The sequence below is a fragment of the Artibeus jamaicensis genome, unplaced genomic scaffold (genome assembly GCF_021234435.1).
Source record: "Artibeus jamaicensis isolate MK-2021 breed Jamaican fruit bat unplaced genomic scaffold, CSHL_Jam_final contig_464, whole genome shotgun sequence".
Lineage (NCBI taxonomy): Eukaryota > Metazoa > Chordata > Mammalia > Chiroptera > Phyllostomidae > Artibeus > Artibeus jamaicensis.
In genome coordinates this window covers 1,931,603-2,050,452 of record NW_026521842.1, presented here as the reverse complement: position 1 = coordinate 2,050,452, position 118,850 = coordinate 1,931,603, and the positions used below count along the sequence as shown (strand labels likewise).

The window sequence follows — 118,850 nt, the reverse complement described above, 5'->3', positions numbered from 1 at the left end:
ATACTCAGTAGCAAAACCTTGTCTGTTACTGTCATTCCTGTTTCTTTTTCTTTAGAATCAGAATCAAGTGACATTTTTTTTTAAAAAGGCAGCACATGAGTAAGTTCCATAAGTGGGGACATGAAGATGACTTTGGATGAGGAAGGAAAAAAAGGTCTTTCCAGAGGGTATCCAGCCATGTAATATTGAAAATAGATTTATTGAAGAAGATACAAGAAACGTTGTACATAGGACAATGATGCCTCAGTCCCCTTCCAAATAGGCCCCTTGGGACCTCACACATTATCTCCCAGTCCCCATCAGCTGCCCTGTTGTATTTTCCTGAGTCTCATCGATGGTCTGAAATCTCTTCCCTTTCAAAGGTGATACTAGTTTTGGGAAAAGCCATAAGTTGCACAGTGCAATTTTTGGCTGTAGGCAGGCTGCGTCCCCTGGGTGGTTTGATGTTTTGCAAAAAGATTCTGTATGAGATGAGATGCATGAATAGGCACATTGTTGTAATGAACCTGCCAATCATCAGTTGCCCGTAGCTGTGGCCTTCTGAATCATCCCAATAGTTTCTGCAGAGGAATGTTCAAGCTTAATGCAAGATCCGATGCACATTTGTTGCTCTCTCTGCTCTCAGTCATTTTGAATGCAATAGCCACACAGTACACATGCTGACTCAACAGCATCTACCGCCCCCACTGACTAGTGCAGTGAAGTCGTCACTGTTCATGCATGTGCATGCCAGTCCACTCTCCTTGGCTGCCAGGTTACATGGATGTCTCACAAACCATTCTCGTTATATCAATAATGGCTGGACTTTTTCTGGACAGACCTCATATTTCACTGATGAAGTGTTAAGCAGTTATTTGACTGTTCATGTCTTTGTTAATCCATTCTTGAGTGTAGAGACATCATTTGCAGGACCCAGTACAAATTGAAAATGCTCAAAAAGTATGAAGAATTTCAAGATGACAGTAGCAGAGTATTTGCCGAGTGTAGCGTGTCCTCTGCATGGCCTGTTACACTAAGGCAGAGACTTGAAGAAACTGTCTCTGTCAGTACCTGGGCCTGAGGCCTAAGGTTGTCTGTTTGTATAGTTCCTATTCCTCCCTTTCAAAATTACTCACATTTTTCCACACTCCAGGTGCTCCTTTCTTCTACTTCTAGATTCCATTCATAGCTGCCTTGTCTGCCTCCTTGGAGGAAGGGAGGCTGGAGTTGGAAATGCTGCTCTGCCATTGGCTGGTGAGCCTTTCCCAGGTCTCGGCCTCTGAGGACTCCCGTTTCCCACCGAATCCTTCTTCTTGTGAACCTGTTAGGAAGTGACGCTCCTGGCAGGGAGCAAGGACTCAGCAAATGTTGATTGGATCCCTTTTCTCTCCATTAGCAGAGAAAAATAGAAGAGTGGACTTTATTTTTAGATTTTTAACTTCCTTTTTTATGTATTTGTGCTTAGGAATTGGTCTTCGGTGTATGTATTGGGTGTGGAATTGATGCTCTAGTCAGAGCCTCCTGGGAGCCTCTGGGACAGGGCAGGGCAGGCAGGGGTTTGGGGTGTAGCCCTGTTGCCTGGAAAGCCAACCCCCTGGAGGAGCTGCTGGAGAACAGGAGGGAGGGTTAGATTATAGGCTTCTCAGTACGCTTCCAGGAAGGCAAACGACTTACTGTTGTAAAGATGGGAAAAATCAAGGAACTCTCCCGATCAGAGTCCACCCGTCCTCTGCAAGAGCTGCTGTTCTCAAGAGGAAAGAGGCATAAGAAGAATTCCTGAGTCTGGAGAAGGCTGCTGGGTTCAAGTCCCAATCCCATTACTATAGCAGGGAGACCCTGGACAGGTCAGTTTACTTCCTGTGCCAGCATGTCCACCCCTGAAATGGGGTTAGAACAGCACCACCTCAGAGAGCTGAAGAGAGTGACCTCTGGAAAGGGGCCTGCGTGCATGACAGCACTTGGGAGGCCATGTCAGTATTTCATTTTAAAAATAAGATTAGCTCTGGCTGGGTAAGTCAGTTGGTTAGAGCATCTTCCTCATATGCCTGAGGTTGTGAGATCCTCGGCGAATGCGTAAGTGGAACAACAAATCGGTCTCTCTCTCTCTCTTTCTTCATCTCTCCCTCTCTCCCTCCCTCCCCCTTACTTTTTTTCCTCCAAAATCAATAAATTTAAAACTATTAAAATGGTTCTGAAAGGAAGCTCTTATTGGCTGAATTGTATCCCTAAAAATTCATATGTTGAAGTCCTAGCCCCCAGGATTTTAGAATGTGACTGCTTGGAAGTAGGGCCTTTAAAGGGGTAATTAAGTTAAAAATGAGGCTGGTAGGGTGGGTTCTAAAGCAGCATGAGGGGAAATAATAAAACAAGACACATATGCCCAGAGGGATGACCATGGGAAGACATAGGAAGAGGACAGCTGTCTGCAAGGCGAGGAGGAAAGAGGCCTCAGGAGAAACCAGCGCAGAGCAGGCCTTCCGGCGCACACTTCACTACAGAGAGCGACGGGGGTCCTCTGCGGCGTCTCTGCCCGCCTCGAGGCGGCCCCCACTGTCCCTGCTCTTGCAAGTATCTTGGCAATCATCAGGTGCCTTCCAGCTGCCTGTTAGCATCTAGCTGCTGATCTTTCCTTGAAGGTTTGTGGTTCCAGTAGAAATGGCTGAAGGTCTTTTTCATTGTAAACCAGGAAAACTCAGAACTACGAGTCGCAGAGTGCAGAGGGCTGAACATTTATTAAGCACTTAGTGCATGCCAGGTGTTTCACTGGACCTATTATTTAGGCTCCAAGACAAGCTGTTAAGCAGCTCAGGAGAAATCCTTTCCCAATCCACCTTTGGAGCCAGTGCTCCGCTGCTGCCCTTTGACCTCTTTTTCTCCTTCCTTCTTTGCCACTTTCTCTCATTTTCTACAATCCTGGTCAACTCTATAACATTTTGAGCATTTCCTGTTTCTTAAACATCCTTCCAGCCCTATTTTCCTGTTTGTCACACCTTCTCTCTCCTCACCAGAGGATGAGAAAGACCTGGCCCCTCACCCTTGAATTCCGGAACTCCAAAATGCTCTCTTCCAAGTCCAGGCAGCTGCCCTTCCCACACATCCGCATGGTCACCCTTGACCATCTCACCTCGTGCCCTGACCCTAGCTTGAAAAACAGTATCTGCCACCCCGATCTGGCTCTCCAGTTCTGATTTGCGAGTGAAAGGGATATTCAGAATTCCTTAGTGGGTGACAGGGGTGACAGCCTCTGGACCCAGAGTGCTTTATGCTTAAATCCCAGCTCTGCCACTGGCCTGCTGTGTGACTTTGGACCAGCTGCTTAACCTCTTGTACCCGTCTCCTCGCCTGTAGGAGAGGATGAAGCCTTATGGGTGTCATGTCAGTGGCATGCCCGCGTCAGTCCACAGGAAGGGCGGGCTGTTATTGGACCCGTAAGAAGCTCTGGGAGGACTTCCTTTCAGAAGAGACAGCATGTTCATTTGGTTAAAGCAGTAAGTAACTCACATGGCTTCTATAGCTCCCAGTTTTCTAAAACGTGGGCTCCAAAGATGCCCTCCCTCACTGACTGTACACACGTGGGGAGGAAACCTCGCCAGCTGGGGCCAGCTGGCTGGCTGGCTGGCATCACTGCTCTGCACTTGCCTTGGCATCTTTCTGCCTGAGCCACTCACCCTGGGAAGCATTTTCTTTATCAAGGGTACGTGAACCAGCTCACCTGCCTTCAAGCACATGCACCCATTGTTCGGTACACAGCCTGCCTGGGCAGATGGATCCAGGGCCTGGTTCAGGCAGTCTGGGTAAATAAATAGGAAGCTGCTTGCCTCTTGGGGTTAACAGTGCTCATTAAGTTTGTGCTAAAGAGAACAGATTTCTTTCCAAGGGTGGGAAAAAGCCATGCCTGTGAGATTAGCCCTAGGGAAGGATTAAAGAAAAAAAAAAAGGTCTGTTTTAGATTAAGCCTTGCTGTGTTCCCTGTTGAGTATCCTTTATTCTAGTGATGTTTGTTGAACGTCTAACCCAGATCAAGTTGGGCACATGGCATGCGCAGGGTGCTACAATATGGTGGGAGTCTGTGGGAGAAAGTGGCCTTGTGCTCAATGCCAAGGATTATGGGCTTGGACTTGAGACTGCAGGGACAGACAACCTTGTCCCAGGTTGGAACAGTGTGGAGGGGTGCTGAGCGGGTAGTGGAGCTGCATTGGGGGTGCAGTTTGGAAGACAAATTGAAGATGGAAATTGTGAGTGTGAACTAAGGTAGCAACCCTGAGGATCAAGATGAAGAGTCTGGTCTGAAAGACTCAGAGGTGAATTGACTAGACATGGGTATCGGGAATGCAGGGGTTTCTAGCAGTAACTATTGGGCCATTCTCCCGCTGATGCAGTGGGTCTGTGATGAAGTTCCAGAGTTTGTGAACAAAGCAGAATATACACGTGGAGCTATCCCTAATAACTCCTGAAGTCACCCATGAGACAACAGAACCAGCTCTCCAAGGCCAGTACAAGCTTTTCTTCCAGCGCTGGGCTAGGTGGCTATTTCTGTGGCACCAATGGGTTTATGTCCACATATTAGAATCACATGTGGAATATTAGAATTACGTATGGAATAGTGATTCTTTTTTTTAAAGATTTTATTTATTTATTTTTAGAGAGGGGAAGGGAGGAAGAAAGAGAGGGAGAGAAACATCAATGTGTAGTTGCCTCTCACATGCCCCCCACTGGGGACCTGGCTCGCAACCCAAGCATGTGCCCTGACTGGGAATCGAACAAGTGACCCTTTGGTGTACAGCCTGCACTCAGTCCACTGAGCTACGCCAGACAGCGCAGGCATGGTGATTCTTAAGCTCTAGGTCTCAGAACCCTTTCACATTCTTCAAAATTATTGAAGACCCCGAAGAGCTATAATTTATGTGGAGTGCATTTATCTAATATTTACCTATATTAGAAATTTAAGTGGATATATTTTTAAAGGATTTATTAAATTTATTTAAAATTATCATTAATGAACCCATCACATATTAATATCTCTGTGAAAAATAACTCTTTTCTGAAACAAAGTTTTCGTGAGTTGAGTACATTTTTGTGAATCTCCCTCGTTGAGATTAGCCGCTGGGCTCTCCTGCCTGCTTCTGCCTGTGCTGCTGTGGTGACTGTGGTCGCCCCCACTGTGTTTACACTTTCGGTATGTGTGCCAACCAGTGCGAAGTGTTCTTAAGCACAGCCCCTGGAGAGGTGTCTGAAGACAGCCTGTGACATCCCCTGGCATAGGGTGCTGGGTCTGCGAGGAGAGGTGATGGAGCCGCAGGACGGCAGGCCGCCCCTCACCCACGGGTGCTAGGGAGGGTCCTGGGGGAAGCAGGCCATCCCCACTTCCATGCTCAGTGGAGGAATGGCAGCAGGATCAGGGCCCTGACTGTCCTCAATCTCAGCCTCTCTTTTTGGCCATCTCAAAACAGTGACATTTCAGAAGGTAAAATGCAGATTTCACAGAAGAGTCACTGTGATTCTGCCCTTTGCCTTCAGGCCTCTCATCTGAGTTACCCACAAAGGTGTCACTGTGTGTTCTGGGGGAGGAAATGGCAGCTGGTGTTCTGAGCTGGACAAGCAAAACTGGAGTGGCTAAGGACCAGCTGCGGTCGGTCCTTACAGGAAGAACCAAGGAGACAGACGAGAGGCACCCGAGGGACCCAGGTGTGGGGAAGGGGAGGTGAGGAGCGCTCCCGTGCTCTTGGACGCTCTGAGGGAGAGCAGGCTGTGAGCCCGGGGGTGGGGGTGGCACCGCTCCGTGTGCTGGAGAGGCAGCCTCCAACTCCTCTACCTGATGCCCAGAGATGGTACAACTCACCCAACAAGAGGGACTTTGTCTGAATTCCTGCCCCTCGCCTCTCTTGCCCTTCATACACTTCATACACTTCAGCTCCATCCGGAGCTCTGCTGGCACCTATGGGTGCCCTGGGCTGGTGCCAGACTGCCTCTCAGGCAGCTCATGGGCTGGGCCTGGGAGGCAGGGAGCAAAGAGTTACTTCAGCCAGAACTTGGTGATCAAGACATGGACAGATTCTATGAGGAGTTAAGGCTGAGGGTTTGTTTGAAGTTAGCGATTATATTTTATATTCACTATTCTAGGTGTCTGATTTTACTTTTATGTTTAATTGGTGCTTTCCTCATAGCCAAAATAGGGGTCAGCATGATTTCTTTTTTAGACATGAAGAACCCAAGTCTTCGTAATGGAATTGGCTCAATCCTGATAGACTCATAGCACCGGAATCAGAGCACCTCCCTTCTGGATCTGGCCAGGACACCCTTGTCTGCTGGAGAGGGCGGGTGATGCCCACGCTCTGCGTCAGATCTAGCCTCTCTCTGAGTTCCTCTGAGTCTTGGCAGCCGAGTGCTCTCCCTGGAATGTTCCACCATCCACAAGGTGACGAAGGCCTGGAAAGTTTTGTTCCAATGAACTTTGCCAGGGAGCTATACTTAGCTATCAAGTGGGGCCAAGAGTGGGTTCTCTGAATATAGATAGTAACAAGTGGGCTATTTTCAAACTTCCAGAGAACCCCCAAATGTTCAGGGCCAAAATGATATTTATAGAGCCCTTTGGGATCTGGAAGGGAAAACATAACCTTTGTGTGTCTGTAGTTTCAAGAGAGAGGTTTCTTTCAACAGAATGGGTTGAGGGGCCCAGCCACTGAGAGACTGGGTGTCCCTCCCACAGCTGTTTCCGGGGCTGAGCTCACGGAGGCCAGGCACTTGTGTCTGTGAGTGAGAAAAGAGGCGAAGCTTGTCGTGCCCAGTAATTTTCTTTCCTGTGCACACCGGTGCCATCCTGGGAGCACTTTCTGTGCTGGGAAGATGCTGTCCCCAAACTCGGAGAGCCCATTATATGGTTTTTCTCTTGTCCAGAATCCTCTTGATTTCTTAGGCTCCTGCTTTTGCCCAAACTTAATCAAGCTGCTGTCAAAAGACCTGATTCCAACTCCATAGGTACCAGACTCCCACCCTAGAGAGAGGCCCCAACAATGTGCCTGGAGTAGTGTGACAAAAAGGCTCTCTTTGGGTAGAAGAGTGGGAATGTGATGAGTAAAGATTTGAGTAGGAGGGTGGCCAATAGCAGTCATCCGAGAAGAGAGCTGGTCATGCCAGCATCACCTGGGGATGAATGTGAACAAGCCTTAGACACCTTTCTGATTCTCATTGTGGAAGTGTGGAGAGAGGGCCCCAGAAACCCAAATGTTAAATGGGTGTCTGGATTAATTCTAGTGATCAGGCTAACTAATAAAGAAAGGCGGGTCAGAGTGGGAGGCTATAAGCCCCAAGTGTTCAGGAGGCAGCGTGGCCCGTGGGGGAAAGTGGCCTCGCAGCCTGGCTGTTGCCAACTAGCTTTGAGTGGGACATCCCCCCATTCATTCCGCGTCAGTTTCTTGGCAGGTTCTCGGGCCTTTCCTCACCCCTCTGCCAACTGATGCTCCACTACCCTGCCCTACACAGCCCAGATATAAATATAAGAGCATTTTCCATGGGCCAGTACAGAAGGGCAAACATTTGACTTTATTTTAGGACTGTGAAATTCTCTTCCTTCATACCCAACAGGTGCACTGCTTCATTTAGATATTGGTACCCAGAAATAGAACACAATTTACAATATAGCTTCCTTCAGGCATCTGTGTGCTATTAAAAAAAAAAAAAAAAGAGCCTCCTGCTAGCTGGCCAGGCACAGCACAAATGCTGGCTGGAGCGTTCACCTTTGCCAGGCTTGGGGAGAGGCACCCACCTGCAGGCAGCTTGACCCCCTCAGCAGAGGAGCCAGGCACCTCGAGAGACAGTTTGGGGGCAGGATCATCCTTTCAGGAAATGGGCCTGTCCTCAGCCACACAGGACCCGCTGGCACGGTGGAGAGGAGGGGCACAGACACAGACACTAGAGAGGGGCCAGGCACTGAGCAGGAGGACTCAGACCAGCAGAGGAGGTGTTTCTAGTGACTCTGTCAGCAGTGAGACTCCACTGACCCCTTGGTGCTTTGTGGGCTGGGGGAGAATAGGATGTGGCTCTCCGCACTTTAAGCCCAAGCACGGGACCCACCCAGCATCTCTCGGCAAATCGTGTGTTCTCACCAGCTGTTGGGGGGTGGTGAATAGTGTTCCTTCAACTTATATGTTGATGTCTTAACCCCCAAGTACCTCAAAATGTGGCCTTATTTGGAAATAGGGAAACTGCAGCTGTAGTGAAGATGAAATCATTATAAGGTGCGTCCTAACCAGACATACCGGGTTTCCTTACACAAAGGGGAAATTTGGACACAGGCAGACATGCACACAGGGAGGACACCGTGTGTAGATGGAGGCACTGATGGGGTGACGCTTCTACAAGCCCAGGAACATCGAAGGCTGCCAGCAGACCAGCAGGACCGGGAGAGAGGCCTGGGCAGGCTCTCCTCACAGCACCAGAAGGAACCAGCCCAGCCGGCTCCTTGGTCTTGGACTTCTAGCCTCCAGGACTGTGAAAGAATAAATTTCTGCTGTTTAAGCTGCCCAGTGTGTGGGACTTTGTTACAGCAGCAAACTAATACATTACCTAAATTCCTAGTCTCGGAAGCGTCTGCATTCCAGTGACTGAGATGGTCTGGAATAGGTCAGGCAGGAGCCTCTCCTGGGTGGTCTGCTTCATCAAGGTCACCTTGGTCCAAAGAAGCCCAAGACCAAGGTCAAGTTTCCTCTGGGATGCCCCAAGGCCCCTCCAATGGCTGTCATTAAACCAGCCACCCAGGTCCCTTTATTCTCTGAGGAGCAATAGGCAGAATCTACAATGGGGGTCACCAGGGATGGAACAGCAGCAGAGGTGGCTGCAGAGTAAGATACTTGGCACCCAGTGTGGTCCTGATAAATGCTCCCCATTGTTCTCACGTGCAGAGGAGGCTCGGTGTCTGGTGGCTCAGGGCCGAGAGGGACACCTCTGCAGCTTGCTGTGTGGCTCTGTCCCAGGGCCAGAACCAAGGATCCTAACTCACCCTTGGCTGGGACCAGAAGTGGAGCTTCTGACAGCACAGGCTGCCCTTCCCGCAGAGAGGAGCAGGTGTCCCCTCCCAATGTCAAGGGCTCAGTCAGTCTCCATTAGGCTCAGGCCTCTTTTTTCGATCCCGGATGCCACCCTCCCTGAAGGGTCCTGCTGGAGATGGTTAAGACACACTGGCAAGAGGCGGGACCAGTCCAACAGGTGACCACCCAGGAGCCTGGGGGTGAGAGGAGGCCCCCTGTGAGGATATGATGCCACCAATGCTGGTACATCATGGACACTGAGGAGGTGGGTGGAGGGCAGGTGCTTAAGTGTTGGCATGTGAGTTGGTTTGGCGAGGCATGTGTGTCTTGGGTGGGGTCAAAGTTCTGGGCCACTCAGTTCATAGATGCCTGCGGCCTCGAGAGACACATGCTGAAAAAAGGCAACAGTACTGTGGGCAGACATGGAGATGTGGCCCTTTGGTGAGAGAGAGATGGTGCAATGAAGACACATCTTTTGGTGACAGTGGACGGACATGTGGACTCAGCACTGACTCTCTCTTCTAGCACAGACCTTGGGGAAATGGACATCCAGCCATGCAGTGTCACAGCCCACCCTGGCACTTTCTCCTGCTACAGTCTCCTCACACCTCTCTTGCAAGCCCTTGCTCGTCCCCAGGTTCATGCCCTTTAGTTACTCTTCCACACTGCTGGATACTGTTCCCATCACCTGTCTTTCGGAAGAAGGTACCTGTGCTCACCTGGACCCTGCCTCATATCCTTGCTCCCCAACCCGTAGCAGCAACACAGCTTGATGCCCTGACTCCTAGTCTCCTCCTCCTGTGGCCAGGAATCCTGCTGCCTCTGGAGAATTGCTGAGAGCTGGGCCTCCTTTGTAGATGCAGGGGACCGGGAAAACGTAGACCCTCAGAGGACATAACAAGTCCGAGTGCATGGACTTTTTTATTGCCCCACAGTTGTAGATGGGGACCTAGCGTCTGGGCTTCTCGGTGCTGCTCCATCTGAGACTGGGAGGGCGTGGGTGCACACGTGTGACACGAGGCAGTGTGGCCCAGATTCCAAACCAAAGGCAGGGGCAAGTGAGCCTTGAGGCAGCTCTGCCCATGCAGGCTAGACTGGAGACTTGTGCCAATGCACTCGGCACAAGTCAGGCTGTCCATGTGGAGTTGTGAAGAGCTCCAGAGGCAGCCCTGTCTGTCATCTTAATGGAAGGCTTGTCCATGCTGGTGACAGTCCCCCAACAGTCTTTAACTCTGAAAGAAACAGAAGCTGAAACCAGAGCAAGTGGAAAATGAGACAGTGGTTCTTATTTTGCTGGAAGTCGCCCCTGGGAAGGAAGTTCCCTTTAAGTAGGCAGAGTGAGGTGGGAGATCTGCACAAGCCCTCGCTCACCCTGATGGCCCACTGGGCTGCTCTGGTTCAGAATAGACATAGGCCTTGGCAAGCAGGGGAGCGGGGAGCGGGGGGCCGGGGTGAGCTCCCCCCCCAGGACTGCGGGCTCCTCTGAGTGCACCAGGCAGCAGGAAGCTGCCAAGAGGGGTGCCAGCTGTGGTCTTCTGGGTTGAGGTCTTGTCCCTCCTACCTGCACCAAACTCATACCTCTCAGGGACCGGAGCAGCAGCCAGATTCTTCATGCCTTGCCAAGAGTGACATTCGGGAGAAGGTCTTGGCGCAGCTCTTACACTGGTATCTCTTGGTGTCAGAGTGTGTCTGCAGGTGGGCTCGGAGATTTGAGCGGTCGGCGAAGGCCCTGCTGCAGTGAGAGCAGGCATAGGGCTTCTCACCTGGGGAAGGGAGAGGGAAGGGTGTATGACTGTCTGGAGTGTGCTGGGAAGGTGGCCTCAGGGTTCAAGTGTCCCTGTTTATAACCCATCCCTCCCTCTCAATTCCCATTCGTCTATCATCATCACCCCCTCCCTAGGACACAAGTGATAGGGGCCTTGGAGCCCAGCCTGAGGAGGAGACTTTAAGGCCAAGAGGCCATACAAGCACCCAAGAGGGCAGGGTGGCATGACATACCTAACCCTTCCTGTGAGCAAAGGTCCAGTGCAGCTCTTTGCTACATCTACCACAGCTGCTGGATCTTTCTCCATTTCTGCAAGAGCTCTCCTGGGGCCCTTTGCCACCAAGATCTGGACGTGAGAAGCACGGACACCTTCAGGCACCTGTGCCTGTCCACTGAAAGCCAGTGGTGGGGACCGGCCAGGCTCCCACAGAAGGTGGGCTGGAAGGAGTGAGCCCTCCTTCTGTACAGAAGGGCATTTAGGAATAGCTAAAATCCTTGTGTCCTTCAGGCCACCTCTAGTCAGACCACCAGGGATTTGGACAAAGTGCTTCTGTTGGGACCTTGGCCCCAGGATGATTCTGACAACTATAAAAGGAAGGGTCACTGAGAGTCCTCTGTTCTCTGTCTGTGCAGAGTGGCTTCCAGTCCTGCAACCCTTTTGAGTCCTGAGAGACACCAGCCCGCAATCCCCACTGCACAACACCTAGGCGCACTCCCAGCCAGGCCAGTCTCCTGTGGGGACTGCCACACCCTGGCTCCCAGACCAGGAGCACTGAGCCTCTGATGAGGGGTGACATCCTTAGTGAAGGGTAGAAGAAAATGGCTCCTTTCCAGTAAAACCCTTCTTTCCAGTCTCTACCCACATGTGACTCAGAAGATTCTAGTCACAGAGCCGAGACTTAGGTTTAGGGAGGCCCTTGTTACAGAAAGTGTGTGTTGCAACTGTGGGTCTGTGACCAGGACCAAATACTTATTCTGGGACCTCTGCGTCTCCGTTCTTGTCTCCCGCTCTGCAAAGTGTGCTCGACAAAGTCCGGGGCTCCAGGAGAAGCCCCAGACTGAGGTCTACTTCAGCTACTGGCTGCCCCTGTACGGAGCAGGGGCCTTCCGCTCTCTCTGGGCCATATATTATAATACAGCATGAGAAGGCCAAGGTTTTTAGGCCTCCTTCAGCCACCTGTCCACATTCCTCTCCTTTCTCTGTTTCTATCTTTGTCTCCTCACCGTAGCTGCTCGTCTCTCCTTTGTTTCCTGTGGGCTCCTGGCCACCGTCTCACCCAGGGACAGGTTTGGTCCAGGGCCCCAACTTCTAAGTGAAGTTGCAGCTGTCATCTCTGCCCTTCAGATAAGCCATGACCCCTATAGTTCTTACCCCCAGCCCAGGCCTTTCTTGCTCCCCGGACTCCTCCTTCCAGAATTCTTGGAAGGCTGTGAAATGTGAAAAGTCAGATCCTGCTGAAATCCTGTGCATCCTACACTTTCCTGAGTGTTACGGGTTGAATTGTGTCCTCCAAAAAGGAGACATCCATGTCCTAAACACTAGTACCTGAAGATGTGACCTTATTTAGAAATAGGGGCTCTGCGGATACCATGAGGTTAAGATGAGGTCATGCTGCAGTTTGTGGGCCCTGATTCAATATGACTGGTGTCCTTATAACTAGAGGGAAATTTGGACACACCCAGAGGAGAGGCCATGTGAGGTTCGAAGCAGAGGTTGGAGCGATGTGGCCACAAGCCAAGGATGCCTGCAGCCTCCAGGAGCTGGAAGAGGCAGGAAGGATTCAACCCTGGGACACCTGGACTTTGGGCTTCTGGCCTCCAGACAGTGAGGGAGGACATTTCTGATGTTTTGAGACCCCCAGGTTGTGGGACTTTGTGTTGCAGCCCCAAGACATGGATGCACTGGAGAGCAAAAGCTGTGTGAATATCCATCCTCTTGTTCATAAAATCTCCCCTTCCCTCTTTCTAACTTCCAGGTCCCATTCTTGCCTCTACCCAGATCCCTCTTGTAGACCAGACGCTGTCCTACCTGTGTGGGTCCGAATGTGGCCCTGAAGCAGCCAGGGCCTAGAGAATGCCTTGCCGCAGATGGTGCAAATGCAGGGCAGCGTGTGCGTGCGGATGTGCATTTTGAGGGCTCCCAGGCTGGAGTACTCCTTGTCGCAGTACTTGCAGGTAAAGCAGCGCTGAGCCTGCAGGTGGCAGTGCAGCTGCTGGTGCCTGGCCAACCCAGCCAGTGTGTGGTAGGGCTTGTGGCAGTGGGTACACTGGAAGCCACCTGGGGAGCAGGAGGCCTTCTCAGCCCCCAGGAGTCTGTCTGGAGCCTGGTCCCCATCTGTGCCCAGTATTGGAGGCCACCGTGTGGGCAGAACCAGCAGTGGGGGCAGGTTGAGGTGGTTCAGGCTGTCCTTGAGGGGTATGCTGGGAGCCCGGCCAGCACGAGGGTCCATCAAGCTGACTTCCAAGGGATCTGGCTCAGAGGCCCTCTGAGCTTCTGGGAGGGGCAGGGAGATGCAGGTGATGCCAGAGATGTGGTCCCAGGGCTGGGCAAGGTCACCAGACATGGGAGGGGCTACTCTGTCTGGGAGGAGGAGGGGTACCACCAGCCCCCCACAGGCAGAACAGGAGCCATTGATTTCTAGAACAGCAGAAGGAGAGAGAATGGAAAGGTGAAGACTCAGCCCAAACGTTGTGTGCCCGCAAACTTCATTTCAGGTCCTGTTCCAAGCCCATCTTTAGGCCCTCAGCAGCTTGGCATGAAGGGAAAGACCTGAAATGATGGAGGTGTCGCCTGGGCAAGTGACGACGGCCTGGAAACCATGGGGTCTAGAGGAGGGATCTCAATTCCTCATTAAGAACAAAAAAAGGGAAATACGTTACAGAATCCCAAAACAGCTTTCATGGGGCCAAGGAAGGCTCCCTCACTGCCGGGCAGGGCGGACCCTCTCTCTGAGCTCTTGTCCCCCCTCAGGACCAGCTCACAGGGTGCCCCCAGGCACCCACATGGCATTAATTCAGAGCACTTGGCAGCAGGTCACCACATGGAAAATAACTATTTAGCCTCCAGTCGCCTCCCGATTACCCCTCGATATCCTGACATTGGTGCACGTAGGCAGCCTCCTGCCAGCTCTCCTGGTCCAGAGGAACTGTCCTCTGCCCTCAGCCTGTTACAGTCATATTTGTGAGCCAGCACGCCCCATCCTTGACCTGGAATGGTAGGCCCCCAAAGTGAGCAAGTTAGTAGGTAACAGTTCCGCATCTCCCCAAAGCCCAAATCTCCAAATAGCCTGCAACCCATTTCTTATTCCTTATGTGTTAAAATAAATCTCTGGCCCCAGATTGGGAGAGGAAGGGAAGAGGAAGGGGAGGGGGAGGGAAGCAGAGAGGGCTAATGGGCTCTAAGGCTGTTCCCGGACCGCCCGTCACTGGGCCTTGCAGAGCTGCCCATAGTTGCGTATTCAGATAGTGAAGTGGGTACACTGTGTGGCCAGACTCTACACGTGGCTTTTAAACTTTCAGAACTATGACCCATGTAAAGTCAGTTTTCCATCACATACATCTGAACAAAAGTTTTCTTAGACAACCAAAGCCGCCTTCGATAGGGGGAGTTGGGTAATGAAGATGTGGTACATATAGACTATGGAATACCACTCAGTTGTAAGAAAGGATAAAATGCTGACATTTGTGACAATGTGGGTGGACCTTAAGAATATCATGCTAAGTGAAATAAGTCAGAAAAAGCCAAGAACCATGTGGTTTCACTCAGACGTGGGACATAAAACTGAAACTCATAGACACCGACAACAGAACGGTGGTTACAAAGGGAGAGGGTGGAGAGCAGAGATGGCAAAGGGAGCCAAATACGTGCTGATGGAAGATGATTTGACTTTGGGTGCTGGCACACAGTGCAATGTATGTACAGATGGTAGATCGTAGAAATGTACACTCAACAGCCATATGACCCTATTTACCAATGACACCCCTATAAATTCATTTAAAAAATAAAGCTAGAATAAAAGTTTTCTCTATCTGGAGCACTGCACTCTGATGGTTTCTGTTCTATGTTATTTTATAAAATCGCTGCTGGTGACTAACTTGATTTCAGAACCCAGAAGTGAGGCTTCTGGTCCTGGAAGGTGCCCCCTGGTGGCGGCCCCGCGCAGTACTGGCCAGAGACTCCCTCCGCACACAGGGTCCTGAGAGCCCTAGAGGCTCTGAGGTGCCCGGGCCACCACAGCGTCTCCCCTTCCCTTCTCCCACCCTGAGTCATGAAGCAGTCTTAGCCCCAAGAAGCTGCTGAGCTGGGAGGGACAGCTCTGACTGCTCATATGAAACTCATAGACACCGAGGCTTTACCCTGGGGCCTCTGCAAGTCCTGATGCCCAGCAGAGAATGGGAATGAGAGAACAGTGCTGGGTTCTGGACTCCCATCTCCCTACCAAGCCCCCTGGGGATAGGATTGCAGCCCTTTGGCCCAGCCTGTTCCGGGCAACCTCCACTGGGGTGAGGAAAGGCCAGAGGGAAGGAGACCCTCGGGAGGGGTGAGGACGCACAGGAGGAGCCCTCGGAACGCTAAACGAGCTGGGCCTTGGCATCAGAGAGCCGTGGTCACTCTTCCCGGCCCCTGTGCTCGCCACCCAAATCAGGATATTCCTCGGGAGTCCTTGCACGGCAGCCCCAGGTGGCCCTCCAGCTCTCTCCCCACAGTCTCTGGGTCGCCTCCCAAACCTTCTGCTCCAGGAAGATGGCTCCTGGTTCCCTTAGCTGGGATGGGCACGCCGGGCCATAGGGGGACACCCCAGAATAATTAGGGGCCTAGAAACCTAAGTGGGGAGAGAATGCCCACGCGCTCCACCGGCCTCGGACTCGGACTGGGACCACCAACCTACCTCCAGCCTCGAGGCCTCGGAGCCAGCTGTGCTGGTGAGCTAACGCCTCTCTTCTTACCTGGGACAGGTGTCCCCCACTCCCAGGGGCTTCCCTCTCCTGCCCCGAGGAAGCGCGAGCCCTGAGCGGCGGCTGCGGAGCCCAGCAGCCCTACCTCGTTGGGTCTCCAGTTCCCCATAGTTGGGGATCCTGTGGCTGGAGTGCGTTTTCACCAGGAAGGAGCGCGGCATTGTTCCTCGCGGGCGCGGGTCCCACTTGCGAGTCCACAGAACGCGGGTCTGTAGCTCCGCGGCAGGTGCCGGGCAGGGTCAGGCTCATTAGCATAGCGCGCCTCCTCGTCCAACCAGCAAGCGGCGCGGCCGGGGCGGGGCTGGGCGGGACCTCGGACTCGGGTTTGGGGCCACGCCCAGGACAGGTGCGCGGCGTGGGGGCAGGAGCGCGTGGCCGGCGTGGCCTGCCCACGGGACCTCCCTGGCGTGCACCAGGAGTCACGCCGACCCCTGCGGCCTGAGGCATCCACTGGTTACCGACTAAACGGCAGAGGTCAGGGACAGGTGGGGCCCAGCCGGCTCCAGTGCACACAGCGTGGGAGCGCGAGCATGCCCATAGCCCAGCCTGGAGTAACCCTCCTCCAGCCTGTCTCGCGCGCCCCAGCTCCTGCTCAAGCCCGCAACGGTAGGACTGATGAGCACAAGCCCGCCCTGAACTCCAAAGCTAACCCAGCTGATCAGCCATAATGGTGATCAGTGGGGTCAGCAGGCCTGACGGAGCTGGTACCCTTTTCCAGTGGGCCCCTTCCCTTTGGAGACAGTGCTTTAGGAGTTGGCCCCAGACATCCAGAAAGCTCATTTGGTGGGAGAAAGGACAAACTTAGAATTCTGGAATTCCAAGGGGTTCAGACATGTGGTTACTGGAAGTTTAATCAAAAAGGGCAAAGTGTGTGCACTTTGCAACGGCCTGCCTGTGACTCTGGGCAGACATGTTCCTCCTCCAGTGTCCTTCGGAATCCTCAGTGCCACAAAGAGCTGGGTGAATCAGTTCTGGGTGTCTTGTCCCTTTCAATGTGGACATTTTGTAAATTCAGGGGTTAGACGGGGCAGTCTCTGGGCAGGCAGGCACAGCACCTGGCCAGCCCTCTGAGAGCCCCAGGTGTTGCTATGGCTGTGCAGCAAGCCTGCCTTCCAAGCAGAACCTTTTGAGGCCCAGGTTCTTTGTGTTGGTGCTGTGATGCTCTTCGATGCTTGGGCGGGGGGAGGCAGCAAGTGTGTAGAAGAACCCGTGCGGGCAGTGGGAAGGAGGGCCATGTCTCACAGTGTCTTCCATTCCCACGGTTTGGCAGATGAGGAAGGAGGCTCCGAGAAGTTGGGAAGCAGCAGAATTGGGACCCGGGCCCACACTTCCAGCCTAACCCGAGCTGTGCGTACCCCATCTGTTGCTTGGTGAGGGCGCACGGGAGGCCGGGTCATGCACAGACAGGAGAAGACACTAGTCTTTCCTGTGGGCCATGGCCTGGCACCATGCTGCCATGCATGTGGCTTTCAGAGGACACATGACTGCCTTCTGCTTATTCACTGGTCCCTGGGCCTCGAAAGGTTTCTATTTATACCCTCCCTTCCTTCTCTCTTCCCCTCCCAGACATAGATAACACTTGCAGACACCTGGGCCAATCCTTTGCCCAGACCATTCTTCCTCACTCAGCCACCCCTCCTTAATCCCCAGAGAGACACTCTGTTATTTAGGGAAGCTCGAGCACTCTTGTGGAGAATCTGCTGATCTCATCTTGGAAATTCACCAGGGACTTGAGGGTCCTGAGAGAGCCTTTGGGGTAGGGGCAGTTGATTACTTTCCTGGGGCTGCTGTAACAAATGACCCAAAGGGAAGTTTCCAGTTCCTGCTAACAACTCAGAACTGCCCTCACTTGAGGGCACAGACTGACTTTGGGCTGTGGGACCCAAGTGGTACCAACAGAGGAAAACCTCAGCATCTACCTGTCCCTACCTGTGCAGCCCTGGGAGAGGAGCACAGCGGTCCCCATCTGCTCTGCTCTGTGTTCTCCTGTCCAGAACAGCCACTGTGCCTGATGGTGAAGTCTTATGCCCCACCCTGCAGTGGGAAATACACTTCTCAGCATCCCCTCTCTCACCCAGTGCAGGGCTTGCTGGGAACCGAGGTTTGCCTTTCCTGCAGAAACCACAGCAGTCTTCCCTGGGCACCTAAGACCTGGGGGGTATCAGCTTCCCAGAGCCAGGCTGCTGCCCCTCCCATCGGCCTCTGTCAGTGTGGGAACCCCCATTCCCCTGGGCCAGATGGGAGTCAACCCTTGTTCCTGCACAGCACCCAAGTGTACTCAGGTCCACAGTGGGTGTTCAGCAATACTTGTTGGACTAGATGGAAAAGCACTGAGTCCCCAGATAACCTGGCCCCAGGCACACATGTCCCTGGGTGTTGGGGGATGGGCCCCTATTTGTGCTCTTGATTGCAGACATGGGTGTGAAGGTACCAGGCTCCAGGGGTGAACCTGGTGCCAGGACTCAGAATAGTGCTCAGAACTGGGCCTTGAAGCTGGGCCCCGTCCGTCCCAGGCCACGAGCAGATGGCCCTCGCATTGAGGGCACCAGCCCCTGCAACAGTGGCCCCTGTGTCAGTGTGTGGGGCATTCCTTGAGGGACAGTGGCCGTAGTTGGGAAATCCCGATTTGAGGTGTCCCCATGCTGTCCAAGGTGTTAGATTTGTTAAAACTCGGATCCAGTGATCCAGCTCCCAATGACCAGACTGGTGACCAGTGTGTGCTTGGTCAACCCCGGTGAAGGCAAACTCACTAGTGCTCACAGCTGCTCATCTCATTCCATTTGGGGGCCTGATTGTTAGAGGTGATGTTGGACCTTAAACAGAGGGTCAGCGGACACATCCTGTGTGATGCGGGGGGTACTGAGAGGGGAGACTGTCCTTCCGCACACAGCCTATGTGGTAGGCAACAGAGGCCTGGGCACCTTAGGGCGTGCAGAGTGTGACGTTGCGTGCTGAGGAGGGTACTGGGGGTTGGGGCATGAAAGGCGAGAACTGAGCAATGATCAGGCAGGGATGTGCTGTGTGCGTCTGTGTCAGTATGTGTGCATGCTTGTATGTGCACACATGCAGACCTGCATCCTATACATGCACACCTACAACACATGTGCGTATGTATGTACACACATGGGTACCTGTGCGAGATCACAGGAGCTGTTCTCGTGTGATACAGAGGTCAGGCATCAGCAGGTGAGCCCTGGCCTTGAAGCGAGGGGTCTATTGAGTCCACAGCTCAGTCCCCGGCTGCTCACCCCACTGAGTCCTCTCTGCACTCTTTGCCCACACAGTGAAGCTGGCCCCTCATTCCCCGCAGGCTGATGGAGAGACTCAAAAGGCCACATGTTGATGGTTCTCTCTCACAGTGATGCACTGGACTTCCTTGTGGGCTGATCTGTCTTCAGTGCAGCATCTGATCCTTGATGCTCTCAGTCTCGAGTTCACTTGGTCAGTGTGCTGGGCTTCTCTTGCTCACCCACCACCAGGACACAGAGAGCAGCAAGGTCCATCCCAACCTTGAAGTCTGCTGGAGAGGCATCTTAGCTAGCTCTCACCTCTGCAGCAGCTTCCAGTCAAGCGGCTGGGCCCTGCCAGCCAGAACATGCCCAGGACTCCAGGATGCACCTCCTGGGCCCTGGGAACCGTGTTGGCATTCGGCCCGGCCTAGGGCAGGCTCTCTAGAAGCCTCCCATCTGCAGGACTCAGAGTCCCTTCAAGACGCACCCCAATGAGCCTGAAGTGGGTTGGACAGACTTGCTGGCCGGGTGTGTTGGTCGCTACACTGAGCAGTACACCTGTGCAGGAACCCACTGGCTCTGTCTCTGGGCTGGCTCAGGGCAGTGGGTCACCTCTCAAGGGGCCTTCAGCAAGCCTGGTGCCAAGCAGTGGTTCCAGCACCCTCCAGAAATCCACAAGGCAATGGATAGCAAGTGTGATAAGATTATAGACACCAGTTGCCGCCCCTTTCCAGGCGGCACCAAGCTGGAGCTCATGCCTTGTGCTTCCCTATCTGGCATGTGCTGATGGTGAACTGACAGGCAGCGTTAGGGGTTGAAGCCCTTGCCCCGTAAGGATGTTGAATGTTGCAGTCCCAACCCCAACACCTGTGCTTGTGGTCTTACTTGGATATAGGGTCTTTGTAGGTCAAAGGGAGGTCCTAGGGTGGCCCCGTCTGATGACTTGTGTTCTGATAAAAGGGGAAATTTGGACACAGACACACAGATGGCAGATGAGGTGAAGGCACAGGGAGAATGCCATGTGAGGCCAATGGGTCAGTGATGCATCCGTGAGCCGAGGATGCTGGCGGCTGCTCGGAGCCTGGCAGAGCCGGAGACCAGGAGCAGAATGGCTGCTCCCTCGCGACGCTCAGAAGGAACCAGCCCTGCTGATACCTGAACCCCCCACCTCTGGCCTCTTGAGCTACAGGAGAATCCATTTGCACTATGGAGGCCACATAGCTGTGGGGTTTTTTTACAGCCACCCAGGACACTCACCCTGATAGCAGCGCTTGCTCTCCCCTGTTTGCTGTGAGGGCCCAGCTGATCAAGAAGAACTAAGCACATAGCACCACAAACCCACACACCAAATGTGCTGAGGTTCTAGAAAAATCCCACATTGGTGCTGTTTGCACTTCCCAGTGGCCTGTTCTTGTGCCTGCCCCTTCCTCTCTAGTGCTTCCAGAGGTTTGATGCCAGGAGCCCAGCCGCTGGCCAGACCCATGGCTGTGAAGGCTGCCCTCGGAGGAAACGGACTTGTTCCAGCCCACCTCGTTCCCACTGGCTCACCTGTCCTTTTCCTTGGCTGAAGCCCAGGCCGTGTCCCAGAGGCCAGCCTTCCCTTGTCGCTTCTAACTAATTAAGAGTGAGCGGTTAGAGATGTGTTCCCAGAGCTGATCGTGGGAGAGTGCCTCGGACCCCATCCACCAGGATGTCTCTCGAGAGTGAGTTTAAGGCCCTTCCCCCATGAGCAGCTGTGTCACGAGGAAGTGTCCCCCCTCACACCAGACCCTGGGGGCAGAGGCATCCTGTCCCCCACAGATGCCTCAGGACTTGTCAAGGTACCCCAGTAGGAGGAGTCCATGGCTGTGGTATGTCAGGCTTTTCATCTGTTGTGACAAGTTCCTGGAATTTCTTTCTTCATTCAGGAAATGGGGCATTGATTTCACCCTGTCTCCACCTGGGCACCACGCACCTTGCTAGGGTGTTGGGGAGGGCGTGGCCCTGTGCGGCAGGTGTGCTGGCCCCTGATGATGGAATGAAGACTCATTTTCTGGTGCCAGGCCCCTGGACACATTCGTATTTCCTGAGAGGACCAGCCTAGAGTCCCACAAACCCAGGCTGAGCCAAGCCCGCCGGGAGCCTGCTCTGCAGTGGGCCAGCGTGGCTGTGCCCAGTCTGCCCTGTAAGTGCCCCCTGTGCCCAGAGCTGGTGGCCAGTTCTCAGGAGCCCTGAGCTACTGAAGGGAACCCGGCCTGAGCCAGGGGGCCCTGTGCTGTGAGTGTCCTTCCTTTAAGTGCCTGGGTGCTTCCTAGCAAGGAAAGTGTCCTTCCTTTAAGTGGCCTGGTTCCTTCCTAGCAAGAAAAGTCACAGATACCAGGGAACCAAAAAGCACTTTCTAGGAGCACCTACCATGAAAGAAAGGGCATGTCACCTCCAGCTGGCGACACTCCAGGGCATAGGCATGAGGACACTCCAGTCCTGAACATAAGGACTGCTTGGCTTTGTGCAGAGGAGACAAGCTGCCAGGGACTGTCAGTCCCTGTGTTTGTCCTGTGGGGCGGCCCTGGCTTCAGGGACTCCCACCTCAAAGCAGGAGACCCCTGTGTCTGACCCCACGTGCTGGGCAGCGGGAAACCTGGGATGTAGCTGTGTGGCAGCGCTGGCTCTGGCTGACCTGTGGCCTTGTGGTGGGACCTGGGGAAGGACACCAGGGACTGGCCTGGATGTGTGGCTCCCACCCCAGCTGCAGTCTAGGCCCCCATGCTCACTGGGAAGCCCCACTGCATGGATTTCAGACATTTGGCTCCACTTCAGGTTTTATCCGAAGTAGGAGGAGCTGCTGGTGCGGCAGCTTCGCTCTGAGGTGTCCCCAATGCCTCACTGCATGCAAGGCTGCTGGTCCTGGTCTCTCACACACTCCCCACATGGGGTTCACACAGACGCTCACCCCTGGGAAGGCTGTCCTGGATGTTGGTTTGGAGCAATGGTGTAGCTAGTGTGGCCCATATGTCCCATAGGCCTGTGTGTGCCCTGTGTCCCCATGTGCCCTGTGTGTGCTCCGTATGGTGGTCTGGTCCCATCTGGTCCCATCACCCAGCCATCTCCCCAGTGGGCAGACAGCAAGCAAGGGCTTGGTGAGGTCAGGACCTGCTGAGATGCTCTATCACCGCCTCCAGGGCTCTTGGGTACCGAGGGTCACGACGACTAAGTGGCCTGTGGGAGCAGCACCATCCGGTCCCCCAGGAGGCAGTGGATGGTGGGTTAACCAGGTATGGACAGGCCTGGCCAGCAGCCAAGTGGCGAACACACATGGTGGCACCAGCCCTTCGGTAAGGCTATGGCCTAACTGGAGGCAGGACACGTGCCCCCTTGGATGGCCCAGAACCACAACCTGTGCCCAGGCAGCTCTGGGGGGAAGAAGGGACAAGGGTCCTGGCTCAAGGAAGGCTTGGCTGGCTCTGGAGGAGGTTAGTATTGGGTTGGCCAAAAAGTCTGTTACATTTTTTCCATAAAATAAAAGACACATTTTTCATTTTCACCAATAACTTTATTTACTTTGATATTGTGAGTATGTCTGTATCTCCCACTATTGGCTTCTAGTGGGCAAAGGCCAGGGGTGCTGCTAAACATCTTCTAGTGCATCAGACAGCCCCACAGCAAAGAATTATCTGGCCAAAGTGTCAAAATACCAGGAAACTTCACAAACCACTTTTGACACGTTTGATCAGTCACAGCACCTTCTCCATACACTGCACAAATCTTTTTGTTTCAGTTGCATTTACCTTTTTTAAAATAATGAAGCATAATACACCAAAAATATTGCCTATCTTCTTCCATCTTCAATATTAAAATGGCTGCACAAAAATTCACCAATTTTAATATTTTTTAAAATGCACACTGATATAACAGCTGTCGCAACACAATCTAACAAAACTGTTTTGAATGAAGTTAAAGACAACCAAACACTGCTAGACCCATTGCACGGAAAAAATTAAACGAAATTTTTGGCCAACCTAATACTTAAAGCATCAGGTGCCAGGGAGGCTCCTGGGAGGAGGACGGTGCTGGGTTAGAGGGTGGAACAGAGATGGGGCAACAGGAGGGAGGGAAGTGTCAGCACTGCCCCAGCTGGCTGCACATCTCCAGAGGAGCCGATGGGCCCTGGCCCTTCCCCCTCAGTGAGGCTGGGGAAGGTGGCCTTGGGTCTGAGAGCCTGGTGGCCAGTTGGCAGTGTGGGGCAAGAGGGCCTCATTGCAGCCAAGGTCCTGGGGTTCCAGCCCTCCAGCCTCTTGTCAGGGGGCCCTAGCTGCTGCACCTCCCCGCCTCTCCTGTCAGCCCAGGGGGAGGCTGAGGCTGGACCCAGGGAGCTCCTCCAGGGCACACTGCACCACAGGCTACCTTCTGAAGGTGACGGAGAGGACAGGCTGGCAGGCGGCTCTGCTACTCCCTGGAACCTGGCACCCTCAGCCGGCAGGATCAAAGACTGGTCAGAGGAGAGTGTGGCCCCTAACAAAAGTGTTTGAGGCCGACTACTTCTAAAGGGAGTAACTTCAGACCAAGTCACACTCCCCTCAAGCTTGTGGAATCTTCTTGCCCTGCCCTGCCACAGCTTTAAGTTTAGGAGATCCACCTCCTCCAGAGGAATGGTCCAGAACACAGGCCTGCTTGGGTAAACAGCCTGGTGACAAATGGACAAGAGCGAGGCAGGTGCAGGGCTCAGCTCTGATGACCAGCCGCCAGGATCCTGGCTGGAAGGTGATTCCTGCCAGCTTTGAAAGGCCCACGTTGACTTGGGGAACCACAGAGGCTGTGGCACCGATGGTGGCCCCGGAGTGCAGTCCCTAGGTGGGGGTGTTGCTGTGGAGGGAGGCAGGGTGCCAATGTCTAAATGGCTCTTCATGATCCTCTAGTGACTGAGTGAGGCTCAGGGGCCAGGGTCACATTTGGGGGCACCAGGCAGGCTATGGGGTTGGCTGCAGAGTGCCAAGAGCCAGTAGCAAGGAGAGTAGCCACCAGAAGAGGACTGCAGGACTTTGGGGCTTCACCCAAGGGCATCCTGAACACCACCATGGCCTACTCTGGGCCCCAGAACTGGCTCCATTCTGACCAGGCTTGGCCAGGGAGCCTGGGTAGGTGCCCTGTCAGCCTGGTGGCCTCAGTGAACCCCATCCTAGGACCAAGGAGGTGAAAGCCACCAATACCCAGCAAACCTTTGCCTGGGTTTGTCACAAGGAACCAGACGCAGTTCAAGAACTTGCTCTGACAGGTAAAAATAGGTCAGGGTAGGAGGGATGCAGGCCGAGAAACCCCCAGTGCCCTGAGGAAGCACTGTGCTCACAGGAAGACCTGGTTTTGCCAGTGACCGCTAGTGGTTGAGGCCGACAGGGTCTAGGAGTGGTGGGCAGGGCGCTGACCCACGGTGCTCCTCCTGGCCTGAGTGTTCATGGTGGCCCTGGAGCCAGCTTCACTCTGAGCTGGAGCTGTCTGGGGACACAAACACATTTGCAAAGGAAGGCTATGGTGATTCCACACCAGCCCTCCGATTTTTAAAAGATTGTACTTATTTTTAGAGAGAGGGGAAGGGAAGAAGGAGAGGAAGAGAAGCATTGATGAGGCAGAGAAATCGATCCACTGCTTTTCATAAGCACCCTGATGAGGGAGCGAACTCACAACCCAGGCGTGCGCCCTGACCGGGAATCAAACTGGCGACCGTTCGGTTCGTGGGATGACACCCAAGCAACTGCACCACAGAGGTCAGGGCTGGTCCTCTGCTTTTTATATTCACAGAATGAAACCCACCAGGCTGCTATAAATGCTTTGAAACATTTTATTTAAATTTTTTAAAAACACAGCAATAATTTATGCCACGAACCAAATAAGACAAGCATTTTCCAGTCCAGCCCACTATTGCACAGGCCGCCCCAAGGTCTACCACCGCTGGGGGTGGCAGTGTGGCTAGCTTCAGAAAGGTGCTGGCTGAAGCTGAGACCCCAGGTAGGAGGCCCACACTGCCCAGCAGCCACAGAAGTGGCCAAGGTGCTGGGATTTCTCCCAGGTTGTTATCAAAGGGAAATGATGAAACCAACCACAGGAACCCTGGAAAACACGGAGATAACCCAGGATGTGGCCCCTCCATCCTGTGCGCATAAGCGAAACTCGTGGTTCGTCCTGGCCCCAGCATCTGCCCCACCTTTCCTTCCCTCCCTATCCTGATCCCTCAACTGTTTTCAATTTTTTTTTAAAAATATAATTTTGTAAATGTTCCATAAAAATACTATTGTTCCTAGTCAAACACAGATATTGCAATATGAAGAGTAACTGCTTTGTCTTTGCTCTATAAAATGTGAAAAGGCTATCACACTGGAATATATAGAAAAATGCTGGAGTTTCTAGGTATCACAAAGCCAGTACCGGGTACACAGGGGAAGTGTTGCCAGACGCCGGCGGCCAGCCGGGTGTCGCTGGGGCTCCCCCTCCGCACGGGGAGGACATCATGGCTTTGAGAGAGACAGGCAGCTGACTGCTCTCAGTCCCGAAGGGCCGACCCTGAGAGGGCCGCCTGCTTGGCCCGAAGCACCGAAGAAATCAGCCATGCTTGGCCAGGAGCACAGGCGGCCATCTTCTGATGGCGAGGGAACAGTGGTCTCTTCTGGGCCCTGGCAATCTTGAGGACCACCTCTCCTTCTGAGATGATGGAGGCCCCACCTGGCCCAAAAGGTGCATTCCAGTGCAGATGCTGGGCCAGAGAGCAAGCACAGCCCTGTCCCTCGAGGCTGGAGGGGTGGGTCCTGGCAGCTGGGCTGCACCTTCAGTTCTCGGAGAGAGACAGTGCCAAGGCAGCCTGGAAGGCGGCTTCCTCGTCGATGCTGTAGTCCTGGAAGACAGGAAGTGGAGATGGGGTGGGGGCTCATGGGCTCAGGCAAGAGGGCCGGCTGTGCTAGTGACCTCTCAGAACCACTTCCTCTGTCCAGTCACCCCAAAGTGACCAGCAGTACCAATTCCTGTCTCCCCACCTCCTTTCAGTATGACCCAGGACAAGAACGAGGCCCTGCATAGTCATATGGGGTCACAGGATCATCACTGTCATGGAGCGAAAACTCTGCTGGAGGTTGAAGTGCTGCCCACGTGTGGGATTGGTATCTGGCTTCTCCCACGTTCTCAACCCTGAGGGCTGTACAGGGTCCCTGCAGCTGCCCAAGTGACACCTTGTCCAGCAGACACCTTGCCCCAGCGAACCTGTGGGAGGGGCAAACACTTGGAAAAAGCTGTCTTTTTGCCTTGGATGTGAAAACTGGGGTTTTGAGATGAGCAGAGAAGCCAGAGGGCTGCATGCCTCTAGCCATTGGGAGCCCAGAGGCAAATAAGAGCACAGGTGATTGCCCCGCACAGGTCAGGTACCTGCGGCTAGCAGGGCCAGGATGACAGGGGTGGGTGGGGTAGGGCTGAGCAGGAGGAAGAGCCTGCATGGTTCTAGCCCAAGCAGGGGGGAGAGGGAGAACGAGCTGAGGTTTTCCAGGTGGTAAACTCCCTCTGGCTTCTCTCTGACAAGCACCCAAAGCCAGCCTGTCAGCCTCCATGGGGCTCTCTGTGCTGGCAGGGCTGAGGAGATGGTGCCCTGTGACGGCCACCAGACCTGTGGCTGCCTCTCCCAGAGAAGCTCCCCCACTTCCCCAATGTGAAGAGAACTGTGGTGAGAGACCTCAAAAAGCCAAAGGGCCCCCTCGAACTGCTCTGTGCAGCTCCGGAGTCCCTGAGGCCCCAGGGCTTGACTGCCACGAGCGCCAGGCCTGCTGGCGGCTCCCACAGAAACCCAGGGGGCCTCTGTGTGCTCAGCTCCCTTTGAATTGTGGGCCTAAGGCTGGTTAAGGGCTGGGGAGAAAGAGGCAAGACACATACCACGAAGGTGTCGTAAGAGAACTTGTGCCGGTGGAGCAGGTGCTGCAAGAAGTTGGCACTCTTGTAGCTGGGGTCACCCCAGGGCATCGCTGAGCAGATGGGACACACCTAAAAGAGGGGTGCTGAGGTGAAGCTGAGCCAGAGTGGAGAGGCCCCCACCCTGGGATCCCAGGAAGGCACTGTGGGTAGACAGTGGGGCTCAGGCGCCCAGGCAGGTGGGCAGCAGGTGCTCACCACACGGTTGGGGTCGCTGCGATGGTTGTCCACACAGTGCTTCACCAGCTCCTGCTGGTCCAGGTTGCGGGCGCCGCAGTAAGGGCAGGTAAAGGTAGACCTGTTGGGGACGGCGCTGAGACAGGAAGCAGAGGGGTAAGCAGTGGCCTTCCTGGGCACTGCCAACCTTCTTGAAGCCTGGCCCCACTTGCCCCAACACAGGCGTGCCCTGCTCTCCCCTGGGCGGAGGGCAGGAAAAAGGCCCAGCCAACGGGGAGAGGGGGGCCATGGGCTGAATGGAACGCGCTGCTCTCTGGCCTCTGCCCCCCACCCCGGCCTGCCTTAGGCATCCTGCCCCGGAAACCACCCCATCACTGTCCTTACACCCCACTGCTCCTCCTTGGCCGTCATGGGACCCTCTGCCCTGCTCCCCTGCATGCCCCACTGCAACTTCTCTGGAGCCGCTTGCCACCTCATACACTCCCAGTGCCTCTCCTCCCCGAACGTGGCTGGGAAAGCAGGGTGAGGACAGGCTGCCTGCCCTGAGAGGTGGCGTCTATCCAGACCCAGCTTTTCTGGGGTCAGCAACCCCCTGCTGGGAGGTGATGCATGAGCCTGGCATGGAACCTCTGGTGTTCCCCTTCCTGCAGGGTAGTGAGGTTCCCCCAGAGGAAGTCCAGAGCCCCCCACTTCCTCAGGGCGGAGCAGTGCTGACCCCACACAGTGACGCAGACCACGAGCCGCTCCAACAAAGAACAGGGACTCTGAGGGCCCCTGGCAGGGAAGCCTACCTGGGAATAGGCTGGGATGTGGGCACCACAGGGACAAACTTGGGACAGTTGGCCATCTGCTCCTGGACCTTCATGCAGGAGGAAACGTGCACCCTCATCTTGGCCAGTGTCACCTATGGAGGCAAGGCAGGTGTCAGGCCATCGGGGGTAAGGGGCAGGAAAAGCCTCAGGCTCGGACCAGAGAACAGTCAGCAAGCAGGTCCTGCTCCTGCCGCTCACAGCCCAGCGGCTCCGTGAGCAGATTCTGGGGCTTCTCTCAGGGGTGCAGCGTCTCTGCTGGAGAGAGGTGCTGAGGGAAGGAGATGGACTTGTGACCCAGCGGCGGGTGCTGCCTGCTTCAGCTGGGACTGCGCAGGGGGCTGGCATCAGTCATCAGCCCCTGAATGGGAGAACACCCCAGCTGGGGCCCCCGGGGGGCTGAGGGCAGAGACAGTCCCTCGGGGAACAGGAAGGGATGGTCATTCAGGAAAAATGTCCCTTTCCCTTGTAACAGGAACCAACGAGTCAAATTCTTTTAGACCACTGAACATTGGACAAAACTCCTTACCAAAAGGTACCAAACCAAACACAGCACAACCTTCTCCTCAACTGCCTGAGTCACAAACTCTAGTGGGCAGTGGGGGTGGAAGGAGGAGTCCCAGTTCAGACCAGAGTGGGGGGAAGGTGAGAGCTGACAAAGACCCTTGCTCAACCCTCCCCTGAGGTGTGGACACCACCTTCCTGCCATGTTGCCTCTGCCAAGGCTGGAAGGTAAACATTTCACAAATAGGAAAGCAGTTTACAGAACTGAGGAAGCAGCCAGGGACACAGCTGCCTCCGTGAGTGCAGGGCACAGTCCCCAGGGCTGAGGCCGGACCCAGTGTCTGGGATGACAGAGCAGCCTTCCAATACCAGCTCTGTCCAGGGCTGGGGATGGGGCGGGGGGAGGGGCATGGAGTGACGGGCAGGGCCACTTCACATGTGAAACTACAGGAAGATCAAGGAGAGAAGCAGGGAAGGGGCTATGTCAGCTTGAAGGAAGCCCCAGTAGCCCTGCCCAGATATCTCCGAGAGATCCTCAGGGCAGTCCCGGAAGTTCACACCTTTGACCTTTAGGGCACAGCAATCAAGGGCTGTTTTCCATTGTGCTAAATTAGTAGAACTTATTAACCGGAGAGATGGCTAAGTCTCAAAATGTAAATTCAAACTCAGTTCCTGCTCCGCCCACCAGGAGGGAGGGCCTCCCAGGCCCGGAGGAACAGTGGGGTGCAAGGACAGGGTGGGGTGGGCTCCGGGGCAGCACGCCTGAGGCCGGGTGGGCAACAGAGGCCACAGAGTGATTCGCTCCATTCAGCCCATGGCCCCAGCTGCCCTCCTCTCCCCTACGTCCATGCCTGCAGTGGGCAGCGGATTCCTGGAGCATCAAGACTGGGGTGGGTTTCAGCTCCGCCTGTCTCCCTGTACTGGCTACAGTGCACACAAACAACTCAGAGCCCAGGCCAGGCAGTGGAGTGGGATGTAGGGGGTGCAACGTGGGGCAAGAGGCAGGGCCATCTAGAAATGCCTCGTGCTTTGTGGGAGCGACCGAGCAGAGCTGCAGGGTCCTCAACAGGAAAGGGAAGAGCCCAGCTCCTCGGCTGGAGGGCAGAACCAGGGCCCCAAGCACTCAAAATCCTCTTCTGACCACGACTGGTGTGGCTCAGTTGGCTGAGTGTTGTCTTGCAAAGTGGAAGGTCCCTGGTTCGATTCCTGTCAGGGCACATGTAGATCTGGGGGCCCAGTCCCTGGTCGGGGTGTGCATGAGGGGTAACCAATCAGTGTTTCTCTCCATCTCTCTCTCCCTCCCTGCCCTGCTCTCTAAAAATAAATACAATCTTTTTTAAAAAGCCGCCTCCTGGACCCAGGAGGCCCTTTGGGGTGGGGTACCTTCTTGTTGCAGCCCCGGCAGGGTGCCTTATAGGACGAGAGCTGCTTCTCCACCTGGGCAGCCTTGTCCACCTTCTTGGGGTCGAAGGGCAGGCGGCACAGCGGACAAAGGGGAGATGGTACCTGCAGGCATGGCTGGAGGCACTCCCCGCAGAACCTGCAGTGGGGAAGGGGACATGGGCCTGAGGTCACAGGCCAGCCTGCTCCAGCCCACGCACAGCAACTCACCTCTGCTGTCTACTGGGAGTTTCTGGAGACAGTCGCTCCTGAGCCTGAGTCCCACTGGTTGGATGGGCACCATCTGGCTAAACAATGAGCCCAGGTCCCCTGCTAGCCATGGGTTCTCAGGACCCTCCGCCGCATCCTGGAACCGGGCAGAGCTGCAGCCGTGGCTCTCTAGGACCTGTGCTGGCCCCAGGGCCCTGTTCTCAGCAAGAGCTCTGGCTGTAGGAGGCCAGGCTCAGCCTGCCTGTCTCACCGCCACGTGGTACTTACACCTCAGGGGACTCAGAGGACTAAGGGACAGTACAGAGGATCCTGGAGACCCTCCACCCACTAAGCTCTGGGGAGTAAAATCACTAACAATGGTGAAAGAGGAAACTGCAGGGACCCAGGACTCACTGGATGGGGCAGGGCCAAAGCTGGCAGGTGAGCATCAGCATCCTTGGAACAGTGCCCCCTCCTCAGGCAGGAAGGGCTCCTGACAGGCCTGAATGGAGGACAGGGACAGGAGGGACTGTGCTCGAGCCCTGACTGTTCAGTGGTGATACTCCTGGCCCTGGGCATGCACTTGGGCACTTGAGGCTTCTTGTGGCACTGAGCTCTCAGCACCGTCCCTGGAGATGTCCCATCCCGTGTGTGCTGCAAGTGCACTGAGCCCTCCTGCCCATGGGCCCTCAGCTGGAATTCACAACCACCCTCCACACTGCAAAGGAGCAGGCTGCTCATTAGGGAGCAGAGCTGGTCAGAGGGGGTGAGAGGAAGAAGGCGCTTGACTGCAGGACCGCATCGGTCGAGCTTTAGAAAGTGCTGTGGGGACTACTTAGCTGAGACAGGTACCTGGAACCTCCACAGCCCCAGAAAAACACGCGCTCAGTCCCATCACCGGGGCCGGGCCCAGATGCATGAGAAAGGTGGCAGCTCTGCAAACTGCAGGAAACCTGCAGGGTGCGCACCCCTCTCCTCCCACCTGGGTATGTCAAGCAGGCTGGGCCATGGTGGGGACATGAGCTGTACAGGACACAGGGGCGTGAGAACATTCCTGAGTGTCCAGAGAATGCAGCTAAGCTAAGGGGTCAGGGTCCCTTTTGCCATAATACTTTCACCTCCTTCCCCAAAAAACAAAACAAAAAACAAAACACAAACCCAGGCAAGGGGATCCAGAGTCCCTCATGCTGCCCAACCCAAGGCTCTCCTCCTACACATTGGCCCCTGGTGCTGCCACCACCTGGCTGGTCACCTCTCATGTTAATGTCTGCACATGAGAGAAGGACCAGCTAGGCTTTGTCTTGCAGAGTAAGGAGGTGGGCCCACCTGCCACATCCTGCACCCAGAAAAGGGCTCACCAGGCATTACGGCAGGCATGCAAAGGGGACACCACGCACCCACCCCGGTGCTCCAGTAAGGACTCTAGGGTTGCCCCTCTCGCCAGTCTCAGCATATGCTTAGCCTAACAGCTGGGGGAAGAAGACTCTTCCTTCGCCCAGTCTCTGGAGGAAAGTGCTGGCAAGATGGTTACAATGGGGAAGCCGAAAAAAGCCCACACGAGTGCTCACCCAGCACCAGTCCCAATAGCCAGGCAGAAGCAACCCTGTGTCCATCGACAGGTGTCGGACATGCAGATCATGGTCTATCTCTGATAGACAGCTTAGCCATAAGGGAGAGTGTGGGCTGACAGGTGCGACTGTGGGGGGACCTTGGAAAAGTCACGCTCAATCAAAGAAGCTGATTGCAAAGGATCACAGAGTATGGTTCCATTTACGTGAACTGTCCAGAACAGGCAAACACACAGAGACGGAAAGCTGGTTAATGGGTGTGGGGTTGGAGTACAGAGTCTGACTGCCAGTGGGGACAAGGTTTCTTTGTGGGGTGTTCAGAACATACTGACTGCGGTAATGTTACTCAGTGCTGTGGATATACTGTGAACCCTTACATGCTTTAAATAAGGCAACTGTATTTCAATAAAGCTGTAAAAACATGTGCAGAAAGGAAGGACACAGGACCACATGCAGGGACGAGCTGTTACCACATCATCAGGAAAATGCAGGGCCCGGTGCAGGCCTCCAGAGGAGCAGGTCTCCGACAAGAGACACAAGAGACAAGGGATAAGGCTGGGGTGAAGGGTGCCCCACTGTCCTCCAGCAGTAGGCTGGGGAACTTTGGGACCTGTATCAAGAAGGCATACACGGTTCCCTGCATGACCCTGGACTCACCTGCCAGCCCTACGGCACTGCTTGTTTCCATGCCCCAGTCCCTACGGAGCTAGAGGCAGAACCAGGTGTCCACACAGTAGCTTAGCTCACAGACCAGTTTCCAGCACCGTCACCATGGTGCGCTGAGAGCCGTGCAGACGAAGAGTGCCCACCTCTCCCACAGATGGTTCCTGCCCACATCTGCCCAAGGGGCTGGTGCTGGGCAGCTTCCCAGCTGAAGGAGGCAGCTGAGGGGTCTGTTCTCTCATTCAGGTCCACAGGCGCAGCTGTGACAGCATGACGGCCACTGCACGGACTCCAGGCTGCAGCGGCAACACTCAGGTGCACCAGCACAGGCCAATGTTTCAGAGACGCAGGAAGGCAAGCAGGCTGGGCCCCAGGGTCCTGGAGCTGTCCTGAGCCAGGAGGCTGACTTCCGAAGCCTTTTGTCCTCAGTTACACTCTGGCTCATGCCCTGACCCACCTGGCTGGGCTCACCCACACACAGATCCAGGTGAGCCACCTGTGGGCCCAGACCTCCATGGGTCTGAGGCCAGTGCTCTTGGGCAGCTAAGCAGGGAATGACAGAAGCTCCTGAGGCCTCTGGAACCCCACCCAGAGAAGCCAGCTCATGGACTTGGGTGCAGCTGGGCAGAGGGCTGTAAAGGCTCATTGGTCCCCAAGGTCTATAGTCACTACTACAAAACTGCAGGGGGAGGGGCCGCTGAAGGTGGTGGGGGGAGAGTGGCTAAGAGGTAGGGTGGGCCTGGCTGCTCAAGCTCAGATCCTGGCTTTGCTGTGACACTTTGGGAACTTTACTGAGCCTCTCTGTCTCATTCTCCTTGTACTAAGGAATAAGGACAGTACCTGCCTCACAGGGCTGTGGCATGCAGGGAATAATCGGAAGACATCTATTATTATCGTTCCTTACAATTCCCCTTATACATGAGCTCTGTTCTATGATCTCTTGTTCATTAACAAATTGTACGTGAGGACACTTAGATGCACGGACAGGTGTGACAGCACTGAATAGAGGTGATGACAGAAGAGACATAGAAGCCAGAGGCAGCCTGGGCTGAACCCTGCCCCAAACACACACAGGCCCTGGGGGAGGGTCCATGAGATAGTTAGAAACAGCCAAGCAGTTTCTGTTTCCGGATGTGGCTCAGTGCCAGAATGTCCCTTGAGTGTGACAAAAACTGGCTTCCTCTGGGGCCCCTGCAAAGTTCCTGGGAGCTCTTCCACAAGCTCCTCTGAGGGGGGTCCTGCTCGAAAGCCCTGTAAACCCTCCTTCTGCCTGGTGCTAACTATCTGTTCCATAAAGAGCTGCTCTCATCACTAGAAAATATGCTGTGGAAGGAAGTTGCTTAGTCAGGTAGCCATGAGGGGAAATAACCAAACCACCAGCAAGGTTTTCAAAAGCAAAGGCAGAGCCTTTAAATCTTCTTTGCTCCTCTGTAGTCACAACACTGGGGAAGAAACTTAGAGGAAGTAAGAAGTAGAAACAGAATAGCCAGGAAAACAAGATAGCAGGGAGAGCCAGGGAGCAGTACGTCTTTTCTTAAGGCAAAAGTTGTAGAAAAGGCTCTTGTAGGACAAGCCTCACAAAGAGGAGAAGGGTCAGATTATGGGGGGGAGGAAGTATGGGGGAGGGGTGTTTATAAGATGTTTCACAACTCTGTGTAGTTCTGTATTCTGGAAACCACATTTTAAGAAAAGACATGCATGGAAAATACAAATTTGTGCAGACCAGGAGACTGGAAACACCCAGAGCTGGGTGAGCACTGGTGCCAAGGGGACACCACCCCAGGCCTAGGGAAGACCTTCTAAAATTAGAAGCCTTACAGCTCTCTCAACAATGGACTGAGAACACACCTTAAAACACCTACTGGTATGTGCTTACAAGAAACAAGTCCTGTTCGGAGGCTGCCCCAGTCAAAATGTCACAAGAAGCATGAAAAAGTGAGGTGCAGTGCTCTTCAAGACAAGCCTGCAGGGCTCTCCTGTGCTGCCTGGCCTGGAGGCGTGGGACAGGAAGTGAAGACTTCCTGGAACCTGACACTATCTCTGCCACTTCTCTGAGTGAGGAACAGTCACAAACCCACCCAGCAATTCCAGCTACCACTTTGTATCAAGAGCCTCCCAAGACAGCTTGTTTGCAAAATGTTCTAGGACCTACTATCAGCCTGGGTGCACCTCAGCTCAGTCCCTTAGAGTGAAAGCCCTAACTGCTCAGCAGCTCCACTGGCAGCCAAGTCCTCTAGCCCCCTCTCCCCATCTTGCTGATTTCAGTGGATACTCTGATCTCAGCTCCCTCCCAAACATGCTGACGATCAGACTTGAGTGCAGCTCTCCCCTGGGAGGTAAGCCACATCCTCAGGTTTCTGTTCCTGAAACCAACCGCAGAAGCCTGCTGTGTGCCCTGGTGCAGCTGGAAACCGTAGTAATGTGCTTAGCGACTGGTCCCCTGAGGGCCAGGCTGCCTGGCTGCTCACTTATCGACATGACCCAAGTTCTGCATCAAAACAAAACAGCATCAGACTCCAAACAAGCCCCTCTCCTAACTTTAGGGAACTCCTCTCCTCAGCAGTCTAAACAACAGACAACAGGTCCGAAAAAGAGTTGACAGCAAAAATCGCAGAAATTTATTTACAACTGCCCACTCGTCTCCACGGGACCGAATCCAAGGCGACTGGCGCAGAGGTCGCGCCTGCTGCCCCCTGGGTACTTAGAGAGGACCACCGAGGCCGTCAGCAGCCCAGAGGGCGCGGGGACTCCGAACTGGACAAAGTTTCGGTCGCCTCTGTGTGCCGATGGGGTGGTGGGGTCGAGTGCCCGGGACTGGAGGAGCCTGGGCTAAGGCAGATGCACGAGCCGGCAGCACAGAGCCGGCGCTGCGTAGGGAGCCTTGTGCCTCCGCCCCCGAGTCCTCCGCGCGCGGGGCTCTCCGGCTTTGCCCGGCAGCCGTGGGCCTCGGGCCCCTCTCAGCCAGGCGCAGACCCCTCCCCGCAGCGGAGCGGCGGCCCCGCGGTCGCCCGGAGCACTCACGTGTGGCCACAGCTGCCGATGGCCACGGGCCGGTGGTAGACTTCTAGGCAGATAGGGCAGCTGTACTGAGCCTCCAGGCCGCTGTCACCGCCTGCGGGCCCGCTCGGCGGCTGTCGCTGCTGAGCCGAGGCCACCAGGCTGCGGAACATCGCCATCCCCGGGCCAGGCCCGCTGCCGCCACCGCTGTCCCGGCAGGCCCGGGCCGGCCCGGCCCGCGCGTCAGGGCCGCGACGGCGCCGCGCTGACGTGTGACAATCGAGGCTGCGACGGCGCGCTGCGGTGACGTCATCAGACTGCGCGCGCCGCAGTCTGCCTCTCAATCTGGTACAACCATGTGCCAGGTGGGTGAGGAGTACCCGGAGCCCCCGGCTGAGGGACAGCTGCCGCCGCGGTCTGGGTAAGAGCTGGGCGACACACCCATTTCTCCGGTACCCGACGTCTTCAGCCGGCAGCGAGTCCTGCCCTGAGGACGCCGTCGCGCTTTGCCCTCAGTCTCGGGCCCTGCACTCCAGAAAACCCAGATACCGCCAAGGCCAAGCCCAGGAGCCCGGGGGTCCAGGGTGGGGGCTGGCCCTCGCTCCGCAGCACCCGGGGAGTGCCTGTGAAGCCCGTGATGAACACTGGCAGGAAGGGGCTCCTCCTACTCGCTCGCACCTCAAATTCTTGCAGTCATTGGGACAGCTCTGCCTCTGACCATTCTCTCTTACTGAAGAGGAAGTGGGCTTCCCAATCGTTGTCACTCAGTGGCTCCGTATCTCCGGTCCAGAGCCACACAGAGCAAGTTGTCTCCCCTGTCGTGCCAGCCCTGAAGGGATTGAGACGTGACCTTTATGTTCCCACTGAGCTGGCTTTAGCCGACTGGAAATCTCCAGAACCATTGTCTTTTGTCAGAGCGGTATTTTGGTTAAGACACAAGCACTGGTTTTTGTGTGTACAGGCCCCTACATTGCCTCTCTCCTACACAGGGCTGGGATGAGAAACAGGACTCTCTTTCTGAAGCCCGTTGGGAGGGGGAGTGTAAATCTGTGTTCTGTATTGAAACATTTTTTAAAACTTACTGATTTTAGAGAGAAAGAAGAAGGAGGGGGGAGAGAGAGAAACATCGATTTGTTGTTCCACCCATTTATGCATTCATTGGTTGATTCTTGTATGTGCCCTGACTGGGGATGAAACCCACAATCTTTGCATATCAGGACGATGCTCTAACCCACTGAGCTCACCAGCAAGGGCTAATCTGTTCCTGTTCTGTCTTCTCCCACATGTATCCAAAGCACTGAGCAGAAGTGTGTGAAGTGCAAGGAAGGCCTGCCTGTGGTGGTGATCCGAGCAGGAGATGCTTTCTGCAGGTGAGGCCTGGAGATAGGTAGGAGACACTGGCAAACGGTCTTGCTCAGCAGCCAGGATTGCTTCCATTTCTGTGGCTTTATTTGTTGCTTTTAGAAGCATTTAATCATTTTAATTCTGGTTCTAACATTGCTCTTGGTGACTGGTGTTGGTGGGGGAAGTATTGGTTTCCTATGTGGGTAACATTCTCCCATCATTCAACTGTGGATCAGGTGGCAGAAAGGTATGTGGTGGACTTACGAGGAGGGTTGGCAGTGAGAGTGAGTCGTAGGCGGGATGAGCATTTCTGGGCAGCTAGAACATGTCTGGGGGTAATTCGGAGCACCCTAGGATCTTGGGCAGGTGCTCTGCCTGATGTGTTTTGTTGGGTTGACCAAAAAGTTTATATGTTTTTTTCTGTAAAATAAAAGACACACTTTTATTTTCACCAATAGCTATTTTTTAAATTTATTCGTTTTTAGAGAGGGGGAAGGGAGAGAGGAAGAGGGAGAGAAATATCAGTGTGTAGTTGCCTCTCGCACTCCTCCTACTGGGGATCTGGCCAATAACCTAGGCATGAGCCCTGAGTGGGAATTGAACTGGTGACCCTTTGGTTCACAGGCCAGCACTCAATCCACTGAGCTATACCAGCCAGGGCTACACTGGAAATTCTGATCTGTGGATTTGGGGAAGAGCCCAGGACTCTGCCTTTACAGAAGCTTCCTGGGCATTTCTGGTCGTGGTAGGATCAGAAAATTAGAGAAAGGCCTTTGTGGCGATTCAGGATGCTGGGCCCCTGCAGCCTGCCCAGGGCTTCCCTCTTCACTCCAAGAGGTGGTACTTCTCTCTGTGGGAGTCTTAGAAGAGGTCATCAACTCTGCTTAGGAGAGGGTTGGGGTGGCCTTGTCCTGCACATGCCTGTGTCTATCTGTTTACCAGCTGGGCCTTTCTGAGTGCCTGTGGCTGCAGGCAGCATGGGGCTCCTGACCCCTCAGACATCGGTTCACACTGGTAAGGCTTGTGGGTGGTGGCTCAGGTGCCTTCCCATGTGGTGTAAGACTCAGCCTGGGACGACCATACCTGATGAGAGTCCCTCCATGCTGGCCTCCATGCTGGGTAGAGCCTCAGTGTCAAGATGTTGCTCTTAAAGATGGAAGTTGGGACAAGAAGGAAAAAGTAACTGAGCAAGCATCGTTCAGGGCAGCTCCATTGGGCTATTGCCCTGTGGAGGCCAATGTAAGCAGCTTCCCTATCTTGGCATGACGGTGGGCAGCCTGAGCCGTGTGGCTACAGCCAATGGTGATTTTGTTGCAGGGGCTGTTTCAAGGCATTCTACGTCCACAAATTCAGAGCTGTGCTTGGGAAGAACCGGCTGATCTTTCCGGGAGAGAAGGTAGAGTGTGAGGTGACTCCTCTGTGGAGTCCCTGACTAGGCAGCCTGGCCACCTGGGCCCTGGCTCTATGCCCCTGCCACTCTTTTTGCAGGCAGCCTGTCCCATCTGCATCCTACCACCTCCTCCCTGCCATCCTATACCTGGACTCTGAGGATGGACCCATGTCTGGGGACACCCACAGTGGTGGGGGTGGGCGAGCATGCTCATGTTGAGATGTGGTATCCTCCAGCCATGTTCCTTCTCTCCCAGGTGCTCCTGGCCTGGTCCGGGGGGCCTTCGTCCAGCTCCATGGTCTGGCAGGTCCTTGAGGTGCGTCTCCACACCATTCTTCTGGGCCCAGGCCACCACCCACCGAGCTGAGCTTGAGGGTGGAGCCAGCCCTGGAGGGTTCTCGGATGTGTATACAAGAGGTGCACAAGCTCGGAGCTGCATCCAGGGTGCCCAGCTGTGCCCCAGTTTAGCGCTCTTCCATTTGCTCTACTGCAGAAAAGTAGTCACTGGGAAATGGATGTCTCAGGGGGCACAGTGGAGTGTCGCTCAAGGTAGCTCTGAAGCCATGGGCCTCCCCTCAGCCTGGGAGTGGTCTGGGACAAGACATTGAAATAGGAGCAGGTGCCTTGGGAGACAAAAAGTGTTTTGGCTCTGGCAGCTTCCCTGAGAATGAAAGGCATGACAAGGGCTGTTGCCAGGTAAAGGAAGCAGTGTTGCCGGAGAGGACAGTTCATGTCAAGAGGGGAGGGGAGAAGGTGGGTACAGATGAGAGACAGCAGGGGGCCTTTGCATCGGAGTGCCAGCCTGCCCAGATCACAGTGTCAGGGACAGTTACGGCTTCCCCGATGGTGATGGGGCATTGTGGAGGCCTCCACCCAGGGGTGGGACACACAAGGACCTTTTGCACTCCCTGTACAGGTGCAGACTGGAGGTACTGGGCATGAGGCTGCAGCCATGGGGTGGTCTGTACTGGGGCCTGGGAGGTGCCCAGGGCCCTAGGGTGGTGTTTCTGCTCTCATTTCCTGTCCCCTAAACCTGGCCAGGAGACATGAGACAAGCACCTCCTCCCCCAGGTGTTTGTCCAGCACCTAGCACTGCTCTTCCATCTGAGTAGCAATTCCATGTTTTTATCCCGTTGTCCTGGCCTGTGCTGAGCAGCCGGAGGGGCTTGGGTAGTTACGTGGACCCAGCTGCTTTTTAGGCCATTGCCAGCATCAGGGACAGACTGGGGAGGGTGGGTTTTACAAGGGAGAGTACAGATGCCCAGGCAGGGCCAGTTCGAAGTGAGTTGGGCTGCATGGCTTCCCTGTGCCACCTGCCTACTATAGGTGGGCGTCATTGCCCCTTTTCAGCAGGTGCCCAGTCCAGACAGAGAAGGGTCTCTGTAGGAAATTGTCCTGTGGCTTCTGGCTGTGGGGCTGAGGCCCAGTGCCTTCCCTTCTCCAGGGCCTGAGTCGAGATTCTGCCAAAAGACTGCGTTTTGTGCCAGGGGTCATCTACGTCGATGGTACGTGTGGTCATTCCTCCCTCCAGGCCCCAGCTGCTTTGGGCGGGCCTTCTGAAACAGTCAGACTGTGCCCAGGCCGAGGCCCTGGTGGGGGCATTTCTTTGGAGACAGTGCACACATCCAGCAGCAGGTGGCACTTGCCATAAGTCAGACCACCAGAGAGTCAGGCAGGAGTGTCCACCTGGCCTCTTCTGTGGGGTCTAGGGCTATGAATGAGACAGGCAAGTTCACTGCCTGAGGGCCTGATGCTAACCTGCCCTACCCCTCCCCTCCCGGCCCCTCAGCCACTGCCAAGTGGCTACACCCCTACACCCATTCTGAAAATTTTCCTCCAAGGAGAAGGTCTGCAACCTGTGGTCTCTTCAGAAACCTCTGTGCTGCAGCACACAGCCTCGAGGGGCTTCTCACGTGTTGGCCTTGTCCTGCCAGCCGGGCTCTTCTCCTGTGAGCCTCGACTCCACTCTGCCTGCCTGTTTCAGAGGGAGCAGCCTGTGGACAGAGCCTGGAGGACAGAGCCAAAATCCTGGCTGAGATGAAGCTAATCCTGCAGACAGTTGGCTTTCCCTGGCACATTGTTGCTTTAGAAGAGGTGGGTGGGTTGCCCGGGAGAAAGGCCCCTGGAGGATGTCCATGATGGGTGCACGCCTGCTGGCTGGGGCGTGGCTATGGGCCTCTTGCCTGGGCCTGTTCCACAGTGTGTACAGAGCTGGGCCTGGACCTCATACAGTCTCTTCCACCCTTCCCCACTTTGCAAGGTGTTCAGCTTGCCACCATCCGTGCTTCGCTGCTTTGCCCAGGAGCCCTCGGGGACCAAGGGGGCCTACAAGGCAGCCGTGGACAGTTTCCTCCAGCAGCAGCGTGCACCAGCCCAAGGCAAGGAGCGGCTGAGTCAGCCTGGCACCCAGGACCCCCAGAACCCAGCTGTGCCACCCTCAGCTGCCCAAACGGAGGCCCAGCCACCCACAGCTGCCCAGACTGAGGCTCTATCCAGACTGTTCGACTCAGTGAAGACACTGACAGCCAGGGAGGAGCTGCTGCAAACCCTGCGGTGAGCCTCTCTCTCCCCCAGGTCCTGGTCCTTCCCCACCTGGGTCTGAGATGCCCTCCTCTGCTCACAGGACCCACTTGATTCTGCACGTTGCCCGGACCCATGGCTACTCCAAGGTGATGACGGGGGACAGCTGCACCCGCCTGGCCATCAAGCTCATGACTAGCCTGGTGCTGGGGAGAGGAGCCTTCTTGGCCTGGGACACGGTACTTGAAAGTAGTCTTATAAATCAGTCTTGGGGTCTCCCTTATGGAGGGAGGAGGCTCTGACTCCCCAGCTGGCAGGGCAGGAGGGGGCCGTGAGCCTGTGAGCTGGGTGCAGTGAATGACATCCCCCCAGGGCTTCTCCGACGAGCGGCATGGTGACGTGGTGGTGGTGCGGCCCATGCGAGACCACACACTGAAGGAGGTTGCTTTCTACAACCGCCTGTTTGCTGTCCCCTCTGTATTCACGCCAGCCATTGACACCAAGGTAACCTGTGGGGACAGGGCAGGGGTTCAGCAGCCTAAGCTGTGTCCACACCGGCCCGTGGGCCTCAGTGTTTGCCATGTGGTGCCATAGTGGAGTCCCTGGGTCCCCCAGCATCCTTGGCCATCCCTTTGAGTTGGAGGGCAGGCTGGTGTTCTCAGGCGGTGGGGACTCACAAAGAGAGGAAGTTGCTGCCCCCTGGTGCCCCTGTCCCTGGGAAGGTGAGGTGCCCAGCTGGAGGGTCATGGACATGATAGAGGGGCAAGATGGCCTTTATCAGAGACACTTTAATTTTTTTACATAACTTAATTGTTAAAAATGACCATAGAGCAATGGGGACATGGTAGAAGTGTGTGCCCTGGTTCACTCCAGCCCTGACACAGCAGGCTCTTGGGAACTGATGATGTGGAGAAACCCGTGGTTGGCCCCGGGGGCTGTCCCTCTGTGCCAGGGCCACTTGTGCAGTCGCCATCTGATTGTCCCTAGGCCCCCGAAAAGGCCAGCATTCATCGGCTCATGGAGGCCTTCATGCTGAGGCTGCAGGCCCAGTTCCCCTCCACGGTCAGCACTGTGTACAGGTTTGTGTGTGTGGCTCCTGGAGTCGGGTGGGAGGGTGGGCACTGAGCTCCCCACCTTGGGGCTCGAGCCAGGGCAGGAGTGAGGTCTCGGCCAACCAGTGGTGAGTTTGTGCCCTGTCCTAATGCTTTTAGGACAAGTGAGAAGCTGGTCAAGGCCCCCAGGGATGGCAGCGCTGCTGGCCCCCCAGGTCCCCGCTGCCTGCTGTGCATGTGCACACTGGACATCGACACTGCTGGTCTGTGCTGCATCCCTCAGCGTGCTTGGGTGGAGAGGGGTGGGTACCGGCAAGTGGGTGTTGGGGTTTTAGCAGTCCCTGAGTTCCCTGCCGCTCATCTCTGCTTGCAGATAGTGCCACAGCTTTTGGGGTCCAGACCTTACATCTCTCCCAGATGCAGCCCTCCACCCCACCAGCTGAGGCACCCACAATACCCTGCTGCTCTGTAAGAGTGGCCGGGGCCCAAGGTTGCTGCCAGGGGGCTGGGCCCTGTGGGAGGTGAGTCCCTTCCCTGACCCATCCCACCCCATGGCTGGTCCCTTGCAGCTACACAGAGGGTGGTAGTACAGCCTGGGACCAAGCCCCCAGGCCCTGTGCTGAAGGGCCAGGACCAGGTACACAGGTCCAGCTCTGCTCTCACAGGCAGGACCCCCGAGCCCATGTCATCAAGCAGCTTTGCTACGGGTGCCGTGTGAACATGAAGGACGTGGTGAGTGGATGCCTGCCCTGTGTTGGCCACAGGGAAGCCCTCCCACTCCTGGAGGTGGGGTGGCTTCATCTCTGGGCCATGCAGTCCCTCGCCCATGCCAGCTCTCTCTCGCAGCCCTCCCTGGACCCCCTGCCACCCTATATCCTGACTGAGGCCCAGCTCCGCAGCCAGAGGTACTGGCACCTACTGTGCTGGGAGAGCCCTGGGAGGGACCCTTGTGGGTGTCAGCACCTTCAAGCTGACTCCACTGTGTGGCTTCTTCCAGGGCCTGGGTCTTGCAGGAGCTGCAAGAGTATCTGATTGAGGACAGCGATGATGAGGCACAGACTGGTGAGAGCTGAGCCTGGGGACAGACACTCAGGACCACTTGCTGGGACCTCCGACATGCTGGAGCAGGACAGCAAGGACGGGCAGGCAGTTTGTTACCACCCATTTGTATAAATAAAAATGTTTTTAATTAAAAAACTACAGTACACATGGGAAGAGGAGGGCTGGGCCCCGTGGCCCAGTGTATCTGGCACTGGGCCCAGCAGGGAGGACGGAAAGGGACAGCAGTCCTGCACTGGGCCGTGGAGGGGCCACAGCATCCTTCTGACAGCAGCATCAGGGCTCAGTGGGCCAGGAGGACCTGTCACAGCGGGTGGCCTTAGACTGGGATCTCTGCTCCTTTGGCCCCAGGAGCACTTCCTCCCGCATGCCAGGCCGGCTCCTTCATTTGCAGTGCACCAGGAGCCTGGCCCTACTCCTTCTCTCGCGTCCATTTGATCATGGTCTCTGGTGAGCGGTATAGGAAGATGAGCTTGGCGTATAGCTCCTCCTCCAGCTCCAGCTCCCGCGTCTCCCGCACCAGGAAGATGTCCTGGCAGAGCTTGAGGATCCGGTCCACACATGGCAGCTCCTCGAACATGATGGAGTGCGATATCTCACTGAAGAAGCCACGCACGAACTTGCCGATGACCAGCACAATGGACACGTAAAGCCCCATGATCCTGCCAGGCAGGGGTGGGTAAGTCCTGGGGCTGCTGCCCACGGCCACACCCCAGGCCCCTAGGCCACATGTTGCCGCACACTCACCCGTAGCCAGCCAGGAAGCCTAGGCTGGGTGGGCTGACCTTGTCATTGAAGATGACCATGGGCAGCAGGTTGCAGCCAGCCTGGCAGTCCTGTAGCTCGATGACCCACCACTCAAGGAAGCCAGCAGCCCCTGAGCCCACCTGTTCCCTCCGCAGCTGGATGCGCACGCCGAGGTAGTCAGCCTCCTCATCTGGGTCAGAACAGTGGGACAGTAAGGGCCATCGCGCTCCTCCAGGGCAGCAGCTGGGGCCCAGCACCACCCTCCCCTGGACACACTCACTGGGCTGCAGCTGCTTCACAGGGTTGGCTTCAGGCCCGTTGGGGGCACGGATGTACTTGGGGAAGAGGTTCGGGATGACCCTGTGGAGAACAGTCCCGTGGGTGAGGTCTGGTTGGGCCTTCCTGGTGTCCCCAAACCCCCTGGCCCCCACTCACACTGACTGGTCTGAAGTGCCCTCCAGCAGGTTGGCCAGTTGCCGCCGCTCAGTGCTGTTGGGAGCCAAGTCCAGGGTGTGCTTCTCGTTGGTGTACTCCACAGTGCCTCCCTTGGCCAGGTCCCTGCAGGCGGGGGTGCAGTGTGAACCTCTGAGGGGCTCACCCCACCCAGCCCCTGCTCAAGCCCAGGACATACCTCTGGAAATTCCAGGTGAAGCGCAGGGTGATGTCCGCAGTGCCATTGTACAGCTCCCGTTTCATCTGGGCCCTGCTCGGCGGGCTGATGCGCCACAGTGCCCCGGAGCTGCCTTCGATCTGTGCTGTGACGATGTCCTCAGGGCTGTACTGGCTGATGAACTGCATGGCCAGCTGGGTGCAGGGTGACAACTCAGCGGTGTAAAGCCAGCTACCCCTCCCCCGAGCCATCCCATCCCCTGCTGGGCAGTCAGTGGGGGACTACTCACCGGATGGGGGTCAAACTGCCTGGACAGCTCCTCATAGGCCTGGGGTGTGAAGGGCACAATGGACGGCTGCTGGGCGCTCATGGTGAACAGAGGCTGCGGTGGGGGGGGGACAGTAACATGGTGGCAGGGGTCCTCCCTGACCCCCTGGGCTGCCAGTAACCAGGCCCAGCTCTGCGTGGTCCATGAGGACCAGAAAGCAGGGGAGTGGGGACTGGGGCTGCCTAGCAGACCTTTCAGTGGGCCAGCAGAGCTGCCCCCTACGTTACCTCCCCTGGTTGGAGTAGAAGGTGGCTGCTCACCTCATAGCCACCCAGCTTGAGGGTGACAGTGACGTCAATGGGCTGGTTGACGACGCCGACGACAGAGCGCACCAGGGACATGAAGAGCAGTGGGAACCAGATGATGGCCACGAGGAACAGGATGATGAGGCCGCCCATGCCGTACTTCACAATCTTTTTCTTCTTCTGCCCCTTGGGCTGTGGGTATTTCTGGCAGGGGGCAGGATATGGGTCACATCTCAGCGCTGCCTTGTGCAGGCCTCCATCCCTGCTGCCCAGACACAAGCTCTGCCCCAGACTCCTCCTTCCCCACTGGGTCCCAGAGCTGTCCTTTGTGTTCTGCCATTCCTGTCCTCAAGGCCACGGTCTTGGGCTCACCCAGGGGCCCCATAAAGTCAAGCTTTGACTGGACATTCAAACTGATAGCAGCTAAGACTGCTGCCACACAGGACAGGCAGAGAGCAGTGGAATGGAAAGAGTTTGAACCCAGAAACAAACCCACACATGAGACAGAGGTGCCAACCACTCAGTGAAGAAAGGCGATCTGGATGTTCACATGCAAAAGAATAAAGGTGGGCCTTCATCTAACACGATACATAGAACTCGACTGTAAGGCCTAAATCAGTGACGTTCTTAGGGGGCAAATCTTTGCTACCTTACATCTGGTAAAAGGCCCTCAGATCTAACACCAAAATCCTGAGCAACAAGAGAAAAATGAAACTAGATGTTATAAAAAATAGACTTGTGTTTCAGAGGGTACTATCAAAAATGTAAGAAAACAGCCCACGGAATGGGAGAACATACTTGCAAATTGTGTATCTGATGGACTGTAGCACCTGGACTGACTAGGGAACTCCCTCAGCTCGATGAGAGGTGTACATGTGCCAGCGCTTGCTCATCCAGCAATCGTTTAACCCAAGGGAAAGCGGGTGATGGGTGTGAACAGAGGTTTCTCCAAAGGTGGACAGGGCCAGTCAGCACAGAAGATGCTCATCGTTAGCCATCAGCGAAAGGCAAATCAAAGTCAAGGGTGGGTAATAAGAGGACGAAAGTGTTGGCAAGGATGTGGGAGAGGCTGGTGGGACTGAAGTGGTATAGTCACCATGGGAAACAACTACTTGACAGTGAAACCTAGAGATGCCTCATGACCCAGCAGTTCCACTCTTACTACATGTCTACCCAGAAGAAATGGAAACGTGTGTGCATGATCTTAGGGTGACTGTCCATGGCAGCATTTTTTAAAATAAAAACAAGGTCAACTGTCCGTCACCACTTGGAACAGATGGATAAACAGAGTGTGGCATGAAACCTAACCACAGACCAAGCGCTGCATTAGCCTTACCCCTCACTGGAGCACTGACCCTGACTCTAGGCTCAGCCCTTACCCAACACTAACACTAACCCTGGCCCTAAACTTGGCCCTACTCATAGCACTAGCTCTAACTCTACCCCAAACTCTAAAAATCACTCTAACCCTAACACTATAGCTCTAAACCTAGTCCTGCCCATAACCAAACCCTGAACAAAATAAAAGATCTAGTGAAAAAGGTGGTTTATCTACATAATGGAACACTACTCAGGCCTAAAAGGAAGTGAGATTCTCACACATTGCTGCTACATGCTGAGTTGAAGCCAGTCACAAAAGGCTGAACATTGTGTGCTTTCACTTCCATGGAATGTCCAGTGCAGGCAAACCCGTATCGGGAAGTAGGTGGTGGCTGCCAGGCACTGGACAATGGGGAACAGAGTGACTGCCAGTGGGTATGGGGTTTCTCTTTAGAGCGAGCTTTAACACCGACATGGGTGGCTGCACAGCCCTCGGTGTGCTAGACACCACCAAATCATACCCTTTCGATGGGTGAAATCTTGTGGTGTATGCATTCTCAATAAAGCTGCTAGAAAAGAACAAAAACTCAACATTATGGACAGGCCTCTTCCACTAGGCATTTGCTCAGACCGCTGCCAAGTGTCTGCCCGAACAGGGCTGAATTCACTCTCCCATCTCTAAGAAGCCCCTTCCGGCTGCCAGGGTTCTAGGAAGGTTCTCTGGCCTCATGTTGATGTGGGCTATGAACCCACGAAGGGGCCACAAGTGTTGTCTATTTTTTTCAGTGCCTGTCTGCCCAGATGGAAAGTGACCAGTGTCCCCTCTACTGCCTTGGGCTTGGGCACCTTTTCTGTCTCTCTACTGCACTTGATGATGAAGACGTTGGCATAGATATCCTCCACGCACATCCAGTTGCTCAGGGACAGGGTGGTGTCCGTCCACACCCAGTCCATCACGGCCCGCAGCTCCACCAGGAACGGTACCAGCCGGAACCTGTCCGAGACCGGGTTGCCCGTCAGGGGGGCATGTGGAGAGAGGGCGACCTGGGTCCTCCCTGGCCTGGCCCGCACTCACCCCTGGAAGAGGAAAAGGTTGAGGTGGTTGTACTTCTTGGTGAGGAAGTTGCCGAGGATGCGGGTGGGGTAACCGCAACGGATCTGGTAGGCAGACAGGGCAAAGTAGACGCACTTCACAAAGTACCACAGCTGGGCCACTGCATTCTGGCTGAACATCCTAGGGTGGGACAGGAAGCCCAGGTCAGGGCATCCAACCTGAGTCCAGCAGCTGCAGCCCCAAGGTCCCTGAACCCAGCTCGGGCTCTGCTGGGCACCACGAGGCATGTCTCTGCAGGTTAGGCATACCCCCTCACACCTGCCAGCACCCACCTCTCAGTGACAGCAGGCAGGATGAAGAACATCCAGAGATGGATGGCCAGCACCAGGACAACCTGGAAGGCCAGCTTGCCCAGAACGGTCTTGCGTAGGTAGAGGGCACGGTCAATGACCATAGTGCTGAACTGGACCAGCAGCATGACCAGGAAGGCCTCAGGTACCTGGTCATCTGACAGGGAGGACGTGATGTCCGTAGCCGCTGAGTGCTTCTGTGGCCGGGAAAGGAGAGGTCAGGGGCAGCTGGGGTGGCCACTGGGCTCTGTGCTCACTGGGGGCCCTGAGCCCAGCTCACCCCAAAGGCCCAGAAGCCAAAGATGATGATGATGAAGTCGACGACATCAGCTAGGAACATGAGGGCGTAGACGTCGGTGGCTGCACGGTACTTGCTGTGCAGGATGTCGTGGAAGAACCTCCGCGGGGGCCGGCACACGCTCCGAGCCCTGCGGGGGTGGAAGGGAGCTCAGCTCAGTGCCACCTTGGCAGCTCCCACCCACCCCTCCCTGGGCCACTCCCAGGTCAGTCACTCACAGGGACAGGCAGAAGGTCTGCAGCCGGACGCCCACCACCCTCACTCTTTCCTGGGGGCGACTCCGCCTCTTCTTGGTCTGAGAGGCAGCTGCTGCCTCCTCCTCACCCTCAGTCTCAGCTTCTGTGGGGGAGCAGTCACCACTAATGGAAGAGCATGGGGGCTGGGCCTTGCTCAGCTCCTGACCACCCTGAGAGCCCCCAAAGGGGCTGCCATCACCCAATTTCAAACCAGCAGACTGAGCACAGGGCCCTCCCAGGGTCACCAGCAGGGGGCCAGCGGGGCTGCAGCATGTGGACAGAGGGTGCCACTGGACTGGGGCACGACAGCTGGGAGGGCTGGGGTGGTGCGGGCCGACAGGCGCATGTACCAATGGCTGCCGGCACTCTGGGTTCTGCACTCTCTTTCCTCCTCCTCCTGAAGCGCAGGCTGATTCGTCTCGTGTCACGGGGCTTGAGCCCCACTTGTGGCTCCTGGGGCCCATCCCTTGGGTCTTCTGGAATGGCATCCTTGGTGGGGGCCCCAGCCACCTCCAGCTCCTCCTGGGGCCTTGTGACCACCTCGGTCTGGAGTCCCAGCAGGGCTGACTCCTCCCCGGGCTCCTCCTCCTTCCTGTGGCCCCCATCAGGTTCCTTGGAGGCTGGGTCCTCCTCATGGTCCCACAGACCATAGCACTGTGGAAGGAAGGAAGAAGGAGGGTGATGGGGAGGTAGACTTGGCCACACAGGGCAGCTCTTGACCGAGACAAGATGGCCAGGCCAACCATGGGGCCCATGGCATCCAGCCTCGCCTCCTAGAATGAGATGGCTGAGGGGTGCCTGGCCCTGGCCCCTGGCGCTCACCAGCAGCTGGGAACGGTGGAAGAAGAGGGCCATGAGCTGCACCAGGTCATACTTGATATAGCCGTCGGTTTTCTCCAGGCCCAGGATGCGAGGGGGGAAGTAGGGCTTGTTCTCATTGCGCCGCAACACTGAGTGGCTGTTCCAGGGGAAGAAGCCAAACTGGAAGAGGTATTTGGTGACCACCATGACCTGCGGGGCAGGGGAGCTCAGCATGGTGGGGCCAGGACCCCTTCCCGACCCTCAGCCCCCGCCCTGGGGGCAACCGCCCACCTCGGTGAAGACAATGGCTGTCATCCAGAAGCGCTTGCTGGGCCTCGGGATGGACAGCATGGCCCATAAGAAGACCAGTACAGGCAGCACAAGGGAGGCAGCTGAGGCAGTGACCATGTGGTTGAGAACAATGATGAAGTAGCAAAGCAGCTCAGAGTGCGCGGCTACACACCGGTACACGGCCTGCAGCAATCGTAGCGCTCGGCCCTGCCCAGTCTCGAACTGCTCAGCCTCCTTCAGCTCTGGGATGGACAGGCGCCTGCGGGGATCACATTCAGGCAGGTTCTGGTCCCTGGCCTGGGCCCCCCTGTCCCACCCCCGCCTGCCCCATCAGCTGCTCCTCGTGAATACCTGTGAAGGATTAGCTCACTGGCTGTGCGCATCCGGGTTTGGGTGCTGGCAGGAAGCTCCTGGGAGCCATGCAGGGAAGCCCTGGGCTCCGTGACTATCTCCTCACTGCCACTGTGGGTGTTGTAGCCTGTGCTCAGGATGCTGCTGATGTCCTCAGGTGTGCTGCTTGTTGGCTCCTCGGCCCCTAGCCCACTGTGGGAGGGGATGCTGGTTATAGTAGTGGTGGAAGCGCCTCAACATCCCTGGAGGACAGTGGCCAAGAGGCTGTGTGCCCATGAGTGCAGTGGCGGGGGCCACTAAGGCCCATACCCACCTTGAGCCTGTGCTAGGCGCATCCCGTGCCTCCAAGGGGCCTGCTGATGTGGCCTCAGCTTCACTTGAATACAACTGGTCCAGCACACTCCGGTCCACTGCTCCACCCTGCAGGGCACGTGCAGGGTGCAGTACCAGTGGATGCAGTACCAGCGCTGCTCTAGCCCCCATTGTGGGTGAGGCAGGGGCAGGGCGCGCACAGGGGTCGGGTAGTGTGACAGGGCACGGTGGCAGGGCTGGGGTATGGTGGGGTCAGGGCATGGTGGTACCCACCCTGAGCAGCTCCTGTGTGAGCAGGTAGCGCTCAGCACGCAGCACGTCACTTATGGCTCGGTGGTGCCGTGTGAAGGTGTGCAGCCAGCATGTCAGCTCATCCACCAGCGCCTGTCCCAGCACCCACAGGAGCTGCATGGTGCTCAGTATCCGCTGCATCACATGGCTGCGGCCTGCAGGGAGAGGGGTTGGCGGGGGCAGCCCTGGAGGGGCAGCCAGCAGGAGAACCCCAACCCTCAACCCCCTGGGCCCACGCACCTGCCACCTCGTTCCCTGGGCCTTCCACCAACTCTGCCTCTGGGCCGAGGCCGCCTCCTGGGCATAAGGGTGGTGGTCAGCAACTGAGAGCCCTGCGTTTCCCTCCCTCCCTATTCTTGGCCTGACTCACCCCCAGGCAGTTGTGCCTGCTCCTGCCGCCGCCGCCTTAGCACCATCTGGGCGTTGGTCACCCATGCCTGGTACGCCATCTACAGACAGGGCCACGGGGTTAGCACCCTGCCTCCCAAACCATTGAGGCCCATCGGGCCCACCTCTGAGTTGAAGAGGAGGGGAAGGAGGGGCCTGGGGTCAGATGGCCCAGCTGGGGGCCCTCAGCCTGAGCCTGGGCAGGAAGCAGGCATCACGGGACTGCTGTGGAGGACGAGGTGGTTCACGCAGCCGAGCCCGTACTCCTGGGCTTGGTTCTCCCGGGCCCTGGGCTAGAACCAGGGAGCCAAAGTAGACAAGAGGCTGTGGGCTGAGGAGACAGACATGTGGCCAGCAGACCCAATGAGCCTTTCTCAAAGACCAGGCCAGCCGTGGCCACCACAGACCTGCGTGGTCAGAGTTGGGACCTCGGGAGGAAGGAGCAGAGGCACCTACACCCAAACAGACAGCTATTGTGTCTAACTCGGGAGGGCGGGAGGGCGGCATGGGGCTGGGCCGGCGCCCAGGCCCTGGGGGCATTCGTCTTCCCTGTGCTGACCTGGCCCGGGCATTCCCTGCACAGGGCAAAGCAGGCAGGGGACCTTCCCCCCTCACCTGGAAGGCACTCTGTGCTGATGGCCTGGGCTCCTCAGGCTGGGCCTCCTCCTCCTCCTCACTGTCGGACTCGAACAGGAAGTAGTCCCCGGAATGGATGACTGTGGGCAAGGTGGGGCTGAGAGCTGGCCTCCCTCACCCAGGATTGGGCTCTGCAAGACCCTTAAGTTCATGGGTTTGGGCGGGCCCTGTAACAGGTCTGGCTGTGCTGCCCAGCTTGGGTTCCCTTAGCAACCTGTGACCCCACGGGCCGGGATCCACAAGCTACCCTCCCCCTGAGGGACAGCCACAGTGGCTGGAGGCAGGGAGTGGCAGGCTGAGGGACTGAGGCACATGTACACAACGCAGGCCAGCGTGGTGGGACGAGACCAGACTGGACAAGAGGAACACAGAGGGTGCAGGGCCAGGAGAGAGGCTGTGAAGATTCAGGCTTCTGACTCCCCGAGTTAGAAAAACGTACAGCTTGCTGTGAGGGGCTCAATGAAACTGGCGCAGCCCCTTACTACTGCATGGCTTGGAATGAGGCCTGAGAGCCTGCACGTAGGCTGGGGGTCAGCCCCGAGGAGCTCTGCCCACCCCAAACTTGGATAGCAACTGAGAGAGGGGGAGGCTACCCAGCACACAACGGCTTGACCATGTGGCCACAGCAGCTGGGTTGGGGTGGTACCTGTGGCGTGGTCCAGCCAGGGCTGCCACCACTGTGTCCGTGGCAGGGAGGAGCCCCCTGGACTGCCGGGCCCTGTGAAGGGGAGGGGGTGGCAAGCATGAGCCAGCAGGGAGAAACATGGGAGAATGAGGGTGGCCCCTCAGCAGAGAGAGACGCAGAGCCCGTCAGTGACGGGCACCCACTCGTGGGGCTGTGGGGGCGGAGAACAGCTAACAAGTGCAGACAGACAACCACTGGCAGGCTGTGTGGCCTGTAGGGACAGAGAGTGACCACATGGCACAGGACGGATGGGCTGGAAGCCCCGTGTGACGTCACATGGCACATAACTTGAGCAGGCTCTAGTGGCACAGATATGCCAGTGCTCGGGGGCCCCTGAGGCTCCGACCACACTCACCTGGCTCCTGGCCTGGGTCTAGGGGGTGCTGGGGGTGGCCAAGGCCCACCCGGCCCTGCCTGTGCTTTTCCTGCTTGGCTCGGATACGTTCCATCCTGTGGGTAGGAGATGACTCTGAGCACCGAGCCGGTCAGGAAGACACCCCGTGTCCACCCTGGTCCCACAGATGGCACCTACTGTCTTTTCAGCTGGGCCAGGGACTTCTCCTCAGCCTTGCGGTGGTAGTCGATGCTTTTGAGGTTGGCAGCGTTGTACAGGGCAAAGCCCCTGCGGGGAAGTCAGTGAGGCCCGGGATGCCACACTCCAGCTGCACGGGCTCCCCTCCTTGGGCTGAGCCCACCTACCCAGGTCCTCCCTTCCTACAGGACTAGCTTTCCAACACGACACCCCGTCATGATGTGCTGCGGTGACAGGGAGAGGACCCCTCCTGCCACCTCCAGTCTCATGGAGTAGAAAGTGTGCAAATGAAGAGGTGGCCATAGGAGCTGCAGAGGCCAGGGATAGGGAGACTCCCTGGCTCTCTGGTCAGAGTGCAGGGTGAGGAGAGCAGGCCCTCTGGTGGGGTGCATTTCGGGCCAGTGTGGGGGTGGTAATAGGAGTGAAACGCCAACCCATGAGAGCCCAGGTGGAGGAGGCGCCAATGGCCTGTGGACCTCCATTCTCACATGTCACATCAGGGAGCAGCACCCTATCCTAGATGGGCCCAGGGAGCCAAGGTGGGAGCCAACCTGGAGGCCTGCAGGGCAGTGGCCTGGAGCTCAGCCCTGACGTGCAGGAAGTAGTAGCTGAGGAAGACGCGGCGCTGCAGCAGCAGGAACAGGAAACAGACGCTGTCCCACAGGATGCCGGCCTCCTCTATAGGCAGCAGGCAGTCCTGGTCCCTGCCCAGCATCTCCTTGGCTATGGGACAGATGCCAGCACAGGTCGGGGGTGTGATCGAGCAGGAGCGCGGGTTGGGGTGAGGGGTTAGGGACCAAAGTCAGAGGCAGGGGTTAAGCACAATTGTTGAGGGTCAGTGTCAGGACGCAGGTCAGGGACAAAGGGCGGCGGTGGGGGGAAGCGATAGGGGTCTGGGTCCCAGAAGCAGTGTGTCCCTGACACCCTCAGCCACCTGCCCTCTCCCACTCACGGTCGTAGTAGCCTTTGACCGTGCACACGAGGCTGAAGAGCTGGATGACCCAGCAGAAGCTGCTCTGCATTTGCTCCACAAAGACACAGGACAGGAGCTGGGGGCAGGAGGAGGGTCAGCCAGCCTATGGGGTTGAGTCTGGGGCCGAGGCTGGGGCAAGGCAGGCCGGTCAGCTCACCGAGAGCATGTTCTTAGAGATGATGACAGTGACGTTGTAGAGGATGAGGCAGTCCCACAGCACAAGGCGGGCATGTGTATCCTTCTGCAGCAGGGAGGTGCCAAAGAGCAGCAGGTAGAAACAGGCCAGCAGGTAGCCCAGCCCGAAGACACTGATGCGTGTGGCCCCGGTGACGAACACCACCACCAGCACCAGCCAGAAGAGGTAGCGGAAGACGGCGACTTTCAGCATGTCGAGGTAGGACCTGCCGGGCGGGGTGTCACTGTGGGCCCCCTGCAGCCCTGGGTCGGAGGAATTCCTGAGGACCCCTCTGCTGCCAGGTCAGTGTCCACCCCTCATCTTGTCAGGACACCACTGGCAGCACCTGCCCCAGGCCCAGTCCTAGCCAGGGGTGACCATCAGTTCTGCTGACCTGCCACCTGTGCAGCCCCAGGTGGGGGCCCTGGCCCTGGCCGGGCTCTGTAGGCTGGCAACACCCTGGGACTTACCTGCAGTGGATGAAGTTGGGCACGGGGTTGGGCTCCCCCCGCAGAGGCTCCAGGTGGTCAGTGTTGACACCGGCCACGTGCTGCCACTCGTCCGTGCGCTCGGCCGAGAACACCTGCCACTGCTGGGAGGCGCAGAGCAGCAGGAGGAAGTCACCTGTGGACACACGGAGGCCATTGCTGCACTCGCCCTGGGAACCACTGGCTGTGTGGAGGCCGGGCACACGACGGGCACAGGGCACCGACCCTGCACGCAGCCCAGAGAGAGGCGTGGTGTGGGTGTGGGCGTGGGTGTGGGGGCTGAGCTGACAGCTCTACGAGTGTGAACAGTGGCAAGTGATGTCTATATGTGGACAGGGATGCCAGGGACCATGCCTGCCCATGTACAGGTATGTTCTGCATACCTGTATATGTACATGTGGCTCTGCGTACATGGCACACAAATCAGAAAATGAGGCAATGAATTCCCGACTGCATATCCTGTGGGCATCAGTCTGTCCCTCTGCCCACGCTGTGCACACCTGTGTGCAGAGCAGTATCCACCCCCACGTCCACACCTGTGTGCACACTTGCACACACAGGCAAACAAATGCATGTCTGATGGCAGGGTAGGCCACATGAGGTGGGCCTCAGTCCCATGGGGAGGACCCGTAGGACTAGACACACTCATGAGAAAAAGCCCCGCATCCTGCTGAGGGACCACAGGACCAGACCCGCTGGCAAGGCCTGGACAGTGTGCCCCTTGCTGCTGAAGAGGAGAGTATGCACTTGTCCACCCGCATCCCTGTGGAGAACTTCCTTGGCCTTCTGTGGGACTGGCAGGTGGCGCATGTGGACGGGGGTCCCAGCTGGCGCGGACACTCACTGATGAGGTTAGTGGAATTGGGGGCCCTGAAGAAGTCGGGCAGGTACAGCCACTTGATGAGTCCTGAATTCATGGGGATGGCCTGGCTCCAGCGCCATGGATAGTCTGTGGGTAGAGGGTATGTGTCAGTTCTCCTGCTGTCCTGCCGCTTCCCCACTTGCTGGCCCACAGCCTCCAGGGGTCCAGTGTCCACAGAATCGCTCTTACACTCCCCGCACACATTCACACACATTCATGCAGTCAGCCTCAAAAACACACCCACTCTTATCTGGAGCCCTGAGAGGACGTGGTTCCAGAGCTTCCAGCACACTCTCTGCGTACACACTCCCCAGGCACAGCCAGTGCCCCGGGCCCTGTGGGAGGAACTGAGTGCTGGCTAGAGGGCAGGCGAGTGGCCAGGGCAGCCTCCCTGAGTGGTGTCCAGGGTACGGATGGCCCAGAATGCGGTGCCATTGAACACCTATCAGAGTGGTGGAAACGGAACAGTGACCACACCAAGGCTAGCGAGGATGTAGAAGGACCGGGTCACACGTACGTGGGGAGGTAAAACGCGACAGCCTCTTTGGGCATTTATCCTAGAGAAAGGACAACTACGCCCGCACAAAAACCTGTACACCAGTGTCCACAGCCCCAAACTAGAAACAACCAGATGTCTCCCATGGGTGAAAGGTCAAACCAAGTATGGTGCATCCAAACACTGCCCAGCAAGGAAAAGAGCAAAGTACTGACACATGCCATAGCACGATGCACCCGGAATGCTACGTGAAAGGAGCCAGACCCAAAGGCTACAAGTACGATTCCAGTTGTGTGACATTCTGGAAAAGGCAAAACCATAGCGATAGGAAGCGTGTTTGCCTGGGGGTGGGGCAGTTGCGGGCAGACTGACCGCAAAGGAACTAAACCCAAGGAGCTCCTTTGGCCAATGCCGGGGCAATGCAGGTGACGAAGCCACCAGTGCGGAACTGGAGCAGAACCCAAAGAATAACCTGTGGAGTGTGTACAGATGGAAGTAAACAACTAACAAATACAGCATGGGGACAAAAGCCATCTGTTTTCACAGAAGGTGCCAATTAATAACTACAAGAGAAAAGAGATTGAGGGTCACCATTGGAAAGCCAGCTGATAATTCTGGCAGCATGGTCTGGCAGCGAATGCTGAAGTTAGTCGGTGTAACTCGAGAAGAAACGAGGCATGTGGGTAGTCTTAGGTATCTCCTCCCAAATAAACACTATTGATAAGGAGGAGGAAAACATTAGCTTCACAGCAGAGAAACCTTGAAGACAGCAGTGTGACCGAGGGCTGCAGGGACGTGATGTATCATTGTGATGGGACACAATGGCCCCGTGTGATGCACTGAAGTGGCCATGTCACAATCATAATATTCGTGCCTAAAATGCATAACCTGGTCTAATGGAAAAACACCAAACAATCCCAGATTGAGGAAGATTCTACAAAATAACAACCTGGTCTCCCTCAAAAGTTTCAATGTCATGAAAGATGAAAAAAGGCAGAGGAGACAGCGTGACGAAGTGCACCACGGGATCTGCATGGGGTCCTAGGACGGCTAGTGAATGGCGGCAGCTGAGCAGCGGGGTGGCCACAGAGTCTGTGGTTCCATCAGTAGCTGGTGGCATTTCATCCAACATTCAGCTCTCAGTTTTGGTCATTGGACCTGGTAGTTACAAAGGCGGGGAAACTGGGCAAAGGGTGTTTGGGAACTCTATGATTTCTTCTTCTGCAAGTCTACGTAAACAGTTAAAAAACCAAACCAAACCAAAGGAAATGAAGTGCTGGCACGCAATACTGAGTGTCCTCTACTGGAAGAGGCCAGGCTCAAAGGCAACGTGACCCGAGCCCATTTCCAACACGCCCTGGAAAAGGCAGCAGTGGTCTATCAGTGGCTGCCAGGGGCAGGCAGTGCAGAGGGGCTGCACACATGGGCAGGGGTGTTGGGACACTTCTGTGTCTCACTGGTGGCGGTCACACGACTCTGTGCCAAGCTCAGAACTGCATGCTTAAAAAGGGGCTTTTCCCAGAGTCTGGGTAGAGCCCCAGTGAACCTGACTTTCACAGGCAGCTGTGGAGCAGGTTAAAGGGCCCGTTTGAGGGCTCCCATGGGCCACAGGTGAGAGGCTCTGAATGTAAAAGGAATAACACTAATGGGTTTTATGTAACACATTTAAAAAGGAACTGTGGATCTGCTGATTAAAAAGAAACAAGTGGGAAGGGTGAGAAATAAAGCTCTTTTCACAGCAAAGCCAACCAACAAAAGCACCAGGAATAACAGAAACGCCCACTTTATAAAGCCCCGCCAGTGGAAGAAGTCACCGCACAAGGAGGCCGCACACGGACACCACGCACAGGGATGGCAACAGGTGAAGAGCTGCCCCTCCACGGAGCGACTGGGGGCCCTCAAACAGGTCCCGTGGCCGACCGCACTCCCGGTCAGGGGCTGCACGAGGACAGCACCACCAAGCGCCACCTGTGCATTTGGGACCCTGGCAAACCCATACGCAGAGCTTTCTGCAAACCCTCTGGCTTGACAAGAGAAACTTTCTGAGAGCCAGAGTCTGGAACAGGAGAGATCGAAGGAGACGAGCAAAGAGGAGACGAGAGAGGAGACAAGAGAGGAGACGAGAGGACGGCTAAATGCAAATGTCAGGTCCTGCATTGAAGAAAACAGCCACCGAGGACCTAGTCACTCGGGTCCCTGAGGACAGGCCACTGAGTAGGATGCATAACAGGTCTGCATATTGCCCAGGAACAGACAGCTACACATCGTCACATCCTGGGGTGCAAGAGAGCACCGGGGTGTCTGGGTGGGGCTGGGGGCTGAGTGGGAATGCACTCAGGAGGCCAGCCTGTGGAATGGTGAGGGGGCCGAGGCCAACTCCAGGGCGGGAAGAGCCCAGGGAATGTGGGAAATGCCCCTATGCACGTCCATGAGGCCACAGCCACACACACCTTACTTAGTACGCGTGTCCCACACCTCGCCCACAGCCCGCACCCTGCTCACCCATGCACAGGGCTGGGGGGATGCCCAGGCACAGCAGGTACTGGTACAACAGGAAGAGCGTCAGGAAGAGGCAGTATTTGGGCCAGAGGCGGGCGATGGCCCTGCGGCGCCGGCGGGTGAGAATGGCCACTAGCCAGCAGCCATGCAGAATGACCATGAAGTTCATGCGCTGCCCAATCACGTTCACAGCCATCAGGAAGCAGATCTGGGGGTGGCAGATGGGGGTGGAGATGAGGATGAGAGATGAAGGGAACTGGTGGAAGGGACCTTCTTGGACCTGCCTCTAGGCAGCCTCGGGCCCAGCAGGCTGGCTCAGAGGACCACAGGGTGGTCAGGCAGGCTGGGAGGAAAGCACCTCTGTCTAGAGGAAGTAGGCATTGTGCACGGAGTGGGGGCCTGTAGCCCAGGCTCCAGGCTGCCCACACCACCCTCCTGGAGGAATGGAGAAGCCGACCGTGTCTCCAACGTGCAGGGGGAAAACCAAGGATAAGGGGTTCTTTGGCAAAGTTGAGACTAATTCAGTCTCCGGCCTGTGTCCAGGCTCTGCACCACCCCGACCACCCTCTCTACAGGTGGACCTCACCCAGAAGAACCCAGCACCCTCGGTGGTCTGCCCCTGTACTCCCATGCAGCCCCCGTAGGCCTGCGCATTGCAGACACTCAGCCAAGGCCCCACAGACCCCCAGTGTCTGAGCGCCACCTGGACAGTGGGGGAGGGTTCATGCCCAGCCTCACCTCCAGCCCAAATTTGTAGAAGAAGAAGTTGATAAAGTACTTGATGCAGCTAAGCAGGTCCCGGTCTAGCTGCTGTCGGGTGCCTTCGACACAGACAGCCTGGGCGGGCAGCGAGGCCAGCTGGTGCTGCCGGCGATGGTGCTCCTGGCGTCGGTACACGATGGCCTCAAACATCAGCAGCAGCAGGATCTGCAGGTGGTTCTGGGGAGGGGGACAGTCAGGACACTCCAGCCCTGTCTCCAGCATGTGCCAGCCCCCTTGGTCCCACCCCCATCCTCCCCCAAGGCCCTGTTCTCACCTGGATGTAGCCCAGGTTGGGGAAGCCCTTCCGTACTCCAAACCAGTTGGCTGGGTCAACAGGCCCCCGGTACAGCAAGGACTGGTTGATCTCTGTCTTCTGCAGGTTGGTGCTATTGGGGAGGGGCTGGTGGACAGGGGCGGTGTCAGTAACTATTCCCCAGCTGGTAACTGGATGCTGACGCCAGGGAGCAACGACCCTGCCTTAGGTCCCTGCTCCCAACAGCACCTCTAGAACAGGCATGGGGCAGACCGCTTCTGTCCCAGGCGGGGACATGGAGCTACTGTCAGCCTTCAACCCACCTTAGTGGAGAAGGGGACAGGGTGACTGGGGTGGGGAAGCTTGAGGCAGAGGCTGAGGGGACAGTAAAGAGAAAGCTCTGGGTAGGGGCTCGCCTCAGCACCACCTCACCCATGGCCTGGACGGCATCAGGGAGTCGGCTGAGTCAGGGTGCTTCTCCAGTCCAGATGCCCCGGTGTGGCGAGTGCATCCTACATAGACTGGGTTGAAGCACACCTCCTCTAGGAAGCCCCTGGCCCTGGGGACAGCCCTCTGCATCTGTCCCTCACTCGCTGAGCTAAATATAGAAGCAGCCCCTGCAGCCCCCAATCTGTGGGAAGCTTGCAAAGCTCTGGGACATGGTACCCAGTGCCTGTACCTCAGTGCAGTTGCTAGAGTACTCGTGGGGATTGACGACCTTGAGCTGGTAGAGCATCTTACACACGATGATGATGCAGGTCCACACCGTGGACAGGCAGGAGGCCATGGGCCGGAAGCGGGAGTAGGGCAGGGCGAAGGCCCAGAGCACCACCAGCAGGAGGTTCATCAGCGACACCTGCGAGACAGCCAGGCAGGTGGAGCAGCTCCCTCTCCTGTGGGCCTCGAGATCCAGGGAGGCTGACGAGGTGCCCTGAGACACCCCACTGCAGACCAGGAAGGGGTGTGTCCTGCTCTCACCTCCTTCAGGGCCACCCAGACGGTGTACAGAGCCACCAACTTAAAGACGTGCAGCTCCAGCAGGCGCCGCACAAACACCTGCACTCGGGTGAGGACATTCGAGAAGCTGGTGGACAAATCCAGCAGCCGCTCCACCACCAGGCCCCATTTGTTGGCTGCACCTGTGGGGGTGGCGGGTGGTGAGAAGGGAATAGGTACTGAGGGGCTGGGGCTGGGGCTACTCTGCCCAGCATGGACAAGGCTCGGGGCCTCCAGGGGCCCCAGAGGCCCAGCCCCTCAGCTCTCCACACTCACCTCCCAGGGGCTGCACTCTGCCCTTCTGACTTACCTTCTGAGACCTGTGTGGCCTGGTGGGGGCCGGCTGTGCCCAGCCCCTTGTCCCTGGGGTCCCCCTCCTCTTCCTCCTCCAGCTGCAACAATGGGGTCCCGCTCACTGCCTCCTGCCTAGGATAGGGCCCAAAAGTGTCACTTTTGTCGAGTACTCTTGTCCTCCTGGGGCTAACAGAAGACCCTGCCTGCAATGCCTCCTATCTCCATTGGGTGACCTGTGTCTGCTGTAGCCACTGGGTGACAGCATGCCACCCAGCTAACATCCCGCTTGTAGAGACACCCTTGGGTCAGAGAAAACACCCCGAGCTGAGGTTCCTCAGCATTGGAAGGTGATGGTCAAGGCCTTTCCCCTGCCCTGGGTTCTCCCATCTGAATCCCACCAGCCTCTTTTCCCTTCCCAGACGAGGCCCTTCTCTGTGACACTCCGCAAATACCTGTGCCCGCGCCCCCCCCCCCACCAGCCAAGACCAGAGCCCACACAAGCTCAGAGACAGGGGTGGGCGTACCTGTGAACCCAGCGAGGGCGGCGGGCGGCAGGCAGGGGGATGTGCTCCAGGTCCGTGAGCTGCATGAAGGGCTGGTGGAAGTAGTGCAGCTGCAGGATGCAGGCGAGTAGGAAGAAGCCAGGAATGAAAATGCTGGAGAAGAGCTCGGACACGCTGAACTGCTCCAGGCCCAGGTCCTCCAGCCTGGGGAGGGGGCACCGTCAGTACCACCCGGCCCCTGAGGGCCCCAACACAAAGCCTTGGATGGAGGAGGGGCGGCGCCCATACCTGGGCCTCGCCCACCTTCCCACCCACCCATGACTCACTGCTCATCAGTGAAGCCCGTCAGGTTTCGCCAGTACATGGGGAAGTCCTGGAACTGGAAGGTGTAGACAGCAATGAGCACCAGCATGGTGTAGGCCACCACCAGCCACCAGAACACTTTGAGCAGCTTCCTCCACAGGCTGTAGTAGACCTGAAGGACAAGGTGTGTGAGGCCCCTGGGTGGCCAGGCCGGGCCACCTGAGGTTCCCCCGCTGCCTACCCCCAAGTACCTGGAAGAGGGTGAGGCAGAGCAGGAAGAGGAACATGTAGACGATCTTATAGACGACGAGGCGGCCCGCGAAGCTCACCATGATGAACATGCCAGCGCATACATAGATCCAGTACTTGGCAGAGAGTCCTGTGACCAGCTTCTCCAGACTCTGGAGCAGCGTCCAAGTCCTCGTGTGCTCTGGGGGCCAAGCCAGGGAAGGGGTAGAGGGTGGGGGGTGTGTGTGACTTAAGGACCAGGAAGGAGGGAACTAGCCCAGCTGCCCCACCCACTCACCTGTGTCTGCCACAGTAATCTCCATCAGCTCAGAGGTGGTCTTTTTCCCATTCAACAGCTTCTCCTTGACAAATTGGCGCAGCAGGAGCCAGAAGGTCAGTGTATACAGCAACTGGGATGGGGCAGAAACAGTGTCACTGGCAGCAGGTGGCCTGGCACCCCTCCCAGAGGAAGGGCCCCACCAAAGAAGATACGGGCATGGGAGAGACCCTCAACAGGGAGGCGGTCAGCCGGGCCCCCTGCAGGGACAAGCTTCTCCCTGGCACGTACACACCCGTACACAAATTCTCACACAAGTGCACCCGTTTGTACACTAGGCTCATTTATCTGCATGCATTCATGCCTATGTATGTGCACACACATGCTTCTGTGACCTCAAACACATGGCACAGTGAGATGGCCCCCCGAGACCCAGGGGCAGTGTGCATCACTGACAGAACCTGTGCAAGGCAAACAAGGGCAGCGCCCCCTGAAACACAAGGTCATCACTCATGTGCTTGAGAAACTAACTACTCTGGGCTGTTCACTAGGCACCCCATGGTGACCACCAGACAAGTGCCTGCCCTCCTGGACTCTCCCTTGGCTGGGAGCTGGACATAAACAGAATGGCACTGTCACAGGCCCTCACGTAGAAACCCAAGGCGCCAGCATGTGCTCACAGCTGCCCTGGGGTGAGGGGCACTCACCATGGCACCCAGGTCCAGGCAGGGGTAGCGGGTGTGCTCCAGCCCCAGCTGGCGCAGTCTGACAGGACCCAGGGTGGTGGGCAGCTCAGCACGTAGGTCCATGGCCCACACGTAGCGTAGGCTGCACAGTGCCAGCCCGTAGAGCAGGATGAAGGGTGAGCAGAGCATGGCCAGCTGGTGGCGGCTGCGCACAGTCCAGATGAGGCAGGCCCAGAGCAGCAGCACGAAGGTCAGCCAGCTGTGGTAGGTGATGCTCCACACCTGGATGGCAGCGGCTGGTGGGTGTGGCTGCGCAGTCTGCCTGGCCCAGTCCCGACCTGCTCCCCCAGGATGTCAAGGGGCCTGGGGCCCCCAGGGAGGTGCTCAGACAGGAAGGCAAACGTGCCCCATCGGCCTGGAGCATGGCGGCACAGGACACATGACCCCTGACCACACACACACATGACCATACACATGGCCACACACACACACACATTCACAAATGCACTTAAACACGTGCTCACAAGTACACATACACACATGCCACACACATATGCATATGTGCTCTTGCACACTCACATGTACACACACATGCTCACACACAGAGCTATGGGCTGGTCAGGGTTGCCTGCGGCCCAGCAGGACACAGCTCCACCCATTTCTGGTGAGGAACCATCAGGCTGGGAAACATGGGCCACCATCTGCCTCTCGCCGTGTGTGAGGCAGGCCCGAGGGAGAAGAGGGCCCGGCCAGGCCGGCCGCTCCTTACCATCATGGCAATGAGGGCGCACACGTAGCTCTGGTTCATGATGATGTGGCCCAGGCCATGCAGTAGAGATGCCTCTCTTGGCTCAGCCAGCCTGGAGCACACTACAGGGTGGGGGCAGGGGTCACCTTGGGAGCTCGCACATCAACAGGCCAGAGCCCCTTGCCACAGTTGACTTTGCCCTATAATGTAACTGGGATGCTGGAGTGGCAGCTCACTGGGAGGAGGGAGCTGCTCCGCAGTTGCCACTGGGTAGTCGCCCGTATGACCCTGCCCCCAACTGTCACGTGACCCTGGGCAGTCCTTGACCCTCTTCAGGCCTTAGTTTCCAAGGCACCGAAGGGACAGGATGGATGAGGTGGCCCTGACCATCTTCCAGTTCTGTGGGTGTGCAAGTCCCCAGGGAACTAGGTCCTAAGGCCAGCAACAGCTGCCACTTCATGCAGGGCAATTCACAAAATGGAAATTGAGGCTTAGGACAAAGAAAGGGCACCCAGAAAATGTCCCAGCCCTCCCCAGCTGGCATCTGCCTGGATGACAGCAACCCCAGGCCTCTGGGCCAGTTCAAGGCAGAGAAGTCAAGTCCTCTAGAAACTGGAAGGGAGGGGTGGAGAGGATGAGAGACCTGGGGTACCCTCACCCCCTGCAGGTCCGCAGCATGGATTCAGACCACAGCTGGAGAGGCCAACACGGCGATACAACATAATGACCACTAGGGGGCAGCACAAGCATGAATGAAAGGAGCTGCCTCCAGGAAGCTTGATACTCACTGGGGCGTTGCTGGATGGGGCTATGGCTGGTCAGGTCGTGCACAATGCAGTTGTCAACCTCAGGGTCAGGCCCCGTGGGTGTGGACATCAAGCCCTGAAGAGGTGAGCCAAGACCCGGTGAGCCAAGCCCATGGGCAGGTGGGTGCAGCCCCACCACTCAGCCCATTCTCCTCACCTGGGCAGCCCCGGCCTGGTCCTGGGGCCACTGGTCCACCTCGGTCAGCTCCACCTCCCGTTCCTTGATGTCACCAGCTGCCACTTTTGTCTGCAGAGACCAGAGCAGAGCTCAGTTCCCCACCCTGCCCAAGAGCCGAGGCCTGAAGGAGGAGGGTGTCCAAAGGTTTGAAGACAGAGGAGGGCTACTGGCCCTGGGCACCCACCTGATCTGGGGGGTGGTGTGTGCGGAGCTTCAGGAGTGAGGTCACAGTGTAGTACAGGAGCAGCAGGATGCCGGGACTCACATACACAGGCCAGTCGTGGCTGGTATTGAGGACCAGTGAGTTGGAACTGGAGCAGTTTGTGCGGGCCACAAAGTCCTTAAGACCGAAGACCCTGCCCAGAGAAGGCATGGCACTGACCTCCTGCTGAGGAGCGGCCAGGTGGGCAGGGCCAGGAGGAGGAGACAGAACGGGACCTATTCAGGGACCTAGTCCTCACCTGGCCCAGATGCCAGCAGGTGGGACCTTGTCCTGAATGAAGGGCATCTGGTAGCAGTAGAGGCAGATGAGATGGCTGGCACCAAAGCAGCTCAGGATGACACAGAGTGCGCTGAAGCCCAGGGAACTGATGGGAAAGTGGCAGGCCCACCAGGTGCAGATGCCCAGGAAGAACAGGAAGTAGACGCTGGAGAAGGCTGAGGGGTGGGCAATGCCTGCAGAACCAGACAGAGGTGCCAGCGTCATGCCCAGCCAGGGCTGTGTGACCTCATCTCATTGTTCAGTGGGGAGCTCAGCAGGTGCCAAAACCTCTCTTGGTGTGACACGCAGTGCGGGGATCCCCACTCTCTTCCCAGTGGGTACCTGACAGTGCCAGCAGCGCTATGGCCAGGGTCCGCCCAGCAGCCACCAGCAGCCAGTGAGCCGTGATCCGGAACCGGGTGGCCAGCCTCAGCTTCTGCTTGGTGGCTCCCTGCAGCCCTGCCAGGGAGTTGGCATCTACTTCCCTGTCATCATTGTCCTGCCAAGGTCACAGAGAGGAATGGAGGTCAGGGACACGGCACTCAAGCCACTGGGGAGGAAGGGGGGCTGCCCCCCTGAGGGCAAGGTGCTGCCAGCCCAAGCGTAGACCTGTGCGGCCCTTCTTGCCCAAGGCCCAGGCACTGCCCTCCTGCTGCTGTCTCACTGAAGTGTACGGCCCTGCGGGCCTTCCTGGGGGCAGCCTGCCCAGCCCTGGTACACACAACGACCAACACGCGGGGGCCGACTGCGGACTATTCTAAAACCCCTAGAGGGCCTCTCATTTATCCCCCCATCTGGACCAGGCGCCCTCAAGGATAGGCAGTCCCCACAGATTCCTGCATGAATCCTCAAAGCCCCTGGCCCTGCTCCGTTTGGCTCCTGAGCGGGCCTCAGTAGGGACTGCATCAGATGAAATCCGGTGTGTTCAGGGTGCTGTGGCCATAGACTGAGTAGTGACTTTTAGGAAGAAGGGAAGGTGGTGCACGCATACACGCGTGCTCCACTGTACAGTTTACAGAACATCTTTACACCACTACACTTGGTTCCATGGGCTGAAGCAGCAATTTCCTTACAAGTAAAGAAGCAGAGGCTCAGAGGAGACACAAAATTACACAGCTGTTTGCACCCTGCACCCTCTCCACTGCCCATATGGGACCTCCGAGAGTGATGGACAGGTCCCCAGGGGCAGGGCCAGGGCTGGAGTCTCCTGGTGTCCCCTGCCAGTTCTTCTGGTGGCCAACCCTTTGGATGGATGGAGGTGGCCACCTGGCCAGGAGGAAATAGGACACCCCTTCAGGCCTCCCCTGCCCATGGCGGGACAGAGCTCCAACAGGGCCTGTTTCCCTGGCCCTGCCTCAAGGTTTCCAGAATGGAGCTGTTTCCTGGACATCAGGGGGAGCCAGTGCAAGGCAGAAAGAACACAGACTGTGTGTCGGATGCCCTGGCCGTGCCCCAGGCCCCCATCTATAAAATGGGCGCCCTGCCTTTGCCTTTCCCAGCTGCTGAGGCAGCACCAGGTCACATCCCAGGTCCCATCTCCCATCTGTGCAGCCTTGGGCAAGTCACCTAACCTCTCTGAGTCTATTTCCTATCCATCAGATACAGGCAAGGACCAGACAGGTGAGATGAACCAGGCAGGGCCCGTCCTCACAGAGCCCAGGCGCAGGGGTAGGGAGGCCCCAGGGATGTGTGCTTGAGCTGTGCCTGGAAGGAGGGGGGCAGGCCAGGGGAATAGGGCTATAGGACACTTAGGACTCTAGGTATCAGAGCAGGACTCAGGGCCCTGAGGTTGGAACTTATAACCAGGCTTCCCTCTAGAGCCTGGAATGCAAGGAGTGGGAGGCCCCAGCCAGCAGAAAAGGGGGAGACAGCTGCTGGAAGGTGGGGCCACCAGGTCTGAGCTCACCCCTGCCACAGCCTGGCTCCAGCCCTGGGAAAGCTTCTGAGAAGGCCCGTGAAAAATTAGCATATCTGGGAATGAGAAAAGCAGGCAGCTGCTGGGCGGGAAGGCAGGTGCTTGGGGGCTGCCCATGGTGTCCAGCCTGGCCTGGCATGGCCCAGCCCCTGACCCAGCTCCCAAAGGCCCTCCCAGGGGAGTGGGCAGAAATGGCCAGTCTTCTCCTCACCCCTCCCACGGCCCACCTCACCCTCTCAGTGCACGCACACAGGTGGGCAGAACAGTCAGGGTATGTGCATGTATGTGGCATGGGCACCATGTATGTGCACGGGCTGCTCCTAGCCCTGGGCTTTCAAACTGGGCACCTGTGAAGGGTGCCCCCACTCCCTGCTTTGAAGTCTGTCTATGCCTCTGCCCCTAGGTCAACAGGGGGGCACAGGCTCTATGCCATCGAGGACAGCTGGGGGAAGGTGTCCTGTCCCAGTTGCCTGGCAGACCGGAGTCCAGCCGTGATGGGCAGCATGGAGTGAGGGGCTCACCCCTCCCGCCCAGCCACAGATTTCTGGAAGAGTCCAGCCCCTTCCTAGCAAAGTTGTTCCAGGAAGCTCTGACTCTGCTAATGAGGGAACCAGAGGCAGCTCTGGCCCAGGCGCCTGCTGGTGCCCACGTGCCCCTGTGGAGAAGGCGGGGCTGACCCAGTTGGGAGGGGGCCCCAAGGGAAGGCAGGAGGGTAGTTCCAGCCCTGGATCAACCCCCGAAGAGGCCTGGAAAAATCCCTCAACCTCCAGGTCCCTATTTCCCCCCTAAAATGTTGGGGTCGGTCTTGAGCTGTGAGATGGAACAGCAATGTGGGATGACAGACTGGGCTGGCCACAGGCCAGGTCACCCTGACCTACTCTGGGAAGTCCCCTCTGCTCTTTGGACTCTTCTGTCTGTCGAGGCCCTCGTGCCCCATGAGCCTTAGCTATAGGACAAAGGGATGCTGGACTGGGTTGGGGAGAAGCCTGTGGCCCCCAGGAGGTTCCTGTGCCAGGACCCCTGCATGGTCACAGATCTTGCCCAGCCCTGGAGGCCAGGACCTCCTGGATGGAGGGCCCAGGCGGCCTCCGGACTGCAGACCTTGTGCATGACAGAAGGGTTCTGAGCCTTCAACTGAGGAGGACACCAAGGGTCCCGTGTTCACACCCTGCCCAGTGAAGGCCCCCTCACCCAGGGCAGTGCCCATCAAGGATAGTGTCTGATTCAGGGCCTTGCTGGCCTGAACCTATATAGCCTCTACCTTGTCCACAAGCCCACTGGTGCCGTCATGGGAGTGGCTTCTCAGACATCCACCTCTGTGTCCGTCATCCATCCATCTGTCAGCCCCTAGGCTCCCAGATGGTTGGCACAGACCACCCTGCAGCACTGCGGCCTCCCCACTGCCTTGTGCCTACCAGGAATCCCCTGGAGGATGACCTCTAAGGGTGCAGACACCGCCCGGGTTCCCCGCATGTGCCGCCTCGAGGGAGCCCTGCCAGGATCACGTTGCCGGTGCCCCACTCCCACGGGACCAGGCATCTTCTCTCCGCTCTGGCACCCTGTCTTTTCACAATTAGCACATACTGACTTTTACAAGTAAAAGTCCGCATTTGTTATAAAAGAAAAAAGAGAAAAGTAATCCTCAACTGTCCGGGTTTCGGCTCCAGAAAGCCCCTCCCCCCGCACAAGTGCACCTGCCCACCACAGCTCACCGGCTGCTGGGAGCGCCGGCCCCGTCGGGCTTCTCGAGTGAGACGCCCGCAGAGGCCGAGGCACACGGCAGAGACCATCAGGATGCCCAGGTCAGGGGCCACCAGACGCACGGCATTGGGGATGTCCCTCAGGTCCAGCCTGTGAAGGGCAGGAGAGTCCACTGGTCAGCCCAGGAGGGCAGGTGCCAGCAGGGAGGGTGTGGACACTCCCCTTGGGCCTGGGAAATCCCAGAGCGGGGGGTCAGGGGGGATCTTACCTCATGACTCCGATGTGTCGAGATAGGTTCTCCCAGTGGCTGCCTGCAGAGAGACACATGGGAACTGGATCAGGTGGGTGGGCAGCCCCCCCTGTCACCAGGAGGCCCTTGCAGCCCCAGAGTCACAGAATGCCTGATCTCAGAGATGCTCAAAAACACTGTCTTTACTGATAGGGAAACTGAGGCCCAGCCAGGAAAGCCAGGTGGATCAAAGGCCCTTCAGTTCTGCCTGGCAGGGCCTAAGTGGCTGGGAGGCTGGGCTGGGCACTCAGACCCATCTGCAGAAGCCAGCTGCTCCTCAGGGGCTCGAGTCGGGAGGCCCGGTCCCAGAGCTGCCAGGGCCGGCACACCTTCAAGGCCCCGACTTCCCTCCAGTTTCTGAACTGCAGAATGAAATGGGAAGACAGGTGCAGCACCCTGCCCGCCCACGCAGCTGAGTGTGAGAACCTGGAGGTGGGAGACCTTCACCAGGTGGGAGGGTTGGGAGCCTAAGGTCTTTTCACCGGTGGACTAGAGCGCTGATGTCGATGGAGTCTGAGGGCTGGGTGTCAGCTGGAGGGACCAGCTGGGGGCGAAAGGGTGAAGGGCGGTGGGGCTGAGTCTCTAAACCCCAGCAGCCATGGGAGGAAGGTGCCGACAGACCAACAGGACCTGAGAAGGCCAGAGCTGCCCCGGAGTCGGACTCCAGGCTCTGGGATGAGAGTGCCACGTTGGTGCTCCATCCAGCCCCACGGGCAGCACTTCATTCGGACCATCTCAGCTGGATGTAAATCACAGACAAGCGCTCGGGTGGTCCTTATCAGGCAAAGCCTGGGTGGGACAGAGTAGCCAACCTCCCCCAGGAAACCTGAGGTTCTTGCAGAGCTGCAGTGGCTCTCTCTCACCTCTCCCCTCCGGTTGGCTGCTAGCTCTCCCCGAGGCCCGCTGCCCCTAGGTGCCTCTTCCCCCTTCCCTCAGGAACTCACAGTTTGACCCCAGAAGCTGGTCCAGGCCAGGCACGGTGTGTAGGCATATCTGGAAGGTGAGGTGGGCTGCCAGAAAGAGGAGGCTGAAGGCCAGCAAGGCTCGGAGGATGCGGCCAGTGTGACCTGTGGGCAGAGGGAAGCGGGGAGGCCAGCACACAGCCCTGGTCACTAGCGCTGAGCTGGGCCCCATCAGCCAGCCCCGGACACACACTGAGCATGTGCGTGGGGCTCTGGGGGGCTGTCAGCAGCTGGTCTCATGCAGTGCTCTGCTCCCTCCCACTGACTGCTCATGGCAGCCCCATGGACGGGCACTATTGTGTGTCCCGATTTACAGACAGAGCTGAGGGGACATGACCACAGTCACAAAGCAGGGACTCAGCAGGGCACAGCACACCAGCCTGCCTGCTGCCTGGGGATGGGGGTAAGGGGGGCAGAATAGTTGGGGGCAGGAGCCAACACAGAAAGGAAAGGCCCCCCCACACTTGGGGAGACACTTTCAGGTTTGTTCACATGTCCAGTGAGCACCCGAGTCACCCTGCTCCGCCTTGGCTGCAGAGTGCCGCTTCAGTGCATGGTGCCGACTGAGAACACTCACCGGGACTTCGGGGTGAGGGGGACAGGACTGGGATCCTGGCACTTCAAGAACAGGGGGGGAGCCTTGCCTTCCTGAGGGCCGTCATGGAGCTAAATGCTTCCCATGTGTGCAAATGAGTGACGGTGGCTGGTGTGCCAGGGCCTGCTCTGCTGGCAGGGGCGGGGGGTGCTGAGAGCCGAGCCAGGCCACGGCCCGTGAGTACAGGTAGGGACAGTCCTGGACAAGCGCCCTCTCTGCTCCTTGTACCTGGCGGGACGTGGCATTCATAACAAGGGCTGCACCCTGCTCTCTAGGAAGCAGGGCTGGGGAAGTCCTGGGGTGGCCTGTCCTGTGAGTGGGTGGGCAGCCCCCGCTCTGTGTGAGACCAGGGCCAGAGACTCCCACATGGTTCTTACTGTCACACTCTGAGCTCTGACTCCTGGGTTCAGGAACCAGCTGCGGCAGCTTCCTCCTCCAGCCCCAGCCTTTTGGCAGGAGCCCCCAGGTCCTTACCCTGCTGGCAAGCTGATTTGCTAATGACAATGTGCAGAGCAGCTGGCCCGTCTTTTGACTTCCCAGAGCACTAGACAGTTGGGGTCACCATCACACCAGCTCTTTTTCTCCTGCCGAGACCAGCAGGCTCAGGGCCCATGTCTGTTCTGTTCACTATCTTTCAGCACAGTTGCTACTTGTTGAATAGACTCAGAATTGGCCCATCTTCCCTCCCCCAGGGCTGGCCCAGCAGGTGACACTTCTGGAGGGACATGTGAACACCCACAGTGAAAGCCAAATCCTTCAGCATTTGCCTGCTGTCTCGTCTGATTTCACCGAGGGAAGCTGGGCTCAGAGAGGGTGAGGGACTCCTTCAGGCAGCCCAGGGAGGCACCTGGCAGGACCCTGTGCCGCAGTCATTTCCACGTCCCTCCTAGCCCTGACATTCTGACCCTTCGATCACAGCCTCTGGCTTGCAGTGGCAGGGGTGAGCAGGGTGAACAAGAGGGAGAGCAGGGTGGAGCTGGTGGAAGAAACAGCCCGCTGGCAAGAAGCAGAAATGGAAAATGAATGGGAGAGGCTGGCCCTGGGCCCTGGCTGGCCCCTGTGCTCAGAGCCCCAGGCCAAGAGGAAGGGAGAGGCCACCGGCCTCCCCATAGGAAGACGGAGCTGGGCTGTCAGTGGGGCTCCTGGGGGAAGGAAGGAGCCAGCCTGCTCCACCTCCCTACCAGGAGCCCACAGGAGCCACAGGGTTCAAAGGCAAAGCTCCTCCCCCATCCCCTGCAGACCCCACACCACTTCTCAGCCTCCCCTCTGCTTGGCTTGCCTACACGGCTTCTCTCCTGCAGATCTTAGAAGTCCCAGTGGGTGATGTGGTGGGAGGGGCACCTGCCCAGAACCATCTCTCCCTGTCCTATTCCACAGACTCACCCTGCTCCCAAGACACAAAGACCTGAGGCTGACCTCGATGGCACCGTAAAGACTGATGGGCTCCCGTAGGTCAGGGAGGGAAGCCCCCCGCCTAAGGCTCACTCCTGACAGCCTTCCTGCCCTCTCCCCTGGGAGCCTCAGTGCCATTCGCTTGCCATGCAAGGCCCACACAGACGGGTACTCTCTGTCCATGACATAGAAACTGCCCATCCTGGAGGTGCTGGGGCTCCAATGTAGGGGCTTCACACCCAGCAGGGAAACTCCAGAGAAACAGGAAGAGGGACTGGAAGACTGAGCGTCCCAAAAGAACAGGAATGGGGGTTCCTCCCAGAGAGGGGTTTGCAAAAGAGCATCTGTCTGACCTAGAGAGGGAGCCCTGGGTCTGAGCCCCTCGAAGGGGCCTGACGGTGGCTGCTCAGTCTGCAAAGTTTCCAGAGTGTCCCCGCCCTCAGCAGGGCCTTGACTCTTGCTGCACACCCCCAGCCCCAGTTCACAGACCCCTGGCCTCATACTTGTGCATGAAGGCCCCGCTCACACTGCCCTCTTCTGGGGAAGCCCAGGTCCCAGGGCTAAGCTCCTGGGCTGTGATGAGGGCCCCCCACCCACACAATCCAGGCAAAGGCCAGGCAGGGCAGGTGGGTTATGTGTGGGGATCTCCCGGGTTGGCACAGGGGTGTTCCAGGAAGTGCTCTGAGAAGCCACAGGAAGAGGGGTGTCCTCCAGTTTCCCAAGGTAGCACCTCACTGAGGAGGGCCCAGAAAGGGGAGGGCAGGGGGCAAACCGAAGTCCGAGCCATGAGGCCCTGTGGGGGTGCACCGCCTGGTCTGCTGAGACCTGGGCGGGGGGCATCATCTACTCATAGGCAGGAGATCACAAGATGTGTCATCTGGGCAAGGATGACGGGAATTCCACACAGGAGCCCCTGTCCCATCCCCCAACAGACGTTAGCAGTGCTCACATGCGCCGCTCTGATGTGTGGACTGGACGGGGCCCTGCCGGCCAGGCCCTTCACAGAAGCACCTGAGTTAAGGCAAATCGCAGGTGCCCATGGGGCAGGGCAGCATGTGGTGGGTTTTGTTCTAAGGCAGGAAGGGGTCTCCTTCCATCCCTAAATGTTAATCTGGTCGCCAGGAGCTAGCCCAGCAGTCTCCCTGAAGCCTCCTCTGCACATTGACCTTCATGGGCCTGTGGCCCACGCCCACCAACCGGCCCCTGCCTGGCGGCTCCTAGTGACCAGTGCAGGCATTGGAACGTCCCTGAGGACACACTGAGGAGGACACTTCTGGAGTCCTCCCTTTCCCGCACAGGGAGCTCCGCCCCCGGTCCCCTCGAGTCAGGTGATGCCCGTGTGGGGATGGGGCTTGGGGTGAGCGCCCACGGGGGCTCTGGGCAGCATCGGACCTTCGCCCAGGTGCCAGAGCCAAGGCCTGTGCTATACAACTCATGGTCCATGGCCAGGCGCTCAGGCGTGGGCAGGCCTCCCACTTTCCTCTTTCCTCCCCAGAAAAACCAGTCTCCCTGTCCCTGAAGGGCCTCTGAGGCCAGCAGACGGACAGACAGAGGCGAGGAGGGAAGTCTTCCCAGTGCTCCTCCCGCTGTGTCCTAACCCTCCCCACTTCAGACCCCTCCGATTTTGGCTCTGGCAGGAGCTGGCGCTCCCTCCACTGCCGACCAGAGGAGAATGTTTTCAATCATGTAAAGGACACGAAATATTTGCTGAAATATTTACAGGACGAGCAGCTTTTAGCTGAGAGCCTGGGAACAAACAGAACTGGCTCCACAGAGAGAAGAGGACGACATGGGTGGCAGCCTCTGCCCAGCAGACCCTGGGGCGGGGGGGGAGCGGTGCAGCTGGCCTAAGCTGGGAGCCTTGGGCAGACGGCTGAGTCAGCCTGGGAGGGGTCTGGCTGGTCCCCAGTGGGGACTTGTGCCTGTGCTGGGGCCTCCTCCCCTCTCTGCACCTGAACTAACCCTGTGTTCTAAGAGCAGTGCTTTCTGCAAACACCCCGAGCAAGGAGGCAGCCTGATGGGGCAGTTAGAGCCACTGTGACAGGAAAGAAAGGGGGTGATTTAACCTGCTCCGGGAATCAGCATGCTTCCCCACGGCATCCACACTCCAGTGCCTGATCTGTGAGTAAGTTTCCTTACACAGTGAAGGGAAACCAGGTTGCCAACCAGCTGACCTTAAAACAGGCTGATCTTCAGTCCCTGGGTGAGCTCAATGTACTCACAGGGTCCTAAAGCGGGGAGAGGGGTGGGAGGGTCGGAATCAGGGTGACAGGGGTGACACTTGAGCGGCCATCACTGGCCTGGATGCTGGAGAGAGGAGAGGGCCAAGAAACTGGAAAAGAGGAGGAAGCGGGTTCTCCCTGGAGCCTCAGGAGGAGCCAGCCCCGAGGCCCCTGGTTTTAGCCCCGGGAGGCGGTGCTGGAGCCCACCCTGTCAGTGCAGCAAAGTTTCAGCAGCCGCAGGACGTGGAGGCCCCAAGGTCCCCAAACAGCCGGTTTGTTGCAGCCAGTGCTCCCAAGGGCAGTGCCTGGCTCCCTTCATGGCGGAGCCAGACTTGCACACATCTGACAGGCAGCGGGGCTGGTGCTGCAGATGACCTGCTTCCATGAGACCCTCTCTTAATCCTCTTCCCCCTCTGAAACCTCAGAGTCCCTCCATCCAGGGACACAGGGCAACAGCCTCTGGGGATGAGCCCCAGAGCACACGCCCGCACTGAAAAGCTGGGACAAAATGGACACTGAAGTGCCCAGAGAGTGGGGGGCAGGAGCCCCTGAGTGAAGGGGTGGGGTTCCTCTTGCTGCCTGTCCCACGTAACCTGGCTGCAACTTGGGGTGTGCTAGATGGGGCACGGGGTGCCCACACTTACCCAATCCCCCTCTGACCCAGATCCTGAGATGGGGCAAGAGCCTGCTGTCCCCGCCCGCCTCGCGTGGGTTCATGCCATGGCCTTCACTGTCCAGCCCTCTGATGGGCACAGCTCACTGATGGGCTTTCCCGTACCTGCCTGCGTGCTGGGTACAGAGGACTGAGACAGTGCCCACCCTCCAGCAGCACAGGACCCGGAGCTCCCCATCAGGTGTGCGGGGCTCCCTGAACTATGAGGTGGCTGGAGGTCAGCCGAGGCCCTACGGAATGCCCAGAGAACACAGAAGGGGCTGGCTGGGACTGGGCAGGGAGAGCCAGTGTAGTGACCAGACTAACCGGTCGGTGGCAGCCTCCTGGGGCAAAGAAAATGCATAGACGGTAGGGGGTGGGAGAAAGAGCCAGTGGGAAGACTGGCCAGCCCCCAGCCCTGGGCCTGAGCCTCCCTATGCGGGGGCACCTCAGGGTTAGGGGAACCCACCCAGTGCCCCCACTCCATTACCTTCAGCATGTGCCTATAACCCACAGTCAGAAAAGAGATTCTGAAGTTAGCAGGGGTCTATGATGAAAATGAGACTTGGGACCATTCAGCCTTTACCCACAGCTGTTAAACCACAGAGGAAGTCCTGTGCTGCCCAGGGTTTCTGAGGAGGACCCACCAGCTCCCTCCCCCAGGTGCACATGGACAAAGAGCTCTGAGCCGTGAGCCTCCTCCCTCCGAGCAGGGCCACTGCCGGCGCTCACGGCGCTCACCTCGGATGCTGTGCCGGGAGGGGCCCGGGAACCAGGGCAGCAGCAGCAGGAATAGCAGGTAGACCAGCGAGAGCGCGTTGTAGCGGAGCAGGCAGGCTGTAGGGGAAGATGATGGTTAGCATGCTGCTCGCAGGGGACAGCCTTCCCCACGCCCCACACCGACCCCTGGACAAAGCTCCTGAACCTCATCCCCTGAACAACACCCCCGGACGTCACCCCATAATATCGCCCCCCCCGTGCTGTGCTCGTCACCCCTGCAAGGTTGCTCATGTCCCTGTACGGACAGGCCGCCCCGTTCAACACATGGTATGTCACCTGTCACTTGGTACCCACACGCTGTCAAACTGTATCCAGACAACGTGCAACACGCCACCTGTTACTCAGGGCATGTTCACGTCACACTGTGTCTGCAGACAACGGGTGACATGCCCTATCACTCAGCGCATGCACTTTGTCACTTGGTCCTCTTCACAGTCTCCTCACCAACATTACATGTTAGGGACTGTTCCCGACAGAAACACACAGCTCTTGTCATGTTGGCGTGTCTCAGGCATAGGCCACAGAGCCTGGTCTGTCCTCCTGTGGGCAGACACGGAGGTGGCGACTGATCTTCCTAACTGGCTTTTTCTCCTTTTAACATTTTTGTATTTTTAATTAACATACAGCACAACTGAATTTTGGGGTGCAGCCTTCACGTGTTACAGCCATGGGACCACCCCTCACCCTCCCCAGAGGCAGGGAGCCACCTCTCTGCAGCGGCCCTGCCCCTACAGCATGACCAGTCTCGGTGGCTGTGACTTTCCCAGCACATGACGCGCCACACGAGCAAACCGCCCAGCATGGAGCGCTCGGCCGACTCCTGTCTCTGCTTCTACACTATCGGCTTGTTCCTGCCTTTTCTCTTGTTAATCTGACAACATGTCTTTCAACGCCGTGGGCACCTTGCTGAGTCTCACTCTGTCTGACGCTATCTTGACAAAGTGCAGCAGATGGCCGGGGGGAACCTCCTTTGCCCCCCAGGAATTGAGAGTTAGCAGGACGTAAGCGGAGATGCTGTATGTTCGAAGCAGGTCTCATCACAGGCATCGTGGCCTACTCAGCCTTTCCCGGTGCCTGAGAGGCCTGCACACTGCCCACGGGGACCAGCAGACACGGGCACCACTGGTGAGGCCACCAGGGCTGCAGGCCCCTCGGCTCGCTCTGTTCTCCCCCTGCCACAGGCAGCAAGCAGGCCCAGCCCCCACCCCCCAGACCAGGAGGACAGCACAGAACTTGGCAGGTGCCAGTACCCTCCACGAATCTGTGTCCTCCTTGACAGCCAAGACGTTTGTTTATTGCTGAGCAGGGGAACCTGACCCCTCTCCTTCCCACCAGGGAAGGTGACAGGGCCAGGTGCAGTGTGCTAAAAATAAGCTGGGGCCAGGTCATCTTCCCAGGAACCGAATGGACCAGAATAACCGTCCTCTAGGGAGAGGCATCTGCACCCCACCCACACGTTCCAGCACAGGCGGGCCCTCTGGGGGTGTGGCCCAGGCCCTGCCTGCCCCATGGCCTCCGGCTGCCCCACATGGCCCATGGCGACCTTCCTGGGTGCTTCTGGAGACAAGAGCATCGGAACCACGCTGAGGGTGGTGCTGCTGCAGAGGTGGCACTATTTGCTGCCAGAGGTGGCACCACAAGCTGGCAATGAAGGCTGCCCCTCCTGCACTAGAAAGCTGGGTTCTTGAGGCCCCTGCAGTTAGGACAAGGCTGTAGCTGCCCCACCCCAGAGGCGGGGACAAAGGAGGACCTCCTTGAAGACCTCAGATCGCTGAAATCCCAGCAGCCCACCTGCCAATACGCAACCCCCGGCCGAGGCCCCTGGCTGCCGGCAGTGCCATGCCTCTGCCTGCCTCCAGTCTTTGCCGGATCCAGGATCCCAGGACATCCTTTAGAGGGGGCACAGCCTGGCTGGTACCCCCTCTCTCCTCAACCCCCACCTTCACCAAAGCCCTCTGGACTGAGTCTCTTGCCCAAACTAGGAGCTCAGGCATCTCGCAGGAAGTGAGAGGAGATGGTGGCAAGAGGAGCCAGAGCTCCGTCCACAGATGCTGAGTTGGAGACCGAGCTGCAGCCCACACAGCAGGGCCAGCCCTCGTCCCTAAGCCCAGCTGCCCTGTGGTCGGCTCGCTCTTCAGGCCTGCGGCTGCCTCTGTGCGGTGGGGTGAACACCCCCTGCCCAAAGGGTCATCGGGGGGGTGTTCAACTGGACCACACATGTGAAGTGCCAAGCGCAGGGCTGAGATGCCCGCCAGGCTTTCGGTCCTTCCCACTGACCACTTGACTAAGCCCCTTCTATCACCCCAGAAACATGGAGACCCAGAAGAGTCACGTGGTGGGCGCTGTGGTCCCCAGCTTCGGCGACCCGCCTTCCTTTCTGGACACTGCCGCATGCCCTGCCCCCCGGGGAGCTGTCCCTAAAGTTAAGATGCCGCCTCCTTCCATTACTCACACGAGCCATAGTGATCAGCTCATCTCTAAATGTAAAGTTTTTCAGTAGTTATACATTTTCATTAAAAAAAAAATCAATCTGCTCTGGCCCCAGAGGCAGCAGGAAAATGCACTTATGGAAGAGGCTTCTTAAGCCCCTCTTTGTTCCCAGTGCTGCACTCTTTAGGCCTGTGGCCCTGCTGCCCCCACTGCAGTGCCAGCCCCACCCTGTCCCCAGGGGGGTCTGTGCCAGCCTGGCGAGAGCTTCTCCAGCCAGCAGGTACCATCCAGCCCCCCACCTATCCACACGCCCGTCCTCCAGCCATTCACCCACCCATCTATCCAATCTTTCCTCCACCTACCCACCTATCCCTCAGGGTAACTCTCCCCTGAGGACCTATTCTGCAGGTCCCTGCCCTATGGGACTCATGTTCTGACCTGCCAAGGACACCAAATACCGAGCAAGTATACATGGCAGTCAAAGCCAGTGACACGGCACCCACTGTGGAGTGGGCACAAGAGATGCTCCTGAGGAGGAGGGGCAGCTCCTCGCCTCCAAAAGTCTCCTGCGGTCTCCTTGGCCTGGCTGTGTAAGGGACCCTGAGGCTGGGGTGGGGGTGCAGAGTTGGTGTATACTGGATGCAGTTTCAGTTTAGGGTGATGTTGAAGTCCTGCGGGCGGATGTGCCAATGGTGGCTCAATACTGAGAACACATCTAACGCCACCAAACCGTGCACTTAAAAATGGTTGAGCCCTGGCTGGTGTGGCTCGGTGGATTGAGCGCGGGCCTGTGAAGCAAAGGGTTTGCCGGTTCAATTTCTGGTCGGGGCATGTGCCTGGGTTGCGGGCCAGGTCCCCAGTGGGGGACACATGAGAGGCAGCCACACATTGATGTTTCTCTCCCACTCTTTCTCCTTCCCTTCCCCTCTCTCTAAAAATAAATAAGTAAAGTATTTTAAAAAATGGTTGAGATATGGGGGTGGCTGGGATGGGAGTAAAAGACAGAAAACTGTACTTGAACGACAATTAAATAAATTTGAAAAAAATTAAAAATGCTTGAGATAGCCCTGGTGGGAGTGGATTGAGTGGTGGGAGGGGGGGTTCCTGCAGGAGTTCCAGAGGGGGGGCATTCATGTTTCTTCCTTCCCTTCCCCTATTAAAAAAAAAAAAAATGCTTGAGATAATACATTTTACATTATGGGTGCTTCACCACAATTAAACGAATAGCCCCCGACATCAGTGAAGGATTTCAGAAGCCAGAGCCTGAGGGCAGAGGTCGGCCCAAGCCTGGTCTCTGCTGCCAGCACAGCCTCGAGCAGGCCCCCCGTTCTGCCCACTCCCAGGCCACGCAGGAGGAAAAAAGTCTCCGAGAAGCAATGTCGGCCGAAAGCAGGGAATGGGAGACGACGAGTCTGAGCGAGCAGGGTCAGAGGGGAGTGTGCGGAAAGCACTGTGGGGCAGACTGCAGGTGGGCCCCAGCAGCCGGACCCCCGAACCCACGTGGGCCTGGCATTGAGGTGGGTAACAATGCCCCTGCACAGTCATTCACTCTTCCGCTCATTCATTCACCACGTTGCAGAACCGCCCCTCGGAAGTCACCGTCAAAGCTCTGGGGGCGCATTGCCTGGTCAGACAAAGGCGGTGCTGCTCTGAGAGGCGAGCGTCTCAGCCCACACAGATAAGGAACCGGGCCCCGGCCCCCCGAGGGCCCAGGGATGTCTTGGGGCGTGGCTCACCCAAGCCCTGCTGCCTCCCCAGAGCATGCCAGGTCGGCCCGAGATAGGCTGTGAGAGAGGCCAGCCCTGGCTGGCCTGCCTCCCTGACTCCATCTGCCATCAGCCCTTCCAGGAAGCTAGCACTGGACAGGCAAGGGGCTCGGGGACAGCCCCAGACACTGGTCTGTGGGATGTGAGCTGCGAAAGCTGGGCGCTGGCCCCCAGCCCTGCAGAGCAGGCAGGGAGCGGGCGAGGAGCAGGCGCTAGCTCACATTCCCATCCCGTCGCCCTTCCCCCCACCATCAGGGCCTGGGGACAGGGCGAGAGGTCAGCCAGCAGAGCAACAGTGACCTCGGGCCAGCACGGGAGCAGAGGCAAGCTGGCCTCAACGGCAGAACCTTGGCCGACTCTCAAACTCCTATTGTTCAGATGAGGAAAGAGAGTCTCTCAGAGGGAGGGCCTCGTGGCGGGTGGCGCAGCCACGCCACACACCCAGGGCTTTCACAACGCTCCGTCTGTCCACTGAGGCCACTGGTCTAAGGGCCATGAACCTGGCTTCAGTGTGGCTCTGCATGTCAAGGAGGCCTGGGACATCAGGGTAGGCTGCCTGGAGAAGGCGGCATTGCTTTCCACCGTGAAGTCAGACTAAGACGCAAGGAAGGCTGGAGGAGGAGTCTGTCAGCCCCAGCCCCAGGCTCCAACAGAGAAAGAACTCAGCTGGGGAGGGCACGAGGACCAGAGAGATCAGGGAAGTGGGGACATGGCCTGCCCTGTCAGACAGCTCCCACCTCCCCTTCAGGAGCTGCCATTGGCCAGGATGGTGACCTCATGGGGGAAATATGCCTTTTCCTGAGCCAGAAACAATAGGATAGAGGTGGGAGGAGAGAGAAAGTCACCCTGGGCGGGAAATTGGGCCCCTTTACCCCCACCAGCACAAGCTCAACCCCTCCCAGACCTTCATCCAGCAGGCAAATACTTGTCCTGTAGATGAGGAAACTGAGGCCTGGAGAGGGGACAGATGGTCCCCTGGTCTCAGCTGGTGCCAGGTAGGGAGGGGAAGGGGGCAGGGCTAGGGAAAGTCACAAATATCCAGGACAACTCAGCCAGGAAGGACATTCCATGCAGAGGGCTGGACAACCACAGCCACAGCCTGAAGGGAGAAAGGAGCCTGCCAGGGGGACATCGACATCCGAGACCCCCAGGCCACAAGCAGCTCCTGGGACAGTCCCCCAAAGTCTGGCCTATGCCTCAGGGGAAGAGACTGCCAGGCCCTGGAATCCACTTGAATCTCCCCCGCCCAGTCCTACCCGAGCTTGAGCTGGGGCTGCCTGCTCTGAACCTCAGTTTCTGCATCTGTGAAGTGGGGGAGCCACACAGCATAGAGGGTTCTGGCAGAGGCAGGCAACACACGCAGGCCGCTCACAGGGTCTTCATGGTGATGCTCTGAGGGGGGTATTTTTAGTGCCATTTGCAGGGAGGCTCCCGGACACAGACCCAGCAGCCTGAGCGCACCACCACACCGTCCTGCAGCCCACGGGGGGGGGGGGGGGGCAGCAGGAGGGGGGGCGGTGGCCCCGGGAGAGATGGCCAGAGCTGCCAGTGCTTCAGGGGATAGCGGTGAGGCCTGGACGAGGGGCAGACACACACGCCATGGCCCTCGGGCTCACTGTCCCCACACATCACACACGCCATGGCCCTCGGGCTCACTGTCCCCACACATCACACACGCCATGGCCCTCAGGGTCACTGTCCCCACACATCACACACGCCATGGCCCTCAGGGTCACTGTCCCCACACATCACACATGCCATGGCCCTCAGGGTCACTGTCCCCACACATCTGTGAGGAGCACTACTGTTACTTCTAGTTTGCAGGTGAGGAAACAGAGAGAGACCCAGGGACTGGGGCTGCCAATCCTCTGGAGATGGCGTGGGTCTAGGTGGCCCGAGTGCAGAAGGACTGGGACAAGGGCCACCCCCAGGCCAGGGTGCAGTGGCTGCCAAACTGGAGCACAGGCAGGTAAGGAGGGTTGGTCCAGGACTAGCAGGGGGCAGCTGACGAGCAGGGGACCTGGTCAGCAGGCCCAACACAGGAAACCGGGACCAGGGCATAGCTGCTCCCCCTCCCGCCTGGCTAGGGGGCAACTAGGCCTTCCCGGGGGCAGCAGGGCCATGGCGTAGGGAGGGAAGGGGGTCGGGGGGCAGAGGGATCACCTGGCCACTTCCTCTGCTTCCCACTGTGCTCCTGTGGGGGTGAGGCGCCAAGGGCCTGGGCTGGCCCTCTGGGTTAAGGACAGAAGGGCCGATGGCCAAGGATTAGCTAGTCAGGAGGAGGGTCTGTAAGGACGGGGCTCAGTGGCACACGGCCCGTGCCAGGGACCAGAACACATCACAGCCTTCCTCTGGGCCGTGTTCACAGACGAGGACCTGGGAAACAGGACTGGAATCTGTGACCTGGTGGTTCTGCCCAGCTCTGCAGGAGGCGGGGCCTCTCTGTGCCTCAGTTCCTTCAGCTGGTAAGTGGGAGTGATCACAGCCTCCGCCTCGCAGGGGCTGCAGCTGAGCGTGGCTGGCATGCAGTCGGGAGAACAGCAACTTAACTGTTGCTGAGGCACTGCCAGATGCCGGGAGCCACAGACACTCGTCTGCGCAACTACTATTCTCCCTGTGTAAGGCTGAAACAGAAACACAAACAGTATCAGCGCATGTGCACTAGAAAAGGCCCAGAGCTCTGGCTGGTGGCTCAGCTGGTTGGGGCATCATCCCGTACTCCAAAAGGTTGCAGGTTCCATTCTTGGTCAGGGCACTTTTGGGAGGCAATCAAACAATGTGTCTCTCCCTCTTTCCCTCTATCTCCCCCTGCCACTCCCTTCCTCTTTCTAAAAATCAATAAACATATCATTGTGTGAGGATTAAAAACAAAAAGGCCCAGAAAGATTAGCACCAAGCTGATGTCAGTGTTCACCTGTGCAGCAGGGTCCTTGGCCCTACCTGTGAGGTTTCCGTTTTGACAAGGAAAACATTCTCATGCCTTACAGGAGTTATTACCAAGTGGACGGAGGGGGTAGGGGGCAGGAGAGGACTGGGGGAAATATTCCACAAGAGGGGTGGGGTCACACAGCCCAGGCCCCCCTTTCACAGAAGGGGCCAGCGGTTGGGAAGGACTTGAGTCATCTATGGCTCCAGAGGCTGTGGCAGCAGCAGGACTGGGCCAGGGGCTCCTGGCCGGGCAGGTACCTCGCAGGCCTACCTTCTGCCACCAACCAGGCAAGGCTCTTCGGAGGCCAAGAGGAGCCCAGAGATGGGAGGCCCTGGGTCCCCAGGTGCCAGTGGTGAGGCCAGGGCAGCTGCTGGGTGAGGGGGCCCCGGTCCCAGCCCCTCCCCCAGCCTGCTGCATCTCCCGAGTGCTCCTCTGCCTTATTTGGCCGGGGGGAGGGACACACAAACACTTCCCAGCTTCTGCCAACGGGCGGCTGGGCGAGGGAAAGAGGAAGAGGAAAGACGAATGTGACAGAGGGGGCACTGGGCAATGACTGGCTGTCCCCTGCCCTCCACGGGAGCCGCCCAGGCAGCTGGGCCTTACACTCTCACGGTGGCCCTTACAATACCCAGGCAGTCACGCTTATCATGCCCCCAGGCAGGGTACAAAAACTGGGCCCAGACCAAAAGGTGACCCAGGACTTAGGGCAACCCCACCTTTCTGGAAGAAGTAAGTGGGCAAGGTCGGCCTATGGCCCCGTAGGTGAGCGGGTATCCCTCCCCCTTCAGGACAAGAAGGATGGTCAGGGTCAGCATGGGCAGGGGGCCTGGCACCTTAGAACTGTGGCCTTGAAGGGCCTCTTCACGGGCACACAGACTGTGGAGGGCGGGTAGAGGAGCCGAGGGGGCCTGGCCAGCCCAGACCCCCCCCCCCCGCCCACCCTCTGCGCCCACAGCCCAGCAAAGCTGGCCGGTCTGCTGAGACCACCTAGCTCCTCAGTCATCGCCCTTCCAATCCTGCTCCTTACCCTCCGTGACCCGCTTTGCAGCCCATGCCCACCCAAGCCCACATTCATGAGAGTCCTTGCCTTCTCTGTCCCCATGGCAACCGCAGAGGGGCCACACGCTGGCGTTCTTGGGGGCTTAACTCCCACAGCAGGCTGGACAGTCACTGGGGTGCGACCCTGTGTGGCATTCTGACCTCCCCGCCCATCCCAGCCCCACAGCACAAGGGGAGTCAGGAGAAGCAAGGGCAGCGTCGAGGGCTCGCCCCTCTTCAGAGCACAGCGCAGCCATGGGCACGAAGAGGAGTGGTTTCCACAGTGTTTCACAGTTTACAAAGCTCCAAAAACTCAGACCTTCCCGATGTGGCCCACAGCAGAAGTCTGCCTGGAGCCAGCAGAGGATGAGGGTGAAGAACGAGCCCCCAGGGTGGGGGGTGGGGCAGTCAGGGCAGAGGGAAGGGCCCTGGGCAGCCAAGGAACCACATGTCACCTACTTGGAGCTGGGCTACAAAGCCCAGGCGCCATGGTTCGGGTTTAATTAGCACCGTGTCTAGGTTAATTCGTATGGTGTCTGGGGCACTTGGTTTTATGGCTCACCTGGCCCACACAGGACAGACAAGTGGAGGACGGCCACCCTGCCCCCCAAGGCTGCTCTGGCTCTGTGAAGCCGTGGTGAGTGCCCAGGGCCTAGGGGGCCACAGAGGAACGCCACGAGAGGAATGAGGCAGCCGCACGGCCACCGCAGACCACGCTCAGTCTCCAAGGGCTGGGAAGGCACCTGTGGCCGTACTCGGTCCCCCGCTGCTGGTGAACCGCCTGCTCAGGGCGCAGGGGCCGAGGGAGCTGCTGACAGGTGACAGTGCGAGGGAAAAATGGACAACACGGGTGATAGGAGGAAATGGCCGCCTGCCCAGGAGCCCAGTAGACAGTACAAAACCAACACTCTGCAGGACGGGTGCCGAGAGGCCCAGAGGCTAAGCGCTGTGCCTGTGACAGCCTAAAAAGCGGGCAGGGAAACTATTTCAACAGCCCGCCAGCCATGACTCCACCGGCATCGCCTGGGAGACTCCCACATGAGCTCAGGCTGTGCCCATTTCACAGAGGAGCAGACTGAGGCTGGGAGGAGACGACTCCCAGAGGTGCAGCAGCTGGAGCAGGGGGAACTTGAACATCTGAGCCCCAGTTCTCAACCAGCACTCGCCTGAGGGGGCCCGGGCCAGGTGACATTTGCTGACAGGGGCTGTTCCTCGGGGGCACAGGCCTCCCAAGCCAGGTGTCCACATGTGGAGTCGCCTCCCTTCCCTCTTGGCAGGCAGGCAGGCAGGGCCCTTTGCACAGGGGAACAAGGAGGGGCCCTCTGTACTCATCAAGGCTGCTCAGGCCCCCTCCACAGCACTGCCAGGAGCCCCTCCTCCCTGCCTGTGAAACATTCTCCTCACGCCACACTTACCCTCCTCTCCTGGGACCCTCTCCACTGCCAGCATTCCTCCTCCCAAACAGGGATGACCACGGCCACAGACTACTGGGGAAAGAGCAGTATTTATTTATGTGCCCAGTTCCCCTGAAGGGTCAGCAATGGCTGCCCTGACGCAGCAGGATTCCACAGCAGGGGTGGGGCCCAAATTTCACAGGGAGGGACCTCCAGGAAGAGACGACCCCCATCCCACCCCACCCCACCCCCCAAGCCTTCCAGGGCAGGAGGGTGGGATGGGCGGGGAGGGGTGGGGCAGGGGGAAGAGTGGGGGATGGGAAGGCTCTTATCTGCCTGGACATCTCTGCAGCTGACTCAGGTAAACAGGCAGGAGGCAGGACGCCCAGGAAAGGAACAGTTTATGGACAGGGAGGCGGATGGCCCTGATGTGGGGTGTCCCTACTTCTGCGTGGGCTGTGGTTCTGAATGGGTCACACTGATAGTATGACTCAGCCAGCCTACACAGTGGGGTCCCCAAGGCCAGCCACCAGCACAGGGAGCCCTCCTGCCACATGAGGGAGGCGGGAAGCCGACGCCTTCACCTCTCCAAGCAGGCCGGCCCTGTTCAGGGCCTCAGCCTGATGCCGCGTCACTGACCTACCACAGCCCCGCCATGAAGAAATCTCCAGGGACAAGCAGGACCCCCTCTAAACTCAAGAAAAGGGGCTCCCTTCTGAACTGTAACCCCAGACAATAAAGGACAGTCCGTGTGCACGGTAATTCTCACTAGGTCATACAGGGTCCTCGCTGCACCCCAGTGAGAATGGCCTGGCTTGACCCTGGGCTCTGTGCCAGCAAGGAGCTCCTCTTGCTCCATTCACCAGAGCATCCACAGGTGGCCTTGTCACAAGGGTGCCCATGTGGGAGGGGTGCAGCCAGAAACAGACTCAGTGACAGGACTGTTGGTGCTCTCTTCCAATGAGGTTGCAGCAGGGCATAGCCCCTGGGGGTAGGTGGGGCCTTGCTGGCAGTGGGGGTGGGGGCGGAGGTGTGCAAATGGCTCTTCCTTGCAAGGGGCCAAGGCTGGGAAAGGCCCAAGGCTGGCTGACAGCAGGGCTGGCCATGAGCAAAGCTGACCACAGGCCCCAGGCGAGCACCTGCTTCTCCTCTGTGACCTTCCTTCTCTCCCGTAGAGAGTGGAGACCGCAATTCTGGCCCTGCCCTCCCTGGGTGACTGTGAAGATCCAATGAGACAGGTAGGCGTGTGCTCCTCAGGGGCTAGTAGGGGGCTCTCCGAAGAAAAGGGTGGATGTGTAGGAAGGGGTCAGCTGGCATCAGGAGTGCACTCACTGTAAAACCTGGATCCTGGAGTCTGCGGAGGAAGCGGTCTGAACAGTCCCTCACACTATCTGTCTGACCCCATGGTGCAGAGGCCTCTGGGACCATGCTGATTAGCACAGAGAGAGATTGGCATTAGGCTCTAAGTAAACAAAAATGCTCCATGACCTGAAGCCACTCCCACATCCACCCCTACCCCCCGAATTCCAGGCTAAATAATATGACTGGGTTCCTACAGAGGTGGCCCCATTCCACAGCATGGGGATTTCTACAGAGGTGGTGCCACCGGCAGCACTTGAAATAATGGGCACGATGAGGCCACGCTGTGCAGAGGACTCTCCTGGGAGAGGACATAGGCCTCTCACCCAGGCTGCGCCCCACCTCCTCCAGGCCACAAGCCTGGCCACCTGGATCCCCTCACACAGACAGAGCCCCTCACACAGACAGAGCCCCCCAGCACTTGCCACCAGACAGGGCCTCTTCAGCCCTCAATAGCAGCCCTACTCGAGCCACCAGGGGCCTGCGGCCAGGGAGGCCACCTTGCTCCTCCTCACAGAGGACAGAGGATGAGAAAGCATGACACAGAGCTCCTATAAGAGCACCCACAGCCGGTCCAGAAGGCTGGCTCCCACGTGGGAGTGTGTAAGCTGTGAGTTTAGGATGAGGGTCCGCATCTGCCTCAGGGCCCCAGATAACACGCATACATGGACCAGCCATGAGTGTTAGGCGTGGTCAGAAACTCAGTAATGCAAACAGATGGCAAACAGATGGAGCCTGAGCTGGGGAATCCACAGAGGAACATCCAGTGCAAAGACCCTGGGGTAGAAATGCCCTGGGAGCTGTCAGGGGACTCAGAGAGGGCAGGGGGCAAGCAGTGAGACAGGACAGGCTGTGATACATGGCATAGGCCATATGTAGTATCTGGGTCTCCATCACAGGAAACTGGACCCTCCCACAGTCCCCTTCAGCCAGCAGGCCATGACTCTTGACCAACAAGTTCTTCATTGTGACAAAATTTGGTGTGACCCACTTCACAGACCTGTGGTCATCAAAGTGGGTTCCCAGGCCACACCACTGGTACACCCGGGGATTTGGTGGCAATGCAGACTCTCAGGCTCCCCAGACGTGTGGGGGCGGGCCCTGCAATCTGTGTTGTGACATTCCACGGAGGCATGGAGAACCCTACAGAGGGACGGTGACCTCAGGAGCTGGAAGGACGCGGGTGTATATTTCTTCCAGCTCAGAAGGAACAAGCAAACAATTACTCATCACAATCTATTTGCCACAACCTGTCTCTTGATGGGTGGTGTCCGACCTGACAGTGTGACCTGGGCCTCCCCTGGAAGGACAAAAACCCTCTGTCTGGTTATATGGTAGGGGCACCAGTCCAGCTCTGTGTCTGCTGCCTTCGCGCCGGTCCCACCTCTCCCCCGAGCGGAGACACGTCCTCCTTAAGGACAGCCCACAGCAGGCAGGCCCAGGAGCAGCGGGGGCTTCCAAAGAGCTCCTGGGCTACTTACCCCTTCCAGGGGCCACCTGCACAAATGGGGGTCCACCTCAGGCAGAGCCAGCCCCCAAGTCTCCTCCTCAGCTCAGGAAACAGGACACGAGGTTGGGGTGCTGACTCAGAGTCCCAACCTGTGACTCAGCAGGCCCCCAGCACCCCAAGTTCCTTGGCCTGTCTGGCAGGGCAGGCCCTGTTCCCTAAGGCCCTTGACAACACCTAGGGAGGAATGCCACCTGGCCGCTTCCTGCCGGCAGGTGGGGGCGGAGTCACTGGCTCCTGAGAGTAGCCTGGCCAGGTAGGAGAGGAGGGCCGCAGGCCCCTTAAGAGCCCTGACCTGTCAGGGTGAAGAAGCTGGGTGGGGAAGGCGTCTCTGTCTGGCTGTTAGGAAGGGGCTCTCACCATCTACACATATTTCAGCGGGAGACTCAGCCTGCCTGCCTTGTGCCATGGTTTCCCCTTTGGTCAAACAGGACACTTGCCCTTTGACCACTGTGCTCCCCAGCAGGTGCCCACCCCAGCACAGCACTGGTCCCCAGGAGGCACCCTGCAAACATGTGATTGGGAGGGCACCTTGCAGAGGCAGACGTGAGGACCAGATGACAGGTGACATCTGAGTGTCCTTGGAGAACCTGATATGCCATTTCCATTCTGGATGAGGGCATGGGGTCAGGGGACTTGCCTGAAAGCTTGGAGGTGTGGCCAGAGATGTCATGTGTAGATCAGCTCACAGTTTGTGTTTTCTTAGAGTAGCAGGTTGGGTGCCTTTGTAACGGAGTGGCTTGGGTGTGGCGGTTCACTGCACATGTCAACTTGGGCGCCGTGTTTAGTCAAATACTTCTGTGTTTGCTGTGAAGGCATGTTTTAGTTGGGATTAACATTTCAATCTGTCCACTCTGAGTAAAGCAGGTGACCCTGCACAAGGCAGGTTGGCCACAATCAGGATGAAAACCTTAAAAACAAAGACTGAGTCTCTCTGGAGACAAAGGAAATCTCCAGGAGGCTGCCTTGCAGAATTTGGACCCAAGAGTATCAATTCTTGCCTAGATTTCCAGCCTGTTGGGCTACCCTACATGTTTCAGACTTGCCAGCCCCACAACTGTTTGAGCCAGTTCCTTACAGTAAATCTGCCCTGGCAGCTGTGGCTCAGTGGATTGAGTGCTGGCCTGCGAACCAAAGGGTTGCTGGTTGGATTCCCAGTCAGGGCACTTGCCTGTGTTTTGGGCCAGGTCCACAGTGGGGGCGTGACAGGCAACCTCACACTGATGTTTCTCTCCCTCTCTTTAAACTAAAAATCAATCAATCAATCACCTCCTCTCTTTCATGCAGGTATAAGCGTGTACACACATGTATACTTAAGATGTCATATCTATCTGTACTCTCTTGGTTCTGTTTCTCTGGAAACCCCTGATTGATTCAGCTGATCTTGAGGTTCTGCATTGTGAACACCAGCCTGGTCCACCTGTCCCTGAAGTTCAGGTGGCTGATGTGCACAGCTGCGTAGCTTCAGGGCTGGGGTGGATGGGGTGCTGGGGGCCCCACATGTTCTCTGGAAATTCAACAAGCTCATGAAGTGACCAAGGGAAAAATCAACAGTCTGCTCATAACAAGCCACCTGGCCCCACCCCCAGGAAACCAGCCTTTGGAACAGGGGCCCAGCCCTTGTTGCTCTGAGCATCCAAGGGCATGACCAGCGCAGGCCTGGCAAGATGGAACTGGCCTCCGTCAGGCCAGAAGTGGCCTCAGTTTCCCTTCTGCAAGAAAGATCATGGACCAGCTATACAACATTCACTTTCCTTTTCTTCATTTTCAAAAATTTTTTTAGATGCAGGGAACTACAAAAAGTAATAAGCACTGAGTCCCTCTTCTACTGGTACCATCTGTCTGTCTCACAAGATTCTCCACCTAATGTACTTTTTACCAAATGAAACTTCACTGATTATGATGGAGTTCCCTTTGCTCATCTCCCCACAGTTCCTCTCTTCTCTGCTGGAAAAGAATATTCATGAATGTTGAGATGACCTTCCAGAACAGAGCCATTTCTGATCTCTGGAATTCCATCCGAGTTCATTTCTATGGGGCTTTCTGGCCTGCGTTTGTGGCCTCTTTGGGGCCTCAAAGCTCGCTGGCCTTCCTGAGCCAGGACCCATGCCACCAAAGAGGTGCCGACCTCATTGGGGTTCCTACGGGCCCATCTTGGTTACTCCCAATTTTTGAGAGACTAGAACACAGAGGCCCCAGCCAGCTGCCCAGTGAAGTCCTGCTGAGGTGGGCAGAGGCCTGGACAGCTTGGAATGAGAGTGGAAGCCTTCTGCATAAGCAGGCCACAGGGCTTTCTCCCCTCTTTAATCAGCTTTGACACTTCCAGAGGCATGAAGCCCAGGCCTGCTGAGCAGTGGCTGAGGGGGAGCTGGCTCTGCTGGAAAATGCACTCCCCTCACCTCATCTCTCTCATGCCCTCGAAAGTGCAGTGCCCTTGGCTCTCAGCCAGGCGAGGCTCAGCGTACTCGCTGCAGGGGCCTCGCTGGAGGGAGGCCCCACTGCCACCTGCTCGTGAGGAGGCACTGTGCTTGGGGAGGGAAGGTCCCACAGGTCACAAGCCAGAGCCACACAGCCAGTGAGTGACAGAGCCAGGCTGGACCAGCTCACTCTGAGCTGGGTCTTTAACTGCAGTGCACTCCCCCTCATAGGACACAGAGCAAAGAGGGAGGCCAGGGGATTCGACAGCTCCCACTGCTGGCAGGACAAAACCTGCACTCCCTCACTCAAACCCTGCCCCCACCAGCCTTCCCAAACATGCCCGTGTCTTCCGGCAACTGGACTCTTTCCTAAAGTGGCCATGCAGCGCCCACATGCAGGCTCCCTCCCCAAGTACACGCATGCCCCTCGCTGCACCTAGCTCTCTACCACCTCCTTAACTCAATGGACCCTCCAGACTGAGACTTTCCAAGGGGACTCATGAACCCCTAAGTTCTGGGTTGTCTTGGGGGTGTCCTTCTGGGGGTAGGGACCGAGGTGCCTGCTAGCTCCCACAGGCCATCATCACCCAAGGATCGGTCCAACATTGCAGATGTCCAGACAGGGCCAGCATGGAGTCCCCTCCTCCTGCACAGCTGCTAGTGGGCCCTGCAGCCTCTGGGCCCACAGCCTCCGGGGCCCTCAGACAAAACCTCCATGGGCTTGCTGGCTCCTGGGGATGGAGTGAGCTCCCCAGATGAGAAGAGAAGCTGATTAAGCAGCTACTTAGGAGCAGAGAGCAGCATTGCCTGCAGCCTGAGGGAGGCAGCGGGTGGGGACAGGGCCGTCCTAGCTGAAGCTATACATCCAGTTCCTGGAAAAAGAGGAGTGAGAAAAAAGACCGACAGAGCCATCTCACCCACCACATCCTGTTTTTATGGAAAACTAATCTAATTCCTAACAGCAAAGCAAGCAGCAGACATCCTCAGGGGTCCCAAGAGGCCATGATGAACGGGACCCAAGAGGTGGGAGGGCTCCCGTGGTCCAGTGGGGCAGAGCAAGCTGCCTGTTCCTGCCAGCCCCACCCGGCACTCACAGCCCCCGCCCCAGGGAGGCCAGCGATCGATGGCCTCTGCCCAGCAGCAAAGATCGGGCCGGCTCTCCTGCTGGGGTGTACACACCCCAGTCTCAGCTGCACCTGCTCCTGGAAGGCCCTGTCCCTTTGGGGTGCTGCCCACGATGGCAGGTCAGAAAGCACCAGAGACCACAAATCTTGAGGACATGTTTCTGAGCTTGGTGGCCTAGTGGCTACAGGACTTGGGCTTCGGCGTCAGAATAACCTTGGCCGGAGGCCTGGCGCCACTTCTGTGGGATTGTGACCTCGCTGAGCCTCGGTTTCCTCATCTGTAGTATAGGAATGCTAACCCTGTCCACCTCCAAGGTGCCAAGGGTGGTGCCGGGTAGAGAGCTGGGGGCACATTGGTGGTATTAGAGTTGATTCTTATTGCTGCAGTATCAGTGTTGTTTTCTTTATTAACATGAAGAGCATTTTCTGTCCCCGACCTGTGCTCAATCCTGGAGGCTGAAGGCTGCACTCAGAAATGGTCACGACCCAAAGCCAAGGAGCCCTGAGACTGGAGTCGGGCCTCACGCTCATCTTCCCATCACTGCCCCCTGACCACAGACAACGTTCTAGACCCCTTCTCCTGTAAGGCTCCAGTCGGCAGGAGGAAAGGGGCGGAGAATGGCAGTGCAGGACCCCACCCCAGGCCTGTCTGGGTTCTCTGGGAATGCGAGTGGCCCCTGTGCACCGCCCCCAGCTGCTGCAGCCAATGGCGGGAAGCCCGTGAGAGACAGAGAACAGGATGGCCAGGTGAGCCCAGGACGGGGGCCCAGCATCACCTGCACTCACGCAGCGCCCAGCAGGCTGCAGACACCCACTCCCGACAGCTCCCTGGGTTGTCCCTCTCACCTGGGGCGGTTTTGGATGCCAGGTACAGCCCCCACCTACATGCAGACATGTTCACTGGCACCAGCCCCACTGGCTGGGCTCCCTCCCCACCCATTCTGCCAGCCGAATGTGATAATTCCACCCTCATAGGCTTGACCTGAGCAAGTCCTGTGGACCCTGAGAGGGCACAGACAGCCTGCAGGGACGGCGTGACACCTATTCCCAGTGAGTAGTTCCCCAGTCCTCTGTGGCCTGATCCAACTGTACAGCCACCCTCCTATGATCGGCCGCCTGGGCCCCAGAGCTGACTTCTGGCTCCCATCCTTTCTAGCTGTGAAACTGAGAACTGGCTTAACCTCTTTAAGCTGTGACCTTCATCCCTATAACACAGGTGACCCAGTGGCTTTCCCAGGAGACCACGGGAAGACTCCATGGCTGACACGATGGGAAGCTACAGGAGGGCTTGCCCTCAGGCCCTCGGCCAGGGGCCCAAAGATGGCAGGGAGCCTCTGGGGATTGTACAGGGCACCCCGTCTCATTCTTTCCATCAGCTAATGCCCAACCCTTTCCTGGGAGCGGGGAGCTGCCTTTGGATGCCTCGTTCTTCGCCCTGGAGCTTTCTGGCCAAAGCTGGTGATGTTCCTCAGGGTGCGGAGCCAGTTGTCTTTCCTCGAGGAGGGCCTGGGAAGACACTCCCCCTGCTGCCAGCACTCTAAGGAGCCGGGAGACATGGCCGTCAGCACCAGGGCTCCAGGTCATGGGCTGGGATGAGCTTGCTTGAACTGTTCCCCTCCTGCCTGAACTGGGGAGGACCTTCCGCCCGCACCCCACAAAGCTGGCCAGTCGGTGTCTTCACCGCTGTCCTCTCAGAACAGCCAGTCGCCTGTGACCCAGCAGGACCCAGCAGACTCCACTGTTCCTGCCTGAGCAGGACTCCAGTTGGGTGCTGTCACCTCACCAGCCCCTGCCTTGGCGGCAGGGTGTCACCACGCTGCTGGACAACTCTGTGCCTTGGATTCTTCGCTGGTGAGGCCACTGACATGCCCAAGGGCTCCAGTGAAGAGCTCCTCGGTCACAGTGCGTGGTATGCAACTGTATCCTGGCTGGGCTCCGTGATGACATGGGAGGCAGCCCTGCTGGTCCTGAGAGGTGGGTGACTAAGAGGCTAGTCATCAGATTTTCAGCAAAGGCAGTGAAGGTGTGGGAGAGGCAGCACTAGCCCCGCCTCTCATGCAGGTGAGCTTCACAAGGTATGTCTTCTACCCACAGCACTTGGTGGTTTGTACCCAGGGCCCCGAGGCCAGGCAGAGCAGATGCTAATCTTACAGTGGACATTAAAACAACCTGGCCTTGGAGAGACCCCATGGAAGGAAGGCTGGCTGCTGGTGCTAGGTGCCTGGCAGAGCAGGCTCTGGGCTGGAAGGCCTGCCTGCAGCACAGTGGGCAGCTGTGTCCCACTTTCACAAGTGAATCTTAAGGCCCAGAGACGTTGAGTGACTTGCCCCAGGGCACCCAGCAGAAGAGAAAGAACTTAGAGCCTAGTCAGGCAGGAGGGGGAGAGACAAGGTGGGCCTGGGAGCTTCCCATTCTGCCACCTCTGCTTCTTGGGCACCTGAGCCACCCAGCAGGCAGAAGATGGCATGTGGCCTCTTCAGCCACTGGTTCTGAGACTCTCCCTGCCCGGCCACGCCTGGGCATGCAGACCATACCCACTCAGATTGAATCCCAGCATGGCTAAACCCTGGAGTGCCCCAGTGACCGTTGTAGGGTTTTAGAATGAGTCACCCTCAGATGTGGCTCTGTGGTGTGTGGATTATTTTGAGCTAAAGGCAAGTGAGACCCTGGAGGCACAATAGAAACTTCTGTTCCCCTTTAACTGCTTAGAAGAATTTGAATTATAGGTCTTGCTCGTAACAGATTATCAGAGGTAAAATTTTTTGATCAAGCAGCAGGGCAAACATCTACAAACTGGACCCTCTGCTCTCGCCACCCTGCAGTGACTTCCCTCCCCTCTGAAGCCCCAAGGTGCCTGACTTCGTCCTTCGCTCAGAAGGCCGTGGGCACCTCCTTTTCCATCTGTCTCCAAACCTGTGATATATGTGGGGTCTCTGACTTTCTCAGGCACAACATGAGGGTTCCCATATGTACTGTCTCATTAAATGTGGCTATTTTCTCTTGCGAACCTGTCTCATGTTGATTTAACCACTAGACCAGCTGAAAGAACCTAGAAGTGTAGAAAAGTTTCTTCCTCTCCCCGTCCAGGATGAGGCAGAAGTCTGGGTCACCTGAGGTCCCAAGGCCTCCCCAGTGGGCCCCCACTCTCCATTCGGTGCACAGAGCAGGCTGGGACAAAGCAAGGCCCCACAGCACAAAAAACACCCGATGCCCTGGGGCGGTTCTGGCTGCAGACTTGACTCCCTGCCTGGCTGCCAGCATGGCCACCCCAGCACAGATGAGACCAGAGTTTAGCACCTCTGTATCCACAGGCTGACACCTCTCATCTGTGGTGAGAACTGGGTGACAGCAGCAGAAATCTGGGCCCTCAGCATGGAGGCAAGTGAGGAAGTGACTGATGCACCCATTGCCAGATGCCTAGGATAGCCACGTGGGTTTCTATGGCCTGGGTACTGGCAGGACCTGCCACTAAGAACACAGTGCAATGAAGAAACCAGCCTCAAACCGCAAGTAACCAGCCTCTGAAGCGAGGCTGGGGCCTGAGTGCCCTGGAGGCTGGCTCACACCACCAGGCCCCGTGCTCCCGGGCAGGCCCCAGGCCCGGAGGAGGGGAAAGGAAAGAAGCACAGCTCCAGGCTCTCCCCATGGATGGCTCCAGGGACCCACTACCTCCTCCACCTCTGAGGGCTGACCTCCAGCAGCTGCCGCTATGTCCTTAAAGTCACCCTGTGCAAAGGCTGAGTTCCTGAGGCTTCCCTGGCTGAGAAGCGCCACAAGCAGCGTTGTCCCCCAGAGGGGCCACTTCACCTCAAAAGCCCCAGCCTTCCTGCATGGGCCCTGCCGCACAGGCACAGGCACAGGCACTGCCAAACAAGTACTGGCCCAGGCTCCTAGCTCCGGGGAGGCCTGGAGGTGTCTCTCCGGCTCTGGAATGTGATGCAGCCTGTCCAGCCCAGGAGCCTCTCCAGCCTCCTCTGGAGGCAGCAATGAATCACTCCACCACCTCCTCCTCCGCCGCCGAAAGGGTCAGGGTCTCCTCCCTGCGGGTTTCCTCGGTTCAGAGAGGGCCCCCGAAGGAGCACAGCTCCCTGGGGTCCTTGCAAATAACTCTTGGCTTCCAGCCTTCATCCCTTGCTCTCCAGGACAGGGACCTGAGGCAGAGGAGGGGACAGAGGAGGGGACAAGAGTGGGACAGCACAATGGTCCAACAGCAGAGAGCTAAGAAGGACACCTGAATGGGGAACCACCGGAAGCAAGGTTTACCCACCCAGTTTGGGGATCAGGGAGAAGATCGGGAGAGAAGAGGGGCCTTGCTCTGGGAAAAGGGGTGAGTGGGTGGAAGTCAGGCGGGAGGCCAGGCTCTGGTGAGTGGAGCAGACTCCCTCCATGTGTGGTCTCCCAAGAGCCTAGGTTTTGTTTATTCAGTATAAGCCAGGCCTCACTCTGGAAGGACTGAGACAGTGGCCCACTTCCCCCGACCCCGAACTGGAGTGTCTCCACCTGCAATCCCCGGATGCAAAGCAACCAGGGCAAGAGTCCGCGGGTGGTAGGTGGGCACCGCCTCTGTGGGAGGGAAGGGAGTCGGTGTCCCATGGCTTCCTTAGGTGTAAGACACACGGACAGAGAGACCTTAAGCTCACCCCCCCCCCCCAGGTCCAGGACCCATGCAGAGCGACCTCCAGGCCAGATAACAGTCTATACTTTGCTTCTGTGCTAACCTCATCCTCATGAGGTCACGTAGGTGTCCACCTTCCAGGATGAGAAACAGGCAGGAGAGGTTGCAGCTGACGTCACAGAGCAAATAGGCTCAGCACCGGAGCACACAGCCAGCCCTGGGAAAAGGAGGCTGCTGCCCTGAGGGTCGCCTCAGCCTCCACCCCTGGCCCCACGGGGGCCCTCAAGCCATACGTAGTCCCTGGCTCGCCCGCAGCCCCTGCAAGTCCTCTACATCCCTCCGGGGCTGACAAACCCCTGCTCCTGATCTTTGGAGATTAGAGCACAGCTGGGCCACCTTTCCCCAGCTGGGCAGATCTGTACTCACTGATAAGTCTGGGCTGCAGCTTCTGCAGCCAGATAGGAAGTGCCCCCAGGCAGGGCTTGGAGCTTAGTGGAGCTGGTCTGAACGGCGGAAAGCACAGCCTCACTCAATGAGCCTATCACAGTCCCTGCCTATGTCTCATTGCCACCCCACCGGGCCTGACTAGGCCATAATAACATCAGCAAGGACTTGAACGTGGCCAAGGGGAGCCCCCAGGTACTGGTCTCTGGGAAGCAGGTGGGTGCCTCTCCACACAAACTGGAGGAGAAACAGGTGTGTTTGCTGTGCCACTGGCTCTCAGGAGGAAGTAGGAGCCGCAGTGCTGACCCCAGGGAGGTGTGGCCATCTTGGACAAGGACAGGCCCCAAGAACCCACATGGCAGCTCATCTCCTAGGAAGACCCTGGACAGTGACAGGGCTGCACAGGGCTTCATGGAAAATCAAAAACCTACTTTTGCCTGAACTGTATTTGTAGCATATAGCTGATAAAGACCTAAAACCTAGAACCAATAAAGAACTCCCTTGAGTCAGGTATAATAAGACAAGCAACAAATTTTTACAAATCGGTGAAAGACTTTAAGACTCATCACAAAAGATACCAAAGGAGATTAACATCAGGGTGGTGGAGATTAAAGATACTCCTTCACCCTACAAACCAGCTAAAATCAGAGGCCTCAGCACCACAGTGTGGGAGCAGAAACAATGTAACCTGGAGAACCAGGCAAGCCCATGCCCAGGAGTGTAGGAGCGAATGAAATGCAGCAGGTATCCTCAGAGAGGCACACACACTGGCAGCCTGGCCCATCATCGCCAACCCAGATCAGAGCACGACAAACAGGACTGGTACAACAGGTACACTGGCAGGTACAACAGGACTGCTCATGAGCACTCAAGAGGAAGGTACCACTGACCGCCCGGACCAACTGCGGCAACTCTGCACTGAGCAAATGCACCAGACATAGAAGCACGTGGTGCTGATGGTCCTTGGAACGTGAACCCCAAGTTCAGGCAAAGTTGATGTAGGATGACAAAAGGCAGAGAGTCGTGGGGGATGGCCAGAAGAGGGCATGGGGCAGAAGTGAACCCTACCTCATTTGGGGAAGTGGTTATACGAATGTACTCAACTGTCAAAACTCACCAAGTAGGACACCGAGGGTTTGGGCACCTTAAAGTTTGTTTGTGGTATCTTGGCTAAAGACACGATGCACGGATTAAGTGCTGTCCTCCACTGGGGACTATGTCAGGATCCCCGAAGCTTAACTCCAGACCTGGCTTCAAGCAGTCCCCAAACACATTTGGCAAGGGCATAAAGGTGGCAGAAGGCAGCAGAGTGGCCCAGGGTCTGGAAAGGAGGAGGAGCAACCACGGGAAGATGGTGGCAAAGGGAGCAGCCAGCAGGCCCTCAGGGCAAGAACAAGTTCAGGGTGTTGGGGGGCAAAGCAGAAGCTGGGTGTTTATAGGGTATGAGGCACGGCCGGAGGGAGGCACCGGGGAGTCACCCAATACACGGACAGGGGCCCGGGCTTCCTGAGAAGCAGGGGTGTCACGGCAGGAACCCTGGCTCTGGGGACAGGCAGACCTGGTGCCAACCAGCATCTACCTCCAAGACATCACCCCCACGCTCTCATCCATGAGATGTGGTCACTACCGCCCACCTATTAGGAGGAGTGAGCATGCTCTCTGACTATGGAGTGCTGAAAGCAGCAGCAGGCAGGGAAGCTGGGGAGTCGCTCTGAGCGGAGACCAGAAGAGCGGGGCTTTCTTGTGGGCAGCGGGCAGCTCTCAGGGCCGTACGTGGAGGAGCTGCTGCTCAGACATCTCGGGAAGGCCATTTGGGACGAATCTGGGTACAGAGCCAGTGCCTGGGGCCGGGAGGGCAGGGAGGCTGCCACGTGTGTCCCCGCCTCGGGTGTGATGGCAGCAGACCTGAATGGAGGTTACAGAAGGGGTGGAGAGGCGAACGGCACTGAGTTGGAGCAACAATGCAGAGGTTTGTGCCCGAGTAGCCAGCCAGCTGGAGGAGGCCACGAGGCAACTCCAGGGCTGGGAGACAGAAGGAGGTCAGGCAAGGGCTGCTCACGGCGCAGGTGGAGACAAGGGCAGGGAGTTCAGGAGGGCTGGGGCAAAATGGCACCTAGCCCACCAGGTCCCAAGTGCACCTGCATTCTAAGTTGCCAGGGTTCACTCACACACGAGGGCAGACCTCAGGCGGTTTGGGAGGGTCTGCTCCTTTGTGAAACGGCACGGGGGCACACTGTCCACCCCCTTCACCCAGAGGGGAGGTAGACTCAGGAGCTCCTGACAGCTACTGGCTTGCAGGGGTCCTTACTATCCCTATAGCCACCAGGAAAGGAAAAGGAAAAGGAAAAGGAAAAGGAAGGATAAACAACTTGGTTAAAGCAGTGAATGGATGACTTTGTTTCCCTTTCAAAAACTCCTTTCAGGTTGTTATAATGATGTGCTGGTTGGATGGTGTTTTAACCGTAAACAGAAATCAAGTGAATGGGAGGAAGGGAGCGAAACAGAGAGGCAGCAACGCTTGCACAGAGGTAGAACTGGGCCCACCGGGTGGAGGAGCTGGGGCGTGACGGGGGTCTCAGCCAACAGGCCACAGGTGCTGGTGGTCCCAAGAGGTAAGACTGAGACCCAGGCCCGAGGCCGGTCAGTGGCACTCTTCCTCAGAGGGTCCTCTGCCTGGGGAGCCCACACCTGGCCCTCTCCTGCTCTGCCCTCTGCTCCCAGCCATAATCACAAGCCTTTGGTTGCTTCTGGAGGCCTCAGGAATCCATTTATGTGACAATTTTATTATTTTATTCCCCTCGGAAGATACACAGGAAAGCCTTTGAAGGGCAGGAGAGGCGAGGAGAGCTGGGGGAGGGACAGGCCTAGCTGGCACACCTGGGCGCTGCTGGGTCTGAGCTGAGCTGGCAGCAGCCTGGACAGGACCCGAGGAAGCATGTCCCGCCCTAGATCAGCTCCCTGCACCCTGCATGGGACGGCGGCTCCCCACCGGGTGGCTCACGGAGCTGGGACGGAGGCCTGGCACCCTGAGCCCCTTCCTGCTCTGCAGGGCCTGGCTGGTTCTTGGGCCCATCTCAGCTGCCCATTCACTGACGAAGGAAACCACAGGAGGTGGCTGAGGTGGCCACAGTCCCTCTTTAGCCTGAACCCGAGGAAGAAGTGGCTTCAGCTATATATACTTACAGAGAAAACAGTGTGCTGATAGAAGCCTGGTAAACAGCTGGCCTGTTAGAGGGAACCTAAAAATACTCCCTATAATTATGTTATTAAAACACACCAGAAAAGTGGACCCACCCCACTGAGCAAAGGCCCCCAGACAACTGTAGGGAAGCAGGAGGCCACGCACGTCAGCCTGAGGGTGCCCTGGCATCACCCGGGTGCTGGCCTGGGACCGGACGCTGCCCCATTTGGCTCCTGGCTGCTCTCACCTCCCCCAGAGGGGCAGCCTGCCCCAGGACCCACCAGGCTGCCCAGGCTGGGCCTGTAGCTGCTCATCTGCGAAGTGGCAAGCTCCTGGCCCCATCTCCATTCCCAAGAAACACACAGAACAAATGGGGCACTGCTGTGATTTCAAAGGCCTGGGAGCAACCTCGGCTCCCGGGAGCCGGGAGCACAGTGACTGCAGGAGCCTGCCTGGGAAGGCCATTGGGGAGGCCTGGACGCGGGCTGCGGGCAGAAATGCCCACACTCTGACAAAAGCACAGCAGGCCTGGACGACGGACTCCTGTGGGGCCCACAGTGCACTGGCCGGGCTCCTTCTGAGAGCAGTGAGCAGGGAACAGGCCCAAAGTGTTGAAACAAGAACTTTGTCTTATCTGATGTTAAAAAATCAAAACTAGGCATAGGGAATCCAGTCTCGGGTCCCTCTGGTCCCAACTGTCTACTCGGCTTATCTAGTCCTTCTTCTGCCTCACCTCCACCTGGCCATTTGAGCCTAAAAACTGCACCCCCCCCACAACATCCCCATCCACCAGGTCTCCCACTTGGTTCCTTCCGGAGCCCGAGGGCCTGACCTTGTGGGGCTGCACTGGTCTGGGTGCTGGAGCTGCCACCCTGCCTGGCTGCCAATTTCTCTCCCTCCAGAAGACTGGCCTTGCTTGGTGCTCACCTAACCCCTACCCCGTCTGGACCCATGCCAGCCTGGACCGTGTTATATATGGCAGTATTTGGGGACCCCGTCTTGTGTGGCTTACTTGTCACACTATGTTTGTTGCCCATCTGTGCTCAGCATACCACTGCAAGAATACACACAGCAAAGGCACTTGCAGAACCAAAGCACCAGGGGCTAGGAGACCCAGGTGGACCCAGGGCTCCAAACACCCGGGCCCCTCATCCAGAACACAGGAGTCGGAGCAGGCGGTCCTACACCGCCCCATCTGCCTCCCCGGGAGCCTCAGGCTGAGGGGGACAGGGCTGCCAGCCACACTGCACCACTTGAGGAAGAGCTGAAGGTAGGCACTCCATGAGGGCTCACTGCCCAGCAGACATGTGCTGCCTTACGAACTGCTTTTGGGACGCTTGCTCCCTGCCACGAGGAAGGACCAAACAGCTTTGGCAACCAGTAGAGGAAAATCTACATTTAAAAAGTCCATATATTTCTAAAATAGATAAAGAAAAGCCCAATATTTTGTTGAATTCTAAAGAAAGGGGGAATTCTGAGGACCAGAGTGGTCAGGAGTGGCTTCCTGTAAGAGGAGGACACACTGGCCCCTGGAGACTGCGGTGGTGGGAGTGGAGACATCCACAACCCCTGGGGGGGGGCACTGGTCCCATTTCCCACCCCCACAGAAAGCAGTGCCCTGTGCCTGCGCTCAGAGCAGAGGGAGTCGGGAAAGACTGCCTGCTGTCCTTCTCCATCTCTGGGCACTGAATTGCTTTCAGTGCCCCTGAGACAACGCCCAGGAAGCAGCTTGTGGGGCCAGGATCCGAGACCGGGCACTCCTCCCACCTCCAGAGACAATACTTCCTCTGTACGACCCTTCCCGCCTGGGCCTTGCACTCTCCGAGCCCTGGCTGCCAGAGACATGGCCTGCAGATGACCACAAGTGACCCATCCTCAGCCTCCAGGCAGGCAGTGTCCCCTTCCCAAACACACAAACACACCACTCAGTCCTGTCAACCAGGCACCGTAGTCCTGCTCACTCGTTCGTCCTCCTGGGGGGCCCAGCAGAAGGCAGCGCCTGTCCCGCAGGGTCACAGAGGGAAGCAGGACCCACCCCCCCACCCCAGCCGGCCCGGCGGTCTGGGTTTTTTCCTTCCTAGTGGCACCCAGAGCATGGCCTCTGGTTGGGAAGGGCCGGGCATGGTGCCACCCCTAAGGGGTTACTGGGCACAGGGGTCCTCAGACCCGACCTGCTAAGGAGTCTGCGCTGCTGTGCCTCGCTTTCTTGTGGCCGAGAGAGGAGACCACATTCCGCCTCCCTCCTGGGGTGTGGAGACGGCGATGACGATGGCACTCTGAAAAGGAGGAAGCGCTCCATTCTAAATGGCAGCACTTCTCAGTGACACTCAGTCTGCTGGTGCAGGCGACGCCCCAGCCCGTGGTGGGCGTGCCTTCGAGGTGGGAGGCCCTGCCCTAGTGGAAGCCACGTCCTGCATTACCAGGTCTGCCTTCCTACCACCCCACTTTCAGCTACCAGGTTAGCTTCCGGCTGCCCCACAGGTCCAGAGTCAGGAGGTGTGGCCTGCTCTATGGGAATCTCAAAATGTCCTGCCCTGACGTCCCTCTAGAAGTTTCCAGCTTTGGGTCCTGACCCTCCAGGGCTCCAAGAACAATAGGTGAGCCACCTGAGGCCTCCACCTTTCACGGGAGAGTCAGGGAGTCTAACACGACCAAGAGGCTGGGCTGGGCTTTTCGGGCAGTAAGCCTGCACCACGAGGGGAGTGGCGTGGGGCGGGGGGCACCCCAGGATGACTCAAACCCTCCCACGACTGCTGCCTGAGCCGGCACGAGGTACAAGTCTGACTAATATCCTCTGAAGGCCTTACCTAGCACCCACCTCTCACTTCCAAAACTGAAAAGATAGCCATTTCCAGTCAGAGTTTGTCAGAGAGGAGGTGCGGGCTCAGGAGACGGCAGAACAGACATTCCGCCTCCAACTGAGCAGCGCGGGTTTGGTGGCAGCAGGACAGCCAGCAGGTCCCCGGGGGACGGGGGCTGCCCACACTCTGGACAGAGAGTCTCAGGTATCACCCGTCAGGCCGGCTCAACATTACCCTCCCTCAAAGCTCAAGAAAAAACACTGAAGCCCAGGCCCCACAAGCAGACACAGAATCTGTGTGGGGCATGGCCAGGACATGGGCACTTTTTAAAAAAAAATTAATAGCCTTAGTTTGGGGAGCCATTAGGTTTATAGAAAAACTGAGCTACAAGTAGAGAGAATTAGTCCTCAAGTTCTCCAGGTGACTCCAATGGAGCCCAGGTGGAAACCCTGAGCTATGTCACCTCCACATCCAGGGACAAGAGAACTCTCCTGGTCACTGTTTGGGGAGCAGCTGAGACCCAGAAAAGAAGCCAGGACCCCTGCCTAATTCTTGGTTAACAAACTCTGGGCCTTGGGCTGAAACCTGGCTCCACCACTTGTTTTGGCAGAGCCCATAGCTAGGAGTGGTTTTTACATTTTTTAATGGTTGGAAAAATATCCAAACATTTCATGATGTGAAAATATTTGCTATCTGGCCCGTCAGAGAAAAAGTTTGCTGACCCCGTGTAAGGAGACTCCACCATCTAGGGGACACGTGCCCTTGAGGAACAGTCCCCCACCCCCCGCAGGCCTAAGTGATCTGATTCTCTCCCTACCTCGAAGGGCCAGGCCGAGGAGGCTACAGGTGCACTGAGGGCAGGACACGTGAACCTGCACCACTGAGAAGCTTGCCTGTCCCCCACGGCCCTCATGTCACCAGCTCCTAAACCAGCCTCTAGCTGGGCCCATCCTGCTTGCCTGTGCCCTTTGGCTCTCCAGAGGTACGGCACATGGCCCACAGATCCCACACTCCCCCATGCACACCCCAGGCCGTCCTGCACACACAAGGGGGACTCAAACCTTCTTCTCTGACCTTAATGTTTCCATTGATTCCTGTCTTGAAAAATTTCCCAAGTTTCATCACCTTTTTCTGCTACAAATCAAAACACAGTCTGTCCAGGAGCCAAACTGCAGGCCGCTGTGGATCTCCCACATTCCTGGCCCGTGAGGTACCTGCCCCTACCTTTAACAGAAGTTGGCTGAGGCCTACCTGGAGTGTGTTAGGAGGCTCTGGAAAGGCTTTCAGAATAAAAACACCCCCACCCACCATAGCCTGACAGATTTTCACCTGACAAACAGACGTTTGCACCCAAAGCAAACCCTTCCGTGGTTCTGTGAATATAATCAGAGTACTTCCCAGCTCACACTCAGTAGAGACAGCCCCCACTCAGTAGAGACAGCCCCACGTGCAGGGCGGGGGGCAGGCAAAGTGAAGGGTGGAATGAGCTTCTGGGCACTCTGCCCTGGGCACCGTGGAGGCAGTGGGGTGCAAGGGAGAGGCCTCACAGCACTGAGAGCCACAGATGTGCTTTCTGGGAGGGGTGGCATTGATGCCAGGGGTTTCCAGGGCGGCACTAATGTCAGGGTTGGATACCCTCTGCTGTGACACCAAGGCCCAAGCCTCCCAAAAGGTGCTCCCTCTCCCAGCTCAGGGCCCAGCTGCCCAGGACTATGCACTAGACTGAGTGATGGAGTAAGCCAGGGCACCGAGAAAGGAAGGGCAGGGAAAAACCCGAACTATTTTTTCCAAGGCACAGGGCCTGCCATAGTCCAGTGGGGCGTGGGGAACAGCAGGGAAGAGGGGGAGGGCCGCACCCAGGGCACAGAGTTCTGCTCCGGAGGCTCCAGATTAAACAGCTCCAGGCAGGAAGCCCGCCTTCTCCCACATTGGTCAGGAAGTCCTGATGCAAGTTTGCTTTTTTTTTTTTTTTAACATGAAGTAGAAAAAGAGATTTGTGTCCCCCTCACCAGCTCTTCAGCCGGCCCTACAGGGACATACAACTCCCTCGCGGAGGCCCTTCTCCCAGTCGCCTGAGCGGAGGCACCAGCCACGCTCTCGCAGGCGCTCGTGGGGCCTCACCGTGTCCACCCGGTGGCCACCACTTGGCCGGCGCCCTCCCAGCCCGACGCTCGGATGAGGGTCCTGCTGAGACAGCCCACGCCGCCCGGGCTCCCCGGCGGCCCCGGCGAGGTCATGCCTCTGGAATGCGGGCGCGGAGGGCCACGCGTCCGGAGGAACCTCCACGCCCGCCCGCGCAGGGCCCCGGCTCCGACCGGACTGGCTGGCGGCGGGGCGGGGAAGTGGGGAGCAGGACACAGCCGCGTCCCAGCTCCGAGCTCGCCGCGCCTGCGCTACTCACCGGCCAAGAGCGCGAAAGGCAACAGCAGCCAGTAGAGCACCGCGCCGAGCACGTGCGGCTCCATGCCCGGGGGACCCGCGGGGTGGGCCTGGGGTCGCTGGGCCGCCGCGGCGCTAAGGGGCGGCGCGGGGCGTCCGGTTTGGGCGCGCCATGGTGCACGAGGCGGGGCCGCGGCTAGGACCCTAGGCTTGTGGGCCGGGACCCAAGCGCCTCCGCTCGGTCCGGGGGCCGCGTCCACTCCGGGGACAGCTCTGCCCAAGGCGAGCGCAGCGCGCGGCTCTCGGCGACTCTGAGACTCAACTGGGCGGGACGGCGGCTTGGCTGCTGCCTCCCGCCCTCGCCGCCCGCGGGCCTTTATAAGCTCGGCCCCCCGCCCGCTCGCCCGCCCTCCACAGCGTGCCCGCCTCCGCGCTGCCTCGACGGCCCGGAGCTCCGGACACCCCTTCTGCCCCACGCGCCCGCACGACCCGCCAGCCCTCCGGGCTGGGGCTGACAAGCGGACCCGAGGACCCGAGGACCCGAGACCCCTACCCCTCAATAACCTTGGCCCTGCCCCTCGGTGTGCCCGTGGGGGCGGGCAGGGAGAGTTTTTCCCCTGCGGACTTGGCTGGAGCGCCAAAGAAACGCTCCCTAGTGCCTGGCTACCCGGGCAACACCCCACGCGCGACGGCGCCCTGCGCCGCGGGAGAGACTTTCGCTTTGCTGCTGCAGACGTGAGGAAGCAGCGCCCCCTAGGGCCCTCGGGCCGGCTCAAAGCCCTAGCCCAGAGGACCAGCACCGGGCGAGTCTGGGGTCGAGTGGGAGGACTGGCTGTAGACTGCCTGGGGCAGCTTCGGCTGCGCCTGCTGCCACTGATACCGAGCTGTGCACTCATCACTTTGCAATGAGGCAGAAGTAATAACAACCGGAGCACTCGCCGAGGTGGACGGGCCAGGGTTTGAGTCCAGGGTTTGAGTCCAGGGTGTGCTGGGCATCTCACCAGGCCACCTCAGTTTGACCTTTGCCACCGTTGAGGTGGGTGGGTAGGAACTGGGAAGGACACCAGGGTCAGAGGCAGAGCCCTGGGGGTGTGGCTGGACGCTGCCCAGGCTCCCAATTTGGCAGCACGAGGGGATAAGCAGCCTAGGGGCTGTGGTGGGGCTAGAAAGCCTGTGGCCAGCACTGACCTGCCAACCCAGGCCAGCCAGACCACAGGCCCGGACCCTCCCATTTTTAAAAAGCCAAAAAGGTGGAACATCGTGAAGTCTGCTGTTTAGATGCTGACTGGCTTTCTCCACACCCTTTCTCCTGCTTCTTCCTGTCTTGTTGCCCAGTGGGAGTCATGTCTGACTCTGGACTTTTCCTCACCCTCTGAGACTTGTAGCCAGCCTCAGGATTCCTCTTCAAATGTCAGAGCATAAAGGAGGATGGGGACATTGGGTCCAATGATTGAGAGCCCCAGGACCCCCTGCAAATGTGCCTCTTCCAGCCTCCGGGAGAAGGGCCAGAGCCACCCTCAAGAAAAGGCCTAGATCTTCCCCCTTGGGCCGCATCGTCAGAGATGACCAGAAAACAGCCCACATCAGCTCCTCTGGCTGCTCGCTTTATGGCCCCAGGAGGCCATCCCCCACTTTCTGTGCCTTGGGAGTGTCTATGAAATAGGGCGATGGCCCCAAGCCTTGGAGTTGTGAAGATTTAAGAGGAGACCATGCCAAAGTAGACGTGAAGCAACACACACCTGGTGAGGGGGTCACCATTCTTCCCCTGGGTTTTTCCCCATTATCATTCTTAGGCTGGGGACTGAGGAGAGGTGGGCAGGGAAAAAGAGAGAGAAAGGATTGCAAAAATGCCAGCAGTAGGAATGGGCAGAATGAACACTGCTAGGACTCCCCTCACCCCTCCCCTGTCTGGCCTGCCCATGGGGTAATCATGGAGGCAGCTGGGGCTCCCTCTCAGGATACTGATGCCCACCAGCACAGGGCCTGGAAGTGATATAAGACAATCTAAGTCCTTCTACAGCCCAGGATGGAAGGTTTTACCCTTTCCCAAGAGCATGAGCTGTACGGGAGCAGGGGACACAAGGGTGAGGAGGAGGGAAGAGGGGTGAGGCGTGTCCAGAGTCCCCACACCCACCACAGCACTTTTGGGGCACTTGGCTCACAGAGTTTCCCACCCTCCAGGCTCCAGCATAGTCGCTCCAAGGAAACCGGGAGTCTCAGAACTTGCCTTGCAGGTGTGCTTCCCAAAGAACAGCATGTATGTGTTTAAGGATTGTGAGTAGCAGAAGACTAGGCAAAAACCAGCTGTTCACTGGCAGCAGAAGGTAAATAAAGTACAATGTATCCTGCTGTGGAGTAGTGCCCATGGTTGCAGAGAATCAGGCAACTCTGTGTATCCACATGGAACAATTTTGAGGACACAATGTTACAACTGGGAATATTGATCTCTAAGATACAGTGTTACAACTGGAGAAAAGCACCAGGGTAGCACCCATGCCTGCTGGACACTGTCTCTCTGGGAGGGCATACAGGACCAGTAGGGCTGGCACTGTGCTACCTGGGTGGGAGGGACATGTAGTGCTCAATGAAATACTTTGGTGCTCTTTTGATTTTTTGCTATGTATATGCACGTATCACCTATTCACAAAATACATTTAATGAGCACAGCAGAGAGAGATTCTCAGAAAAGATTCCCACCTACCCACTTGCCAGGCAGGGGGCAGCAGGGAGCCCTGTCTGCCTTGCAGTCCTGGTGGGTCAGTGACTGGGGCTGTGATTCTTGGCAGATGAGAACACAGAAAGGGGGGCTGGGGGCCGAGGGGGAAAGTTATTTGCCAAAGGATTTGCCTTGAGGCCAGCTTTCCTGACTCCGAATCCAAAGCCATTTCTCTCTCCCCACCCCACAGTTCAGGGTCCTCCCACACTGTTGCTGTTGATTAAAATAGTAATTTAATTTTGTAGAGTAAGAAAGGGCTAAGACAAGAGTGTCATCAGAGGGGATGTTACCACTGAGGTTTAACTTTGTCCCCAAGGATAATATACTCATTACTTGTCTGTACTTAAAATAAATTTTAAGAGGAATTAATAGACACTTGGGTTGCCAAGTATCTATTAACAGAGGAATGGATAAACAAACTGTGGTCCATCCATATAGTGCAGTATTATTCAGCTATAAAAAGAAATGAAGCTGACGCACACTGCAAAATGAATAAGCCTTAAAAACACGATGTTCAACGAAAGGAGCTAGTCACAGACAAATACATAATTCCGCTTATTTAAAAAACAATGTAGCCCTGGCTGGTATAGCTCAGTGGACTGAGCATGGGCTGCAAACCAAAGTGTTGCCGGTTCGATTCCCAGTCAGGGCACGAGCCTGGGTTGCAGGCCAAGTCCCCACTTGGGGGCACACAAGAGGCAACCACACATTGATGTTTCTCTCCTTCTCTTCCTCTCTCTCTAAATATAAATAAAAATAAAATCTTTTTAAAAATCCTGTACTTTGCATTTGCTTAAAAAAACAAAACAAAACAATCTAGCCCTAACCAGTGTGGCTCAGTTGGTTGGGCATCATCCTGCAAAACCAAAGGTTGCCAGTTCAATTCCTGGTCAGGGCACATGCCTGGGTTGCAGGTTTGGTTACGGTGCATATGAAAGGCACCCAATTGATGTTTCTCCTTCACATCGATGTTTCTCTTCCTCTTTCTCACCCTTCCTTCCCCTCTCTCTAAAAATAAGTTATTTTTTTTTAAAAAGCATCTAGAAGAGGCAAATCTATAGAAACAGAAAGGAAATGAGAGGTTTCCAGGGTCTGAGGGGAAAAGGGGATGGGGGGGTTATAACTTAATGGGAACACTTCCGCCAAGATGGAGGTATAGGTGGATGTGCCGTGCCTTCTCACACAACCAAGTTTAGGGACAACTAAATATTAGCATCAGAAAACACAACCAGAACACGGAAAGTTGAACTTTTCGGAAGTCCGTTAACAACAAATTCTTCAGCCCGTCCGGTAAGGGGCGAAACCGGCGTCTGGTGAGGGGTTGCACAGGAGGACCCAGGCGCGGAATCCAGAGGCGCGAATCCAGACGCACGGGTTCCAAACGCAGGATTGGACCTAGTGAGCGACCGAGCAACCCACCAGCGTCACAACCCAGCGACCTGGGAGTCCAAGGCGCCGCTTCTCACACTTAAAGGGCCAGAACAGACCAAAAATGTCACAGGAAGACCTCAAAGCCCCACAGATAAATCTAAGCGACGAAGAAATAGCAAAACTCTCAGACGCACAGTTTAAAACACTGGTCATCAGGATCCTCACAGATCTGGTTGATTATAGCCACAAATTAGAGAAACATATGAAGGCTAAACTAATGGAAATGAATGGAATTCCACAGGAAACCAATAGCGATGAAAAGGAAACTGGGACTCAAATCAATGGAGTGGATCAGAAGAAAGCAAATAATGGCCAAACAGAAAAGAGTCAAGGAGCAAGAATTCAAAGAAATGAGGAGAGTCTTAGGAACCTCCAGGACATCTTTAAACGCTCCAATATCCGAATTATAGGGGTACCAAAAGGGGGAAAGGCACAGCCACCAGTGGAAAACTTATTTCAACAAATAATAAAAGAAAATTTCCCCAATCTGGCAAAGGAAATAGACTTCCAAGAAATCCAAGAAGCTCAGAGTACCAAAAAAGTTGGGCTCAAGAAGAAACACACCAAGGCACATCATAATTACATTAGCCAAAATTAAAATGAAGGAGAGAATCCTAGAAGCAGCAAGAGCTAAGGGGACAATCACCTACAAAGGAGTCCCCATCAGACTGTCAGCAGATTTCTCAAAAGAGACCTTACAGGCAAGAAGGGGCTGGAAAGAAATATTCCAAGTCATGAAATCTAAAGACCTACAACCAAGATTGCTCTATCCAGCAAAACTTTCATTTAGAACGGAAGGACAGATAAGGTGCTTCTCAGATAAGATCAAATTCAAGGAGTTCATCATCACCAAGCCCTTATTATATGAAATGTTAAAGGGACTTATCTAAGAAAAAGAAGTTAAAGAAACATGAACAGTGAAAGGACAACAAGCTCACAGTTATTAACAACCACACCTAAAACGAAAGCAAACTAAAAGGACAGCTAGATCAGGAGTGGAAACATAGAAATGAAGATCTCAAGGAGGGTTAGCAACAGGGGAGTGGGAGGAGGAGATGGGGGGAGAAGGTACAGAAAATAAGTAGCATAGACAGTAGATAGAAAATAGATGGGGGGGCAAGAATAGCATGGGAAATATAGAACCTAAAGTACTTGAGACACATGGACATAAACTAAAGGGGGGTAATGGTGGGGATGGGGGGGCAGGGTGGAGGGGAATGAAGGGGGGAATAGAACAACTGTAACAGCATAATCAACTTTAAAAAATAAATAAAAAAAAACTTAATGGGAACAGTTTCTGTTTGGGATGATACGAAAGTTCAGGAAACGGTGGCGATGGTGGTTACACAATAATGCTAATGCACTTAATGCCACTTCTGTTTTCCCAAGTACATTGCTTTTGAGTTATCCCAGCCCCCTTTCCTGGAAACAAAGAATGGGAATGGATCCAGCGGAGAATTAGAACACATCCTGTTCCCATATGTCAGAGGATCCCAAGACTTTCCTAAGGGTACATCCCACAAGGGCACAGAGTGATTGTACCCTCCTCCCCATCTGCCACCTGGAATCAGCCTGGCGACCACACTTCCTTGCTGCCTGAGGCCCGGAGTCAGCTCTGTCTGCTCAGGGCATGCCTGGACCAGGGTCACCAGTGGCGCCTGGCTTTACCCCCATGGCTCCAGGGTGGGTCTGGAACCCACCTGCTGGCCTCACGGACCTGTGTCAGTTGGAAGGTTAGAAGCTAGAGCCAACTATGCAGAAACATGCCGACAGGTGCCCGTGGCCAGGATTCTGCCTTTTACAAAGAGCAGCGGGACCAAGGCCATCCATGCAGTAAGGCAGCCCGATGAGTAACTGGCGTCTGACACGGTAACCCAGACTGTAGACGTTTGTCGGCAGCAGCCCTACCCCCCATCTCGGCAGTAAAGCTGAAGTTCAGGTGGCTGGGATGATGGGAAGGACGAGGCCAAAATCAAGTGGAGGCTCATAACCCAGACTTGAGCAGCTGACACTGTCTGGTTCTGCATCCATCAGCCTGACAGTATCCCGACCCCCGGGGCCAGTGCGGGCGAGGGGCTTCAGAGAGTGGACAGGCGGCTAAGACAGGGCTCCGCCCAGCTGCCCATTACCTGACCCACATCAGCACCTGGGGCCTCTCCAGTTGTGCCTGAGAAGGCTCAGAGGGACGACTGTCTCTGGAAGCAGTGGGGACGGGGCAAAGATGTGGAAGTGGCGTGGAGCAGCGGAGCGCAGAGGCCAGGCTGGCTGAGAGTGGTCTGAAGTGTGACTCTCAGTGCCAGGGGACCACGGGCTTCCCTATGAAGTGGGATCATCTCCACCATTAAGACAGTTTTTAGGACTAGGGGCGTGGGGGCTGTAAAAAAATGTCTGCCATCCAAACTTGAACAAAGCAGGGGAATGAAGAAGAGAAGGAGCAGGTTGATGCTGGAGTGGAACCACGGAGAAATTCCTTGTCTGGCCCAGCCTTCCTCGGCCTTCCATGGCGGGCTGGGTGCTGCTCTTCCCCAAGGCTGTGCCCAGGACAGAAATGAAAGCACTTGAGAGTGAGGTGGGCCATCACCCACCACAGCCTGGGGGGCCAGGGTCAAAAGAGCACCGCTGGTTTTACAGAAAACGAGTAAGCCCTGACCGGTGCGGCTCAGTTGGCTGGGCATTGTTCTCACAAAGCAAAAGGCCACCAGTTTGAGTTCTGGTCAGGACCCATGCCTGGGTCGTGGGTTCGGCCCCCCATCAGGGCGTGGACAGGCAACCAAGGAATGTTTCTCTCTCACATCAATGTTTCTCCCCCTCTCCTTCTTTCTCCTTTTCCCTCTCTCTAAACATAAATTAATAAAATCTTTAAGAGAAAACAAATAAGACTGAATGGGTTTATGTCAGGTAAAAAAGCTGAGCTCAGGGAAATGGCTGGCTCAAGGGCAGTCACCGCCCACCCTCCGCCAGAGCCCGGGGTGTGGGAGGGAGGGCTCAGGCAGGGAGGCCCTTACTTGGGTGAGGCCCAGGCTGCCTTTGAGGACTGGGGTCACTCTATGCAAAGGATTATTTTCTTCTGGGGTCCACTCTGCCAGGCCAAGCTAGGTGCTAAGGGGGTGGGTGGGAAGAAAAGTATTTCTCAGCAGCAGGAGGTTGGCCCAACTTCAAAACGCTCTTCTTCACTCTGGTCCTGGCGCAAAACTTGGGAATCTCACCGCCCCCAGAAACAGCACTCTGATGGAATCCACCACTCCACCCCAGGCGGAGCAGCAGACGGGCTAGTCAAGGCTGGGCAGCTTCAGCTACCATGCTTTCCCAAGCAGGTCAAGGCAGGCATTGTCGGGCTGAGGTGGGGTTCAGGGTTGTGGGTTCAAATGCTCATCCATCAAAGGCCTGCCCACTCTCTAGCCTTCATCAGATGCTAACTCCTCTTGCCTTGCTGACTGACTCACCCACCCTCAAATCGGGGCCCACTATACAGGGGCCTGGTCAGAGCTTAAAAAGAAACACCCCTAGGACCTGGCCCTTCCCCTGCTCCTACTCCTGGGTTTGGCCTGGCCGGATAAGCTTACAGTGGAGAGGGAAGGAGGGGCACACCCTGAATCTTGCTCACGTGCAGGAAGCTCCCCAAGGAGGTTTTAACCAATGAACCCTGCACCCTCCAGCCCAAGCACTTCCCAGGTTCCCACTGGTTGCCTGTCCTGGCCCACCACTGGTGCGGTGTTGACCACTGGCTCCTGGTTGTGTTCCTGTGGATGGACATCACCTGCTTGTGGATGTCACCTGCTTGCTGAGGGAAGGGACAGCACCCCTTGCCAGGTGGACAGCAGGCAGAGGCCCAGCCCGGCTCTCTGGAGTACAGTGATGGCCAAGGAAAAGCAGGTGGAATAGTGATTTCTTGGGCCCAGAGGCACTAACTAGGGCAGTGGAGGGAGACAGGGGCCCTGAGCCCCTGGGCAACGAGAACCTGACCACCCCACTCCTCTCGTCGGGGTTTTGGACAGCCTGGATCACCCAAAAGGTCTCGGTGCCCTGCTCCAGCACCCTGACCACCAGCCATGTTGCTCCATCACCTTTGCACCTGCACTAACCACACAGGGCTGCTGGGAATCCTGGAGGGGCTCCACTCTGTCCCACTCCACTGGAAATGCCATCCCCTCACCCAGCAGACTCCTCCTCACTCTTCTGGAGCACCCGGAAGTCTCTCCTCTGCCAGCCCTCCTGCCTGCCCCAGTGGTCACCTGTCTCTGACAGCCCTGACCTCTCAGGGTGTGGTTACTTGTAGCCATGAGACTGGGGCTTCCTGGGGCTCTGCCTGAGATGACGCTATACCCCTAGGGCCAGCACAGCACCTGAAAATAGAAGGGCCACCCAGCTATCTATAATGGGTGTGAGGTCATCGCCTTTATCAGATGCCATTGCAGAGGACTGACCACTGACAGCAGCTGCCAAGCAACCAGCTCATGGTGGCAATAGACAACAAAGTCACACAGGACCCCCGACCCTGATGGTGCCCCTCCCCTGCACTGTCTTGCCCCACCTTCTGTCCAGAGTCCGTGACCCTCGACCCTGCCTATGTCCACACATGCACAGTACAAAACGGGAGCAAAGCTGACCTTCGATCCATGGAAGTCAGTGGATAAACTCTTCACCTTTCTCCCCTGAGAGTCCTGAAAGGTGATCTACTGGACTTTTGAGGGGAAGGTCATGTGCAACTGAGCCATCAACTTTGTGTTCAGCTGGCTCTCTCAGCCTGCCTTGCTCCCTGGGCCCCTGATGAGCTCCCTGAAGTGCTACCCTAGGGAATTCCTATACCAGACCTTGTCTGGGGCTCCACTCTCTGGCAAGGAGAGTCCTCCACCAAGAACACACATGTGTGATTTCCAGGGCAGTCCCAGCAGTAGTTGGCCTGAGGACAGGGCCAACTGTCCCAGCTGCCCATAGCTGGGAGCCCCTGGTCCCACCCCCACTCAAGAGCTGTGGTCCCTATAGACACACTGACTGCTCACTCACTAGGAGACCCTCTCTGGTTCCTCTGAGCTTCCCGACTTACCTAATTTACTGGCCTCAGCACCTACCTAGTCTTTAATTGAGAAGTCATGGGGAAAGTAGGAGTAATGTTTGCAACATAGTAACAAGTGCCTGCAAGCTGAGTGGCCCCATTACAACTTTAGTATTGTGGCTGTGGGGTCTAACTGTACAGATGAGGCTTCCTGGGAAAGTGTCCTGGTCTTCTTACAGAAAGAAAACCACCCAGACCTCTCCACACACAGGATTAATCGCTATTTGAATTGGCCTTTCCAGTGAGAAGCCTCAAGCAGGGGCACAGCCGAGTGCTGCTTTCTACAAAGGTCGTCTCCTTCATTCTTCCCTCTAAGTCACAGGCAGCAAACACAAGGCCTGCCGGTCAAATCTGGCCCTCCACCTTGTTTTATCCAGCCTGGCACCTTGTTTCTACTTGGTGGCAGCACCAAGCTCCTGGAGTAGTTACATTTATACAATCCTCAAGTTACATTCAGCTTTTTGAAGGCAACCTCAAGGCTGATGTGGCCCCCGGTGAAAATGAGTTGGACACCCCTGGTCTAAGTGCACCCAACGCCTGGATGCTCTGCAGGCTCAAGAAGCATTGGGGCGTTTCACAAACTTCTCAGCACAGTGCTTAACAACCAGCACGCAAAGAATTCCCCCCAGAGGCCTGCTCACCCTCCCTCCCCGCCCATCTCACCAGGAAGTTCCAACGCCACTGTGGTCTGGTGACCATTTCTCCCCAGCTGCACAGTTATGCTGTCCCTTCAACTTCCAAAGCTTCAGGGTGTGGCCTTTCCCTTCCTGTACGCAGACACTTGCGGCTTTGCCGTGTATTAGGAGCTCAGTGAACACTGCTGGGTGGACAATGGCCTTCCACTGCCAGGCCATATCTAACGCATGCAGGCCATATCTAACACACGCTGCACAGGAGTGGCTTGTGACAGGGCTTTCAAAGTCGTTGTTAAATAAGGGACACTTGCAGGTCCCTCAAGAGCAGTCCATTGACTGCGACAACAGTCAGTGAGGGCTACCGTTAGAAGGTCAGATGCCCACCTTCACCGTGGGTGGGTTTAAGAACCTAGTGGCTTGGCAGAGGCTCCGGTGGTTCTGGCCTTCCTCTGGGACATGGCCCTCGGGTTCAGGATCGTCCTGTGCCCTGTGTCTTAGGTTGTTCTTGTAGTTCCAGGTATTCTTCCGCGGATTCTTGTAACTGTGGAGGACTACTTCCAACAGAGGGGCCACCCCCAGCACACTAAGAGCGTGGGAGCGCAAGAGGTGTCAGGACGGGAGGTGCCTGCAGTCTAGTCAGATCTGGCAGGACCCTCAGGCTGCAGTGACCCGCCGACCCCCGCGGCTGGCTCCCCCAGGGTCAACCTGTCGACCCCATCACTCTGGAGCCTTCATCTGCCCCCAGCCGTGCTTCGCGAGCCTTGCCCCGCCTCCAGCCCCTTGCGGACCCGCCCTTCCAAGCACTAAGCCCCTCCCCACCGCGCACAGACCAGTCTTCCCGTCCCTGTCTCCGGCCCCGCGTAACCTGAGCGTTAAGCCCCGCCCCATACCTCTCATTTTCCAACCGCGTGATTGACTGACAGCACCAAGCCCAGGCATTTGGCCAGCTCTCGCGGGATTGGAGTCCCGGAGTGTTTCTGGTTGCAAAGGGTGGCTTACTGTGGATCCAGGACCCTGGCACCGTCTTTTCCGTGTGGCCGGCCGCCCAGTCGTGATTGTCAGTTGTACGTGCAGTCCCCGTGGACCGGTGGGGGGGGGGGGTAGATCTGGTTTGCCCCTGTTGATCCGAGCAGGGAGCTGGGCTGGCACTTGCATTTATTTTTAATTAATTTTAAACACCTTCTACAGTTATTGGAAAACTTCTAAGTTTATTTAGAACAACTTGGACTTGTGAGTCTACTTTTCCAGCTGTGAATTTCATGAAATGTAAATAAAGATCAAGCATTTTAATGAACGTGCTCCAAATTGAGATTTGCTATAAGTGTAAAGTACACACTACACTTGTGGTAGTTAGTGGTATTAGTGGTATTAGTGGTAGTGATAGTACTTAGCCATGATTATAATGGTTGTGATGGTGGCGAGCAAAAGAATGTGGAATAACTCATTAATAAAGTTTATATTGATTACTTGTTGAAATGATAACATTTTTAATGTAATGTTGTAAAAAACTTATGTCCCTGGTTCTTTTAATTTTTTAAAATATAGCTACTACAAAGTTTTTAATGTATTTTATTGATTATGCTATTAGTTGTCCAGTTTCTCCCCCTTCATTCCCCTCCACCCTGTACACCCTCTTCCACCCACATTCCCCCTCTTTAGTTCATGTCTGTGTGTCATAATTTCTTTTGATTTTATTTATTTATCTTTAGAGGGGAAGGGAAGGAGAGAGAGAGAAAAACATCAATGTATGGTTGCCTCTCCTACGTCCCCTGCTGGGAACTGGCCTGCAACCCAGGCATGTGCCCTGACTGGGAATCAAACCGTGGTTGTTTGGTTTGCAGACCTGTGGCTCAATCCACTGAGCTACACCTGCCAGAGCTGTCATAAGTTCTTTAGCTTCTACATATCCCATACTATTCTTGCCCTCCCCCCGTCTATTGTCTACCTACCATCTATTCTACTTATTCTTTGTACTTTTTCCCCCTCTCCCCCCTCCCCTGTTGCTAAGCCTCCATGTGATCTCTATTTCTATGGTTTTGTTCCTGTTCTAGTTGTTTGCTTAGTTTGTTTTTGGTTTTGTTTTAGGTGTGGTTCTTAATAATTGTGAGTTTACTGTCATTTTACTATATATGTTTTTTATCTTTTTTTCCCTAGATAAGTCCCTTTAACATTTCATATAATAAGAGCTTGGTGATGATGAACTCCTTTTACTTGACCTTATCTGAGAAGCGCTTTATCTGCCCTTCCATTCTAAATGAAAGCTTTGCTGGATAGGGCAATCTTGGATGAAGGTCCTTGCCTTTCATGACTTGGAATACTTCTTCCCAGCCTTTTCTTGCCTGTAAGGTCTCTTTTGAGAAATCAGCTGACGGTCTGATGGGAACTCCTTTGTAAGTAACTGTCTCCTTATCTCTTGCTGCTTCTAGGATTCTGTCCTTCATTTTAATCTTGGCTAATTAATTATGATGTGCCTTGGTGTGTTCCTTCTTGGGTCCAACTTCTTTGGGACTCTCTGAGCTTCCTGGATTTCCTGGAAGTCTATTTCCTTTGCCAGATTGGGGAAGTTCTCCTTTATTATTTGTTCAAATAAGTTTTCCACTCGTGGCTGTTCCTCTTCCCCTTCTGGCACCCCTATAATTCAGATGTTGGAATGTTTAAAGATGTCCTGGAGGTTCCTTAGCCTCTCCTCATTTTTTTTTTTGAATTCTCATTTCTTCATTCTTTTCTGGTTGATTGTTTCTTTCTTCCTTCTGGTCCACTCCCTTGATTTGAGTCCCAGTTTCCTTCCCATCACTATTGGTTCCCTGTGCATTTTCCTTCATTTCACTTAGCGTAGCCTTCCTTTTTTCATCTAATTTGTAACCAAAGTAAACCAATTCTGTGAGCACCCTGATCACCAGTGCTTTGAACTGTGCATCTGATAGGTTGGCTATCCCTTCATTGCTTAGCCTTGACCCGTTCGTTTGTTTGGGTCATTTTTCTTGTCTTGTTGTGCCTGTTACATATGAGGGGCGGAGCCTTATGCATTCACCAGGGTGGGGCAACCCAGTTGCTGGGGTGTGATGCTGTATGTGGGGGAGGGGTCTGAAAGGGGCAATGATACTGGCTCCGCTCTCTGCTGGATTTCAGTCCCTTCCGTCGCTTCCCCCGAGCAAACTGGGCCCTTCTGGTGCTGGTTCCCGGGTGGGTGGGCTTGTGTACGTTCTAGGACCCTGTGGGTCTCTCCAACAAACTCTCCTATGAGGCTGGGAGTCTCTCCCAGAACCTCAACCCCCCACTGGTGTTTTCAATCCATGGTTTGAGGCTCTATTTCCCAGCACTGGAGCCCTGGGTTGTATGGTCTGTGTTGCTCCCCAGTTTCACCTGGTTTATCTGCACATGAATGTGGGACCTTCCGGTCTGCCAGTTGCCTTCCCTGCCGCGCCCCTCCACAGTCTGCCACTTCACTAGGTTCACCCGCTGCCACCCAGTGCCCGGGGTCCGCCAGCCACTGCTCTTATTGCCGTGAGTCCTCTCGGCCCTGCTGCCCAACTCTGCCCCGCCTACTGGTCTGGATGAATGTGTCTTCTTTAATTCCTTGGTTGTTGGACTTCCATACAATTCAATTTTCTGTTAGTACTAGTTGATTTTTTGTTTCTAAATTTTTTTGTCCTTATTTTGGTTGTGCGAGAAGGCACAGTGCGTCTACCTATGGCTCCATCTTGGCCGGAAGTCCTGCTGCATCTTTTACTGTAAAATTTTAAGTGACACTTGTAGCTCCCACTCCATGTCTATTGGACAATGCTGCTCCAGATGCTCACATGTGGACCAACACCCAGTGCACCCTCTCCTGCCCAGATACTCTCTGAAACCCAGTATGTGGTGAGGGGTTTGTCATTACTGTGTGGGAATTAGAGGCTTAGTTCACTTTCCCAGCAGCTCTGGTGAGAGCAGTTTCTGTTGAGGTCCTCTGGTACAGATGGGAAGACTGAGGCTTGGAGAGGAAGAATTCCAGGGTCACTCAGTTTATGGGCAGCAGCAGCTTGTCCACTCTCTTTCTCCCATAATGGATTCCAAAGTTGTGTGGTGGAGCAGTGAGACAAGTACACGTAGATCCTGGCTGAGGAACGGGGCCAAGTATTCCTTATGAACCAAGTACTATCACTATCATCTCTTGTTACAGATCGGAAGACTGAGGCTCAGAGAGACGCAGCCCACCTTCGCAAAGTCACACAGATCCCACTTGGGCGGTTTGACTGAAGGTCCCGGGTATTACCCATACTCCTCCCCACATTACAAATCAGACCCTCTTCTCCCCCATGGGCCATACACTCCTAAAAATTACTGAGGACCCCTCAGGGCTTTTGTTGATGGGGGTTATAACTACCAATATTTGTCATATTCGAAATTAAAACTAATGCTTAAAAACATTTACATAGTAAGTCATTAAAAACAAGAATAAACCCATAACATGTTTTATGAATACAAATTGTATTTTCCAAGACAAAACTTTTAGTGAAAAGAGTGGCACTCAATTATTTGTGGCCAATCTCCTTAACATCTGGCCGTGTAGGAGACAGACGGACTCTCACAGATGCTCCGCATCACAGCTCGTGACTGTGATGAGCTGTTCTGGTCAAAGAGTATGAAGAAAATCTGGCCTCACACAGGAAGTAGCTGGAACGGGGGAAAGTATTCCAATAGCCTCTCCAGATAATTAGGACATTCTTTTAAATAAGTTTATGAAAGCAGTTTTAAAAAATATTTATTTTGTAGAGAGAGAGGAAGGGAGTGAGAAAGGGAGAGAAACATTAATGTGAGATAGTTGCCTCTCACACATACCCTGACAGGGGACCGAACCTGCAACCCAGGCATGTGCTCTGACCAGGAATCAAACTGGCAACCTTTCACTTTATGGGATGAGACTCAACCAACTGAGCCACACTGGCCAGGGCTATGAAAACAGTTTTGACCTCATGGGCCCACTTTGAGAACTGCTCAACTGTACATACATGCTTCTGCATACATACTTCTGCATTTACCCACACCATCTGTAAGTGCAGCAGGCACTTATGGTAGCTCACTCCAGTTCCTTCAATAAGTAACCTGAGGGTGACTTGTA

At 56.7% G+C, this 118,850-nt stretch overlaps 4 protein-coding genes and 1 long non-coding RNA gene across 9 annotated transcripts; 2 read left to right on the top strand and 3 right to left on the bottom strand.

Annotated features, from left to right (window-relative positions):
• Window positions 1-3,456: 3,456 nt before the first annotated feature.
• On the top strand, window positions 3,457-8,421 carry LOC128627624 (uncharacterized). Its single transcript, XR_008391867.1, has 3 exons — window positions 3,457-3,467; window positions 6,160-6,394; window positions 8,254-8,421. It is a non-coding gene; the product is annotated as an uncharacterized LOC128627624 (long non-coding RNA).
• A 1,484-nt stretch (window positions 8,422-9,905) lies between these two features.
• On the bottom strand, window positions 9,906-15,944 carry SNAI3 (snail family transcriptional repressor 3). Of its 2 annotated transcripts, none has more exons than XM_037142461.2 (4): window positions 15,809-15,944; window positions 12,797-13,405; window positions 10,581-10,765; window positions 9,906-10,234 (listed from the first exon to the last, which is right to left on the bottom strand). In XM_037142461.2, exons 1-3 carry the CDS (start codon window positions 15,882-15,884, stop codon window positions 10,584-10,586), a joined length of 867 nt encoding a protein of 288 aa, XP_036998356.2. In that variant the 5' UTR covers window positions 15,885-15,944; the 3' UTR covers window positions 9,906-10,234; window positions 10,581-10,583. The 2 variants fall into 2 exon arrangements, with proteins under 2 accessions (XP_036998356.2, XP_053522696.1); XM_053666721.1 differs by having other exon boundaries at window positions 10,231-10,250.
• Window positions 15,945-24,744: 8,800 nt separating this feature from the next.
• On the bottom strand, window positions 24,745-35,444 carry RNF166 (ring finger protein 166). 2 transcript variants are annotated; one of them, XM_037142337.2, is made up of 6 exons: window positions 35,200-35,444; window positions 29,741-29,897; window positions 27,836-27,948; window positions 27,066-27,180; window positions 26,832-26,939; window positions 24,745-25,809 (listed from the first exon to the last, which is right to left on the bottom strand). In XM_037142337.2, exons 1-6 carry the CDS (start codon window positions 35,352-35,354, stop codon window positions 25,744-25,746), a joined length of 714 nt encoding a protein of 237 aa, XP_036998232.1. In that variant the 5' UTR covers window positions 35,355-35,444; the 3' UTR covers window positions 24,745-25,743. The 2 variants fall into 2 exon arrangements, with proteins under 2 accessions (XP_036998232.1, XP_036998233.1); XM_037142338.2 differs by lacking the exon at window positions 29,741-29,897 and having other exon boundaries at window positions 35,200-35,278.
• A 44-nt stretch (window positions 35,445-35,488) lies between these two features.
• On the top strand, window positions 35,489-42,657 carry CTU2 (cytosolic thiouridylase subunit 2). 2 transcript variants are annotated; one of them, XM_037142335.2, is made up of 15 exons: window positions 35,489-35,596; window positions 36,471-36,545; window positions 37,837-37,915; window positions 38,166-38,225; window positions 39,354-39,414; window positions 39,894-40,003; window positions 40,170-40,462; window positions 40,533-40,668; window positions 40,802-40,933; window positions 41,417-41,508; window positions 41,641-41,744; window positions 41,855-42,002; window positions 42,147-42,213; window positions 42,328-42,386; window positions 42,479-42,657. In XM_037142335.2, the coding sequence occupies exons 1-15, from the start codon at window positions 35,532-35,534 to the stop codon at window positions 42,552-42,554; spliced, it is 1,557 nt and encodes a 518-aa protein (XP_036998230.2). In that variant the 5' UTR covers window positions 35,489-35,531; the 3' UTR covers window positions 42,555-42,657. The 2 variants fall into 2 exon arrangements, with proteins under 2 accessions (XP_036998230.2, XP_036998231.2); XM_037142336.2 differs by lacking the exon at window positions 42,328-42,386 and having other exon boundaries at window positions 42,479-42,620.
• On the bottom strand, window positions 42,646-104,273 carry PIEZO1 (piezo type mechanosensitive ion channel component 1). 2 transcript variants are annotated; one of them, XM_037142333.2, is made up of 51 exons: window positions 103,937-104,273; window positions 74,492-74,587; window positions 68,872-68,994; window positions 67,907-67,949; window positions 67,650-67,788; window positions 64,365-64,521; window positions 64,003-64,216; window positions 63,726-63,897; window positions 63,521-63,610; window positions 63,346-63,439; window positions 62,579-62,679; window positions 61,831-62,091; window positions 61,145-61,256; window positions 60,870-61,048; window positions 60,642-60,790; window positions 60,337-60,519; window positions 59,829-59,944; window positions 59,501-59,661; window positions 59,202-59,378; window positions 58,544-58,669; window positions 58,246-58,446; window positions 57,511-57,715; window positions 54,495-54,599; window positions 53,633-53,786; window positions 53,145-53,388; window positions 52,967-53,063; window positions 52,566-52,737; window positions 52,015-52,104; window positions 51,838-51,932; window positions 51,444-51,515; window positions 50,777-50,877; window positions 50,145-50,223; window positions 50,015-50,071; window positions 49,757-49,929; window positions 49,485-49,591; window positions 49,172-49,363; window positions 48,821-49,079; window positions 48,551-48,739; window positions 48,079-48,382; window positions 47,711-47,831; window positions 47,475-47,622; window positions 47,177-47,391; window positions 46,866-47,024; window positions 46,637-46,784; window positions 44,486-44,674; window positions 44,187-44,279; window positions 43,919-44,091; window positions 43,723-43,845; window positions 43,568-43,647; window positions 43,288-43,477; window positions 42,646-43,202 (listed from the first exon to the last, which is right to left on the bottom strand). In XM_037142333.2, the coding sequence occupies exons 1-51, from the start codon at window positions 103,998-104,000 to the stop codon at window positions 42,953-42,955; spliced, it is 7,542 nt and encodes a 2,513-aa protein (XP_036998228.2). In that variant the 5' UTR covers window positions 104,001-104,273; the 3' UTR covers window positions 42,646-42,952. The 2 variants fall into 2 exon arrangements, with proteins under 2 accessions (XP_036998228.2, XP_053522537.1); XM_053666562.1 differs by lacking the exons at window positions 51,444-51,515; window positions 63,346-63,439; window positions 63,521-63,610; ... (6 more) ...; window positions 74,492-74,587; window positions 103,937-104,273 and having other exon boundaries at window positions 62,579-62,711.
• Between the last annotated feature and the right edge of the window lie 14,577 nt (window positions 104,274-118,850).

What these genes read in the sequence shown, in the direction of transcription:
- SNAI3 (XM_037142461.2), bottom strand. Translation starts at nt 15,884, where the DNA reads ATGCCGCGCTCCTTCCTGGTGAAAACGCACTCCAGCCACAGGATCCCC. An exon ending in GGAACTGGAGACCCAACGAG is followed by an intron (nt 13,406 to 15,808) that starts GTAGGGCTGCTG and finishes CTGCTGTTCTAG; the next exon opens with AAATCAATGGCTCCTGTTCT. An exon ending in CCACATTCGGACCCACACAG is followed by an intron (nt 10,766 to 12,796) that starts GTAGGACAGCGT and finishes TCCCTTCCCCAG; the next exon opens with GTGAGAAGCCCTATGCCTGC.
- RNF166 (XM_037142337.2), bottom strand. Translation starts at nt 35,354, where the DNA reads ATGGCGATGTTCCGCAGCCTGGTGGCCTCGGCTCAGCAGCGACAGCCG. An exon ending in ATCGGCAGCTGTGGCCACAC is followed by an intron (nt 29,898 to 35,199) that starts GTGAGTGCTCCG and finishes TCCCCACTGCAG; the next exon opens with GTTCTGCGGGGAGTGCCTCC. An exon ending in ACATCCCAGCCTATTCCCAG is followed by an intron (nt 27,181 to 27,835) that starts GTAGGCTTCCCT and finishes TTCCTGTCTCAG; the next exon opens with CGCCGTCCCCAACAGGTCTA.
- CTU2 (XM_037142335.2), top strand. Translation starts at nt 35,532, where the DNA reads ATGTGCCAGGTGGGTGAGGAGTACCCGGAGCCCCCGGCTGAGGGACAG. An exon ending in GAGCTGCTGCAAACCCTGCG is followed by an intron (nt 40,463 to 40,532) that starts GTGAGCCTCTCT and finishes CTCTGCTCACAG; the next exon opens with GACCCACTTGATTCTGCACG. An exon ending in ACTGGACATCGACACTGCTG is followed by an intron (nt 41,745 to 41,854) that starts GTCTGTGCTGCA and finishes CTCTGCTTGCAG; the next exon opens with ATAGTGCCACAGCTTTTGGG.
- PIEZO1 (XM_037142333.2), bottom strand. Translation starts at nt 104,000, where the DNA reads ATGGAGCCGCACGTGCTCGGCGCGGTGCTCTACTGGCTGCTGTTGCCT. An exon ending in CCTGCTGGCATCTGGGCCAG is followed by an intron (nt 63,898 to 64,002) that starts GTGAGGACTAGG and finishes TTCTCTGGGCAG; the next exon opens with GGTCTTCGGTCTTAAGGACT. An exon ending in TCCACCGTTCCCAGCTGCTG is followed by an intron (nt 48,383 to 48,550) that starts GTGAGCGCCAGG and finishes TTCCTTCCACAG; the next exon opens with TGCTATGGTCTGTGGGACCA.